Source organism: Budorcas taxicolor, chromosome 7, assembly GCF_023091745.1.
Source record: "Budorcas taxicolor isolate Tak-1 chromosome 7, Takin1.1, whole genome shotgun sequence".
In the NCBI taxonomy this organism is placed as follows: domain Eukaryota; kingdom Metazoa; phylum Chordata; class Mammalia; order Artiodactyla; family Bovidae; genus Budorcas; species Budorcas taxicolor.
Window position 1 is genome coordinate 30,070,169 of NC_068916.1, and position 144,179 is coordinate 30,214,347.

A 144,179-nucleotide genomic window follows, 5' to 3' on the forward strand; every position below is an offset into this window, starting at 1 on the left:
AGTCTGGGTAGACTCCAGGAGTTGGTGATGGACAGGGAGGCCTGACAGAGTGAGTAAACTGAACTGAACTTTTCTTCAGAACCACCCTCAGTGGCTCCATTTTCTTCCAGATAAAAAGCAACCCACAGGCAGCCTCCCTCCCGGTTCATTTTTGTCTCAATTCAACATAGACCCTACAGCCAATCACTTGAATGATTTTCTCACCTCCCTCACACATATCACCTCTTGAAAGCCCGTGGACTACAGCCCACCAGGCTCCTCTGTCCATGGGATTTGCTGGGCAAGAACACTGAAATGGGTAGCCATTCCCTTTTCCAAGGGATCTTCCCAACCCAGGGATTGAACCCAGGTCTCCCACACTGCAGGCAGATTCTTTACCATCTGAGCCACCAGGGAAGTCTGTATCATCTCTCCCAATTAGCCCTTTCTCCTTTCCACTTTCCTTTCTCTTTGGAATCCTAGCTCATTTCCCCCAGGGATTTCCTTTCTTCCACATCATTCTCTCCAGTAGCTATGACCTCATCTTCACTGAGAGTATTACCCCAGCAAACAAACCCATTCAAGCTGCTCCAATCGTAAAAACACAAGCTAAACATCCATTTATTCCTCTATTTTTTTCTCTCAGCCAGGCTTCATGGGAGAGGAACCTGTTTCCAAAGTTTCTATTTTTTCATCTTTTCACTCATTTCATTGATTTTAAATTTTCATTTGCAAAATACTGGAAAAAAATCTAAAACAAAATTCATTCACAACCTGACCACTTTTAAAGAAAAATTATTTAATAAACAAAAGTTTCCCTTCTTTGCCCAGGCCTATCTTTGTCAGGGGCCTCCTAGAAAACTTGGCCAAGGTTTCTTGGCCTTTGGCCAAATGGCCATCCTTCCTTCCTCTGGGATAAAAATGAGCCATCTCCTGGATAGCAGTGCAGCATAAAACATGCTCTTTTGTTCCCAGGAGTAATTTATATAGCCTATAACCAGGGGAGGAAACAACCACAAGCAATCATTTTTAATCATTTTGTCTTTCTCTGTGGCATGAGAACCTTTGACTATTTCTATTAGAGAAGAGAGAAAATCTATTTCTCAATGTCCTGTGAAAGGTAAAATTGAGCTTGAATATCATCATTTTGTTGATGTTCTTTGGTGTATGAAAAATGAAGCAGTGACCAGATTAAATCATGGAGCTTAAACAGAGTTATTTCTCTCATTCAGCTGTTTTCACTCTTTAAGCTTTTTGAATAATTCAAGGAAAGAAGCTACATCAGCAGAGAATTGAGAATCTAGTGGGGATAGTATCTAATAACCACATTATATTAAGTGCAAAGCAAAAGGGCATTTCTGACTGAATGTGTCCCTTGGTATTCTGAACTTTTCACTCCCTGTCGTATGACAAGAACCTATTAACTAACTGGGGACCTGGTGAAGAGAAAGATTTTAGCCCATAATTCCCCTAAATATCACACCACCTGACTTCTAACAGTTTTTTACTTTTCCTTACATCTGAACATACTTAACCACGGATGCTCACAAAACAAGACTAAACATAAATTTCTTTCAAATGCAGTAAATACTATATAGCTTTTACCATCACAGTCCTGGACCTCAAAGCAAAACATATAGAGGCAAGACCTGTAAGGGCCAAGCAGTGATCATGTTACACAATGACTCAGCCACTGGAATACTACAGGATAATACTGTAACTCTTCTTTCTCGCCAAGAGAAATGGGAGAAATGTCGAGATGCCTCGCCAAAAAGGGGAAAAACAGAAGAATAACTGGATGAGGGAGCACGATCAATGAAGGGGGGGGTTGTTTGTGTCAAAACCCCGTTGACGGTGTTTGCTCACTGAGTCAAGAATGTAACAGGAGACTGGACAGGTGTTGGCCCAGGTCTGTGGAGACAGGCCAGTCAGGAGCTAAAAACTGAGAGGAGTCAGAGGTCAATGGTGTAGGTGGTGAGTGACATGGCCTCACCCAACACAAGTGAGCAGGAAGTACAGTACTATCATGTGTCCGGAGGAGGGGAGGACCAGAAACACCTGACGGACAGTACTAAGGTACCGTACCCTGGAAGAGAATATTTTAAAGGGCCATCTCGGTAACCAACTCTCAGAAGTTTACCTAATAAGTTACCACCTTCAGGACTTTCCTGGAGGTCCAGTGGCTAAGATGCCATGCTCCCAGTGCAGGGGACTGCAGTTCAATCCCTGGTCAAGGGACTAGATCCCACATGCCAAACTAAAAAGACCCTGCATGCCACAATGAAGATCAGAGATTCTGAGTGCTGTAACTAAGACCCAGTGTAGTGAAATAAACATATTTTTTAAAAGTCACCACCTTCAAGGACAACTTAGAGCAGTTGTTTCAAAGTAACGCATCCCAAACCTGGTGATATATGAGAATTATTAGAGGAGTCTTCTAAGAACTCCTTAAAGAACTTCTTAACTCCTCTAATTAACTCTTTTCCTCCATCGGAAGCGCTAGGAGTAGAGAGCTCAAGGGTTTTCTTTCAAAAAAATGTACTATCTGTAAGTGACTGTTACACTCAGCAAAGTGTGGAAACCTCTACTTTAGAGATCACAATGTCGTCCAAATCCATTATTTCAAGTAAAGATATCAAAGGCTAACAGAATCACTTTCACGAAAACTAGGGAGTTAGTTTTCTTGAACAGTTCCTGTATTAATCAGTTCAGGCTGCTTACCATGAACAGGGTGGCTTAAACAATAAACATTTATTTCTCACAGTTTTAGAAGCTGAGATGTCCAAGATCAAGGTACCAACAAATTCAGTTCCTGGTGAGAGTTCTCTTTCTGGCTTGAAAATAGCTGCCTTCTCACTGTGTCCTCAATGGTGGGGGAGAGGGAGAGCTTTACAGAGGAGAGAGATAACACGGAGTAATAGAGAAGAATGTAATACATAAACTATTTACAATGGTGCAGCAGGATTTAGGGAAACCAAAAGGGCTGATAAATACCTGCGGTGTGGTCACTGGAGCAAAGCAATTTTGACCAGCTGCAGTCCACAAACCTAAGGTTGTCATCGATCTGCCCAGTTTCACAAGGCTGCTGTTGACTTGCTCATTTTTGGAACCAGAGTCAATGGCGTGATGTTGCTGATTCACTTTCAGAGCTTGTGAATGAATTGGAAGTTATCTTGATTACCAGTGATTACTTGTTCACAATTTGGGTCTTTGACTGTAGAACAGCCTTTACCTTTCTTGAATATGAAAAATAAGCACTTTCAATTCTCAGTGCTCCCTTTTGGTCTTCTATCAGCCAAACCTGTAGAGAAGACCATAAGAGATTATCCAGATGTTAATTTTTCAAGGTACGATTTTCAGCTGGTGTTTCCATTTAAGCAACTTAAGCACCAATTACTGTGGAGAAAAAATAGCTCTAATTGCCAAATCTTTATAATTATATACATTTATCTATGTGTGTGTGTGTATATATACACACACACACAATTTATCATATTAAATTAAAAAAAAAAGTTGACTGTAGACTATTTAGGACATCCTGACAAAGTTAATATGGAATTCAGTATAAAATACAAGGTATAAGAAAGAAGTGATTTTTTTGCCCATATGATTATTTTTAAATGATTTGAATTTCCAAGGCACAATTTAAAATGGGTAGAATGTTATCTCATGAGATATTGGTATGAACATATATGACTCATTAAAGAGATTTTTTAACTGAATGAGGATAAGGGTGAAAAAATCAGATAAGAAACAAGAAACGGACTGTTATATACACTGTCAGGTTGGAAATGGTCGACTGCTTCACTCCAGAAGAAAACTTCAGAAGTGTGAGACAACACCCAGCAGTCTTCACGCTAACGTACAGTCACAAGCTATAAACAAGGCTTAGGCAACAAAAGGGCATGGGAGATGTGACGCAGGAGTTACCAATACTGGGGATGGCAAGCGTCCTGACTGCAGTACACACAAATGAGAAGAGAGGTGTAGGGAAGCATCCTGGACTGACAGCACTGGTACTTGGGACACCAAACATAAAAGGCACATAGAAAATATTGTGGAAAGAAGAGAGGAAAAAACTGGGATACAATTATGAAAATACACTAGAATGCCAGGCCAGAAAATCAGATTTAAGCATGCAACCATTGACTGAAACAAGGCGCTATTAAAAAAAAAAAAAAAAAAGGCTGTTAAATACATGAACTTTAAAAGCCCAGAACTGGGAAACACAAGGTCATGATAGCTTCAATTGTCTAAAAATCCTTTTACCAAAACCAGAGCATCTGATGATTCTTTATATGCAAAAAAAAAAAAAAAAAAAAAAACCTAGTCTTCCAGGAAATCAGGTATTCATGCTTAGTGCTGTCGGACTCTTCCATCCACGGAACTCTCCAGGCAAGAATACTGGAGTAGGTTGCGGTTTCCTACTCTAGGGGATCTTCCCAATCCAGGGACTGAACCCATGTCTTCTCTGTCTCCTGCACTGCAGGCAGATTCTTTACCCTCTGAGCCATCTGGGAAACCTTCCAGGAAATAGAGGAAATGGCAAATATTGAAACTACTACTCTGGACTGCCAAAATGACCAACAGGAAGGAACTAACTGATAAAGTGGAAGGTTTGGGAACCTTGAGAGAATGTGATCATTTCAAGGCTGGTGAAGAGAACTCAGACTGTTGATTCCAGTTCTGCACTCAAAAATGACTCTATAAGGGGAGGGGGAAGGAGCAAGTCTGCAAAAAAAATGTCTCTTCTGACAAGCTAAACTCTTAAAAGAATGGAAGTCAAGTATGCATAACTAATGAATATAAGAAATGGTAAAATCTTTATCCTCCCTCTCCCAATTAGCTGAAAATTTCTTAAAAGAAAAAAAAAAGCTCAAGTCAATAAAAATGGTTTTATAAACTATGTGTAGGGAGAAATGTAAGGAAATGGTTACGAGGATAATGTAAGACTTAGCTTCTTTAGAATTTTTTTTTTTTTAATCAAGAATAATCTTCAGCCTAGAAGGTTAAGTGGGTGATAAGGGGGGAAAGTAAGAAGGAAATGAGGTCTATCATAGGTACAAACAAGTTTCCAGACCCGGACAAAATCATCCTGAGAGATTTTGCAGATGGTAAACGGAGCAAGGCAAAAAGACTAGACTGGAAATGAAATTTCTATTAAAAGAAAAAAAAAAGAGTGGACTATACAGCTACAGATTGGTCAATAATGAGGATTCCAAATAAGATTAGACTGAATTAGTCAAAAGGCAGTTTATAGTATTAGAAATGGTGATCTTTGAAGTAAACATGGATTCATTAAGAAAAGACATTACAAACTAAATCCAGTTCCTTTTTCAGATGGAATAACGAGAACGGGAGAGCGAAGAAATGGACTAAATGGTTCATTTCACCTAGATTTCAGAAAAACGTAAACAGCTCGTGGTAGCCAAATGGCAGAGGATTGTCACACATTAGACAGCCCACTTAGGCATCGTTTCTTAGGTTACTGGACTGATACTGAGCTTAAAGCAAGCAGGAATATAGTGACGTGACTCAGGGCTTTGTCCTTGGCCTCTGTTGTGTTATTTTTATCATTAAAGGTACAGAATTAATGATTTTTAACTTATCAATGCTGTTACGAGTCAAAATAGCCAATTGTGCAACGTGATAAAATCAGGGTACAAATATTGTTAAACAGATAGGAACAACAGCTTCAATCTAAGACACAGTTTAATCAATACCAGACCAAAGTCTTGTCTCAAAAAGCAGACGGCACACACTCTGCTTGAGAAATAAAGGTGCTGCTCAGTTTTCAAATATGCTGTATCATGAGAGGAATGGTAAATGGCAGCCTGCATTGAGAGCTCTTATAAATGTTACTGCTACAATTCAAGAGATGTGCTGCAAAGAAAGCATTACTCCAATCTGAGGTGAGGAAACTGATGCTAAGAAGTTAAGTAACTTGCCACAGTTCTCACAACACAAGTGAAAAAGCTGCAAATCAAATTACATTTCTTTGGTCCCCAAATTCATGCTCTAAGACCATGCACTGCTTCAACACCTAAGCTCAAATGGGAGTCTGAATTATCTCATTTATAACTCCCCAATGTACTACGGAGCATTTTCTTTATCATAATCCTTCAGGTAATTTCAAAATGACCCCTCCTTTTATTGTGTGACTCAATTAGGTTAAAAAAAAAAAAACTAACTTCAAACATCCAAATCTTTCCAATGTGGTCCAGAACAGAAGTTGGCAAGTCATGGTCTGCAAGCCAGATCCAGTCCAACTCCTGCTTTCGTTTGGCCCATGAACTAAGAATGGTATTTGCATTTTTTTAAATGGTAGAAAAAAAATCCAAAGAATACTTCATGATACATAAAAACTACATAAAGTTCAAATTTCAGTACCCATCAATAAAACTTTATTGGAACACAGCCATGCTCATTCACTGACATGTTGTCTATGGCTGCTTTCAAGCTATGATGGCAAAGCTGAATAGCTGTGGCAGAGACCATATGTGGTGCTCACTACTTTATGCTGCTGCTCAACACACTACACACCTCAGGGACACAGTGACCATTTGACAGCATTTCAAGTACTACACAGTGTCACACAAACATTTTATTACTTTTATTACTAATGCAGGTTAATCATATTTCAAAAAGTAAAGTGAAGTTTGAGTGTTGTGCTTTTTAAGGCACGGTGGAACGTGGATTATTTTGTTACAAAATTAGAATAGCAAAGCACCATGTTTATTATGCAGTGACACTTCAGCTGTGGTAAAAGAATACAATTTATTTTCACATTACCAGACCAAGCACTCATCACAATATTCCCAACTCACAGGAAAGCAACAGTAAGAACAATTAAAACTTTAAAGCAGAATATCTTACCACAAAAGGAATTATTTCAAACACACAAAAAATGAGAATGAAGGTGCAACCAAAGTTACTTTCCAAGTGGCTCATTTGTTAGCCAAGCAAAGAAAGTTCTTCACTGATGGTGAGTTAAAGTTAATTAAATTGTGTTTGACTGCAGCAGCTACAAAGTGTGTCCAGAGAAAATAAGCACATTGAAGACCACTAGTTTTTGAGCAAGGACAGGTGCTTGAAGACACCAATTGTCAACTAAAAAACAAGGCAAATGATTTGGCTTTTCATGAGTCAATACATGTTACCAATACTGCCTAGTTGTTGATTACAAGAGAAGTCAGTATGGAGCTTAAAGTAACTCAGGAATTGGCCTCTGTGAATAGACTCCATGGAACAACTCCAATAGAGAAAATTTTTTTTTTAAGAGAAAAGATTTTTAAAGAACTTGAGAAAACATCAGTGCTAACTGAAGTGGTGTCTGCGAGGATACGCTGTAACTTAATGGTGGTACCGGCATATGGAGTAGAAAATGGTTTACTGGGCAAATTTACAAAGCTTGTGAAAGTGTAAAATGTTTAAAATCAATCTTTATGTATTACATGATTCATCAGTAGGTATTCTGAGGGAACTATTTGAATCTGTCATGTTATTGAACTAGTTAAGTCAGTGGTGAATTTCATTCACTCTTGCAGTTTTATCTATCATTACTTCCACTAAGTTTTTGCTAGGAATAGAAACTGAATATCCTGACTTGCCCAACTACACAGCAGTTTGATATTAGTAGGAAAGTTTTATTGCAATTTTTTTTTTGAGCTCAGAACCAACACTGAATTTTTCCTGAATAGGTATCATCTTCACCTATTATTAATGAATACTGAATAGATTTGAAAATTAGGTTTGCAGCAGATTTGGCAACGTTTCTTAGTAAATCAACTTAAAAATTATAAGGCAAAACGGCACTTTTATGTGAAATTTATACTGCAACAAAATCATTATGACAAAACTAATGCTGTTTAAATCACAAGTAATGTCAACCCACTTTATCCACTTCCTATGCTGTCAAGTTAAAACAAGCAGCAAGATATCCATTCCTACACAATTTCAGTGGATAAAGCTACATTTTTGGATCCACTTAACTGTACAAATGAGGAGCATCCATCTAATCTTCAATACGAAGTAATTAATCTGCAGGGTGATGATCTGTCAATGGCAAATATCAAGGGCAGAATCTAAGAAAATTGTATGAAACACCTTTCTAATGGTAAATACGCTCTAATAAAATCATATACATATGGACTGATACAGTATTTGGTAATATCTATCTGAAGACATTTTCAAAGATGAAATATATAAAATCACAATACAGATCAGCATAACAGACGATCATTTGCAATCAATTTCAAACTCCTAAGTGAAATATTATCCTCTCAAAATACCTCAATTCTTATCAGTAAACTTGTATTACAAAAAAATTGTACTCAAGTGTTCATATGTATTTTGAACTTCCTCAATACAGAACTACTGGAAATTTGTTTTCTCATTATGCAAGTATATAAAAACTTCAATTTTGCCTTTGGTCCCATAAAACCAAAGTTTGCCAACCCCACTCTAGAGCAGTGCAGGACTGTTTTTCATATTAAGTAAAATCACAGTATGGTAAACATTCCTGCGAACAACTGTTCCTTCTAAAACCATTTTCATATTCCAGCAGTATTACCTGATAATACTTGTATATGTAGTCCTTTCTTTGGTTATGATCCATGTATTCCTATGAAGTAAATTTCCTAAGAAAATAATATGTGGGTCCATATTAGAGATGGGCAGAGAAGAAACTCATCATCCCAAACATCAGCAAAACTTTTATAACTCCATTTACTTTTTCTCTAGTAGAAAGATCAGCTTTTCACTCTACTAATCCAATGGTAATCACAAAAACCTTTAAAAACTAAACAAAAACACATCAAATATGGTACTTACAATGTCCACTTTTACGTAAGTCCAAAACATGTTTCAAATGTGTATTAGTGATTTTCAGTAATATATTCAGACTAATATGTCTCAATAATTGAAACATTTTCTAATTTAAAGCAATTATTTTTCCCTTTACACTCTATTTTGTTTTTCTCACCATGACAGCTAATACCTAGATTTTGCCTGCACAGAATCCATTCACTTTCCTTCTGATAACACTACCCTCATTTTCTTTTGGGAACACCCCTTCTCCCTCATTTCTCAGTCCAATGTGTCCTGTGAAGATGGGAGAACATTTCCTGGGCCACAATAATTGGCTCTGGGGTGGGCATGTGAATCAATGAAGGAATAAATGTCAGGATTCTGTTAAAATTGTTGAGAGAAACTGTCCTTTGTTGAGGTTATGAAGCAGGCAGTAGTCTGAAGTTGTTGTGTGGTCATTTTACCATCACGCATATAAAATCCCCTTGACAACGAAAACAGAAGGGTAGGAAGCAAAACAGAGAGATACAGAGTAAGTCAGATTCCTGAACCTTACACCAGGATCAAGCATGTCTGAAGCCACCCCTATGAATGGACTTTTCAAATGCAATAATGTGTATGCCTACTGCTGAAGCCAAGTGAGGTTTCCAGCACTTGCAAAGCCAAGGGTGCTGACTAATGCAACTATATAATCATTCAGGTCCAACTCTAATCTTAGGTCATTTATTTCTAGATAGGGCCTTTTAACCCATGCTTAACCTATGCTATGTTTGATCTCCAGATCTTCTTACTGTTTCTGAATGGTGGTGCTTAGTGGACACATAGGGACTTCAGACTGCTGCTTTGACTTACCTTACCTTTGCCATCTTTCAGTAAGCACAGCAGCATCTTGTAAAACCCCCTAGAGTGAACAGCACAATGATGAACTGTGAGATACTGCCACAGATATGTGCTCTGCATCTGCAATGATCTTAAAGTCATTCACTTCAAACTGGAGCAATACTACTTCATTTCTGGAAACATAATAGTATGACTTCCTTTTTTAAAAGGAATGAAATGATACAGTTTATTTCCTTTGTTTATTAATGGCATTAGTTCTAATTAACTGCTCTATTAAAGAGTTCAGAGAAATAAAAAAAGTTTTTAAACTTTCATTAAAGAAAGCTTGGATACACCCAGCTACATACTGCTTACAACAGAGTTCCAACAAAGCAAAACAAAAATCAAAAACACAAAAGAAAGTTCCTTCAGCTCTGCTTTTCACATATACTAAATTTATTCACATAAACTGGATTTTAAAAATTTCTATCTTCAGTTAGTGAGTGGCATTATTTTACCCATGATCAGAGGAAAGGGGAAAGAGCAAGATTAAAAAAACTACCTTTATTTTTTATTTCTTTTTCAGTTACATACTTTTAAACAGGGATGTGTTTCATTATTCAGACATTCAGGCAATGTTGACTTCATTAGTGTTGACAGAAAAGAAGCATAAAAATGCAAAACATTGTTGGCTTAACCTGAACATACCTGCATTACCTATTATTGACCAGTTTGTGTTGCCAAAAGACTTATTCCTTGGCATTAAAATGGAGCACTTAAAAATATTGCTAAAAAGCAAATGTCTACACACTGGTCTTTGCAGCAAATAAGGGTATTTATACTTTTAAAATATTTTAAGTCCATAATTGGATTAATATACACACCTTCTTATGTATAAGGAGTTCAGATCATATAAACACTGTACAGTCCAAAAACCCTACTGAGAATAAAACTAAACAGGCTTATGATAAGAAATACAGATATCTCATGTATTTACAAATATCATAGACACACAAATTTGGTCAAATACTGTAAAGAAGTGGTTTCACATTATAATGGCTAAAACATCCATCTACCTTGCTCAAAGCAAACAAAAATAAAAACTCAGTATGTAACTCCTGTAGTTTAAGACATCATGACAGTATACAAATATAAAATGGAAACAGTTGACCAAATTATACAGTATATGTTTTCTAGGCTGAGTGTAGATCTTTAAAATCAAGAACTTATAAAGATCATTTATAGGATTCCAAGCGACGATGACAAACAACATCCTGATCTGCACTATTCATGTCGGTGCCTAATTCATCAAAAACAACACGCTGAACTTTTGGCTAATAAGAAAATAAATTACAAAGTACAAGCAAATTTCTGGAAATGCAGTAATGAAGTCAAAAATGTAGATTTATTTACTTTAATTACACATTTTAAATGTTACCTTGAAACAGTAAAAATAAATAAGCTTGCCCAGAGGCACGCATTTAAGAGACAAAAAGAAGGGGCTGCACTGAAGGAGTAAGTAACAATTTCATAGACGGAAGGTCAATGTGAGATCTGAACAACACAATTATCTTTCTAGCCAGTCTTTTTATCTTAACTCTCCTTGAAAATTCTGGCTAGGAAAATGTGACAAAAGTATAACCTGTGTCTGTATGGCTTAAAACAAAACATTCTTGAAAAATGGAATGAGTTTCCTATTTTTTTAAAACAGAACCGTTTCTTTGTTCATATGCAGGCACTTCAAAAGACTATGGGGACAAAGCACCTGACCCATCCTTTCCAAAATAGTTTTCAATCATCAAAATTATACTAAAAAGCAGGAAGATTCCAGAGAACCAGCAAAGTTGAATACAAGAGACTAATGTGCACAGATGGCAATGGGGGACCCCGTTTTTATTGCTGGAGGGGCCCCTTCTTTTTAATCAAAGAGCAACTAATTAATCAACAGACACCCTTGCGTGGCACATCCAAAGTTTTCCGCTTAAGGAGAATGTAGTCACTCAGCAGCAGGTTTCAGTGGGATCTCCTTAGACTTCAACCTCATACGATGCGGTGAGATTCACATTTATTCCTTCTCCTAACGTATTTCTCCAAAAATGCCAACATATCTCATTTCTCAAAGTATTCATTTCTTGCTGTCTAACATACATCATTATCTGGAAGCATAAAGTTACATTACACAAATATTTCGCATTTTTAAAAAATAAGCGCTTTTGCCACTTCGGCAACACGGTACTTCACATAGTGGTGCAACAAAAGCAGAGCTTGTATTAACCACGCTATTTTATGATTCATTTTACCAACTACCATCGGCTGAACCCATAGAGCTTTTTCCTCAGTACCTCTGGGCAGTGACTGTACCTTGATTTCACAGAGAGAATGTTAATGTGATTCATGAATAGCAGTACCATTGGTAACAGTGAAATCAATGCAGATGTCACAAAGATAATGAACTTCTCAGGGGATAACTTCTTTTAAATATCTGGGCAACTGTTTTCTCTGTTGCTTTATCCACCGGGAGAAAATTCCTGTTTGATTATGCTCTTACAGAAGTTACAAAAAAAAAACCAGGTTAGGTATATAACTGGTTGACATTTCAGATACTGTACTGCTTTCTATAACTTGAGGAGAGCTTCTGAAAAATATTCTATAGAACTGTGTAAGTCATCAATACCACCTCATTGGTCCATTCCATTCACTGATGGGCAAAGCACTCATGTTTCGACAAAACTTTAAAGCTTCCATAAAAGTTAAATTAGGAGAAAAAAAAATGACTGTAAGACAACCACAAAATGAAGTATGAAAGTATGACATTTTTGTTTCTAAGAGTGAGTCCTTGAAAATATATGTGGTCACTACAGAGATGATTTTAATCACAAGACAGCAGATGAACACATAAGTAACTCCCCATGATCTGTCTGTGTCCAGAGTCATTTGTGGCGCTGTATGGTTTTCCTTTTCCTTCGTTTGAAAAAACAGCAGCACCTGCAGATGGAGAGAAATACTTCTTTTATTATAAAAATACTAGGATATTGCAAAATAAGGATGAACTCTAGTGCGTTAATGTAAGTGATCATAAAAGCCATAGGCTGGTGCAGCAAACAGTGAACACACCAATGAAGCATACATATTAGTGAAATAATGGCAATTACTACTATCATTTCATCAATGTGCCTTTTTAGAATAGCAAGACATTCTATGCAATATTAAAAGGAGCCACTAAACTGAAAAGGCTCTGCACCAAGACTAATTAAAAAGCCATAAAGCTCTGAACCCCAACTGACCCACCACATCCTATTTTAGATACTAATTTCTGCCAATTGTATGCTGTATATAAAGTTGATCTTATGTAGTCTTTCTCTTTTTTCCTGATTGTGGAATATGATTGTGGAAGCCAATGTTAGAACAGCAATAATGAGCCTAATATTGGGGATGAATTAGATTTCAAAAACGAAGAGAGAAATTCCCAAAATACTTTTCAACAAATATGCTCCATCATGTTTACAAAGTGGAAGAGAGAAAAAAATACATTAACTAGAATAAAAATGCTAATATTGGCATTTTTAATTCTTTAGGGGTTAAAGAAGGTCAAGCTTATCACGTTTTTTCAATTAAGGTAAAAATCATGCTTAACATATAAAACAACATAATCAAGGTGATTCAGTTTCATAATTGAAAACTGATTCAGTTTCTGAATTCTACTAAAGAAATATCTGGTTTTCATGCCTAGATGAACAAAATCTATATATAATCCCTGAAGGTACTAGTTTTTCTCACAGTGAATTCTCCTAATTATGAGAGGAGGCATCACATGCAGAGTTATGCTGAGGCTGGTACGAAAAGAGAGTCAAACGAGAATCACTGATTACCAACTAACAAAACAAATGCACAGATGTACTCTAAAACTCTATCATTCCTTCAAATAAAGGTCTGGCTTTCTCCCCCTTCCATACTTAAAGTCAATCTATCAAATCTATCAATCTATCAAAATCCCAAGATGACAGCCACATACACAGAGACTCTTTTCTTTGCCCACTGACGTCCTTACCAAGATACTGATTTAATTCTTACCAGCCCACCTTCTGCAAAGGATATTAACTGAAACATTTTCAAGCTAAGCATAAAAGAGACCATGTAGCTTCAGGAGTCCTATCCGGCAAAAGATCATTGCAAATGAAATAATGGCTACATATATTTTATGTATTTCTGTGAAATAAATGTAAACAAAGCCCCACACTGTCCAGTGAAATTACACACACTCTCAGCTCACATTATGTTTAGAAAAAATGATTTCAACATTTACTATGATTTATGCCATGATTAAGAAATCACTATGGAGCATTCAAAACCAACTTTTTAAATTGCATTCAAATAGCACGTAATGACTAGACTAGGGAATGCAATTAATTTAAAATTGTATATATCAGGTGATAAAGATTCAACTAGAAATATGTGCTGTTATCAGTCTTTATGAGTTTTATTATTATTGAGATAACTACAACACAGAATGGAAATAAATTACTCAATCAAGGGCCTTAAAAAGAGACGCTGCTGTAAAAGAAGACCTCAGGCACGATACATTCAGAAGAGAAAGTCAAATTTTTCTGTCAGCTACCTAATACTTTCTCAAATATGTTACATATATTTTCTAAAATAAAAAAGCAAAACAAAAAACTACTAGGAATACCTATGTTATGGTTGATTCATGGTGATGTTTGGCAGAAACCAACACAATACTGTAAAGCAATTATCCTTCAATTAAAAATAAATAAATTTATTCATAAGAAAACTACTAGGAGATAATAACCATTATTCTAAAAAGAACTCAATTAAAGACTTAGAAAAGAGTTAGAACATGTCCATATTATAAACAGCAAATGTTAAAAAATCAGTATTTAAAAGAAACAGACCAAATATTTAGAAGATTAAATTTAATAATATGATCATAGGTCAGTGGAAACATTGTTTAATATGAAGTTTTATTAACAATGTTCACTATTTTTAATAAGCTTGTCTTTTCAAATTCTAAAGTATGTCCTTCTAAAAAAAGTTTTCTACTAAAAAAGTGTTGAAAGATTTACATAATAAGCCTTTTGGAAAAGGGGCTTTCATAGATGTTTTGATAAACAAGTTTAAGGCTCAGATTTTCCACACTTGTATTAGCAATTCGCCTTGTCTGATTTATTTATTTTTTACCATTATTAACCTGCTTCCAGTTCTGAGAGTTGAGTTCTTCCTATTTCCTAGGTATTCTTTCTTTCTATTGTATAAGTACTGTTGAATACAGAAAACTATTGCAAGCATTATTTAAGATTAAATAAAATCTTCAAATGCATGATAATTGTAGAAACCTTTTAAAATCAAAGCAATCTAAAAAGAGACATCCATTTTTTAAAAGTAAATCCCACTAGAGCACATCCTTGCCCAACTAGAGCTGGCAATGCTATTAAACCGATAACCACCAGAGGTCAGCATTGCTTTATCCAATATGAATGCATCCACACACAGAGAACATGAAACTGAAAGTGAAGTCGCTCAGTCGAGACCAACTCTTTGCAACCCCATGTACTGTAGCCTACCAGGCTTCTCCATCCATGGGATTTTCCAGGCAAGAGTACTGGAGTGGGTTACCATTGCCTTCTCCAGGGGATTTTCCCGACCCAAGGATCGAACCCGGGTCTCCCACATTGGAGGCAGGCGCTTTAACCTCTGAGCCACCAGGGAAGCCCTACAGAGAAGATAGATGTTCTCAAAATATGATATACTTACAGGAGGAGGACACTGATATTAAGCTTGCAGCTGATTTCTTAAAAGTCATTATCAAAACAGCTGATTTATACTCTTCAGTTCAGTTCAGTTCAGTCGCTCATTCGTGTCTGACTCTTTGTGACCCCATGAATCGCAGCACACCAGGCCTCCCTGTCCATCACCAACTCCCGGAGTTCCCTCAGACTCACGACCATCGAGTCCGTGATGCCATCCAGCCATCTCATCCTCTGTTGTCCCCTTTTCCTCCTGCCCCCAATCCCTCCCAGCATCAGAGTCTTTTCCAATGAGTCAACTTGTCGCATGAGGTGGCCAAAGTACTGGAGTTTCAGCTTCAGCAACATTCCCTCCAAAGAAATCCCAGGGCTGATCTCCTTCAGAATGGACTGGTTGGATCTCCTTGCAGTCCAAGGGACTCTCAAGAGTCTTCTCCAATATCACAGTTCAGAAGCATCAATTGTTCAGTGCTCAGCTTTCTTCAAAGTCCAACTCTCACATCCATACATGACTACTGGAAAAACCATAGCCTTGACTAGACGGACCTTTGTTGGCAAAGTAATGTCTCTGCTTTTTGATATGCTATCTAGGTTGGTCATAACTTTTCTTCTTAATTTCATGGCTGCAGTCACTATCTGCAGTGATTTTGGAGCCCCAAAAAATAAAGTCTGACACTGTTTCCACTGTTTCTCCATCTATTTCCCATGAAGTGATGGGACCAGATGCCATGGTCTTCGTTTTCTGAATGTTGAGCTTTAAGCCAACTTTTTCACCCTCCTCTTTCACTTTCATCAAGGCTTTTCAGTTCTTCTTCACTTTCTGTCATAAGGGTGGTATCATCTGCATATTGAGGTTATTGATATTTCTCCTGGCAATCTTGATTCCAGCTTGTGCTTCTTCCAGCCCAGCGTTTCTCATGATGTACTCTGCATATGACTTGAATAAGCAGGGTATATTACAGCCTTGACGTACTTCTTTTCCTATTTGGAACCAGTCTGTTGTTCCATGTCCAGTTCTAACTGTTGCTTCCTGACCTGCATACAGATTTCTCAAGAGGCAGGTCAGGTGATCTGGTATTCCCGTCTCTTTCAGAATTTTCCACAGTTTATTGTGATCCACACAGTCAAAGGTTTCGGAATAGTTAATAAAGCAGAAATAGATGTTTTCCTGGAACTCTCTTGCTTTTTCGATGATCCAGTGGATGTTGGCAATTTAATCTCTGGTTCCTCTGCCTTTTCTAAAACCAGCTTGAACATCTGGAAGTTCACGGTTCACGTATTGCTGAAGCCTGGCTTGGAGAATTCTGAGCATTACGTTACTCGTGTGTGAGATGAGTGCAACTGTGCGGTAGTTTGAGCATTCTTTGGCATTGCCTTTCTTTGGGATTGGAATGAAACAAAACTGACCATTTCCAGTCCTGTGGCCACTGCTGAGTTTTCCAAATTTGCTGGCATATTGAGTGCAGCACTTTCACAGCATCTTCTTTCAGGATTTGAAACAGCTTAACTGGAATTCCATCACCTCCACTAGCTTTGTTCGTAATGATGCTTTCTAAGGCCCACTTGACTGCACATTCCAGGATGTCTGGCTCTAGGTGAGTGATCACACCATCGTGATTGTCTGGGTCATGAAGATCTTTTTTGTACAGTTCTTCTGTGTATTCTTACCACCTCTTCCTAATATCTTCTGCTTCTGTTAGGTCCATACCATTTCTGTCCTTTATCGAGCCCATCGTTGCATAAATGTTTCCTTGGTATCTCTAATTTTCTTGAAGAGATCTCTAGTCTTTCCCATTCGGTTGTTCTCCTCTATTTCTTTGCATTGATGGCTGAGGAAGGCTTTCTTATCTCTTCTTGCTATTCTTTGGAACTCTGCATTCAGATGCTTATATCTTTCCTTTTCTCCTTTGCTTTTCGCTTCTCTTTTTTACAGCTATTTGTAAGGTCTCCTCAGACAGCCATTTTGCTTTTTTGCATTTCTTTTCCATTTATAGTCTTCAGTTCAGTTCAGTCAGTTCAGTCACTCAGTCGTGTCCGACTCTTTGCGACCCCATGAATTGCAGCACGCCCGGCCTCCCTGTCCATCACCATCTCCCGGAGTTCACTCAGGCTCACGTCCATCGAGTCTGTGATGCCATCCAGCCATTTCATCCTCGGTCATCCCCTTCTCCTCCTGCCCCCAATCCCTCCCAGCATCAGAGTCTTTTCCAATGAGTCAACTCTTCGCATGAGGTGGTCAAAGTACTGGAGTTTCAGCTTCAGCAACATTCCCTCCAAAGAAATCCCAGGGTTGATCTCCTTCAGAATGGACTGGTTGGATCTCCTTGCAGTCCAAGGGACTCTCAAGAGTCTTCTCCACACCACAGTTCAAAAGTATCAATTCTTCAGCGCTCAGCCTTCTTCACAGTCCAACTCTCACACCCATATATGACCACAAGAAAAACCAAAGCCTTGACTAGACGGACCTTAGTTGGCCAAGTAATGTCTCTGCTTTTGAATATACTATCTAGGTTGGTCATAACTTTTCTTCCAAGGAGTAAGCATCTTTTAATTTCATGGCTGCAGTCACTATCTGCAGTGATTTTGGAGCCCCCCAAAATAAAGTCTGACATTGTTTCTACTGTTTCCCCATCTATTTCCCATGAAGTGATGGGACCAGATGCCATGATCTTCGTTTTCTGAATGCTGAGCTTTAGGCCAACTTTTTCGCTCTCCTCTTTCACTTTCATCAAGAGGCTTTTTAGCTCCTCTTCGCTTTCTGCCATAAGGGTGGTATCATCTGCATATCTGAGGTTATTGATATTTCTCCCAGCAATCTTGATTCCAGCTTGTGTTTTTTCCAGTCCAGTGTTTCTCATGATGTACTCTGCATATAAGTTAAATAAGCAGGATGACAATATACAGCCTTGACGTACTCCTTTTCCTATTTGGAACCAGTCTGTTGTTCCATGTCCAGTTTTAACTGTTGCTTCCTGACCTGCATACAGATTTCTCAAGAGGCAGGTTAGATGGTCTGGTATTCCCATCTCTTTCAGAATTTTCCACAGTTTATTGTGATCCACACAGTCAAAGGCTTTGGCATAGTCAATAAAGCAGAAATAGATGTTTTTCTGGAACTCTCTTGCTTTTTCCGTGATCCAGCAGATGTTGGCAATTTGATCTCTGGTTCCTCTGCCTTTTCTAAAACCAGCTTGAATGTCAGGGAGTTCACGGTTCACTTATTAGTGATTAATAAATCAGGATTCATCTCAATTGTCCTCAGCACTCTGTCTAAAACACTTTTTAGCATAAGACCACTCTGACAAGGTTGTTTAATTTTCCTCTCAGTACATAGTACTAATCCTAATTTATTTATTTGCTTATCATCTACCTCCACATTCCCCTTCATGCATCATAGCCTTATCATGGTGAAAGGGCTTGTGAAAAGTTCTGACAAAACATTCATGGTCTGTGGTCTACTGGAAGAGGAAATTACAAACCACTCCAGTATTCCTGCCGCGAAAACACCATGTACAGTATGAAAAGACAAACACACATGACCCTGGAAGATGAGCCCCCCAGGTCTGGAAGTGTCCAACATGCTACTGAGGAAGAGTGGTGGACAATTACTAATATCTCCCAAAACAACGAAGTACCTGGGCCAAAGCGGAAAGGACCCTCAGCTGTGAATGTGTCTGCTGGTGACAGTAAAGTCTGATGCTGTAAAGAATACTGCCCAGGAACCTGACATATTAGGTCCATGAATCGAGGTAAACTGGATGTGGTCAAGCAGGAGAATGGCAAGAGTGAACATCAACATCTTAGGAATCTGTGAACTAAAACGTATGGGAATGGGCAACTTTAATTCAGATGACCACTATATCTACTATTGTGGGCAAGAATCCCTTAGAAGAAATGGAGTAGCCCACACAGTCAACAAAAGAGTCCAAAATACAGTACTTGGATGCAATCTTAGAAGCAACAGAATGACTTCAGCTCATTTCCAAGGCAAACCATTCAACAAGTAATCCAAGTCTATGCCTCAATCACCAATGCTGAAGAAGCTGAAGTTGAATGGTTCTACGAAGACCTCCAAGACCTTCAAGTACTAACACCAAAAAAGGATGTCATTTCGTCACCAGGGATTGGAATACAAAAATATGAATTCAAGAGATACCTGGGTTAACAGGCAAGTTTGGCTCTGGAGTACAAAACCAAACAGGGTAAAGGCTAACAGAGTTTTGTCAAGAGAACACACTGGTCATAACAAACACCCTCTTCCAGTAACACAAGAGATGACTCCACACATGGACATCACCAAATGGTCAATATCAAAATCAGACTGAAGATAGAGAAGCTCTATACAGTCAGCAAAACAAGACCTGGAGCTGACTGTGGCTCAGATCATGAGCTCCTTATCGCAAAATTCAGGCTTAAATTGAAGAAAGTAGGGAAAACCACTAGGCCATTCAGATATGACCTAAATCAAATTTCTTAAGATTATCCAGTGGAAGTGAAAAACAAATTCAAGGGATTAGATCTGGTAGACAGAGTACCTGAAAAATTATGGATGGAGGTTTGTAACATGGTATAAGAGGCAGTGACCAAAACCATCCCCAAGAAATGCAAGAAGGCAAAGAGATCGTCTGAGGAGGCTTTACAAATGTCTGAGGAAAGAAGAGAAGCAAAAGGTAAGGGAAAGAAAGGGAAAGATACCCAAATGAATGCAGAATTCCAGAGAATAACAAGGAGAGGTAAAAAGGCCTCCTGAAATAAACAAGGCAAAGAAATAGAGAAAAACAACAGAATGGGAAAAACTAGCAATCTCATCAAGAAAATTGGAGATATAAAGGAAATATTTCATGCCAAGGATGGGCACAATAAAGGACAGAAATGGCAAGGACCTAACAGAAACAGAAAAAATTAAGAAGAGGAGGCAAGAAGACAAAGAAGAATTATGCAAAAAAGGTCTTAATGACCAGATAATGACAATGGTGTGGTCACTCACCTAGAACCATACAGCCTAGAGTGTGAAGTCAACTGGACCTTAGGAATCATTATTACAAACCAAGCTAGTGGAGGTGATGGAATTCCAACTGAGCTATTTCAAATCCTAAAAGATGATGCTGTGAAAGCATGGCATTCACTATGCCTGCAAATTTGGAAAACTCAGCAGTGGCCACAGGACTGGAAAAGATCACTTTTCATTCCAATCCCAAAGAAGGGCAATGCCAAAGAGTGTTCAAACTACCATACAATCGTGCTAATTTCACACGCTAGTAAGAAAATGCTCAAAATCCTTCCAGCTAGGCTTCAGCAGTATGTGAACAGAGAACTCAGAGATAACAAGCTGGGTTTAGAAAAGGCAGAGGAACCAGAGATCAAATTGTCAACATTCGTTGGATCATAGGAAAAGCAAGAGATTTCTAAAAAAAAACCTCTACTTCTGCTACACTAAAGCCTTTAACTGTGTACATCACATAAACTGTGGAAAATTCTTAAAGAGATGAGAACACCAGACCACCTAACCTGTCTCCTGAGAAATCTGATTACGGGACAAGAATCAAGAAATGGACATGGAACAATGGACTGCTTCACAATTGGGATGGGAGTCCCTCAAGACTGTACACTGTCACCTTGCTTATTCCACTTATATGCAGAGTACATCTTGGGAAATGCCGGACTGGATGAATCACATGCAGGAATCAAGACTGCCAGGAGAAATGACAACAACCTTAGATATATAGATGACACCACTCTAAAGGCAGGCAATGAAGAGAAACTAAGAAGCCTCTTGATGACGGTGAAAGAAGAGAGTGAAAAAGCTGCCTTAAAACTCAACATTAAAAAAGTTAAGATCATGGCATCCAGTCCCATCACTTCAAGGCAAATAGATGGAGGAAAAGTAGAAACAGTGACAGATTTTATTTTCTCGGGCTCGAAAATCACTGAAGACGGTGACTGCAACCACAAAATTAAAAGATGCTTGCTCCTTGGAAGGAAAGCTATGACAAACCTAGACCACATATGGTTTTTCCAGTAGTCATGTAAGGATATAAGAGTTGGACCATAAAGAAGGCTGAGTACTGAAGAATTGATGCTTTCAAATTGTGGTGCTACAGAAGATGCTTAAGAGTCCCTTGGACAGCAAGGAGATCAAACCAATCAATCTTAAAGGAAATCAACCTGCATATTCATTGGAAGGATGAATGCTAACGCTCCAGTACTTTGGCCACCTGATGCGAAAAGCTGACTCACTGGAAAAGAACCTGATGCTGGGCAAGACTGAAGTCAAAAGGAGAAGAGGGTGGCAGAGGATGAGATGGTTAGATGGTATCACCAACTCAATGGACATGAATTTGAGTAACTCCAGGAGATAGTGAAGAACAGAAGACCCTGGTGTGCTGCAGTCAATGGGGTCTCAAAGAGTTTGAGATGACTTAGTGACTGAACAACAAAAACCTTAAATTTCCTAAGGTCCTGATCATGATACATTCCACAAATGGACACAAAGTTGGTACTTTTAATTTAATATCTACTGAATAAATGAAAATTCTGCCTCATAAATGCAACTGACTTCTAAAGTAAGAACCTGGTCAAAATCCTAAACCATGTTTTAAAGCCAAAGCTCTTATCCTTGGGTCACAAACTCTAGTGAAATATTACAAAATATAGATCTCAGTGCCCATGGAAACTTTTCTGGAGAGAAATGATCAATAAAGGAATTAAATTGATAAAGGAATCTGAATCGCAAGAAGCACTGCTTTCCAGATGTAACTACCAGGCCAACTTGCTACATCTCCATTTCCAACGAGGCCTTGTCCTGGATGCAAGGAGCTGAGCACTAGAGACAGAGTGGACACCATGTCATCAATTTACTTGAGAGCAGGCCAAATGCGTAAAATGAAACCATATACTTTTAACTTGGTAGGTACAGCTGAAGGGGGGGGTATAGAGGGTAGTTATCGGAAACAGTAATTATAATAATAGCAAAAACTTCAGGAATTAGCACATATAGAAATTTTCACAGATGATGTGACCAAGTTATTCTATCAATAAGTCCAATTATTTGGTCTTAGAAAATAACTTATACTTTTAAAATTTTCAAAGACATTTTCTCTCCTGTTGTTCAGTGACTACTACATTTTCTTATCCACTCGTTCATACCTCATATGGAGTCTCCTTAAATCTAGACTGACAACTACCCTGGGAAAAGATTTAGGCTGAGCAGACATTTAAATTATGTTCCTGTCAATGATTCTATTCTTTCTCGGCTCTTTCTTGATTATCCCTTGTGTGGTTCCAGTGAGCCAAAATGCTCTCACAAGTCAGAGTCACGCTTCTAAGCAGATCATTCAGAGGCTAGCCTACAATCTTTGAAGCAACAACTCTACTCATAAATCCTTTGGGAATAAACATTAAGTTCTATTTCTGATGAACACTGCTGCTTCACATACTGTTTACATAGGAAATAAGAAATGATAATGGGTCAAAGTCCTAAACTCTGTAGAAAACATAGATGGGAACAACCAAGATTTTGCTACAGACATCACACCACCATTTCCCCATTACTGACTGCCTTTTTCTTCTTGTAAAACATGGCTTGTCTTCCCGGATCTATGTCATAAACTTTCTTTTTTTTTAATGTTTTTTTCTTTTTTTTTTAATTTTTAATTTTACTTTACAATACTGCATTGGTTTTGCCATACATTGACATGAATCCGCCATGGGTGTACATGAGTTCCCAATCCTGAACGCCCCTCCCACCTCCCATCCCATATCATCTCTCCGGATCATCCCCATGCACCAGCCCCAAGCATCCTGTATCCTGTATCGAACATAGACTGGCGATTCGTTTCTTACATGATAGTATACATGTTTCAGTGCCATTCTCCCAAATCATCCCACCCTCTCCCTCTCCCTCAGAGTCCAAAAGTCCGTTCTATACATCTGTGTCTCTTTTGCTGTCTCGCATACAGGGTCATCATTACCATCTTTCTACATTCCATATATAGTGTCATAAACTTTCTTCTCAAAAGTCTACTCAGAAACTGAAGAACGTTCCTCTGTCTGGATCTGAAGTTCTTATCTGCCCCTGTAATAACTCACTGGCTCATCGGTATCCAGTTGAGGGACTGTTGGTACCTGCCAGACCCTCTGCACTTAGGACCCCAGAACCTAGCCTCTCCTCCTCTGGTTGAAGAGGATATAGGAAGTATTTTTCATGACATCTAAACTTTAATTCACTGCCAAAGGATTTTTTTCCCCTTAAAACTTATACTTGAAATGTAATTTCATTCCTCTAGGTTTCTCAATGATAAAAATGAGAAACTATTTGGTTAGACAGGTAGGGTTTAGATCAGAGAGCAAGACCATGCATGTAACCACGCTAACAAAGAAACTGCACCTTCAGTTTCTTCCTTTCCATCCCCATGCAGTAAGTATCTCAAACCTGAAATAACTTTCACAATTTGCCCACCCTCTCATGCTGGTTTAGTTTATACCTTCCTGCCTCCATCACTGTTAAGAGCCTTTTAAGTGACTTTCATGTAAGACTCACCTCTCTCCAATCTGCCATCCAAACTTCCCTCATCATAAATATGGTCATGCCCTTTCCTCTTAAATTTCAGCAATGGTTCTCCACTGTCCTAAGGCATCAGTTTTAAAAATTTGGTTCCAATGAATTTCTACTCTCCTCTCAGTCTCATCCTATATTAGGCTTCCTTTCCAGACAGCCTGTACCTTAGAAGGAAGGAAGGAAAAGAGGGCAGGAAGGAGGGAAGGGAGATTTCCTGAAGCCCAGCAAGTGACATAAGCCTCAAAACTGGCACCAGAATAATTTTCTTAAGGTTCAATCTGATTATACCATTTCTTGGCTTAAAACCCACAGTGCTTTCTTGTGCTAAGAAAGATAATATCCAATTTTTTTTTTAACCTTGTCACTAAAGCCTTTCGAGATTAGGCACTCAGCCTGTCTCAGTTCCCATTAATACAATCACACTCTACTTGCACGGGTCACTACTCAAACTTACCCATTTTTTCCTTGCTTCACGTGGTTACACAATCTCTTCTCTCTGACCCTCATTCCACTTTTCAAATCATACTCATCTTTGAACTTTGGAAATGTATCCTTACCCACAAAGACCTCTATGATCTTTAGCTGGAAATGCATGCCCAGTCTCTGAACTCCATAGTGTTAACCCTGTAACACCTTGTTTTAGATCGGTGATTCTCAATCCTGGTTATTCCTTAGAATCAGCTTAAAAGCATTTTAAAAATACTGGCAACCAGACCCCACCACCACTGAGAATGCACAGCCTAAGTAGTGGCATATTTTTAAAACTGCCCAGATGATTGTGATATCAAGCCAGGTTTGAGAACTACTCTACATGAAAGTCTCTGGTGTACTTACTACTTTCTCTAGTGGAAAACAGGGTCCTGACTTATCTTCATAATCACTGTATCACCATACACACAACAACTATTCAGTAAATGACAGAAAATGGGGGGTGGGGGGTGGCACAGAGACAGAGAAACAAAGGAAAAAAGATGAATTCATAATACTTCAAAACTCAGTAACTAAACTTGAAGCCTTAGTCTCCTAAATTCCTGGAAAAAATGATGGGGGTCCTGTCATTTGTATCACCTGTTTTAAAAAATTCTCCACTGCAGTTAAAAAAAAAAAAAAAAAAAAAGGAAGGCAAAATCTCATTACTATTGAAGGAGCCACTTTATCTTGGGGGAAGAGATTATTTTCCATCATTTGGAAATCATACATTTACGTAAACTTGAGATTCTAATATATTTGTTGTAGAATACATTTCAGTTAATAAGATGGGGTAAGAAAGACCTCTGCCACTCACAGGTAAGAAGAAAAGAAGGAAGTAGCAAACAGATTCTGAAAAAGAATTCTAGGCCGGTCCCTAGCTACCCAGAAAATTGTGGAAAAGAGAAGAGAAGCATTAGACCCAACTTTGGAAAAGAAATTATGCTCACATTTCTTAATCACAGACTAAGAGGGTATAAGGAATGCAATAATGAGGCTGTAGGAACATTAGAGTAACCTTGATCAAAGACAGGACAAAATGTTGCATGTTTAAAAAGAATTTCCAACTAATGAACAGTTTGGGAAGTTCTGAGAATTTCTGTAACCCATCTAAAATAAAGCTACACTGAATTCATGGATTGCTATCTATTTTTCTAAAGAAACTGCTGTGCTGCTAAGCTAAGTCGCTTCAGTCATGTCCGACTCTGTGTGACCCCATAGATAGCAGCCCGCCAGGCTCCCCCATCCCTGGGATTCTCCAGGCAAGAACACTGGAATGGGTTGCCATTATATCTGAAAACTGCTGTATTCAGATATAATTCACATACCATTAAATTCACCTTTTTAAAGCATATAATACAATGTTTTTTTAATATAGTCAAGGGGTTTTTCAGCTCTCACCACTATCTAACTTCAAAATGCTTTCTTCACTCCATAAAGAAGCCACATAACCTATCAGCAGTCACTCCTCTATTCCTCTTCTCTGTTCCCAGCATTCACTGTCTGTTTTCTGTCTCTGTAATATTTGCTTATTCTGGACATTTGACATAAATGGACATTATAATGTGTAGCCTTTTATGTCTGGTTTATGTCACACTGCATCATGTTTTCAATTTTATTTTTTTACATTGTCAACTTATAGTACATTGCATGGATACATTACATTATGTAGTCAATTATTTAGTAATAATTTATTGAGGCTTTAGGGATCTTACAATAAAAAAGGCCTTGTTTTTAAGAAATCCTGATAGCTCAGTTGGTAAAGAATCCACCCGCAATGCAGGAGACCCCGGTTGTTCGATTCCTGGGTCGGGAAGATCCCCTGGAGAAGGGATAGGCTACTCACTCCAGTATTCTTGAGCTTCCCTTGTGGCTCAGCTGGTGAAGAGCCTGCAATGTGGGAGACCTGGGTTTGATCCCTGAGGTGGGAAGATCCCCTGGAGAAGGCAAAGGCTGCCCACTCCGGTATTCTGGCCTGGAGAATTCCAAGGACTGTATAGCCCATGAGCTCGCAGAGTCGGACACAGCAGAGCAACTTTCACTTTCACTTCAAGAAGTTTTAAAAGGTGGGAGATAGATAAAGAGAATAACATATCAATGACAGACTTAAGAAACTAATGGAACACAGAATTCAGAATGGAAAATGAGGCTGGGAAAGACAGATCAGAGCAACCATGAAGGGCCTGGTGCCATGCCAAGTGGTCTGGACTTGCTGTTCTATGCAAAAGAGAACCTCCCTTTAGAAAGAGTCTCCCCCCGCCACTTCCTTTTTTCTTATCTTCCAACACCTACAGATAGAAACCCAAACCATAAACATACACACTGACACCCATCTCAACTAAATAAATTACTACCCATTCTTCAAAGCCCCCTCCACAAAGCATTCTCTGATCATCCTGTCAAACAACTCTACTGGGACCTTTTTCACAATATTTATCATACACTGATAAATGCTAAAACAGCTGCAATTATCCCTGCTGAAGAGTGAGCTTCATAAAAGCAAGGATAGTATCATTACTTCTGAAATCCAAGCAGTGTAAACACTGAATGAATACATGGAAAAAATGCAATAGATTTGGTGGAAAATAGATCTCTAGGAGGATGAGAACACAGAATGGCCAGTTTCGGTGAAGAATCTGGGTGTGGAAGTAAAAACAGAGAATGTTGATGGAAGCAGCACAAGCCTGGGAAGATGAAAGAGGTCACTGGCAGCAAACAGAGAAACAGAAGGGGTGATAATGGCAAGTGAGTACCTGCCACGCCATGTGCCAGACAAAATACCAGCACTTTAATACATTTAATTTTTTCAACAGCCTATGAGGTAGATATTATTAGCCTCATTTTACAGGAAAAGAAACAAGGCTGAAGAAGGAAACAGTGGCAGAAGTAGGTTTCTACAACTTACGTTTATTTGCAAAGGCCATGTGCATTACTATCTGCCTTATGTCACCCCCTTTTATAACTGTGCTTGGGATTGCACCAGCACCTATAACTGTTTTTCACTTCTGACATAAAAATACAGCAGTATGTAGCTGACTGATTATATCCTGAAATCTACCAAAACTAAGTCACACTGACTATGAATAAATTCCACAGTCAAACTGGTTAAAAGGGACACTTGCTCATTACTCTCTTAAACAGAAATATCCACAAAAGTTTCCTCATTTTGCAGTCAATAAATGAGCATTGTCTTAAAAATTATATAAGGTTCCTTTTAGACATGAGTAGAATGTTACACAATTTACTAATCTAAACAACTTTCATTATTTACCCCAAGGCTAACTCAAAATTTGTCCTAAAATCGAGGGAAGCATTTTAAACACGGCATTATAACTAAAGGCAAGTGTCAATAGATAGTTTAAGTTCAGTATTATTGCAACAAATAAGAATATTATTTTTCATAATATCTGCATTTAGCAGTTACTATTTAGATGAGGATTTTTCATAACACTCTCTTACTATAGTTTATCATGAAATTTAATAATGCATAGTATGTGTATTTAACAGCAATATAATTAGCAACTGAAGTACTAGTTTAGTGATATTATTGCTAGGTGTATTTAACAATTACAAATAGGAAAAAAAGTTTAACTCAAAAACTTGCCTCTTTTAAAAGCAAATAATGCATTGTGTTACAAAACAAATGCACAAGCACAAGCAAGATTGGTGTATCATCTACTCAATAAAAAGTGCCCCCAAATGTTTCATCTACATCACTTGAAACAAAAAAGCTGCAGCAGGCAAAAGAGCTCCTCAATTATTTCTTGCTTTTCAGAGTTAATGTAAATGATATTAAAGACTTTTGTATGACTTTTACCAATTATAATTTCTATGTTGAAAAGTTTGTTTTTAAAGACACAAACTGGTGCTAAATCTTTGAGATTATAGTCAACGGAGCTATTTCTGCCTGCCTACACTTGAGAACTCACCACATGTTCAACACTTTCTGGCAGCTAAACACAAAAAAAATAGAAGGAAAAAGAGAAAGAGAGAGATATCATCAGAAACTGCCCACACTGAAATTATCACATTGTTTTCATGCTTAATTTTTTTCCAAGCAGAGTTATTATAATTTTAACAAAAAAAAAACTAATTTAAAACTAGTATTAATACATGCAGCATACCACAAAATTAATATTTTTATGTTTACAGAAAAAAATATGCCTCTAAAGTATAGCAGTAATTTTTATGTGCCAACATTCCTAAAACTAATAGGCTAAAAACATGCTGTTAACTCTAAATAAGAATTTGAGCACAGTTCTTAAATAACTATTTTTGTATTATTAAAATGTTTACTGAAATAGCACTATTTAAAACTTACTGGTTAAAACAATTAAGTATACCAATTTGTTTTGCATGCACCTATTCCTTGAAAAAAATTCCTTAAATAATTGCACATGACTGTAAGTCTCAAACATGCACAGTTTAAGGAAAAAAGGGACTAAATCAAGCAAGACCAATACATACTTGGTTTCATCCATCACCTCTACTTCTGTAGGGGCTGTGATGGGTGCGTTTGAACGTCCTGCAGTAGGGTCATCTGTGTTTAATTCTCCATTTGTAGAACTTACAACCTGCAAAAAAGAAAAAGAAAAAAAAAATATATATATACACACACACACACACACACAAAGTAATGTTTACAATGATAAACATAATTAAAGTATTTAAATTAGAAAGTTAATATGAAGACCACAAAACAATTAGTATGTAGTTGTTCATAACTAAATATACTAACAGGTCTACATTATAGATAAAGTCATTCAACACTTGCTTTTCAACTTACTTCCTGGTCATCTTGAAATTTCTGTACTGTCTGCTGTCCTCTGGTTTTTAAGGCTAATGCAATCAGTTCCCTTTTGGGTACCCAGCTCCTTTGGTACTTTGTTACATCATGAATTATTTGCTTTGGAAACTTTAATATTGTTCTTCCAACAGATCCTCCGTTTCAGTCAGTAATCATGCTCAGGTCTCACCCTCATTTTTGTCCATTCATTCACCCAGTTTTTCAAGCCCTAAATCTAGGCATCACTGTGATTCCTCTCCTTGACATAAACCATCAGCAGATTATGTTAAATCCTCCCTGACACCAACCCCAAACCTAACTGGGTCCTCCCCACTCTTAAGACTACTAGAACCGCAGGCCAAAGCACCATTATCTCTTGAATGAAGTAGAGCAAAAACCGATCAACTGGTCAGCTTTTATTTGTATCTACCTCCCATTAATGGATTGTCCACACAACAACCAAGATGTTCCTTTAAGATGTAAATTAGGCAACACATAACTCTTTGCTTAAAACTCTTATAATGTCAACTTTATGGTTTCATCTGAAATAAAGATCTATATTCTTTACTCCAATTTACAAAGCCCCACAAGATCTCAATCCTGTCTACCCCTTTTCTCATAGCACTTTCCCTTTGTTCACTAGCCTCCATCCAACATCAAGCTTATTTCTACCTAAGGCCTTGGCATTATCTTTTCTCACTCCCTAATTCTCTTCTTGCTTACTGGCTGTTTTCTTGTCTTTCAGATTCTCAGAGACCAGGATTTTTTTCAACATATAATCTAGAACTTTTGTGCAGAAACACTCTTACATGTTATACTTCATTTGTAATTCTTTGTATAGCATTTATCAATAGTGATGTTTTTCTGATTGACTGACTGATGAGTTTCTTAATACCCATCCCAAACTCTATTAAAATTAAGCTCCATAACAGCAAGAGCCTTCTGTTATTTCCTGAGAGATCTCCTCACCTCTATGTAGCACAGAAAAGGCACTCAATAAATATTTGTTGGAATAAATGAATATATGCATGCATGCATGAAAGCTTGAAGCAAGATAAAAATCATAACACTCCCAAATTCTCTTGGTCCAACAAAGTCTCTCTACTGTCCTATCTCTTGTTTTCCTCTAAACTTAATAAAAGTTTAGCACTTATATTTTTATAAAATTCCGTATTTATTCCTTAACTCCCCCAATGTATACTCTGACCCTATATCAGAACTCAAATTGAGGTTTTTCTTGAAGGTTACCAATAGTTCCTAAAAAGTATGTTACTAGTCTTTGCTCAGTCTTCATTTGCCTGTATATCTATCACTTGGCACCAGCTAATGACTTTGAAGTGAGATAGAGCTAGATTCAAAACCTAGTTCTACCACTTACCACTTATGTGACTCTGGGAAGACACCTTACCTTACTAAACCTCAGTATTCTCAACTATGAAATTGGAAACAGAAGTTATCTGTTTAATAAGGTTGATATGAATAGAAAATAAAATTAATATATAAAATACAGTGACTGGCATATAGTAAGAGTTCAATAAATGGTGGCCATCATTATTACCATCAGTCTAACCTAAAGAATGGCTTCAACTATTACCTTTACAGAAAGGATTCCCCAAGCCTAACCACTCACCTACATGGTTAGTTAGCTAGATGAAGTTTGGCACCTCATTATTTCTAAAACCAAATTTATCATATTCCTTCTTAAATCTGTTACGTTTCCTATAGTCTCTACTTTTACTAAAGCCCTACCCACTTCCCAGACCTCCAGGCTCAAAACTCTCAAACTCATTTTTGATGCTTTCTCTACATGATCTCTTTATGATGTAACAGAAGTCTAAGTATCAGAGTTGACAGGTGACTAGTAGACTTAACACTTCCATTTACAGAGACCGGTATTTCTAAAACTTAAATTCCAGGTTTCTGTGGTGGCTTAGTGGCTAAGAATCCACCTGCCAAAGCAGGAGATATGGGTCCAGTCCTTGATCCCAGGAAAATCCCACAGGCTGTTGAGCAACTAATCCCATGTGCCACAACTCTTCAGTCTGTGCTCTAGAGCCTGGGAGCTGCAACTGCTGAGCCCATGTGTTGCAACCACTGAAGCTCAGGCACCCTGGAGCCCATACTGAGCAACAAGAGAAGCCACCTCCCTTGCACCAAGACTGGAGAGTAGCCACTGCACACTGCAACTAGATAAAAGCCTGCGTACCAACAAAGACCCAACACGGCCAGACATATTAGATAAAATTATATATAAAAAGTTTAAGCTCTAAAAGGCAACAACATGCAAGCACTCTTCTAGGAACTTGGAATACCAGAGTAAACAATACAGAAAAACATCTCTGTCCTGGTAGACTTAATAGTCAGTGTAGAGAAATAGGCCCTCTCCCCCCAGCTCAAGGAAGATAACCAGAAATCAATCAATGTATCTAGACTAGGTCATGATTTATACAAGTTCCACTTCCTATAGCCTATATGGAACAAGTACTTAAGAAATGAGCACTGCATTTGTTCCTGCAGCTGAAAACACAAAGCTGCTTGATCCTCTTTAGAGGCAATTCAACGGGAGGAATATTCCTAAGTCACCCTCTCAGCTTCTGGGGCACCTGCTTCCTCCTTTCTGTCATACTCTGTGGTACTGTGCCAATTTTCTCTCTTTCTGAAAATGTGAAAAGATACTTATTTGTTCTCATTACTGAATATAATTGGCTTCTTTATTTTTAAAATGTCAGAGCCTCTACCTTGAACTGGAAAGAAGCTAAAAAGCAGAATTCTTATCCCATACTCTTCTATTCTCCATCACTTTTAACTAGCAGAGTGCCTTGCATGTAGTAGATAACTAACAGTTCAATGAACTATTTCCACTTTTATTTCCTTAACATGATAGTCAACAGGTTTCTCCCCCACCCCTTTTTGTTCAATGGCCCTACATAGTTGGAAGGACACTCCTTACCCCATCAACTTATAGGCAGTTCCTCTGATGTGTCTTCCCTTTCTTAAGCAGCATAAATGAAAATTTGAAACTCCAGTATTCTAAATTTCCATGCAACAGCACCTATACACGCATTATAATTATATAATCTGATTTACTTCATTTCATATAATTTCATTACAAAGTTATATCAGACTTCAATAAATTTTATTTTAGTGAAATGTTTCAAATTTCATTCTACGTGGTTGATCAGGATCAGATTAAAAAGAAATTAACATCTGACTTTATAAAAATTTTAATGTAATTTTTCCTGGGCTCCTGAGATTCCCTAACCCTCTGAGTAAAAGCCAACAGCCCAGGGTCAGAACACAATCAATGTGGTAACAAGAGTTCTGTTAAGCTGACCTACTTAACAGCAATGACCTAAGAGTGAATCAGGCATTAAAAGTGTTTCCGAAAACGAGTGGTCTTTTCTACACAGATCTTACAAGAAGAAACAAAGACATGATGTTATAAACGATGTGTCAATATCTTCTTGGAAACCAAAGGCAAGGATCAAACAAACAAAAATTATTTTTGTAAGCCAAATTTTGAGGAATGATTCCACTTAGGTGACATTTCTAGAATGATAATTCAAACTAGAACATAAAGAATCTTTGCAATATTAGTGTTTATCAGGCTAATTTCTTCAGAGGATGAGATGGTTGGATGGCATCACCAACTCCACGCACATGAGTCTGAGCAAACTCCAGGAGATAGTGGAGGATAGAGGAGCCTGGCGTGCTGCAGTCCATGGGGCTGCAAAGAGTCAGACGTGACAGAGCGACTAAACAACAACAAATCTAAACATCACAAATGCTTCGAGGTTTGACATTTCAAAAGAAAGTTCAGCTATTTTATAGGATTTTTGTTGTTGCTGTTCTTGTTCTTAAAGAAATTTTCACTGTTATTCCCACTTGATAAGAAACTTAGCGTAATTCTCATTTTAAGAGGTTTAAAAAAAAGGTAACTAGGCTACAGTTTCACTCTCACAATATCAGAGTTAAATGGGAGGCGGTGGGCAAAAAGCCTGTAGCTAAGCGAGGGCGAAAAATAATGGTTCATTAACGCCTGCTGCCCCATCTAATTCCAAAGAAATCATTATCATAGACGAGTACAAAGACAAGTACTGAAGGATGTTAAAATGCCAATTAATTTACTTTCTGAATAGAATGAATTCAAATTCGTTATAATACTATCTTCCTAATTTCTATTTGAAGTTTTGTGAGCATGTTATCAAATGCTCAGTAGAGGTACACTATGTTAATGAAATATTCATCTAGTCAAAATATATATTAGAAATACTAAAAAAAACATATTTTACTTAAGACACTCAGCTCTTTCTAGAGGTGTCGATAAGAAAGCACACTAGTAAACGAGATATGGTTGAAAAAGTAATTTTCAAAGAGTTTACTAGACCTGTACTAGGGTTCAACATGACTGTTGAACCATGACAGCTTTCTAACATATTCTAAAAGCTATAGAAATATAATTAATATTCCAACTGATGACCCAAAGGCCCAGTTACTTTCTCAGTGACTTTCAACAAAGAGAAACCAAAATGGATTCTCTATTAGATCTCTGAGTGATCTAATATTCACTTAGACTTAACAGCACTCTATTCTTTGAGTATTCCAGTCTTTCAAGATGTTACTGCAAATGATACTGGAAAAGTGTTAAATTCCTTAACATGAGATACCTGGTTTTCTTTCATTTCCTGGTGGCTCAGAAAATAAAGAATCTGCATGCAATGCAAAAAACCCGGGATCAATCCCTGGGTCAGGAAGATCCCCTAGAGAAGGGAATGGCAGCCCACTTCTGTATTCTTGCCTGGAGAATTCTATGGACAGAGGAGACTGGCAGGCTGTATTCAATAGGGTAGCAAAGAGTCAGACATGACTGAGTGACTTCACTCTCAATGTTCAGACTACCAGCCCTTTGCTGCAAAACTCCTATATATCATATCCTAGCTCTCCCCTCCCCTCCTCGGAGCAGTTCTTAGAGTTACTTAAGATACTGCCTCCAGGCCTGACGTCCTAAAAATTCCCACTCAATAAAACATAACTCTCAACTTTTAGATTGTGAATATATTTTTCAGTCAACAAAATCCCAACCATTCTAAAAGTTTCCTGCCTCTTGTTTTGGGTAGAGCAAGCTCAGTTTACACTATATTCTCTTCCCTACTATAGTAGCTATTAAAATCTTTCTTTACTGCCAGAAAAGAAAAAAAAGAGCACCAAAACAAATGTGTAATGCTGATTTATCCCAATTGTAACTAAACAAGGGATTTCCTAAAATTAAAAAAAAAGGAGGAACTGGAAATTACTTATGTAATAAAGGCATGTAACTTCTCTCATTCTACAAACCTCTCTTTTCCAGACTTTAGTACCCCCCCAAAAAATAAAAGAGATGACTGTTGTAGTTACTCAATTTTTTTTTTCCTTGTTAGGACCTCAGTATTTTCAAAAATTTGAAAAAGAAAACTAAAACTGATTATCTGAAATGTTTTGAAAAGACCTGCATTAACAATTAGCATAAAGGAGAACTGACTCAGATATGACATCTATTACTCCTGACTTTTAACCACATATGTCTTATCATTTCAAGATACTTTTGTCTGATTCTTTTTCTGTTATCATCACCTGTATCTGCATTTCTGAAGTGATAACAACTAAAATATCAGACTGTTTATTATAACAAGTAATATTATTCTTTCATTTCATCAACAGTGCCTGGCTGTAAAACACATCTGCACCACTTGCGATTCTGCCCTTTCTCCCCAGTGTCACACGGTTCCTTACATGAAAAAAGAAAGGCTGGACAAGCAGAGGAGCTTTCCAACAATCAGAAGGTATGCCACGCCAAGTAAAATAGTTCTCTGAGTAGTGCCCTTAACAGCTGTCTTCTTCCCTCTGCTTGCCATGACCTCTCAGCTTTTACAGATCAGATGTTTAGTCAGCATAGAGCTCCATGAACTGTGTTACAATGAAGAGTTCAACACAGTGGAATTAGAGACTAGTACTATCTGCTGCCAGTGGTACATTTTAAAACCTCATTTTGGAAATCCTGATTTGCCAGGTAGAAACCTATCAAAAAGGATAACTTGACGCCTCCCCTTCCCTCAACTCTCATACCCAATTAAATTGTATCTTCTGTCTTTCAAGTCCTTTTGTTTCTCTTCATCTCCACTACCCATCATCTCTCAACTGTGGACTTTTGATAGTTGTGGCCCCACCTTAGACTTGTCTCCCTTCCATCTGGTCTCAAAAGTATCTCTGTAAATGCTAATCAAGTTACTTCTAATTCTCTTTATGCCTACCCAATACCCTTAGACCAAAACCCAAATTTAATAACAGAACTTTTAGGTCCTTCACAATTCCCCTCCAGTCTGCCTGTCAGCCTCATTTCTCAAAACACAATAGCTTGACAGAACTGCATTTAATTCCTCAATCTGTCTCTCTCTCCTCCACAATCTTACACGCAGTTCTCTCTGCCTGGTACACTCCTCTCTTAACCCCTTCTACCTTCTTCAAATGCTGTCCTACTGATTCTTCACTTTGAAAACATGTGAAAAAATAGAATATAAATATTTTTTTCAGGAAACTTGAACTTGCTAAATCCAAGTTAGGTGCTTTTCCTACATATTCTCATAGCACCCTGTACTTTCTCCACTTATCATACCACCTGTTTATTAGCTCTTTCCATTAACTGAAAGCTCCAGACACTGTATCTGTTATTCTCTCCTTTAGTCAGAGAACCTACTAGCACAGTGCCAAGCACCTGGTAGACATTTATATATATTTGCTGTATAATGAATAGGCAAGAAACTGAAAGTGGTAGGTCTAGGCTTCTCAACCATATTTATTCCCAGTGATTCTCAGAGGAGCAGGGGGGGACACACTTGAACCCCTAGGAAATTTTCCAAATCACATACAAGCCAAGAACAGATTGAAAATACAGACTTCACGATATCTGAATATTATTCTTAATCTCTTAAGTGGGGAAAATTTATCAAATAGGTGGCATTATCCTTCTGATGAGTAAATTAACCGAAGAGACAGAATAAAATTAGATAAACCCCATTTCACAATGCATTCTTTTGGCTACATCTCTATACTTCACTTTTCAGAGAAGTATTGTCAATACTAATACTAGTCAAGCTTCTTAATTTGCCAAAGCAATAGATGATTCTACTATTTAGTACTTCTTTAGCCCTAGACTCTACGCTAAATACTTTTTAAAAAAGTTCTCACAAAACCATGAATAAAGCTATCATTAATATCCCCGTGTTATGATGAATAATCTAAGGCATGAAATTTGAAATTATGCTGCTAACCACAAATAAATCAACTTGATAACCTATATATCTGACCTATAATATATATATAATAATTCTGAAAAGATAAGGAGTTCAAATAGAGACTCCAAGGGGCATATGTGAAATAGTGAGGATTTTTCTATAGGTCGAAAAGGCAAGAGGTGTTCATATACCAGATAGCAATCTACTTATTTTGTAAATGTATTTCCTGAAAACTATTTGATGATACGCCCTTAGTACTGGTTGAGGAAAACCAGTAAGATGCCATGTAAGATCTTTGTCACTCAGTCGTGTCCAACTCTTGGCAACCCCATGGACAGTCCATGGAATTCTCCAGGCCAGAATACTGGAGTGGGTAGCTGTTCCCTTCTCCAGGGGATCTTCCCAACCCAGGGATCAAACCCAGGTCTCCCACACCTTGCAAAGCCAGTGACTGAAACTTTGTCCAATAGGTGGTTTAACAACCATGGAACAAAGAACCTCAAGGCAAATTCTTCTCATACTGTGTATTAGTAAAAAGATGTTTCTCTTTATATGTTCCCTTTATCAAATGATGAGAATGAAAACAACACACTGCTTTCCGTTCTTCTTTCATTCAAAGTAAAATATAGTATTCAATTATTGGAATAATCATATTAGCTCAGATTAAGATACCTTTACTTCCTCTCACTATTATTAATTTTTAGACTACCACTTCATTAGTCCAATTATGCCAGGGTCGTAACTTTTCAAATTTTAAATTATACATAACAACATTTTGGGATGCAGCAAGATTCATGCATGATCTTACTACGCTGCTAGCAAATTTTCCATGACAGTAAAACTACCTTAATGTTCATCACATCAAGTTAATTCAGGAAGTAACTGAAAAATAGTGTAAAAATTTTTACTCACTTATGGATTTACCAGAATAGTAAAGTGATCACTTACTAAATATTATAATGAAGTCAGACACAATCTTTATAAGGCAGAAAAGTTTTAAAGAGATGAGAAATAAGCAGATTTAAAATATATCTTTGACAATATGTGAAAAAATAGAATAAAATACTGGAATGATTAGCCAACAATGAAACTCATTCACCCTTTGACAGTACAAAGAGATCCCATGAGCCACCTTTGGGAATTCCACAAAGTGGAAAAGAAAAAACTATTGATAAATTTGCAGCATTGGTACAGAAGTAGTAGGAAAGCTTTCTAACAGTATCTTGTTATAGATTTCCCTGAACCCTGAGCAAGACACATGCTATAAAAAAATACAACATTTAGAAACATGTAAATGTATACAGATACATACACAATCCAGCTTGTGTTTATGCAAATTAAACATAAATTCCTCAATTAACTTTTCCAATGATATGAATTTAGATCACAAAAAAGTTTTACCTCTCAGGCTCCCTTGCCTCTGAATCCCTCACTCCAAAATTTGACAGCACTATTCAAATTCTTCTGTTAATACATGACTGAAAGTTCCACAGACTACAAAATTCTATAAAAGTTGGTTTCACAATTTAAACTACCTCTAAAAGCTAAAGGTGGGAAAAACATGATAACTCCTAAGATTTAATTAAGAATTGGCTTTTTCAGAGTTCAAATCAAGACAGAATAAAACCAAGCATGGATTCAGATTAATATATATGAAGAAAAATATAAATTTGGTAAAATATAACAGAAAATTGTTCAAGCTGAAGTATGTGGAGAAAAAAAATCAAAAATAGGTTTTAGACTGAAATGGATTGAGAGAACACTTCTCATCTCAATTACTTTAAGCCAGCATTCAAATTATCTTAAACTGACATTTTTCAAAGAAATAAGAGACTCAGTAATCTCTTCCTATTTTTATAATACATATAAAAGATTAAAATTTAGGGGGGCATTTAAGGGAAGAATATAGTAGTTATCTCTAAATGTATAGAAAAGGGGGAAAAAGGAACACATCAAAAGACTAAGGGACAACTTTAAATTTTTATAAATATCCAGAAAATAGAGGGAAATGTTTTATAAATATCTGTCCTTGAAATTATTTTCTCCATGTTTTACTTTATCCAAATAAAACAAAATATGTCATTGTAAAACTGGGGTCATGTTTATTTGACCAATTAATCAGAAAATACATTCTAAGGACTGAGAATGAAAATGTTAGATAACTGCTTAAATAAGTTTAAAGGGAGCAAAATAATGAAAGGATAAGATATAAAAATGTTCTATTACTTAAAGCATTAAAAAAGACTGAGCTTATTACTGGACAAAAAAGTTTAACAGATAGTTCAATAATATATTTTGTTTTTCTAACCTGTTCTCAGTACAACTTACTTAAATACTGTTGCATGTGCTTGCAAAAATGAACAAAGGCAAAATCTTCGTATCCCTTAGGTGGTCTTGCTAGACCATGTTAATTTTTCTTTTTGGTTAAATTCAAAGGAATAGAATTATGGAGAGTTCAGCAACAAGTCGTTCATTAGGATAAGAAATCATGCCATGAGTTCCAAAAAGGGTTAGTTGTATAAATCTGGGAAATAATCACTCATGCAAAAATCAGAAAATACCTGTACCGAGCCACCATGTCTGTCTGCTGCAAGGTGAGCTCTCAAATGATGGGGATTTGCCTGCTGGGAGTCCCAAGCTGCCCTGTGGTCTGTCGACTGCCATTTATTTAATGCATGTGGCATGCATGGAAGAAGAGAAACCCAAAATGTTAAACATCGCATCCTAATAATATAGAAAACAAATGTATAAAAGGAAAATTTTAAAACCCTTACTATTCTGAGTCACAGATGCAGTTATCTTTGCATAGTGAATGTGGAGAGATTTCAATGAAATTGGTACAATTATGTAATGATCAACCACAAAAATAAAATAGCACCACAGAATTTTAGAAGTGAAAGGACTTTAGATATCATAGACTCCACTCTCTAATTTTATAAATAAAGTTAACAAAAACTAGAGAGGTAAAAATAACGTGGTCAAGAAAACACTCCATAAACTATGAAATGTTCTAAAAAGCTATCCACTATATTTTCTTACAGTAGAGGTCCCCACTGGTATTTTGATAAGAAAACTACTTCCAGCAACGTTTAAAAAAAAGACATTACTTAAATAGCCACACTTAAGGTCTCAGAAAAAAAATTTTCTCTTCTTGCTTAGTACACTGTTTCTGACTGTGAGGATAATACAAGAAAACAGAAAAGTTCCTTGAAAAACAAGAACTGCTATACAGAATACCAAGAAGATATGAAAAACAAATTTTTTAAGTGACAATCTTTCATATATGAATCCCTTTGCTTCCTTCATCTATTTTTTTCATCTGGTTCAAATTAAGAGACCTATTTCCATGAAACAGGCTGATAATTCTTGAAGATTTTAGATGACCTGGCCAGCCTGTATGGCAATAACCACAAACTAAATAATAATCTACTAAAAGAATTGAGTAATGGCTTAATAGGGAGCAATTTCTATGTTTCAGGAAAATGTGGACAGTACCACTATGGCGGAAGGAATACAATATTTAAGTTTCTATCACACGTTTGGTTCTGCATTGGCTGCTTTATATGTGTTATCTCATTTTTGAGACAGAAAGTATATCCTCGTTTTACTGATGAAGACACTAAGACTTTAAATACTTCTCTCACATCACAAAGTAGCAAACAGTACACCTGGGATTCAAACTGAGAGCCTACTATTTTCCCAATATTACTACCTAGCTCGTTACCACAATTACAGGAGCCTGGTGGGCTGCAGTCCATGGGGTTGCTAAGAGTCGGACATGACTGAGCGACTTCACGTTCACTTTTCACTTTCATGCATTGGAGAAGGAAATGGCAACCCACTCCAGTGTTCTTGCCTGGAGAATCCCAGGGACGGCGGAGCCTGGTGGGCTGCCGTCTATGGGGTTGCACAGAGTCGGACACGAGTGAAGTGACTTAGCAGCAGCAGCAGCAGCTAAAGACTTCAGGGCTCTTTTCTTTCTTTTTCAACTAAAGTAAGGAATATCTTGCCACAAAGTGTCAAGTACACTGGGCTATATGCAGACTAAGAATATCAGTGGCCAGAGTAACCTTTTAGGAGAAAAGATGTTAAAATCAAGTAAACACAAAGAATAAATGTTCTGGCACTAAGCTTCCTAAATTAAATTGTACGATACAAAACTACATACTCTGTGGCATAAAATATGTCATCAAAACAATTATGACAATTCTAATGTCCCTTCACTAAATCCTCCAAATTTATCACCAGAATTCAGCTGACTTGTAGGTTAAAGTGAAATAAATTAGATGAGACCATGGGACAGCAGGCAACATCTGGGAATCATGGACCTTTTAAGAAGACACCAAAAGCTATGCAACCTCTCCTCAAAATAAACATTTGCATCCACCCAACACTGCCTGTAAAATTTCAAGATCCCCTGAACTTCAACCATAGACTCTAAGTTAAAACTGTTTATCTGGGGATATTACAAAGGGTTTCAGACATTTAAAGAATTAACCTTTCTTCTTTGGGGATTATGAACTGTGGGTTTATCACACAACTTAAGCTGTTTACTGCAGCACAGATAGTTAAGAAATTTTTTTCTAGATATACAATGTTTCTATCATGATAAGAAACATATCTACATATCTAGTAGCAAATTCAATATATAAGCTATCTTAAAGGATTTCCTGAAAAAAAAAAAAATTGACTCCCTACATTTATTGCAAGGACTACATCAACGATATACGGTTCCCACCCTCAGTGAGCTAGCAATGAGCTAGCAAGACATATCTGAAACAGGCAGAAAGTTAAAACTTTAAAATATTTAAATTTATTTCAAGAATAATTTAATTCAACAATAAAAGAAGAATTTCATTTATTACAATACCTAATAGCTCAAGTAGAGATCCTCACAGAACATGAATTATTGGTCTTGTTCCACATACATTTGAGAAATTAACTGGTTTATAAAACACATACTCAAAGTCTTCACTTCTCCCATTTCTTTCTATATACAGTATCTTATCAGAGTACTCAAGCTATCAATGTCTCTTAATTTATACTGGAAGTAATTTATATATAAGACCCTTTACTGCTCAGTTTTTCTAAGGCAAAATTATAAAACTAATCTTTTTCAAACTGTGTATACTTTAAAGCAGAAAATTATAAATACTTCCTAAATGTAGCATTTTATTTGACTATGATTTTTAGTAAGTGTGTTTTTTCTTTGATGTCTTTTTTTAACGCTCAGCTCAACCCTGATGGAATACAAAATAGATAGCACACTACCCCTCTCCAAAAAGTTCTAAAGATACCATTTAATTCAAGGTAACAGCAAAAATTCTGTCAAAAATGGATTCAGTAAGGTTTCTTTATATAAAAAAGACGAGTGAAAATGTTGCTCAAAAATTCAACAGCCTCCAATTTATCTTACCCAGAAAATACAACTCTTCAATGAATCTTCTATATCTTGTCTTGAACCTGCTCTCTGCTCCAAATCAACTGCTTATGTCTCCTCAAACATATTCCACATTTTTAAACTTTTGGCTTCTAATTTTTTAATGCTCACTCTCTCCAAAATTCTTATTCCTTAGGCTGCCTTTAAAAATTCCATTCATTCTTCATGCTCATCTCAAAAACCACATTTGCATATAAATCCTACATATTCCAATGATCCTCTATGTCACTTTATTAATGTATCTCCCATGGTACAGTTTATTCTGCATTGTTATATAGTTATTTGTGAATTTATTGTAATAATGATAACAAGAACACCAGCCACAAGAGTTGAGACTTAATGAATGCTTACTATATGCTAGGAATTAACATGCATTATTTCTATTTTATAGATGAGAACTGAGGCTTTGAGTGAATGAGTAACCTGCCATATCCAGGTCTGATTGATTCCAGAGGTTCAGTGAGCTCCTAGCCACTCATTACAAAGTCATTTCTCACAGGTTGTATGTTTTTCCTTACTTCTGCATTTCTGCAATGTGGAGAGCAGTAGCTTTCAAACAACAGAACTCAGTAAATAATTTATTACACTAAACTGGACTACAGTTAGAAAGAACAACTACTATTACAACTCATTCCAACAGGGTATCCAAATACTTCCGTTATAACAGAACAATATTCTCAAAGTTTATACTAACACCATTAATCAGGATTTATGATTAAACAATATTAAAGTGAACATTAGGGGAAATAGCCTATGCATTGAAAATATGTGCATTTTTATCCTTAATATGTCTGTATATGGTCTGTTTTATAGAAGAAAAGGATATGTATTTCAATCATTCAATATGTATATATACGTATGTATACACACATGTGCAAACACATGCACAAATTATAAAGCTGTCATCTGGGCATGATAAAACACCAAATACATTTATAAACAGTGAGAAGGTAATACAGAAATAAATCAAGACAGTTCATATCTAAAAGGACAGCAAACCTGATTTTTGGATTGTATCTTATCTCTGTGTGGATGTGCTTCTCTGTTTGATGACAGAGCAGGATCTTGTTGAACTGCACCCACTGGAGTAGGCTGCGACACAATAACAATTAGCATCAATGCATTCTATTTCAGAAGTCTTATTTTAAATTATTTAGCACCTTAACATAATAAAAAAGTAATAAGATACTACTACATAAAGCCTTAATTAAGAAAAGGTATCTTCCCTAAAATACATCGTTAAATATACCAAATTAAAGCAAGAAATTATAACTACTATTTAAAGCAGCTTAAAAATATTTCAATAGTTTATAAAGTATTTATTTTCATATCAACAAAAGACCTTTTAATGTTACCATTACGTTTTAGGTTAATTCTTATGAAAAAAACAAAATGTTGTTTATGTCTCTCATTTCCAAAGCCAATATATAAACAGAAAAAAGTACTTTATGAAAATTAAGGGAATAATTTTTTAAATAAGCCAATAAAATTGGTTACTGTCAATATTTTAACTCAGAAGAGACTTTAATAAAATTTAAATGTTCAAATATAATTCAAAATTTCATAATAAATGCATTAATCAAAGTATATTCAGGTTTGCATTTTAGATACAATATATATTCAAATCACTTTGGAGCTAAGAAAAATACAGATTAAACATTTAAGTAAGTCAACTGTTTAAAAGTACTTGAATCTGAAAGCTTGGTAGTTCCAAATATGGACAAAATTTGGTATCAGTGAACTGAAATTAAAGTAAATTTTGTAAGGCGTTCTTATTCTTTAAAAAGAAGACTGGTGAGAATAAATATTTGATTTCTTTTAAGTCATCTCTTCAAAAAAGAACTTAATGTTGTGTTCATTTAAATAATGACACTCATCCCATAGTTATGATCAAGACAAATTTGGGGGGCAGTTTTTATAGTTAAAGAAACCTAAACTTGCTCTGATGTCTAAGTATCAGTCTATTACAAAATAACCTAAAACTGTTAGAATAATTAAAGTATATTCTAAAATTATGAATATCTTGAGCAATGACTGAAGAAAAAACTAGCTGATCTTTTAAAGTAATCACTAGAATACTGTATTTTTAAAAAGTATGTTTGATATTAAGAACTAAATCAAAAGTAAAACATTCAAAATAACCCATTACTCTAAAAAACAGACTCCAAATTCTCCATTTTTACAAAACTCAAAGAATGAATCCTTTAAAAATTATTAATTCTCAATCCTAAAATGTATATGGAACCACAAAAGACCCTGTCAAACAATGTTGAGAAAATAGAACAAATCTGGAGATATAACACTCCCTGACTTCAGACTATACTACAAAGTTACAGCAATCAAATCAGCACAGTACTGGCTTAACAACAGACACACATGTCAACAGAAAAGAGAGCTCAGAAATAAACCCACAGATATATGGTCAATTAACCTAATTAATCTATGACAGAGGAAGCAAGAATATACAAACAAGAAAAGATAGTCTCTTCAATAAGTGGTGCTGAAAAACTGGACAGCTGTGTGCAAAAGAATGAGATCAGAATATCCTAACATTATATACAAAAACATACTCAAAACAGATTAAAGACCTTTATGTATGAAACCACAAAATTCCTGGAAGAAAGCATAAGTGAACACTCTGACTTAAATTGTAGCAATATTTTTTGGGGTCTCTTATGGTAGAAGAAACAAAAGCAAAAATAAACAAATGGGACCTAATTAAACTTTAAAGCTTTGGCATAGCAAAGAAAACCATCAACAAAATGAAAACACAACCTACTGAATATATCTGCAAATGAAATGACTGAAAAGAGGTTAATAGTCAAAACTTATGAACAGCTCATACAGTACCAAAAAAAACAAACAACAAATAAGCAGATCTGGATAGATAGTTTTCCAAAGAAAACATACAGATGCCTAAGAGATACAGGAAAAAATGTTCAACATTACTAAGCATCAGAGACATTAAAATCAAAACCATAATGAGACATCATTTCACACTTGTCAGAATGGCCATTATTAAAAAGACACAAAATAACAATTGTTGGTGAGGATATGGATAAAACCCTTGTGCACTATTGGTGGAAATTTAAATGAGTACAGCCACTGTGGTAAACATTATGAAGATTCCTCAAAAAACCAGAAGTATAACTACCATATGATCCAGCATTACACTGCTGGGTATATACCCAAAGAAAACAAAAAAAGTAATTCAAAAGGTTTATGCACTTCAGTGTTCCAAAGAGCATTATATACAATAGCCAAGATATGGAAGCAACCTAAGTGCCCAGCAGCAGATGAATGGACAAAGAAGATGTGGAGAGGAGCTTCCCTGGTCACTCAGCAGTAAAGAATCTGCCTGCTAATGCAGGAGACATGGGTTCAATCCCTGATCCAGAAGATCCCACATGCCTTGGGGCAACTAAACCTGAGCGCTACAACTACTGAGTCTGTGCTGTAGAGCCCATGTGCCACAACAACTGAGGCCCACAAGCCCTAGAGCCCGAGCGCCACAACAAGAAAAACCACTGCAATGAAAAGCCAGCACACTGCAGCTAGAGACAGCCCCTGCTCTCCGCAAGTAGAGAAAAGCCTGTGTAGCAATGAAGAGCCAGCAGAGCCAAAAGTAAGAAGATAAAACATAAACATCTTAAAAAGAAATGTTACAGAAGAACTACGGACGGAGGTTCGTGACACTATACAGGAGGCAAGGATCAACACCACCCCAAGAAAAAGAGATTCAAAAATAAAACGGCTGGCTGAGGAAGCCTTACGAACAGTTGTGAAAAGAAGAGAAGAGAAAGGCAAAGAAGAAAAGGAAAGATATACATACCCATTTGAATGCAGAGTTCCAAAGAACAGCAAGGAGAGATAAGAAAGAGATAAGATTCCTCAGTGATCAGTGCAAAGAAACAGAGGAAAACAATAGAATGGGAAAGACTAGAGATCTCTTCAAGAAACTCAGAGATACCAAGGAAACATTTCATGCAAACATGGGCACAATAAAGGACAGAAATGGTACAGACCTAACAGAAGCAGAAGATATTAAGAAAAGATAGCAAGAATACACAGAAGAACTATATAAAAAAAGATCTTGTTGATCCAGATAATCATGATAGTATGATCACTCACCTAGACCAAGACATCCTGGAATGCGAAGTCAAGTGGGCCTTAGGAAGCATCACTACGAACAAAGCTAGTGGAGGTGATGGAATACCAGTTGAGCTATTTCAAATCCTAAAAGATGAAGCTGTGAAAGTGCTGCACTCAATATGCCAGCAAATTTGGAACACTCAACAGTGGCCACAGGACTGGAAAAGGTCAGTTTTCATTCCAATCCCAAAGAAAGGCAATGCCAAAGAATGCTCAAACTACCATACAATTGCACTCATCTAACACGCTAGCAGAATAATGTACAAAATTCTCCAAGCCAGGCTTCAACAATATGTGAACCGTGAACTTCCAGATGTTCAAGCTGGTTTTAGAAAAGGCAGAGGAATCAGAGAACAAATTGCCAAAATCCATTGCATCATAGAAAAAGCAAGAGAGTTCCAGAAAAACATCTATTTCTGCTTTATTGACTATGCCAAAGCCTTTAATTGTGTGGATCACAACAAACTGAAAAATTCTGAAAGAGATGGGAATACCAGATCACCTGACCTGCCTCTTGAGAAATCTGTATGCAGGTCAGGAAGCAACAGTTAGAAGTGGACACACAACAACAGACTGGTTCCAAATCGGGAAAGGAGTACGTCAGGGTGTATACTGTCACCCTACTTATTTAACTTATATGCAGAGTACGTCATGAGAAACGCTTGGCTGGATGAAGCACAAGCTGGAATCAAGACTGCTGGGAGGAATACCAATAACCTCAGATATGCAGATGACACCACCCTTATGGCAGAAAGTGAAGAACTAAAAAGCCTCTTGATGAAAAGTGAAAGAGGAGAGTGAAAAAGTTGGCTTAAAGCTCAACATTCAGAAAACTATGGCATCTGGTCCCATCACTTCATGGCAAACAGATGGGAAACAGTGGAAACAGTGACAGACTTCCTTTTTTGGGCCTCCAAAATCACTGCAGATGGAGACTGCAGCCATGAAATTAAAAGACGCTTACTCCTTGGAAGAGAAGTTATGACCAACCTAGAGAGCATATTAAAAAGCAGAGACATGACTTTGCCAACAAAGGTCCGTCTAGTCAAAGCTATGGTTTTTCCAGTAGTCATGTATGGATGTGAGAGTTGGACCATAAAGAAAGCTGAGCACCAAAGAATTGATGCTTTTGAACTGTGGTGTTGGAGAAGACACTTGAGAATCCCTTGGACTATAAGGAGATCCAACCAGTCCACCCTAAAGGAAATCAGCCCTGAATATTCATTGGAAGGACTGATGCTGAAGCTGAAACTCCAATACTCTGGTCACCTGATACGAAAAACTGATTCATCTGAAAAGACCCTGAGGCTGGGAAAAATTGAAGGTAGGAGAAGAGGATGACAGAGGATGAGATGGTTGGATGGCATCATCGACTCAACAGACATAAGTCTGAGTAAACTCCGAGAGTTGGTTATAGACAGGGAAGCCTGGCATGCTGCAGTCCCTGGGGTCGCAAAGAGTTGGACATGACTGAGCGACTGAACTAGACTATATGATAAAATATTACTCAGCCATAAAAAAGAATGGAATTCTGCCATTTGCAACAATGTGACTGGAACTATAGAGTATTATGCTTAGGAGAAATATACTCTTGTTATCATTAACATGCGGAGTCTTAAAAATAAAACAAACAAATGAATATAACAAAAAAGGAACAGACTTAAAAATAGAGAGAACAATCTTGTGGTTACCAGTGAGGAGAAAAAACAGAGGAGGGGCAAGACAACAGTAGGGGATTAGGAGACATAAACTGCCATCTATGAAATAAATTAGCAAAAAGAATATACTGTACAGCACAGAAAAATATAGATATTATTCTGTAATAACTTAAAATGGAGTATAATCTATAAAAATATTAAATCACTATGATGTTCACCTAAAACATACTGTAAATCAACTATACTTCAAAATAAAAATTTATTTGTTCTCAATTCTTCAAATAAAGGATCTCTACTATGAAAAAGGAAGCTAAGTATTACAAATAATCTTTTGTTTTTCTTACACAGCCTGTAGTACTCACCAACTGTTTACCAATCCAGTCATATTCATAATCAAACATATATCCTTTTCGATCAAACAAGTCAGTAAAAAGTTTCCTTAGGTAGTCATAATCTGGTTTTTCAAAAAAATCTAGCCTTCTTACATAACGAAGATATGTTGCCATTTCTTCTAGAAGGAAAATAAAAATTACTTTGATTAAACTTTTCTATATACATTTTAATAATAAAATTATAAATATCTAAAAGGACAAGTATTATCAGAACACATGAAAAAGTAGCAAGATTCTACTATCAGTTAAAATATTATGAACTTAATAACAATAAAATTAAAAGGGTGAAAAGAAGGGAGGAAAGGAATCAGAGACAAAAGAAAAACCTGAGATTTAACAAGTATTATTTTTGCTTCATTTCATTAGAAAAGGCTGAAATTTTTAAAAAATAATATTTTTAATAGAAACCTTGGATAGTACTGAAGGTTGAAACAGATATTTCAACAATGCATAATTATTTAATCACAAAACACCATACTCAGCTCATACTGTTAATACTGATGGGAGCTGATTTTTATGTGAAAGCATCTGCACTCGTTTGCTGGATTTCCTTTAGAATCTGTGACAGATACTAACTGACCAAAAGAGGATTCAAATATTTAACCTAGGCTAAATGGTATTCTACCCAACAGATCTAGCAACATAGAGCTAAAACAGATTCAGGAGAACAGTTTAATTCTTCTCTTAATTTCTGGTCATAAAAGTTACAATTATTTGGTAATACATAAACCTTTGAATGGTATTATAATTCCCAAATGCATTAGAGATATATATGTTTTAAAAGGTCATCTTTTCCAGAAGTAAAAGAAAGAAAAAGTCGTAAAAATCAAAAAGCAAAATGGTGAGCAATCAGTAAAACAGTTTTAACATGTGAGTACTATAATAAGAGATGGTAGGTGATACCTAGCTGATCCAATTTATTCATGGCAGCTGGTAAGAACAGGGTAACCCACAGCCTAAGAGGCACGAAAGTAGCACCAACCCAATTACATGGTGACTCTCCCAATATTCTGCTGCCGCTGCTAAGTCACTTCAGTCATGTCCAACTCTGTGCGACCCCATGGACTGCAGCCCACCAGGCTCCTCAGTCCATGGGATTTTCCAGGCAAGAGTACTGGAGTGGGGTGCCATTGCCTTCTCTGCACTCCCAATATTCTACTTTCTAGCTAATCATCTAATTTACTTTGGCACTCCCATATTCCTGCAGAAATGTGTACAAGCTTCTTAATGTAGAGCCAATCTGCCTATAGCTAAACTGTTTGGTACTATATTATCAAGTGATTTTTTTTTTAATCTTCCAGTTCTAGATGTGATAGCAAGAAAACAAAACATATAATTAAAGTTTGCTATCAATGAATTAAAAAAGCAAACTTGAAAAAGGGCTACCTGAGATTATGCTGCTGATACTTTTATAGTAATAATGCCAGCACTGTACAAGAGAACCTGCAAATACTGAAGTGAGATATTAGGTTGATGAAAAAGTAACTCTGGTTTTGCATGGTTGAACACTGCCATTTGATACTGGAATTAATTCTTAATTAAGTATGGTTATACATCATTTTAATGCACATTTCTCACTATTTTTTTTGCTAATGACTAATTACTTGCTTTTTATTGTATACATATTTTAGACTACAGAAATTATGTTAGACAAAAAGCCAATTCAAGTGATTTTCTTATATAAGTTCAAAATGGGTCATAAGCAGTGGAGACAACTCACAACATCAACAACACATTTGGCGTTGGAAATGCTAACAAAAACATACATTGTTGTGATGGTTCAAGAAGTTTTGTAAAGGAGACAAGAACCCTGAAGATGAGGAGCCCAGTGACCAGCCATCAGAAGTTGACAACAACCAATTGAGAGCATCATCGAAGCTAATCCTCTTACAACTTACACGACAAATTGCCAAAAACCTCAACGTCGACCATTCTATGGTCATTCAGCATATGAAGCAAACTGGAAAGCTGAAAAAGCTCAATAAGTGGGTGTCTCATGAGCCAACCGCAAGTCAAAAAAATTACTGTTTTGAAGTGCTGTCTTCTCTTACTCTATAACAACAAACCATTTCTCAATCAAATTGTGACATGCGACAAAAACTGAATTTTATATGAGAACCAGAGACAACCAGCTCAGTGGCTGGACCAAGAAGAAGCTTCAAAGCACTTCTCAAAGCCAAACTTGCACCAAAAAAAGCTCAGTCATTGGTTGGTGGTCTGATGCTGGCTGGTCTGTTACACTATAGCTTTCTGAACCCTGGCAAAACCATTACATCTGAGAAGTATGCTCAGCAAATGGATGTACTGAAAACTGAAATGGCTTCAGCCAGCAATGGTCAACAAAAATGGCCCAATTTTTCTCCATGACAACGCCTGACTGCACATCATACAACAAATGCTTCAAAGGGTCAACAAACTGGGCTAAGAAGTTTTGCCTCATCTGCTATATTCACCTGACCTCTCGCCAACCGATAACCACTTCTTTAAGCATCTCGATGACTTTTTTGCAGGGAAAATGCTTCCATCAGCAGAAGGCAGAAAATGCTTTCCAAGACTTCATCCAATCTGGAAGCACGGATTTTTATGCTACAGGAATAAACAAACTTCTCTCTCGTGGACAAAACTGTGTTGTCTGTAATGGTTCCTATTTTGATTAAAAAAGATGTGTCAGAGCCTAGTTACAACGATTTAAATTCACGGTCTGAAACCACAATTACTTTTGCAGCAACCTACTTTGGCCACCTCATGCGAAGAGTTGACTCACTGGAAAAGACTCTAATGCTGGGAGGGATTGGGGGCAGGAGGAGAAGGGGACGACAGAGGATGAGATGGCTGGATGGCATCACTGACTCGATGGCCGTGAGTTCGAGTAAACTCCGGGAATTGGTGATGGACAGAAAGGCCTGGCATGTTGCGATTCATGAGGTCGCAAAGAATCAAACATGACTGAGCGACTGAACTGAACTGAACTGAATATAAGCTCCATCTTCTAGCTTCAAGTTTGGTTCTCATTTACTGTTACTGCATAAATCACAACCCCCTTCATGGATCACAGCCTTGTCACAGTGGAGGGGCTTGCATAACTCAATGAAGCTATGATCCATGTCATGCTAGGCCACCCAAGACGGATGGGTCATAGTGAAGAGTTCTCACAAAACGTGATCCAATGGAAAAAGAAATGGCAACCCACTCCAGTATTCTTGCCTGGAGAATCCCATGAACTATATGAAAAGGCAAAGATATATGATGCTAGAAGATGAGCCCTCCAAGTCTGAAGGTGCCCAATATGCTACTAGGGAAGAACGGAGGGCAATTACTAATAGCTCCAGAAAGAATGAAGTGGCTGGGCCAAAGCGGAAAACGATGCTCAGTTACGGTTCTGTCTGCTGGTGAAAGTAAAGCAGATGCTGTAAAGAACAATACTGTAGCTAGGACACTGAAGCAACCTAGATGTCCATCAGCAGACAAATGGATAAGGAAGTTGTGGTACATATACACAATGGAATATTACTCAGCTATGAAAAAGGACACATCTGAGTCAATCCTAAGAAGTGGATGAAACTGGAGCCTATTATATAGAGCAAAGTAAGTCAGAAAGAGAAATACCAATACAGTATGTTAATGCATATATATGAAATTTAGAAAGATGGCAATGACGACCCTATATGCAAGACAGCAAAAGAGACACAGATGTAAAGAAAAAACTTTCGGACTCTGTGGGAGAAGGCGAGGGTGGGACAATTTGAGAGAATAGCATTGAAATGCGTATATTACCATATGTAAAACAGATGACCAGTTCAAGTTTGATGCATAAAGCAAGGCACTCAAAGCTGGTACTCTGGGACAACCCAGGGGGAGGTGGGGCAGGGAATTCAGGATGGGGGGATACATGTACACCCATGGCTGATTCATGTCAATGTATGGCAAAAATCACCACAATATTGTAAAGTAATTAGCCTCCAATTACGTAAAAAAAAAAAAAAGACCGCAATACTGTATAGGAACCTGGAATATTAGGTCCATGAATCAAGGTAAACTGGACATGGTCAAGTTGAGATGACAAGAGTGAATATCAACATTTTAGGAATCAGTGAACTAAAATGGACAAGATTTGGGTGAATTTAATTCAGATGGCCATTATATCAACTATATGGGCAAGAATGCCTTAGAAGAAATGAAGCAGTCCTCAAAGTCAACAGAAGAGTCCAAAATGCAGTATCTGGCTACAATCTCAAAGATGACAGAATGATCTTGGTTTATTTCCAAGGCAAACAATTCAACATCTCAGTAATTAAGTCTATACTCCAACCACTGATACTGAAAAAGCTGAAGCTGACTGGTTCTATGAAGACCAACAACACCTTCTAGAACTAACACCAAAAACAGATGTCCTTTTCATAATTAGGCTCTGTGTATGTCTGCTCAGTCATGTCTGATTCTTTGCAAGTCTACCCCAAGGACTGTAGCCTGCCAGGCTCCTCTGTCCATGGTATTTCTCAGGCAAGAATACTGGAGTGGGTTGCCATTTCCTTCTCCAGGGGATCTTCCCAACCCAGGGATCAAACCCACATCTCTCAAGTGTCCTACATTGGCAGGAGGGTTCTTTACCACTAGCACCACTTGAAAAGCCCTTCATAATCTCAGGGACTGGAATGCAAAAGGAAAAAGTTATCCACAAATTTGGCCTTGGAATACAAAATGAAGCAGGGCAAAGGTTAAAAGAATTTTGTCAAGGGAACACATCAGTCATAGCAAACACCTTTTCTAACACAAGAGACGACTCTATACATGGACATCACCAAATGATCAACACCAAAATCAGACTGATTATATCCTCTGCAGCTGAAGATAGAGAAGCTCTATACAGGTAGCAAAAACAAGACCTGGAGCTGACTGTGGCTCAGATCATGAGCTTCTTATTGCAAAACTCAGGCTTAAATTGAAGAAAGTAGGGGAAACCACTATACCTAAAGCAAATCCCTTATGATTATACAGTGGAGACAAAGAATAGATTCAAGGGATTAGATTCACTAGAGAGTGCCTGAAGAACTATAGACTGAGGTTTATAACACTGTACAGGAGGCAGTGACTGAAACCATCCCAAAGAAAAAAAAATGCAAGGAAGCAAAGTGGTTGTCTGAGGAGGATTAGGAAGCTAAGGAAAGCAGAGAAGTAAAAGGCAAGGGATAAAGGGAAAGATACACGCAACTGAATGCTAGCAAGGCTATGCTCAAAATCTTTCAAGCAAGGCTTCAGAAGTATATGAACCAAGAACTTCCAGAAGTATAAGCTGGGTTTAGAAAAGGCAGAGGAACCAGAAATCAAATTGCCAACACTTGTTGGATCATGGAGAAAGCAAGGGACTCCCAGAAAAGCATCTACTTCTGCTTTAGCCTTTGCCTATGCAGATCACAACAAACTGTGGAAAATTCTTAAAGAGATGGGAATACCAGACCACCTTAACCTGTCTCCTGAGAAAACTGTATGTGGGCCAAGAAGCAACAGTTAGAACTGGACATGAAACACTGGACTGGTTCAAAATTGAGAAAGGAGGATGACAAGGCTGTATACTGTCACCCTGCTTATTTAAATTCTATGCAGAGTACATCATGCAAACGCCAGGCTGGATGAATCACAAGCTGGAATCAAGATTGCCAGGAGAAATATCAACAATCTCAGATATGTAGGTGATACCACTCTAACAGCACAAAGGGAAGAGGAACTAAAGAGCCTATTGATGAGGGTGCAAGATCAGAGTGAAAAAGCTGTCTTAAAACTCAACATTCAAAAAAATAACATCATGGCATCCAGTCGCATCACTTCCTGTCAAATAGAAGGGGAAAAAGTAGAAGCAGTGACGGATTTTATTTTCTTGGGCTCCAGAATCACTGTGGACAGTGACTGCAGCCATGAAATTAAAAGACACTTGCTCCTTGGAAGGAAAGCTGTAACAAACCTAGCAGCATATTAAAAAGAAGAGACATCACTTTGCTGACAAAAGGTCCATACAGTCAAAGCTATGGTTTTTCCAGTAGTTACGTACAGATATGAGAGACCATAAAGAAGGCTAAGTGTCAAAGAACTGATACTTTCGAACTGTGGCAGTGGTGAAGACTCTTGAGAGTTCCATGGATTTCAAGAAGACCTAATCAATCAATTCTAAAGGAAATCAACCCTGTTTATTCACTGGAGCAAAAGCCCTATATTTGGCCAACAGATGCAAAGAGCCGACTCACTGGAAAAGACCGAGATGCTGGGAAACATCGAAGGCAGAAGGAAAAGGGGGCCATGGAGGATGAGATGGTTGGAAAGCATCACTGACACAATGGACATGAATTTGAACAAACTCCAGGAGATAGTGGGAAACAGAGCAGCTTGGTATGCTACAGTCCAATGGGTCGTAAAGAGTCAGCCATGACTTAGGGACTGAACAACAACATATTATAACAGGTATTCTAACTCATTACAGACACATTACTCTTATCTGCTAATTAATTTAGAAATCTTAAGTAAATTTTTGTTGCTTGATTTCATGTGAGTTGCCAAAAAGCTACATGGGAACAAAACTATCTTCATAAAGTAAAAAATTAGCCTAAAAGTAATAAGGTTAGTAGATTTTGCTGTACTTGGAAAACTAGACTACATCATATATCACATACATCCTTTGAGATTGATACTGAGATTCAAACGACTAAAACTGGATACCAAAACTTTACAGTTGGTATTTATGAGCAAATATTTCAACTTATTGAAAGTATGCTGTTGAAGAAACTACTACTTTAGCTGGTACTGGCCAACACTATTAGAAGGATTTTTTTCCATTAATACCATCTTACAAAGCAAATATGTAAAGTGCCCCTGTGGTCTGTGTATCAAATGCTGACATCCTTTAAATCATATTTTTAAGCATGAAAAAAGTACTTATAAACTTAAGTAACGACAATTAACACTTACAGTTTTTTGTGTATAATAAGCACATGTATCAATATAGCATTATTCATTACCTGGAAAATTTTCACATAACACTTCTATTGGTGTGGCTCGTTTTGTATCTCCAATTTTCTGATACCTCTCTTTTAATGTGTCAGCCTAAAATAGAAAGAAAAAACTCTTGAGAGGTAATTTTAAAATTAAATACTTAGAAGAAAGTATCTTAATAAATTAATAACTTACTGAATTCAATAAAGAAACACAAAAACAATTACCTTTAAACCTTGCCAAGGAAGACTGCCTCTCAGAAAATACATGAACATGTGACCTAACGCTTCTAAGTCATCTCTTCTACTTTGTTCTGAAATATAAGAGAAACATAAATTTAATTTTCCTTTCCCAGGAAAGGATGCAAGAATGGAAAAATGATTCTTTCCTTACATGTAAATTAATTCCTGATAATTCCTCAAAGTTCAGTACATAAAATACAAATCTAATCATGTCTAAACAATAATGGTTTTACAGTAAAATTATCATGCATTTAAAAAATATGCCACTATGATTTTTTTACATGCTACTGGAGATTTACTTATTTCCTTAAATATTAACATCTATTCCTACAAATAATGTAAGGAGGAACGGGTTCCATGATGAAAAACAGAGTCACTGTGTACTACAGCTCCATTTTACAAGATTTAGAATATAACATATTAAAAATTTTGAAAATACCTAGAACTAACAATGTTTAACTTTCTTTAGTCCTCCATTTCCTAAACTTAAATGAGCACAAAAATTCCATCCCACATACCATATTCTCCATTAGCATTAAATATCATTAATATATTGCACAATATATTTTTAAAAGCACTTGTGTTTGACACATTCCAATGGTAGTAACTCCTCTGGCAGCACCAAAAATACCCTACCAGAACAAATTGCCATTTTTGAGTTTCTATTGTTCTAGTAACAAAATGTTGTCTAGCATATAACTGAATGATATAATAACAGACCAAGACTCAGGGAGGTACTTACAAATATTTGCTGAGTGAATTTTTTTTTTAATTTTTTTGTCACTTGAGCTAAATGCTTAATTTTTGTTAGTATTTTAAAACAATACAAACATGCTAAAAGTAAGAGGAGATAACAATAGTTTAATAAGAGCATGTTCATGTGCAAGATGTTTCATCCAAATGAACACTAAGACTATCCAAGCAGTACTAAATGCTTTAGGAAAAGCAAACCTTTCAAAGGACAGATCTGAACTAGAGTGAAAGGGTCAAAAATGTTTTAATTTTTACTACACAACCTTAGAATATTCTGTAATTGTCTTCTGAAACACCTGTTACAGTTTTAATAAACATGTTTGTGCTTTCATTTAATCAACATCTATCCTCTCACCTGACAACATCACAGGAGAACAGAGGTCTCTGGCTTTGTAAGAAATGTACACACTATTTTCCAAAGGGATTGTCCCATTTTATATTTCCATGAGCAATACATGAGACTTCAAGTTGCTCCAGAACCTATCATTTAGTATGGTCAATCTTTCCAATTTAGCCATGCTAATGGCCATGAAGTATCACCTCACTGTGACTTGAGTTTCACTGAGGACAACATTTTGAACATTGTTTCATGTTGTTACTGGTCATTCACATCTTTCTGTGACATGCTGTGACACTGTACTCATGTTTTAAAAATTACATTATTTGTCTTATAATAAATCTTACAGAGTTGTTTATTTTGGATGTAAGTCATTTTCAGATACAAGCTTTGCAAATACTTTCTCCCACACTGTAGCATGTTTTTTTCATTTGCTTAACAGTATCCTTCAAAGAACAACAGTTTATATTTAGATGAAACCCAATTTATTGGACGTCTTTGTTGTTGTTTTATTGTTCACGCTTTTTTATGTCTTAACTAGAACATCTTTGACTACCCTAAGGTCACAAAGATTTTCTATTTTTCCTTCAAGAAATACTATAGTTTTGGTTCTAACATTTAAATCTATGAATCATTTGAAGTCTTTTTCTCCTGTTTTCTTTTGTTGTAAGGGTTTAGAGTCATTTTTTTCAATACTGATGCCTAGTTATTCTCACAAAGTTTCTTGAGAAGGCTGTCTTTTCCCCTTGGGTAACTTTTGCACTATCCCCAAAAATCAATTCAGCATCCATGTATGGGTCTATTTCAGAACTGTATTATGATTCAGTTATCTATGTCTATACCAACACCACCCAAAATAAGTAAAAGAAAGGAAAAAAAAATGATAAATTAGAAAACCAATAATGAGAAAATGGACAGTAGAGAAAAACATTGAAATCAAAGGCTGGTTATTTGTAAAGTTCAATAAAATTAATCCTCTCATTAGGATAAAGGAAAGAACACAAATTACTATTATCTGGGGGCATCAGGACAGATCCTACAACAGTAAAAGGATGATAAAGGAAGGTTACAAACTAACATTAAGCCAATACATTCAACAACTTAGATGAAATGGACAAGTATTTTGAAAGCTATAAATTACCAAAATTACCTCAAGATGAAGACAGCTTTGTATTAGTTAAACAAAATTTAATTTATAATCTCCAAATATAACTATGGGCCCAGAAATGATCACTAGTAAATTCTATTAAACTTTTAAGGAACAATACCATTTCTACACAAACTCTTTCAGAAAACAGAAGAGAAGGAAATCCCTCCCAACTTAATTCACTACCCTGTTATCAAAGCCAAAGGCATTACAAGCAAAGAAAACTACAGGAAATATCTCTCATTAACACAGATGTAAAATCCTTAAAAAGAAAGTAAACCATGACCAAGTTGGGGTCATCCTATGACTTAAAGTTTGGTTTAACTTTCAAAAATCAATTGATATAACTTTCCAAAATTAAAAGAAGATATAAATCATCAGAACATCTCAAAAAATATAGAAAAAGTATTTGAGAAAAGCTAACATGCATTTATGATTAAAAAAAAAAAACTCTCATTCAAATAAAAAAAGAAGGAAACTTCTTCATATTGAAAAAGGTCCTCTATGAAAAAAACCAAAATTCTTATGTGAGGAAAAGGCATCCCTAAGATCCAGAACAAAGCAAGGATGTTCACTCACATTTTCTATTCAATATTGTACTAGAAGTTCCTGTCAGTACAACAAAAGAAAGAGAAAAAATTAAAAGACATCCAGATTGTAACTGAAGAAGTGAAACTTTTTCTTTGGTGACAATATGACTGCATATGTAGAAAATCCTAATCCTAATTCACACACACACAAAAAAACGTGTTAGGACTAGTAAATGAATTTTAGCAAGGATATATGATACAAGGTCAGTATATAAAAATTAATTGTATTCCTATACTAGAAATGAACAATTGGAAAATGAATGTGAACAGTAATAAAATTTCCAATAGCATCAGAAAACATGAAATGTGGGGATAAATTTATCAAAATACAAGCACAACCTTGTAGTATTGCTTGTAACAATTATAGTATATGGTTTTAAAGACTAAACGCTAAGCAATATATAAATACAGTGGGCCCAGCATATCTATGGGTTCTGCCTCTGTGGAGTCAACCAACCACGGACTGAAATATCTGTAAAAAATAATTCCAGAAAGTTCCAAAAAGCAAAACTTGAACTTGCCAAGGGTTGGCAACTATTACAAAGTATTTACATTGTATCAGTTATTATAAATAATCAAGAGATGATTTAAAGTATATGGGAGAATGTGTGTAGGTTATATGCAAATACTATGCAATTTTATATTAAGGGCTTGAGCATCCTTAGGTTTTGGCATCCTCAGGGTCCTGGAACCAATTGGTGGATACCAAGGGACAAGTATACTGAGCCTTACAGTAGGATTTTTACTAAGGAGAAGAACTGGTCATAAAGGCAATTCTCCACTGATTCAGTCCAAGGGGAGGTTTAGTTATCACAGTGACAATAAGTCAAGATCAAAAAGTGATCTTGTCTACATGCTTGTCTCACAGAAGTCTTATAACCTACAGAGTATTTAAAAATTCAAACCATAAATAGGAGCTATTAAAATAACCCTATTACCAAAACTTGGTCTGAAATATTCCTTACTCTGATAATTCCTTTCTTTCTGTTTTATCACCAACTGACAAATTTGAAAATAAATTTCACTGTGCAGTAACAGAAGTCATGAAGACGGCTTTCTTTTTGAAACACAGTAACTAAAGAATACCTCCTCTGGTCTTTAACAGTTGAGTTAGATGAAAAAAATTCTCCCAAAGGTAATTTCGCCCATATTAAATCTTGTTCACAATCTTTAAATTAGTTATCATTTGAAAATGGATGTTTCTGTCAAAGGCAGAATCTTTACTATAGGAACTCTTGCTTTGACCAACTAAAACATTAAAAAGTGACAATTTTCTTTATAATAGGTATCATTAACAACTTATTGTTATTTTAACAACTTTTTGGCCAGAGACATTATTAATATTAATACATCTTTTGTAACCTGAACATTATTGACCAGAGAGCTTCAATATTCACTTAACTAACAAATCCCTGACCACAGCCATTAGTTTCTGCAAAAATCTCCCAGTCAATAATGTGTTAAATAGGTTCTCAAATAAATTTAAAAATTATGTAAAGAGTCAAATTAAAATTCTGCTCTTCGGGAATATATGTATCACATAAAGTAACACAACCAACACATATTACAAGCCTAGTGTGTGTCAGTGCTTCACATAGATGATCTTCTAAAATTATAGCTATACTCAAAGTATCAGTAATCCCCCAATGAAGAAATTAAGGCTCAGAATGATTGGGACTAGCTCAAAACCATGCAGAATTTCAGATCATGTGTCTGTACTTTTTTTCATTTCAGAAAACAAGGTAGAGTCAATCAATTAATCAAATGCTTATTACAAATCTCTACAATGCTTTTGTATTTAAAAATTCTACTCTTGCAACTCAACATTATTTTCCTCTTTTTAAAACTGACTTATTACCTAGCATTGTTTCCATTGCAACTGAATCTTTATTCAATTTTCAACAGAAAAATACCACCCCAAAATATCAAAAGTCCCACTAAAAGGTAGGAAACTCTCTAATATATGCATGTGTATTTCCAAAAATAAATCTATTACTGCATTTCCCTGCAAAAATAAAAAATGAGGCTAAAAACATGTAAGTTAAACTAAATACAAGCATGACAAGAGAGCTGAACAACAAAAATTCTCACCGAAGAAAGTTTATTCTTTATATGTAACCAAAATATAAAAACAAAAATCACTACAAGCAAATAAAGTTTCACTTTATATTTCCTTCCAAAAGGTTTAAAGTTATTTTTCCTTGGCATCTCATAAAAAAAAAAAAAAACTTTCATAAGATTCACTGAGCTTATTCACATTTTTCAAAATCACATAACTGAGTTTCTTAGAAATGAAAACACAAACTCAAAAGAAAAAAGACAAGCATAATTATGCAAGACAATTTTCAGCAACAACCCACTAGTCCAAATACCTTATCTAGCAATATCAAAAATTCAGAAAGAAAAAATACATTTTAAGTCCTCTTAAAAATCTAGTTATCTTAATTTAGATATAATTCCAGTAAGTTTGGCTATCAGGTTACAAGAAGCAAAACAAAAGATGAGAAAGTGCTGCCAGCAGGAGGTGGACTACACATAGTAACAAAAAGTAATCATAAACATAGGTGATGGGATAAAAACCTGTTTAAAAAAAAAACACTGGTAGTGGCTAAGGAATAGACAAATAGATCAATGAACAGAATACACAGGCCAGAAATAGACTCTCATTAACACAGTCAACTGACCTTTGACAAAGAAGCAAAGGCAATACAATGGAGCAAAGATGAGTCTTTTTAACAAATGGTGCTAAGACAGCTGAACATTCATATGTAGGAAAATGAATCTAGACACAGAACTTACACTGTTCACTATTCAAATTAACTAAATTAGATAGGAGACCTAAACATGAAACACAAAATTACACAGTTCTTAGAAGATAACACGAGAGAAAATCTAGATGATCTTGGGTTTGGTGATGACTTTTAAGATGTAATACTATAAGCACAATACATGAAAGAAATAACTGACAAACTGGACTTCATTAAAACTTCAAAAAAATACCATCAAGAGAATAAAAAGATAAGCCACAGACTAGGAGAAAATATTTGCAAAAGACACATCTCATAAAAAACTGTTATCCGAAAGAGACAAACACACTTAAAATTCAACAATAAGAAAATAACCAAATTGATTAAAATGGGCCAAAGACCTTAATAGACACCTCACCAAAGAAGATATGCAGATGACAAATAAGCATATGAAAGGATGCTCCACATCACATGGCATCAGGAAATGCAAATTAAAACAAGATAACATTACAGGCCTATTGAAAGTCTAGTCGTTCAGCTGTATCCAACTCTTTGCAACCCGTGGACTGTACCCCACCAAGCTCCTCCGTCCATGGGATTCTCCAGGCAAGAATACTGGAGTGGGTTGCCATTTCCTTCTCCAGGGGATCTTCTCGACCCAGGGATCGAACGCAGGTCTCCCACATTGCAGGCAGATGCTTTAACCTCTGCACCACCAATCCAGAACACTAACAATATCAAATGCTAGTGAGAATGCACAGCAATAAGAACTCTCATTCATTGGTAGTTGGAATACAAAATGGTAGCCACTTTGGAAGACAATTTGGGGGTTTCTTACAAAACTAAACATACTCATACCACATGCTGAAGCAACTGAGCTTTTTTATATTTACACAAAGGAGCTGAAAACCTTATGTCATACAAAAACTACACAAGGATGTTTACAGCAGTTTTAGTCATAATTGCTAAAACTTGAAAGCAATGAAGAGATCCTTCAGTAGATGAATGGATAAATAATCTGTGTTATCTCCAGACAATGGAAAATTATTCAACACTAAGTGAAATGAGTTATCAAGCCATGAAAAAACATGAAGGAAATTTAACTACATTTTACTAAATGAAAGAAGCCAATCTGAAAAGGTTACATACTGTATGATTCCAACTATATGGAATCTGGAAAAAGCAGAACTATGGAGACAGGAAAAAGACCAGTGGTTGTCAGGGGCTGGAGAGAGGAAGGGATTAAGTGAAGCACAGAGGATGCTTAGAAAGTGAAAGTAACCTCTAGGATACTACAGGCAGATACATGTCATTATAAATTTGTCCAAACCCACATAATACACAACACCAAGAGTGAACCCCAAAGTAAACTACAGACTCCTGGCAATAACGATGCATCAATGCAGATTCATTGATTATCAAAAATGTACCACTTTGGTGTGATCGTATTACAGTGATCACATGTGGGGACAGGGTAAAAATGAAACCTCTGTACTTTCTGCCTAATTTTGCTGTGAATTTAAAACTGCTCTAAAAATTAATGTTATTTTTTAAAAATACAAAACTATTTAAATGCACTTTTTCTAAACTTATTTAAATATACATCCTAACACTCTCTAAGTGATCTTGAGGGTATCACTTAAGAACAACAATCATACAAAAATTATGACACTGAAATATCAAGAAAACACCAATTAGGTTTATTATACTTTGTTTCAAAAAGCAAGGAATTGTGCAGTATATTTTTAAACTGTTAAAATGTAATGGAAAAATGAAAACACAAGCTTTTAAACTGTTAAAAAGCTGTTTGGGGAGGCTTCAGGAGTAGGTCTCAGGATTTGGGGCAATTAGCTGGAAATTATACGCATTGCATCACTGAATGAAAAAATTATGATTCTGTGATTACTTCTCTCCCATTCTGAGCACTTTCCACTGAGGGAATTAAAATACCATTTTTCTTTGGAACATAGATTCTTCTTAACAATTACAAAGCAACTGACAACTTATTCCTCAAATCCTAGTCTTTTAACTCATGAATACTCAATAATATTTAAAAATAAAAGACAAGTTTATTTCAAGACACTTACTAACGAGAAATACATAGTATTTACTTAATTTCAAATGACTCCAATAAGACAAAAAAGACAAAAAGTAATCCAAAGAAAGATTATAAAATGCGGCTCAAAGCACTTGAGAAAAAAAAGTCTTTAAAAATTATTAAAAAGAAGATACTTGATGAGATGCAATTAAAAATAATTCAACCTGATAGTACTAAAGAATGCTTCCATTAAAGCAAACCAAGGAAATCAACATTTGTCACATGCAGCTTTATTGAGATTTCATCTTGATCAGTGACTTCAGCAAGTACAAGAAAAATATTATACAAATGAATCACTATATCTTCCTTCTAGACATAAATCTTCTAATTAAGATCAACAGACATACATACACCACAGAAATAAAGATACTAAATTCTATAATGTGATCTTAACACTATTCCTCCATTTTATATTAAGGGACAACTTTTTCCTTTTTGAATCTGACACAGTGTCCATCTCCACAAAAGAAAATTACATATAAACCTGAACAAATGTTCCCCTGACCAAATTCTGTACTTTGAAAAGTTCCTGTAAGAAGTCCTTGTTTGCACAAAAGTGAATGAATGAATAAGGCTTTAAAAGTAACAACCAAAGTCCCAGTAAAGTAGGAAAGGAAGAAATCATATATACATAAATTAAAATCAGCGCTAAAAGGTCACTTTTTCATTGTTCTTAATCTCTTCCTGATTCCTCACAAAGCCAAGTGCTCTAAACTCAAAACACCACTATTTCATGTTCACAGCCTCTTCAAACTTATAAAATGCTTTAACTCTAGCACTCAAACTCACTCTACATTAGCTCATTCTTAATTTTAAAAAAAGGAATGCATATAATCTGTCAAATAAATTTTATATTTTTACCATCCACTCTGAAATTCTACATCAAAACTGAGAATGAGAGCTTTTACAAATGAGAGAAAATAAGGTTTAAAGCTTTTGTTCTTTGCAGAACTTGCCAAAGAAATAATGTGTTTGCTTCCTGAAAGAAGAGTAAAAAAGAGATTATAATAGTTAAATGGCATTTCCCAAGCTCTGAAGGCTTTTTAACAAGGGCAAACATATCAGTCTACTTTGCCATTTCTACAAATAGAATCCTGTTACATTTACCATTGTTCAGATAAAGAACACCAGGCCAGAAGGAAGTCATGACTTCATGTCTCATAATAAAGCGAACCTTTGTTAGTTGTTATAAATTAGTCTTAACAACTTCTATGAAATGAAAATTTCTCAGACATTGTTCATATAAACATAGATGTGCCTGGTTTTAACAGAAGACACAATCCTGAAAGCTGTATATCTACCCAAACATGTTTTAAAATCTATCAGGAAAGTCTGTTATTGAAAAGCACTCACACAAATACCACCTGAAATATAAATACTACTGACTTAAGAAAAAAAAAAAAAAGGAAAACTTACATTTTCAGGTACTTCAAAAACCTGAAAAAATATCAAGAGTCTACTATCAGCTGTCAGGGAAGATGCCATGTGCTATTTAGGCTGAGAGGCAGAAGCAGCGAACAACCGTGGATAGCAGACAGGTCTGGAGAGAATGGTTAAAGAAGCAGCTAAGACCTAAGCTAGAGGCTGGATGAGATGACTTCTAAGGCTCTGTACAAACTGTGACTGTATTTTAAGTGATAGTGGATAAATACTGATCAATTTACATTCCTGTCTCTTCTCTCTACGAGTAACATGGTAGATACAGAATCTAAAAGCAGAAACTTAAGTTAGAGTTCCTATGATATGAAATCTGACCAACGCTTAAGACTTAAGAATAAACTATTGTAAACACAACCTAGAACCAATTTTCTTCAAAAACACACGAAAGTAATCCAATGGGAAAGAGTATCACAAAAAGAATATCTCAAGCCTATCTCACACCACACAAAAAATGAATTCTAGGTGGCAGAAGAAAACACAACATGTTCTCATTATAACGGGCAAAGATTCCTTAGGATTTGAAAAGTAGTAATCATAAAAGAAAAAATTGATAAACTAGACTTCATAAGTATTTACAACTTTTGCTCATCAATTGTCAACACTAGGAAAATGAATAGACAAGCCACAGATTAGAAAAAAAATGTTCACAGGGCATACATTTGCCAAAAGACTCATATCCAGAATATATAAAGAATCCTAAAAGTAAGAAATGAAACAACGTGCACACCACAAAAGATATGCAAATGGTCAAAAAGCACATGAAAAGTCCTTACAACCGTTGTTCACACTAAAATAAAATAGCACGACAGATATTCAGTAGAATGGGTAGGATGAAAAAGACAGACAATACCAAATATTGTCAAGAATGTGAAACAAACAGAATTCCCATTTGCTGCTGGTAGAAATCAAAACAGACACACATTTCCTAGTTTTATTATGTGTGTGTGTGTTTATTATTCAATAAAAGGATCCAGGGCTGCTTAGAAAATGTTGTATCTGGGCTAGGGTAGAAAAGCTATAAGATGAGCCTGGAACAACATGCTGCATAAAAAAGGAAAGAAGTTTTCCAAGAGTCATGAGAACACGCCAAAGGAACAGCAGAGCCAGCACGGCAGAGCAACCAGCAGCCAAATCTGGGACAATCTGCACTTCAAAATAAATGATGATATGATGATAGCAATGGACTATAACACATCCAATTATATCAGAATCCATGAGTCCATGCTTATATAAGTTAACAAGCAAGGGAAAAAGGGATAGCCTTTGCCTACATTAGAATGTAAACTAGAATACATAAGCAATCAGAAAGGAATCAAAAAATAATCTAGTAGGTATAAATTGGATGAGAAACAAACCTATTTACAAAATCTCAAAACTCACCTTAGAAAACGTTTTCTAAATACAAAGGGAAAATAAGAAACTGTTAAGTGCAGAAACTTAGCAGTCACTACCCTAGGCAAGTGATCAAAGCTACTTCGAACCAAGGTGACATCATGTCCCTTCTGACATGATGCACTGAGATCATATCACTTCTATGATATCTGTGCTTAAACTGCACATCCAAATATAATCATGAAGAAATATGAGATGGCCTCAAACACAGGACATTCTACAAGACAGCCTGTACTCCAAAAAATATCAAGGTCGTGAACCATAAAGAAAGGCAAGGAACTGTCTCAGATGAAAAGAGACTGAACAGATATGACAAAAAGATGAAATATGTGATCCTGAACTGGAACTTGAACCAGAGGGAGAAAGAGCTGTAAGAAATTCTGTGCAGTTGATATTATTTTATCCTTTATACAAATAAGGGATCTTCTTTAAAAGGTTAAATAATAGTACAGAGTAAACAGTTACCTCTAAGATATGTATTCTCAGTATTCAATGTATTAGGGTAGGTTGCTATCTCCCTGGCTAGCTGTATCAGAGAGCTAAAGTCTTTATACACATTAAAATTCAGTTAAAATTAAGTATTTTCTGACATTCTTTTAACAGAAATAATCAAATGGATCACCCTAAGCGTATCAAAGTTGAATATTTCAAGTTACAAAAAAAAAAAGATACAGTGAATTTAAGGATATCTGTCATCCATTTATTTTAAACTAGTTACTTTAAAAGACTTATCAAATACAAGGGAAAGTACAGTCTAGATGAGATAAATAAAAATTACAATAGAAGCAACTGTAACCTGCAAAAATCGAACCATAATAACAAATAAAAACTCACACTGTCAGTATACTGAGTTCAAACATCCATACTTACAAAAGGTAAACATACCTTTCCCTAAATGTGTATTTATGCTCATATATCTAGCTGTTCCTGTAAGGCTCTTGTGTTCTCTGTATGGTATGTGTTTCTTTGTCTCTGGATCAATATATTCCTTTGCCAAACCAAAATCTATAATATGAATAACTTGCTGGGTTTTGTTTCCCGGCCGGCCTATTAAGAAGTTCTCAGGTTTTACATCTCTGTATATCAAGTTCTTTGAATGGACATATTCCATGCGAGAAATCTTGATGCAGAAAAGAAAAAAAAAGAAACTTTATTTTAGGCTTGACTAGCATAAAATAGGATGAGAGCGGCAAGACAATTTTCACAATGAAAACAACATAAAGAAGAAAGAAAAAAAAAAAACAAACAAACAGGAATTGTTTTAGCCCCTTAAAAGCAACATGCTATCACTCCATAGTTTCTCAAAAACATGTTCAATTATGATTAAAAATCTCTGCTTTTTCTATTTTGGGCACTTATAAATGGAAATGCTTGAATTTTATGAATTCCTTTAATATCAGGAAGACTGATTTAATCAAAACTTTCAGATGATGCCACTTTATACAATCAAACAGATTTACCAATACAAAATCTTAAAAGCATAAACATATATTCAGGAAACTGCATTTATTTTTCCTTTTCAATTCAATAATGGAAAAACTTTTATAATTACACTAAAGAAACTTAGAGAGTTTAACTGTTAAAAACAGTTAACAGAGCACCCTTTAGTCATATTTTTATTTTTCATAATTTGTTTACTTTTCTTACATATTAAACATTTAAAAAGATACTGAAACTAGAAAACTTTGGAATACAACTCTAATAATAATATAATACATTTTTATTCCTTGCTTTACAATTACTCAATATTCACTGTATAAATTGTCACAAAATAAAACATTACAAATAAGTAAATAAAAGTGCTTCATTCAGTAATAATTATGATTCACAATACAATGTAAGTGAACACAGTCACTCAAGCCATTTAGTTTGTTAACAAATTTTGGGTCATATATATACATAACATTCTATGACCTATACTTTTACAATGTGTTATGAGCATTTTTCAGGTCATGAAATATTCTTTTACAATGTGTTATGAGCATTTTTCAGGTCATGAAATATTCTTTTAATAAACACTTTTTAATGACTACATATTATCTTATCATTAATAACAATTTATTCAACTAACTTATCTCTGTGCATCTGGGTTGTTTCCCACTTTATTATAGACATCTCTGGATAAAAAGCTTTAAGTACACCTGAATACTTTTACAGGGTAAATCTGCAGAAGTTAAAAAATCAATAGATAAAAACAATTCTAAGACTTCTGCAACATATACTTATTAACATTTGTTTAGAAACTTCCTTAAAAATTATCCTTTAAGTTATTTCCCCATGCTGCTGCTACTGCTAAGTCGCTTCAGTTGTGTCCAATTCTGTGCGATCCCATAGACAGCAGCCCACCAGGCTCCCCAGTCCCTGGGATTCTCCATGCAAGAACACTGGAGTGGGTTGCCATTTCCTTCTCCAGTGCATGAAAGTGAAAAGGGAAAGTGAAGTCGCTCAGTCGCGTCCGACTCTGTGTAACCCCATGGACTGCAGCCTACCAGGCTCCTCCATTCATGAGATTTTCCAGGCAAGAGTACTGGAGTGGGGTGCCATTGCCTTCTCCGTATTTCCCCATAGGCTCCCTGAAATTTAAATGATGTCGAAGACTCCCTCATTAGTTTGTTTCTTCTTTTCCTAGGCCATTTTACATTAATTTACTGAGATTAAAAACCTGTGTTTCTGAGGGTTCTCTTCTTTAAGTATTCATTTTTTCCCCCCAATATGGCAGATCTTTCTTTAGTTTTACTGAGAAATCTCCATACTATTTTCCACAGTGGCTATACCAATTTACATTACTACCATCAATGTTCGAGAATTCTCTTTTCTCTATATCACCTATGTTTGCTATTTTCATTCTTTTTTAATTTATCATTTTATTGAAGGATAACTGCTTTACAGAATTTTGTTGTTTTCTGTCAAACCTCAACATTAATCAGCCATAGGTATACATATATCTCCTCCCTTTTGAACCTCCCTAAGTATTCATTTTTGACATGAAAAGAGTGCTGGAAACAACTTAATTTTCAAACTGAGCATTCTGATCTTAAAGCAATACGATACTAATTTTTTCATACAAAAAAATATCTGAATCAGTTCTTTTAAGCTACATTCATCCTAACAAGACAATACGAAAAGCAGACATATTTTTATTAGGTTGAATGCTGTGGACGACAATGTTGCAGAACTTTTAACTTTTAATGTAACTTAGTAACCAAATGGAACCATACAATTGTTCTAGCAGCTTCAAAACATCCTGCTTTACTTACCAGTTGGATAGCTATCATGAGAACCGTTTTAAGAGAAAATGTTCTGTCACACAAATCAAACAAATCTTCCAAACTAGGTCCCAGTAGTTCCAGCACCATAGCGTTGTATTTACCACAAGGGCCAAAATAGTAAACTTGAGGTATACCATCTGGGGGAAAGAAGAAAGACTTTAATAACTTCCTCATCTTAAATATCAAACTTTGCTTTCTAAAAAATCAATACACAATTTTTTAAACATTCTATAGTTTTAAGAACCATAGCAGGATTTTTACTTCTTCTGTACAAACTTTTCTTGACCCAGCCTCCTCCCTCGTGAATCACAGGGAGCCAGGTTACACCTCTGCTCCACCTGCATTGCAAACTACGTTATAAACACTGCTTCACTGCTGGTCTCCATCACTTCACCACAGAAAGGAACTGTGCATTTGAGCCTTATTATTTCCATGGCCTACAGAAATGTCTGGCACACAGGAAAGATCGTATTTGTACCGAAAAAACGGAGCCACTGCGCTCTTTGATAATCTTGTGGTAGGCATAATGTTAAGATCAACCCCAAGATTCCCATCCTCTGGTGTACACATCCCTCTGGTGTATAATCCTTCTTCTCCAATTGTGGGCAAGATTCCCAGATTTTCCTCTAATCATTAGGCTGTATTATATGGCAAAGGTAACATAGTTAAAGGCCATGTCACTGGAGTTCAATCAAAAGGGAGATTATTCCAATGTGCCTGACCTAATCAGGTAAGACATTTAAAAAGCCATTCTAGAAGTCAGAAATATTCAAAAGCAGCAGAGCAGTTCTGCTGACGTTAAAAACAAACTACCATGTTGCACAAGATGGCCACATGCCAGAGAACGGTGGGCAGGCTCTAGGAGCTGAGAGCTTCGTCCCACAGCCCTGAAAAAGTCAATTTTGAAAATACCAATGAACCTGGAAGAAGACTCTGAGCCTCAGAAAAGACTGCAGGCCAGGGTCACACCTTGATCTAAACCTAGAAGGACCCTCAAAAAAGGACAAAGCTAAACTATGCCTGGACTCCACAGAAACTGGAAGAAGACAATAAAGTCTCTTATTCTATATCACTAATTACTAAACAATTCATTATGCTAGAACACAAAATAATACAAACTCCAAATATAAAGCCTGCATGCACAGAAATCAAATGTACTTTACTTTTATTTTTTCATGTATTTTTTAAAATTTATTTGTTTTTAACTGGAGGATAACTGCTTTACAGTATTGTACTGGTTTCTGCCATACATCAACATGAATCAGATACAGATATACATTATGTCCCTTTCCTCTTGAACCTCTCTCATATACTGCATTTTCAGAACTAAGACTCCCAACAAATTAACATATAATAGGTGATCATTTTATTTTAATACTGCATCTATTTGTTTTGAGGAAATGAACAACTTCCATCTTAAATTCCTCAGTTTTACTTACAAGTGTTTTTTGTTTTGTGTAATGGCTTTGGAAGGGAAAAAACTTTCTAAAATATACTAAAACCTTCCCTCATTCTTTTAAAAATAAAGAGCATAAGGAATGCAATTTCACTCTTACTGTTTATTCTATCATTTTGCACAGTAAGTACTACATGGGCAAAATAAAACACTGGACTGGAAGCCAAGATAATTAGGTTCTTAGTCTGTCTTAATACTAACTATTCAATCTCTCAAGTAGACTTCAGTTTAACTATAATATCAATAGTTTAGAAAAGACCAACTTTTCCTGAAATGTGACTGTGAGGGAGGTGTTAGGACAGCTGAAGATAGGAGGGTAACATAATATAGTCATGATAGGCACAGAGGAAGGAGACACAGTCAAACTGCATACATGGTCCCCTTCTCAAAAACAGAGATTCTCATATATTCCCATGTGTATAAAGATACACTCCCATATATATACATACACTCTCATGTGTCTATCATTACCCTGCACCACACCCCAGACAAACACACACATTTTCCCCTGCCAAAAGAATCATTATAGCATGAGTTAAGGTTGGTTGAATGGGACGATGTGGAGCCACAGACACAGAGGATCTAAAGCATGTATATGGAGGGCCGAGCACGAGTTACATGTGGATTTTTCACTGTGCAGAGGATCACTGTCCCTAACTCCTGTGTTTTTCAAGGGTCAGCTCAACATTGCTTAATTCCAAAGAGCTCCAATATGAAGCTCATGCTTAATAAGAATAGAAGTAAGGCTATATAACTCTGAATATTACAGAGAGTGTCTGAGAAATACTTTAGTCAGTTACAGTCAATACTTGGATTAAATAAATGTGGCCTAAATCTTTTTCCAATTCAAGTTTTTCTGTAGTCCCTGAATCGTTTTTTTTTGTTGTTGTTGCTGTTATTAAAAGTTTTAGGTGTGCAACATTATAATTTGACATCTGTACAGGCATTCCTTGTTCTGTTGCGCTTCACCAGTATTTTTTTTTTTTAATTACAAATCGGAAGTTTGTGGCATCCCTACAAAGAGCAAGTCTTTGGCGCCCTTTCTCTAACAGCATCTGTTCATTTCACGTCTTTGTGTCACATTTGGACAATTTTCACAGTATTTCTGACTTTTCTGAATGGGAGCTTCCCTTGTAGCTCAGTTGGTAAAGAATCTGCCCGTAACGCAGGAGACCCAGGTTCAATTCCTAGGTCGGGAAGATCGCCTAGAGAAGCAAATGGCAACCCTGAAAGGTCGGGCAAGGTCAGGCGTGTTGAGGCATGCCTGGGCATGCCCGGGCATGTCGGGACATGTCCCGGCAGAGTGCCGCAGACAAGCCCTGGAGGCGGGCCGACAACCAAAGCCGTCCAATCAGGTGCCAACACGGAGCCCTTGGACACCAATCACCGCTGAGCCCGCGCTTTCTTCCTTATATGGGAGCCCGGCCCGGGCTATAAAACCCTTCCCCACCCCTCATACCTCGCAGACTCCCTTTGCTTCGCAGACCCCCTTCGCTTCCTCGCTTACCCGCCCCCGGGAGTTCTGCCCGAGAGCTCTGCCCGAGAGCGACCGCTGCCTGAGAGCGACCGCCCAATAAAGGCCCTGGTCAACGGTCCATAGGGGTAGCTCTTTCTTCCCGTGGCGTTTCTTACAAACCCCACTCCAGTATTCTTTCCTGGAGAATCCCATGGACGGAGGGGCCTGGCAGGCTCCAGTCCATGGGGTCACAAGAGTCAGACACAACTTAGCAGTTAAACCACCACCTTAGCAAGAGTTCTTACTAGAGCCACTCATACCATATTTGAGTTATATCTATCCATATGATTTGTAAAAAAGACAAAAAGGCTCAGAAATAGTGGATAAGAGACTCATTAATTATTCTAACTCTGACGTACGGCTTTTACTATGCTATATACATTAAAAGCCTAGTGATAAAATTAAGATTTATCAATAGCTCTTAGTTACTAAGTTTTAAAAAATATTTCTATAATGTTTCCTCCTGCCTCTGTGCCACTGAAAAGTATTTTTATGTTCTTAATCTAGCAATCTCTAATAACCCATTTCCTGTTGCTTCTAGCCATAAAGATGCTCACCAAACTCAGGAGGAGAATGGATTAACATAGAGACAGAAACACAGAAAAGTACCAAATAAATTATAACTGAATTTAAAACATATATATACTAGAGGAGTTCAGTGGTAGACTGAATGAGGTAAAAGACTGAATCAGTGAGCTGCAAGACAAAACAACTGAACTTATCCAGACAGAGAAGCAAAATGAATCTTAAAAAGTGGAATTAACTTAAGAAACCACTGAGACAGCATAAAGCAAAATAACATTTGCATTACATAGATCCCAGAATAAGAAGAGAGAGAAAAGGGGCCCGAAAAATCACCTGAAGAAATATGGCTAAAAACTTCTCTAATCTGCAGAAGGAAACAAGACATCCAGGTCCAGGAATTCCAGAGAGTTCCAATAAAGATTAACAAACATACACCAAGACATGTCATAATTAAAATGGTATAAGTTAAGGATAAAGAGAGACTCCTAAAAACAAGAGAAAACCAACTTATTACCTACAAAGTAAATCCCATAAGATAATCAGCAGACTTTTCAGCAGAAACTTTACAGGCCAAAAGTAAGTGGCATAACGTATTCAGAGTGCTACAAAGGAAAAAACTTTCAACCAAAAATTCTCCATCTAGCAAGTTTATCATTCAGGATTGAAGAAAGGATGAAGAGTTTCCCAGATAAACACAAGCTTAAAGAGGTTCATCACAACTAAACTGGCCCTATAAGAAATATTGAAGACGTTTCTTAAGCTGAAAAGAAAAAGAACTAATTAATAATAAGAAAACATACACAAGTAAAAAATATTGGAAAAGGTAAACATAATAAAGGTAGTGTATCAATCACATATAAAGCAAACATGGTAGTTTAAAGACAAAAAGCAGTAAATTTAAATTAAATTCCAATAACAACGGATGCATTAAGAGACAATATATGTCATCTAAAGCATAAAACATTGAGAAAAACTTTATTTTGTTAGATAAAGCTTTGGAATGTAAGGTGCTACCAGTTTAAAACAGGCTACTACTTATATAAACAGTTCTATGTGATTCTTATAATAACCACTGGGGAAAAAAACTTGTAGTAAATACACAAAAGAAAATGGTAAGACATGTAAATATAACACTGAAGAAAACTACCAAAACACAAAGAGGAAAAGAGAAAAAAGGAACAGAGAGGAACCACAAAACCACGAGAAAAAAATTAACAAGCTGACAATAAGTACATATTTACCAAGAACTACTTCAAATGTACATGGACTAGAACAGCCAATTAAAGAACACTGAGGGACTGTTTGAATTTAAAGGGAAAAAAAAAGACCTATCTACATGCTGTCTACACAAGACTCACTTCAGGAGAAAGGATACACACAGTCTGAAAGTGAAGAAATCGAAAAACATTTCAATGCAAACATAAATGAAAAGAAAGTTGGACTAGCTACACTCCTATCAGAGAAAAGAAGATTTTAAAACAAAGACTGTAAAAGACAAAGCAGAGCAAACATAATGATAAAGATGTCGATCCAGGAAAAAGGGAAAACATTTATAAACGTATGTGCATCTAGTAGAGGAGGACTAACATATACACCTCAAATACTAACAAACCTAAAGGAGAAACTGAACGCAGACAGTAATAGTAGAGGACCTCAACACCCTACTTACATCAGTGGATAGATCACCCAGAAAAAAATAATCAGAAAGAAGACAAATTTAAATCATGGGTTAGATTATATGGATTTAATATATAGAATATTCCATCCAAAAACACCAAAATATACATTCTTTTCAAGGGCACACAAAACATTCTCCAAGATAGATCATAGATTAGGTCACAAAGTCTCAGAATAAATTCAGAAAGGCTGATATCATATCAAGCATATTCTCCAACCACAGTTCTATGAAACTAAATATCAACCACAAAGCACAAAATCATAGAAATTAATAAACAACATGTACCAAACAACCAATAGGTCAATGAGGAAATTAAAAAATACCTAGAAACAAGTGAAAGCAGCGTAACAACATACCAAACTCCATGGGATGCAGCGAAAGCAGTTCAAAGAAGAAAGTCCATAGCAATACAGGCCTACCTTAAGAAGCAAGAAAAATCCAAAATAAACAATATAACTTTACACCTAAAGGAAACAAAAAAAATAAATGAAGCTCAAAATTAGAAAGAAGGAAATAATAAAGATATGAGGGGAAATAAATGAAAGACATTTAAAAAACAATAGAAAAGATGAATGAAACAAGAGCTAGTTCTTTGAACAGATAAAATTGACAAATCCTTGGCTAGACTAATCTTTAAAAAAAGCAAAAGAGGACTCAAACAAAATCAAACTGTAAGAGGAGAAATTACAAATGATACAACAGAAATACAAAAAATTATGAAACCACTATGAACAGTTACATATCAATAAATCAGACAACTTAAAAAGAATGGAAAATTCCTAGAAACATACAAGCTCCCAAAACTGAATCATGAAGAAACAGAAAATCTGAATAGAATAACTACTAGTACGGAGACTTAAAGAGTAATCAAAAAGCTCCCAGCAAACTCAAGTCTAGGATCAGATGGCTTTCATCAATAAATTATTCAAAACATTCAAAAAGATTTAATACCAACTCTCCTCAAACTCTTCCCAGAAACTGAAGAGTAAGAAAACCGTCCAAACACATCTCATGAAGACACCACTACTCTGATACCAAAACCAAACAAGGACCCCCATTAAGAAAAAAAACAGGCCAATATCCTTGATGAGGGCTCCCCTGGAGGCACGGTGGTAAAGAATCCACCTGCCAGTGCAGGAACCACAGGAGACTCAGGTTCGATCCCTGGGTCAGGAAGACCCTCTGGAGTAGGAAATGGCAACCCACTCCAGTATTCTTGCCTGGAAAATTCGATGGACAGAGGAGCCTGGCGAACTACAGTCCATGGGGTCACAAAGAGCTGGACACAACTCAGCGACTGACCACACACATCCTTGATGAACAAAGCTGCAAAAATCCTCAACAAAATATTAGCAAACCAAATCCAGCAATACATTAAAAGAATCATCCATCACGATCAAGGGGGATTAATTCCAGCGATGCAAGAACGTTTAACATCTGCAAGCCAATCAACATGATACATTATATTAACAAAGTGAAGGATAAAAATCACATGATTATCTCAACAGACTCAAAAAAGCATTTGACAAAATTCAATTTATGAATTTGAAAAATTAATTTTTTTTAAATGGGCAGAGGATCTGAATAGGTATTTTTCTAAAGACACATCAAAAGGCACATGAAAAGGTGTTCAACATCACTAATTATGAGGGAAATGCAATCAAAACCACAATGAAAGATCACCTCACACCTGTCAGAATGGCTATTATCAACAAGAAAAAAAATAACAAATACTGGAGAGGATGTGGATAAAGGGAACCCTTGTACACTGTTGGTGGGACTGAAAATTGGTGCAGTCATATGGGAAATAGCACTGAGATTCCTCAAAAAATTAAGAATAGAACTACCATCTGACCCAGCTATTTCCACTTCAGGTATTATCCAAAGAACACAACACAGTGTGAAAAGACACATGAACCCCTAAATACTGCAGCATTATTTACAATGGCCAAGAAACAGAAATAAGCTAAGTGTTCATGGACACATGAGTGGATAAAGAAGATGTGGTGCATACACATGAAGGAACACTACTCCACCACAAAAAAGGAAGGAAATCCTGCCATCTGCGACAGCATGGGTGGACACTGAAAGTTTTATGCTAAGTGAAATTAGCAAAAATTTTACTCATGTGTGGGATCTAAAACAGACAAAATGAATGAATACACAAAATAAATCAGAAAAAAACTCACAGATGTAGAAATTAGATTAGTGGTTACCAGAGGGAAAGGGAGTTGGGGGAAGGAGTGAAATGGGTAAGGGGAGTCAGCTGTACCGTGATGGATGGTAACTAGAAATGTGGTGATGATCACTTTGCAGTGTGTACAGGCATACTTAGGACATACTCTGGGTTCAGTTCCAGACCACTGCAATAATGGAAATATCAAAATAAATTTAAACAGAATTTTTTGGTTTCATGGTGCATATAGAAGTTGTGTTTACACTATACTGAAGTCTATTAAGTACGCTGTAGCATTATGTCTAAAAACACAATGTACATACCTTAACTTAAAAACCCTTTATGGCTAAAAAATGCTAACCATCATCTGACCCTTCAGCAAGTTGTATTAGTAACATTAAAGATCACTGTACACAGTTCACCAGAACAAACATAATAATAATGGGAAAGTCTGATGGTGGTGGTTTAGTTGGTCAGTCAGGTCCGGCTGTTGAGACCCCCACGGACTGTAGCCTCCCAGGCTCCTCTGTCCATGGGATTCTCCAGGAAAGAATACTGAGTGGGCTGCTATTTCCTTCTCCAGGGGATCCTCCAGACACAGGAATCGAACCCAGGTCTCCCATTACAGGCAGATTCTGTACCAACTGAGCTACAAGGGAAGCTCCCATTCAGAAAAGTCAGAAATACTGTGAAAATTGTCCAAATGTGACACAAAGACATGTAGTGAGCAGACGCTGTTAGAGAAAAGGCATCAAGGACTTGCTCTTTGTAGGGATGCCACAAACTTCCAATTTGTAATTAAAAAAAAAAAAAAAAAAAAAACTGGTGAAGCCCAACACAACCAGGAATGCCTATACAGATGTCAAATTATAATGCTGAAACTTTCAATAACTTAAAAAAAAAAAAAAAACTCTTCAAGGACGACAAAGAAAAACAAATTGGAAAAAAGATTTAGGCCACATTTATTTAATCCAAGTATTAACTGTAACTGAGTAAGTATTTCTCAAACACTCTCCCTAATATTCAGTTATATAGCCTTACTTCTATTCTTATTAACCATGAGCTTCATTTTGGAGCTCCTTGGAATTAAGCAAAGTAGAACTGACCCTTGAAAAACACAGGAGTTAGGGGCACTGACCCCACTGCACAAAAATCCACATATAACTCATAGTCGGCCCTCCATATACATGTTTCGGATCCTCTGTGTCTGTGGTTCCACATCCTCCCATTCAACCAACCTTACATCATGTAGTATTGTAGTCAAAGTGTTAGTCATTCAGTCTTGTCTGACTCTTTGTGACCCCACGGGCTGTAGCCTGTCAGGCTCCTCCGTCCATGGAGTTCTCCAGGCAGTAGTACTGGAGTGGGTAGCCATTCCCTTCACCAGGGGATCTTCCAAACCCAGGGATGGAACCTGGGTCTCTTGCATTGCAGGCAGACTCTTTACTGTCTGAGCCACCAGTGAAGTACTTACTATTGTACTTACTATTGAAAAAAATCCATGTATAAGTGGACCCACACTGTTCAAGGGTCAACTGTGTAGTGTTCAGACTCTGTCATCATATAATTTTGCCTTTCTCTCCCTTCCCACCATACCTCCCATTCTAAGGCCCAGATTTACTCTGCCTTGCTATTTTGTTCTAAGGCTGCATTTCAAAGTTTTCTACACTAGTTCTGCTATCCAAATTACCAACTTTTCTTTTTTCCCAACCTTTAAGTCTCCCATCTTCAAATGTGTCTATTAAGCCTAATTCAAAGTTCATAACTATTCACATAGAATTTCTGAATTGAAAAGACATATACATAAGTGAATTTATATAAGCCAACTCATTGTTGGCAGTTGTACATGTACATTCAAGCAAGGTATACACATAATATATCTGGCTTTCTAAAATAATACTGAGAAAGAGATCAATAAAGGAACAAGTGAGAACTGCTTCCATTTTCTTCAAAACTTCCTTTCTTTAATGGTTTCAAAGAGTCTCAAAAATATTTATCTCTACCTTATCCAGATGGCTAAATTCCATAAAGAGCATTACATTTCATTGAGTAAATTAAATATTTAGTCTCCAATATGAATAGAAATACCTCAGCTTTACCATTCAACATAATTTTACCTTAAAATGACTCAGCACAGATCTCTGGTGGACAAAAAAAAAAATGATCTAACTCTAAATAACTGTTTGAAATACATATTGCTTCATGAGTCAATGAATGCAAAAACTTCTTACATAACTACTAATATAATGGATAATGTATTTCAACACAAATTCTGTCACTGAAGTACAGGATCAGAGTTACGTATCTTTTAAAAATCAAAAGTACAAAGCAAAAAGCAAGCACTGTAAAAGCCAAACTAAAATTCCATTTCCCAGGTCATGGCTGGGCAGTTTTCTAACAGTGAGCAAACAAATCAAATTGCTATGAATTAGGAAAAGCTGCAACTAATAAACAAGCACCAAACAAAACAACACAACCACAGTAATATAAATACGATACGCAAGACCAGAAGGGAGAGGTGAGGGACAGGAGGGCAAGAAGGAAGAGCGGCCCTGGAGAGATGGTTGATGACAAAGAGTAATGAGGTTTTAAGTTACTAGCTATGTCTCCTGATCAAAGTTTTTTGACTACTAAAAAGCATGAACACGATCCAACTCAATGGGCAAAAGCAAGCTTTTGTATTTGTTTTTATATCCAGTGAACTTTCAGCTATAAACTTAGAGTCCACCTAATTTCAATTGTTCTAAAAGCATTTTTGAGACTGCTACAAAAAGTCATTGATTGTAGGCTGACAAAAGTTGCTCTGATAACTTCTAACATCACTAATTTTCAGTGATGCTTATTAGCATCCCCAACACTGGAGACAAGTATATTTTTTCCCAAGAAACGCTCAAGAATGGGTAAGAATACAAAACTCACACACTACTTGAAAGTACAACTGTACCATCTCTCTCCCAAAATAAATTTCACACTTCATTTTATATTTCAGCATTTCACTTATGTGATAAAACACCATCAATTAAGTCACAAAATAACATATGGAAATCCTACACTTTTAATACTGCTTGGTACTTCTTGGTACTTCAGTTCCTTATATGTGGGCAACGGTTAAGCATGTTATTAAAAGAATCATTGTCATGATGTTCAGGTCCCTATTGTTCATGTAGGAAGGATGAGAACAGAAGTAGTGGTAAAGAACCCATCTGCCAATGCAGGAGACATAAGAGACATGGGTTCGATCCCTGGGTCGGGAAGATCCCCTGGAGGAGGGCATGGCAACCCACTCCAGTATTCTTGCTTGGAGAATCGCCATGGACAGAGGAGCCTGGAGGGCTACAGTCCACAGGGTTGCACAGAGTCCGACATGACTGAAACAACTTAGAATGCATGCACATCAATATTAACATTCTTATCAGGAAATTTAAACTCTACAGATCTGATCAAGAAAAACTGAAATCTGATTAGAAAAACTAACTATAGAATTAGCACATAGGTTATGTTCTTTTCCAAGGAAATTTTTTTGCTTTCAGGCATTCTTAACTTTTAGAACCAATGCTTACACTCCTAGCTCAGCAGTTCTCAACACATGGTCTCCAGCATCCAATCTTCCTTCTTCTGGTGACACCACAGTTTCCCATGAGACAACCACCTCTCCCTATTCTTGGCCCCTGGATTTCAGATAGTGCCTGAGATGAGCACAAGATGCAAGTCTGGGCAATCAAATTCAAAGTGACTAAATCACTAGATACAAAATAAGTACGATTCAGTCCCAGAACTTTTATTTTTTTGGTGCTATAACTTTTTTCCCCAAAGTTCAAACTTTTACCCAATTAACAAGGCTGTAGTAATTGCAGGTGAACAGTGAAGGGACTCAGCCATATGTATATACGCATCCATTCTCTCCCAAACCCCTATCCATCCAGGCTGGCACATAACACCAAGCAGAGTTCCACATGCTATATAGTAGTTTTTTGTTGGTTATCCATTTTAAATACAGCAGTATACACATGACCTTCCTAAAATCCCTAACTATCCCTCCCTCCCCACTTCAGGCAACCATTACAATTCGGTTCTAGAACTTTTGCTGAAATTTTTAGTTGAGATATTTTTATAAGTGCTAAGCTAGGCTGTTGGTAAGCTTCTGTGTCATTTCATAAGGGCCAATCAGAGAACAAAGCTTACACATTTGCTTACACACACAGAGCACAGAGACAAATTAAAGAACGTCTCTGGTGACAGTATTGCAATGTCTTATAAACAAGTCTTTTCCCTGAATTTACAGTACGTGGTCAATAAACTTTTTTCCCCCCACTTAGCTTCTTAGGGCTTTCTGTCACTTACTAGTCCTAACTAATATGTATAGTTTCACATATAATTAGTTGTATCCCCTTATTATTTAAATCTCAATTGTCAGTGATAATTTTGATAAGTCCTGGAGGACTGTCTGTATCAGACTCAAACACACACTATAGAAAGTTTATAATGATAAAACTATTATTACAAAATGTCAACTTAGTGTCCCCACAATGATGACTCATTTGGAAAGCATGCTCTAAGGAAAAAGAAAAGAATGCAAAATTGATAATATTAAGAAATGTACAGCTCTACCAAGTAGAAGGTAAACATGAGCTTACAAAAAGACACCTGAAAAAATTCCATTCTGTTGAATCTGGGAAAACAAAATATCCTTACTTGGTAAGACACTGTACATATAAAAATCATTAGTTAGTAGAACAGAAATGAAAATTGAAGCTGAGAGAAACATTAACATAAAGTAAATACAACGTAAAATAGGAAATTTTCTCATTAGTTTTTTTCCAATGGAACAAAATATCCATTCTCACTTAGATTTATAGTTTATGTAAAACTATACTGGCATTAATTTCCTACAGCCACTGTAATTACTACACATTTGTGGCTTAAAATAACAGAAATTTACTTTCTCACAGTTCTGGAGGCCAAAAATTTGAAATCAGTTTCAACAGGCTGAATCAAAGAGGTTCTACAGGACAATCCTACACTAGGATTTCAGGATTCTTTGGCTTATTGGCCATATCACTCCAATCTTGGCTTCTGTAGCCACTTGGCCTTCGTAGCCACTTGGCCTTCTCTTCTGTTACATAAATCGTTCCTCTGACTCTCTTTTACTGTGCATTTAGGGCCACCCAGATAACCCATGTGCTGTAGTCCATGGGGTCACGAAGAGTCAGACACGATTAAACAATTGAACTGAAGAGAGATAACCCAAAATAATCTTTACTCTCAAGATCCTTAACTTATTCTTACCTGTAAAGTCTTTGCTATAAGGTCACATTTATAGATTCTAGGGACTGTGATATGGATATCTTTTAAGGGGCCATTTTTCAGCCTATTGCTATGTCATAAGTCATTTCAGTAACTATAATACCACCAAAAAGGCTAAGAGTCTGGAAACTATATGAACTTTATATTCCCCAATTAAATTTTTTCACAATGTTCTCTATTTCTATTGGTACCAACACAAAAAGCTCCAAAAATGGCATATTTAAAATAAAAAAGGAACACTCTAGTGAGTAAGAAAATAACCTACCAACCATAGCCTTAAGAAGTATTACTTCTAAACTTAACATAGTATTCCTTGAAACTAGAGTTACTATCATGATAATTCATTTTATTACAAATTTAAAAATTAAAATAAGACTTTACCTCCAGATCCTAACTGCTTGTAGAATCTGTATTCCAAATGTAGCTGTGGTGCTCTGGATTTCATGGGCTCCTATTTAAAAAAAAAAGCAACAATAAAAAATATATGTTATTAAACTATCATTAGGCTCCAATTATTACAAATGTTACAAATCTTGATGTCAGCTCTTATATAGTGTAACACTCTATTAGGTATCCTTGTCTCCCTAAGGTTAAATCCAGATAATAATCAACTTGAAGTACAATGTAAAATAAATTAATGCCATAAACATATACCAGGTTAAGTGGCTATTAGACAAGCATTAGGGAAATCTATGTTTGACTCTGTGACCCTGAAGAAAAGTATACTGTTAATATTCTTGACTAAGGCAATGATGGCCCTGATTCCATTTCTCTTGTTCCCAGGAATTACTGTGCCCTCTACACTATATATTTCTGATGGAAAGGTTCTGGGTTAAAGTGACATTACAGAAAAGTAAAAAAGAACAACGATGGAGATGGGAAAATTTTGACAGTAGCAACAATACATTTTTAAAAAATTTGGTGGAGTACAGCAGTCTAATCAAGGCTATGGTTTTTCCAGTGGTCATGTATGGATGTGAGAGTTGGACTGTGAAGAAAGCTGAGCGCTGAACAGTGGATGCTTTTGAACTGTGGTGTTGGAGAAGACTCTTGAGAGTCCCTTGGAATGCAAGGAGATCCAACCAGTCCATTCTAGAGGAGATCGGTCCTGGGTGTTCTTTGGAAGGACTGATGCTAAAGCTGAAACTCCAGTACTTTGGCCACCTCATGCGAAGAGTTGACTCATTGGAAAAGACTCTGATGCTGGGAGGGATTGGGGGCAGGAGGAGAAGGGGACAACAGAGGATGAGATGGCTGGATGGCATCACCAACTCGATGGACATGAGTGTGAGTGAACTCCGGAGTTGGTGATGGACAGGGAGGCCTGTGTGCTGCAATTCACGGGGTCGCAAAGAGTCGAACACGACTGAGCGACTGGACTGAACTGAACCGCTTACAGTAAAACACACAATTTCTAAATATTAGGCTCATGAGCTTTGTAAACTGCAACCACTAACTCAAAAAGCCTTTAGCACTTCTCTATCACCTTTCTCTCAGACTTCTATCATCTTTTGATTTGTTTTGCCTGTTGTTGGATTTCATGTAAATAAGATTGTACGATATATGTTTCATATGTATGTGTCTGACTTTTCATTCAACATCATGTTTTTGAGATTTATACCTACACAGACAAACACAAACACACTTATAGAACATAAACAGAAGCAAAGTAAATTTAAGATGTAAATGTGTGAAAATAGTTGTAGGAAACAAAACTATAACAGAGTAATAACACAGGAAAAGTGAACAAGATCCAACCGGAAAGTATATAACAAGCCAACAAAATTTAAACAAAACCAACAAAACTTGAAGAAGTACAAAAAAACAAAAATAACCAAAATTTAAAACCAATCTGTCAACACACTAACACAACAGCAAAAAGAATTTGGAAACTGGGAGACAGAAAAATATCTAAAGAATGAGAAAATTTTGTAGAATGTATCTACATAAATTATACAAAATGCATTATGCAGGAAGAAAAAAGAAAACACACACAAAAAAAGATTAAAGAGCTGGACAATATAATGAGGACTAATATGCAACTGATAAGGAAAAAAGAAAGAAAAGTGAGCAGAGGCAATAACTGAAGAAATCAATGTGAGAACTGATGAACGACTAAAAAGAAATTTATACTTGGATATACCATAATGAAATAACCAACGACAAAGACTTCAAATAAGGAAGCTGTAAAATCCCAGTGGAACAATTATAATCATAAGATTATTATAAGAGAAAACAATCAACTTAGATCTTGAGAGGCAGGATGGCAGGATAAAGGCAGAGGCACTGAATTAAACTGTGCTGGGTGTGAATCATAAATTCACTACTTGCTAGATTTACTTAATCTTTTGGTACTTTTCAGTCCCCTTGTTTACAAAAGATAGATAAAATATTTTCTCATTTTATTTCTATACACATGTATATGACTTAAAACAGCCCCTTCCACACAGTGGAATTCTTTAGTTAACTATATTAAAGTATATAACCATAACATGTAATAAAAAGATACCCAGGTAGACAATCACAAGTAAAATACATAATTCACTCAATCACTAATATTCCCCAGGTAAAAACAGAAACCCAGATCTATCTACTCTCTAATTTAGTAGAGTCAGTTCAGCTTGATTCCAATACCTTACTAGCACTAAAATTTTATTGTGCCACCATACAAGAAAAGTCACCTCACCATAGGATGAATTTTTCATTATTCATGAATGACAGGTTATTATGTAACTATAAAGAAGATACATAATAACCTGTCATTTGTTGTATGGCAGAAGGCAGGAGGAGAAGGGGGTGATAGAGGATGAGATGGTTGGATGGCATCAACTCAGTGGACACGAGTTTGAGCAAGCTTCGGGAGCTGGTGATGCACGGGGAAGCCTGGCATGCTACAGTCCATGGAGACGCAAAGAGTCATGATTGAGCGACTGAACTGAACTGGACAAACAAGATATGAGAGTGGTGGCTGAATCAAGTTAACAAATTAACCTGAAGCAAACTATCAATATGAACCAGGGTAACATTAAATAAGTGTGTAAACCTTTATATGGGATATATAACAAAACTGAAATGAGTCCCTAAAGTTTGCTCTCTAAATGAACACCACTGTCATCAAATAACGCCTTTGTACCAAGGTACAAAAATAAGATAGTACTGAAGGTATACAGATACAACATTTTCAAGTGGTTACTTTTAAGGCAGGTTCTGAACAAAATTATGTGGTTTTCTATAAACAGACAATAGATACAAACAGACAAACATATAAGACAAAAAAAATATAAGAACATTATATATATATGTATATACATATAATACACATATAAATACATACATACATACATACATACACACACATGCAAATATTTAGGAAACTAAGTACCAACCATGGCTTAACAGTTTATATGAAAAATTTTCTATCTTGCCAATACATTTTTGGATGAATCTGAGGCAAGCATAACTCTATACCATGCTTCAACCTCAAAATGCCACATATAGATATAAAAATACTTTCAGTTCTCCCAAAGAATATTGAATAACAACATTATTATATGTAGTTCTGATCACTGTGCTTTAATAAGGGGCAAATCAAGGCAGAAAAATAATGTCAAAAAACAAAAGAAGAAAAAAAAAAATAAAGGGGACTTCCCCATTGGCTCAGTGGTAAAGAATCCACCTGCCAATGCAGGGGACGTGGGTTCGATCCCTTGTCTGGGAAGATCCCACATACTGTGGAGCAACTAAGCCCATGCACCACAACTACTGAGGCTGTGCTCTAGAGCCTGGGAACCACAACTCCTGAGCCCACACACCACAGCTACTTAAGCCTGCTCGTCTAGAGCTCATGCTCTGCAACAAGAGAAGCTATCACAACGAGAAGCCCACGCACCACAACCAAGAGCAGCCCCTGCCCACAGCAACTAGAGAATGCCTTCCCATAGCAACAAAGACTCAGTTTAGCCAAAAATAAATTAATAAATAAATAGGTTCCAGAATAAAAAAAAAAAACTTGACATTTAAAAAAAATATACGGGAACAGTGATACAGCATGAAGGTAAACTAAAACAAGTGACTTGTATGTGTATACATAGGAAGGCTAACAGATGACATAGTATATGTTTAGTAAGGTATCAAAGATGTCAACAGGGTAAACAAGTTTCAAATCTGAAAATAACTGGAGCTAAGGGTCACCAGTTAATGACTGAAATTGACAAGTAAAGGTGAGCCTAGCATGGCTCCTATTTTGACATAAAGATTTATTTGCCCTAACCTATCAGTTAAGTATTATTCACGTGCTCCCGTGAGTGGAACAAGCCATCAATAACAAACACTATAGGTGTTGCCATGCTAGTGTGCCACGTCCACTCCCAACACTGGCCTAGACCACAGGGAAAGAAAAGTCAGCAGTGCCCATTCCTTGCATCCTGGCCTCCCTGTTGTGATTCACACAAACTAACTCCCCTTGTCCTGACACACTCATGAGGGAACCTTGTAAATTTCTTTCCGTAATTTTAACTTAATATTCTATGTAGATCAGCCTACAGAAAGAAAACATGATTTATACTGTTGTGGGCATTCTGGACCCATAATAGTAAAATACCTTCACTGTAAGTTAGAAATTAACTCTTCTGAAAGACTTACACCTGAGAGCTTGATTGACTGAGTGAATTGATGGATACTGTGAATCTAGTTCTGATTAACAGTGACAATTTTAAGGAGACAACCTAACCAGATTTTCTGTCATAAAAACCAAGGACCAGAACTTAAACCTAGGTAAACTCATGCCAGGTAAATGCCAGTCCCAACTCACATGTCAGTGAGTCCATCTCAGTAGCACCACAACCCCTTCTGTGCATTTTTATTTTCCAGTAAAAATAGACAGCATTTGTTCCAGTGAAACTTGGTTTACACTCACAAATATACTTAAACTGTGCTTTTTAACTTAAATCACAGTTTTCTATCTTATCCCCAAAGTTTTGTGTTTCACTTTCTCCAACTTGAATAGGCTCTTCTGTAGTCACATCACCCTAATAACAGAGGTTACATTGGCAGAAACAAGATCAAGACTGGCAGGCAGGCTGGGGAAGCCAAACAAGCCATGCTCAACCTCAGGGAAACCTGGCAGGCAAACCAAATAGTAAATCTGCACCAGAACAAAGTTATATGTCATAAAAATTCCCAGATACCAACTACACCAAGGAAAAAAAGCTGCCTTACAGCTGTCATACCAAGCTTCTTTAGGACGTCAAATCAGTCCCTTGGGAGTTTGCTTTCCTGGCTAACCTCCACTCACATCAAGAATTTCTGAATCCCTGAAGGTCAAGCAAGACCCAGTTTTACCAAACATAAAACACAAACAGAAAAGATTTTGGAAGCTACCTGGAAATACATTTCCAAATAATGTAATCCTAAACACTAAAGACACTTTTGTCCAAATGCTTGAATCAGGAAAGTTAGAATGCCTTGCATTCTAACTTCTAGCATATTAAAAATGCCAGTACATCAGCTTCCGCAAATTTGAAGCAGTGCCAAATTTTAAGAATTCAATTCTATAATGCTCCCACAGTAAAAGAATTAAGCTATTGTAACACAGAAAGACACAGATATCTTACATATACATTACCATACACTTGAGGGGCACGATGATGCTAGAAGCTTAATAACAAAAAATCAGTTATGCCTCATACTTTCCAAATAAACACTCAAGTTACAAATGATATGGAAAAAACTAGTGAAAATGCAACTTAATCATTAAAGAAATAACAAGAAAATGATTGAAGAAAAATAAGAAACATGAACTTACCAATTTAATGGCCACATATTCATTTGTATACAAATTTTTCCCTTGAAAAAGAAAGAAAAATGTCAGATTCTACCAGAAGTGAATTTTTAAAGATATATTATGTAAAACTGCTCTGAGGGGATAAGAGGAGAAGCACAGAATACATTTAAATAAAATATAGATTTTTGCTTCCAACTATTTAGCAGAAACCTCAATAACAGGGATATATTTAAATTTATGATCAACTCAATAACATTTAGTATTTCACCTGGATTCAGACAAAAAAGTAAGACTAAGAAATACTTTAGCCTATTTATTTTTTAAAAAAGTAGAAAAACTCTTATTTTGTTAGAATACTGTGTACCACTTAGGAAGTAATCAATAGGCAAACACACTACTAAGTTTCAAAACCAGAACAGTATATAGAAACAAGACTACACAATTCCTTTTTCAATCACCACCTCATTTTAAATCCTTTGTTATTTTCAGATGTGATCTTAATAGGGCTCTTACATAATCTAGTAAATATACAGAAAAATCTGGAATACATTTAAAATAAAACAAAATTTTAGAAATACTATTCAATAACTGGCTTTGACAAACTAGTTACTTTGAGGGGAAGAAGTGTTATTAGCAACTTACCTTAAAACCAAATTAAATTCCAGTTATTTTAAGAGTTAGATATAAGCCATAAAACAAGAAAAAATATTTATCAGGCCAGTATATAGAAGCCTTTTGAGCATTAAAAAAAAATGGAAAAAGATTAAGCGATCAGAAGATTTTATACAGATTTGATAGCTTAAAACACTTTATACTTTTTTAAGTCAAAAAACCTATACAAAGAACTAATAGAAGACAAATCAGAATAAAGATTTAACATAATTAATATGTAAAGAATCCAAGTAAATTACACTAATCATTGGCACCAGCAAGTTGAAAATAATCTAGAAAATTCCACAGGGTCAGTATCTGTAGTTCAAGTAAAACACTTTGGAGAATTAAGTATATAAAGATAATGTGATACATAAATTCATGTACTTCTTTACAAGTACAGCTAAAAGGATAAAAAATAGAAAAATATTTGATTTCTGAATTTCTGAAGAAAAAAAGAACAATGATAGTTGTTTTGTTTAACTGTGATAGTAAATGGCCCTGGTTACACTGACTACTGAATAAAATAGGTAACCATCAACTCTCACACATGCAATTTTTTTCCAACATAATACTCCTAACTTCATTTTGTTCAGTAGCTGATGAATGGCAGTAAAACTTCTAGACAAAATTTCAGTCTTGGATATGTTGCCACAGTGAGCAGTATTTTCACCATAAGACTCTTTGCCACAAGCAATTTCACAGCCCAGCTAACGGCCCTTAAGGCAATTTTGCCATAAAAAACAAGGAAAATAAAATTTTAAATAAACATTAAAAAGGACACAATGACACATGAAAAACCAGTAAAAAATACCTTTTAAAGACTTTATTGTGAAAAATGAAAATACAAAAAACAGTTAAAATTTGTGAAGACTCATGATAATAGTTTATTATGATCTATCTGAGAAAAGGTGATACTTCTTTTGTCAAACATTAAGGATTCAGGATCTCATATTGGACCTAAATTCTCTATGATATAAAAAAATTCTGCACTAAGTCTCTCCAGATTTCCCTGGAAATAAAATGAATAATCAAGGGATGCTCCTATTGATTATCAATACATGTAACCTATGTAAAAAAAGAAAGTGAAGTTGCTCAGTTGTCTCCGACTCTTTGCAACCCCATGGACTGTAACCTCCCAGCCTCCTCCATCCATGAGATTTTCCAGGCAAGAGCACTGGAGTGGGGTGCCATTGCCTCCTCCAGGTGTAACCTATATGAATGAATGAATGTGAAGTCGCTCAGTCGTGTCCAACTCTTTGCGACCTGTGGACTGTAGCCCACCAAGCTCCTCCGTCCATGGGATTCTCCAGGCAAGAATACTGGAGTGGGTGGCCATTTCCTTCTCCAGGGGATCTTCCTGACCCAGGGATCGAACCCAGGTCTCCCACATTGCAGGCAGATGCTTTAACCTCTGCACTACCAGGGAGCCCCGTAACCTATATAACTGGTAATAAATCACTGCACTATATTTAAATGTTCCAACACATGCCCACTCCTTATATTTCACCAAATCAACTAAGCTAGATGCTGTACCATGGAGAAGGTGATGGCACCCCACTCCAGTACTCTTGCCTGGAAAACCCCATGGATGGAGGAGCCTTGCAGGCTACAGTCCATGGGGTCACAAAGAGTCACACACGACTGAAGCGACTTAGCAGTAGCCCGCAGCAGATGCTGTACCAACTACAAAAACTCTGTCTCCATCATGTTCTCTACTATCAAACAGCAAAAATTTTGACCATTTTCAAGAAACTTACACTCATCAGGAATCGTGTAACCATTTCTTTTGTAGGGGACACGAAGAGCTTGATTCTTCTTTAGCCTCCAATTTCTAACTGCATGATAAACCTGGTAAAGATGGCATTAGAGAACAAGCAATTGTATCTAAAGTAGCCAAAATTGTTGTTCAGTCACTAAGTCATGTCCAACTTTTTGCATCCCCATGGACTGCAGCACATCAGGTTTCCATGTCCTTCACTATCTCCTAGAGTTTGCTGAAACTCATGTCCATTGAGTCAGTGACGCTATCTAACCATCTCATCCTCAGCCGCCCTCTTCTCCTCTTGCCCTCAATTTTTCCCAGCATCAGGGTCTTTTCCAATTAGTCAGCTCTTCACATCAGGTGGCCAAAGTATTGGAGTTTTGGTTTCAACATCAGTCCTTCCAATGAATATTCAGGGTTGATTTCCTTTAGGATTGACTAGTTTGATCTCCTTGCAGTCCAAGGGACCCTCAAGAGTCTTCTCCAGTACCACAATTTGAAAGCATAAATTCTTCAGCACTCAGCCTTCTTTATGGTCCAACTCTCATTTCCATGCTTTGATCATATGGACTTTTGTCAGTAAAGTGATACCTCTGCTTTTAAATACACAGTCTAGTTTCTCACAGCTTTCCTTCCAAGGAGCAAGAATCTTTCAATTTCATGGCTGCAGCACTGTGCACAGTGATTTTGGAGCTCAAGAAAAGAAAACCTGTCACTGCTTCCACTTTTTCCCTTCTATTTACCATGAAGTGATGGGACTGTAAAAATAACTAAATCACTTTGCTGTATACCTGAAACTAACACAACATTGTAAATAAACTATAATCCAATATAAAATGAAAAAAAGAAACCATGAAAGCACTGCATCTGTGGAGAAATGAAACCAAATTGTCAACCATTCAAAATCAAACTGTCAACCAGTTTTTTTTTTATCTTTTAGAGCACTGAAACCAAATTGTCAACCAGTTATCTTACCCTTTAGATTTCCTTACAGTCAATGAGTTGTATGGCCAAACAGCAAGACTACTTGTAACAAAGAATGTCATGGCAAAAATAGAACCACTGCCAACACTGTACAGTAGTGTTTGTTCATATAAATATTATAATGCTCTTCTGAGTTTTGTTCTTGTTTTATAAAAATGAGTGGGGGAAAAATAATGTTCATTCTAATGCTAAGTAGCATAAGTCTCATAAACCTATTACACTGATCACAAAGACAGAGATTAATAGGAGTACCTAAGTGGTGTAAGCTAAGCTGCAGTCAAAGTACTCACTGAGCCCATAAATTAAAAAACATTTTGGAAAACATACCATTTTTTAGCCAATTAGTTCAGCATTTAGATGTAACCATATATATTTTAAGAATACATGATGTATAAAATTGGCTTAGTGAATAATTTAATGATACAATGAAAAATTTAAATCTTGAGGAACACTTAAATCCTGAGTGTCTAACAAAAGAAAAAATTTAAATTCAAAAATGGAATTTATATTTCATCAAGACATTATCATCTTCTCAGAATTATTTTGTATTGTATATGATATTTATTCATAACCACATAGGGAAAAATATTTATAGGACAAAAAGTCTAAACACAGATTCCATACAATGAAAATAAACAAAATACTTCTAAAAATATTGTTCTTGTTTTCATTTACATGGTCAAATGTTTACTTTTAAGCCACAGAAGAAAGAACTAAATCCTAAAAGGATTTTCTTTTTTTGAATATTAGCGATTTCACTGAACTTCGAAGGTTACAAAAATGAGCCGTGATTGAGTATTACTAATGCATTTTTGTCACTTTGCATAGTTCAGTTCAGTTCAGTCGGGTCCAACCCTTTGCTACCCCATGGACTGCAGCACGCCAGGCTTCCCTGTCCCTCACCAACTCCCAGAGTTTACTCAAACTCATGTCCATTGAGTCAGTGATGCTATCCAACCATCTCATCCTCTGTTGTCCCCTTCTCCTCCCGCCTTTAATCCTTCCCAGCATCAGGGTTTTTTCAAATGAGTCAGTTCTTTGCATCAGGTGGCCAAAGTATTGCAGTTTCAGCTTCAACATCAGTCCTTCCAATGCATTCAGGACTGATTTTCTTTAGGATGGACTGGTTGGATCTCCTTGCAGTCCAAGGAACTCTCAAGAGTCTTCTCCAACAACACAGTTCAAACGCATCAATTCTTCGGCACTCAGCTTTCTTTATAGTCCAACTCTCACATCCATACATTTCTGGAAAAACCATAGGTTTGACTAGATGGACCTTTGTTGGCAAAGTAATGCCTCTGCTTTTTAATATGCTGTCTAGGTTGGTCATAACTTTTCTTGCAAAGAGCAAGCATCTTTTAATTTCATGGCTGCAATCACCATCTGCAGTGATTTTGGAGCCCCCCAAAATGAAGTCTGTCACTGTTTCCACTGTTTCCCCATCTATTTGCCATGAAGTGATGGGACCAGATGCCACAACCTTAGTTTTCTGAATGTTGAGTATTAAGCCAACTTTTTCACTCTCCTCTTTCACTTTCACCAAGAAGCTCTGTAGTTCTTCTTTGCTTTCTGCCATAAGGGTGGTGTCATCTGCATATCTGAGGTTACTGATATTTCTCCCAGCAATCTTGATTCCAGCCTGGGCTTCATCCAGTCCAGCACTTCTCATGATGTACTCTGCATAGATGAACAAGCAGGGTAACAATATACAGCCTTGATATATCAGTACTCCTTTCCTGATTTGGAACCAGTCTCTTGTTCCATGTCCAGTTCTAACTGTTGCTTCTTGACCTGCATACAGGTTGCTCAGCAGGCAAGTCCGGTGGTCTAGTATTCCCATCTCTTTCAGAATTTTCCAGTTTGTTGTGATCCACAAAGTCAAAGGCTTTGGCGTAGTCAATAAAGCAGAAGTAGACATTTTTCTGGAACTCTCTTGCTTTTTCAATGATCCACTTTGTATAGGCATCCCCTTAAATAATCGGCTTTTCAATCCGTATTTGGTATGTATATGAACGAACTAACAATGTATGTTCAATGCACAAAGTATACGTTTGTGGGTACAATACAAGCAAGAGAGAGGAGTGTGTGTATGGAGGAAATCCAATTAAGAGAAGGCGCCAAGTAAACTGGTTCCAGTTCACTGAAGTTTTAACCCAATTTCAAAAGATGTTTCCAATAAATAGTACTTTGTGCCATACAGAACTTGAAAAGATGGGTTTACCAATATTGGGATATTTGAATGGTCATTATTATAAAACTATGTTCTACAGAAATTCCATATATGGTTATATCAGGGACTACTAATCAACTGAAATATCCCTGTTCACCTTCCTTAGTAAAGGAACGGCCTAAAATGGTTGCCCAGCTAGACTACATTTCTAGCCTCTCTTTCAACTTGGTGCAGACATGTGATTTTAAGTTACAGATATGAGTCAACATAAGGCCTGTCACTGCCCACTTGCGAGAATGAACGTATTATCTTCTGGCCCTTTTCCTGGCTGGGTGTCTGGAGACAGCAACAATGGAAGTAAACAACTCACAGATCGAGACTGAAGCCACATACTGAGGGTGCAGAGATACCCTGACAGCCCTTGGTGCTGTTCTTCTGGCCTGTGTTATGTGAAAAAGAAAGAAACTACTTCGCCTAACACCGCTGTATGCTAGGATCTATTTCTTATAGCATTATAGCCTACTCCTTGTTACATTTTTCAGAAAAATTTTAAGCTTCAGCTAATAAATGTAGGAAAGTCAATAAACATAAAAAAGATGAATCCACCCCAATCTGTTTATTTACTTGATACATATGGTAAGACCTGCAGAATTTTCAACAAAACAATGCTTAAACAAAAAGTTATAAAAACGTCTGTGTCTACTTAATTCTATCAAAATTTACAATATCTTACTTCAGATATGGTAATTCATAAAACAACAGACAACACCCTCGTTCTGTTCTTTCACATGATGGTCAGCCAGGCATAGCTACGAGAGGAGACACAGAAGAAATATCATGTTTTGGTCAGGTGGTAGAAGACAGGAGCAAGGGTAGAGCTTTGGCCAAGATCTTTGGTATTTCTGCAGGAAAAGCAAGATAGGGGAGGGTAAACATCTTAGGAGTGACTAGTCTGAATAACTCTGTTAACCTTCGGTGGGCAGTTTCTCTAACTGTCTTGTACTCTGCCACAGGATGCCTTCAGGAAGACTGCCTCCTGGAATGCAGGGGCCAGAGAGAGGAGGGAGGTATGGCTCTAAATTGGTTAGTTTGCAGATCAAAGGCATGCTCCCAATTTTTTTTATCTTGAAGAACTGGCTATCCTGTAGAGGAGCAGTCTTTCCATAGAGTGAAAGGATTTGAGGTTTTTTGGTTTCTTTTCATTATTAAAGCAATGTTATATTAGCTGGTTTGTATTCCACACATTCTAGAATACATCCACAGTAAGAGGTCTATATGGCTGACCAGAAAGGTTTTTCTTCAGATGTTAAAGCCTCATAATACACAGGAAAATAAAAAATGTATACAATATAACCCCACATTTTAGCTAGCTTTGTTTCTGTCTCATTCTGTACCTGTTAAAAACATTTCTGGGGGTTTTGGTTAATTGTCTAAGCTAGGAATATATCCAACATGCTGGATGCAAGCCTTACTACCAATACAAGGATAAAATAAAACCAAAAATATCAATTCATCATTTTACAATTAAAAATACAGATAAAAATGATAGTAAACACATTTACTTAAACTTAATTTTAGATTTTTTTAAAGATTAACTATTTTCTTTTTAATCTCACGTCAAATTGTTTATGTTCGGCTTTCTTTCTTTAGTGTACGTGTGTCTGTTGGCCACTCAGTCGTGTCCGACTCTTTGCGACCCCATGGACTATAGTCTGCCAGGCTCCTCTCTGTCCATGGAATTCTCCAGGCAAGAATACTGGAGTGGGTTGCCATTTCCTTCTTTCTTTAGTAATCCTCTATAAAAGTACTTTCAACAGAGGGTAACAGTGTCTCTCCTTGGGGCTTTTGGAAATGGGAGTGGGGGCTGGGGGGAGGAATCTGGGGCTGCATGTGGAGATGCAACTCCTGTTTAGTGTCCAAGAGGTCTGAAGTTCTAAATGCCACACAGTGTATGGGACAGTCTTCTAACAAACAGGCAAACAAAAACAAAACACTGTCCAGCCCAAGATCCTAATAGCATCTTTTTTGACAATCACTTGCCTATAACATATATGCTCTACACTCTTTCTTACTCAATACTAATCACAAAAAATTTAGTGCCAGAAATCAATGTCTATTAACATGGTTTTAAAGAAAGCAGTTTAAGAATTCAAACCAGCTTTTAATATTAGCATGTTTATCCAGATTAAATAAACATGTTTATTCACATTTATCATAGAAAAAAATGACAATTATAACAACTCTTTCTGTACAGAGAAACCACCTGGAACCTTTTTAAAAGGGAATAAAACCTCCCTTTATTTAGTAGTCTACTAAGAAAAAAAAATGATTAAAATAATTATGCAAATAGACATGTTACATGTATCGTAAGTATTGAAACAGTAACATGTACAGATAAAACATTTAAATAAAATCTACACAAATATACAACAAAAACCTACAGGTAGATTAGATATAGATAGATAAATAGAAAGATAATAATGGATGGATGGATGGATGGATAGACTAGTAAGTCATCTTATCCCTATTCCTGCTTATCCACAGACTGCAAAAGAATGGGGGTATTTTGCTGTTTTTTTTCAGTATACAGCATGTTAGTTTCAGTATATAGGAGTAATACAGTTTTCTCATATGCCCTGGCTAAAATGTTCCTCTAGATTCTTTTGTGTGTATACACACATATACATCCATACACACACAAAGATGTGTGTGTGTATATATATATATAGTTATTTTGAAATAAATTATATGAAATTGATTCTGAATAATAAATGCCAAAATACTATAGTACTATAGCCATATACACAGAGAGTGACAAAGTACAAATATATATGTCATAATATACAGCTAGAAAACTAATTTATATTAATTTTAAATACACATACAACATGCTATAATCTTAATTAAGAACAAATATTTTGATATCCTTTAAAGGAGTAGAACAATCACTGCTTTCCTGAAACAGGCAAGGGTAATGTTGGTTCTTTTATATTGTTATCTAAATTTAATCTTCACAGTAATTCAGGAAGCAGAAATAATTCCATTCTAAAGTTGACAAATTTGAAGCCCCATGTGGTTAAATGACTTATGCATTCCATAATGGCAGAGACAATTTTTATATTTTTCCAATGTATCATCAGTGTCTAATCATGCTTCAAACATAATACTGTAGACATGTGATAAATTTTTAATGGATGGATGGGTGTAATTCAAGGTCAGACAAGTAAATAATCTGCTTTTTTTTTAGTGCCAAAATCAGAAACAGTTTAAGAATTTCAAAGTATCATTACAATACCTTTTAAAAAATAAAATATAAAACATTCACCCTTTCAAATATTTGAGTCTTTACTAAAATGCAGAAGAGTCTATTAGACACATCATATGTATAAAATATGTCATTACCTTTTATTAGATTGCTTCATTCAAAGATTTAATGTACATTAACTACATAAAACAGTAATGAAATGAAGGAGTAACTAAAAATTAGAATGTTTTTGGCCCAGATGGTAAAGAATCTGCCTGCAATGCAAGAGACCTGGATTTGATCCCTGGATTAGAAAGATTCCATGGAGAAGTGAATGGCCACCCACTCCAGTATTCTTCCCTGGAGAACTCCATGGGCAGAGGAGCCTGGTGGGCTACAGTCCATGGGAGTCTCAAAGAGTCTGATACTTAGTCTTTGAGACTAAAACTTTTTCTTTCAAAGTGTTTTACAAGATGATAAAGAGAAGTAGCTGAGAAGATGAACATACAATTGCATATATTTTTATAACACCAAGGTTGAATCTAATGAAAATTGCGAAGCTAAGTTTTTTATTTTTATTTAAAGAAGTTTACACTCATGCTGGTATATTAACCAGACAACCCTCAAGGAACCTCAATACTGACTCCCATGAAACCGTGCTGTCCTCCTCCTTGTTTCTCTTCAATGAAGATAGCCACATCTTCAATGCACTAGGAGTTAAAACGATAGGTTTGGATCGTGAGGCCGTCATTAAATTGATGTGTGACACGTGTCAAGAAACCTTCCCTGAGTTAGAAGGTTAAAGTAGACCAATGTTTCCCAAACTTACCTGATTATAAGAATACACTGAATCAGTACTTTGTGTCCCTTGGTAAGAATATAGATTTCTAAACCACTCTGGACATACATGGGGGAAGAGGGGAATAAATTATAACACTGCAAACTGCACTGATTTCTGATGTAGTTTGAGGATATTACCTTAACTTTAAGCCATACAGTTACTAGATGTCTTCCAATCAGAAAAGGTAGTAGGCATTTACTCAAGTAACCAGTTACTAAATCAGAAAAAGTAGCCTAAATATCATTCCTAAAGAGTACACTGCAAAGACTCCCCTGGTATCTCTTTCATCCTGCTAGAGCTTTTTCATTTACTTTCTTTTTTCTTTTAATCTGGACGGCTAATCTCAAGAAAACAGACACTGTTTTCTTACTAAGAAATGACCCACAAATGAGAATACAAGTACACAGAAACTCTTAATATCTGTAATCTTTAAAATTACCACAACAATGAAACAAATTAAACAAGTAACTAACTAAATCATTTCATTAAAAAGTACCCTTCATTTTTAAAAAAATGCTCCCATTATTATGGAATAAACAAAATAGTCTTACCTAATCGTAGTTCTCCAAAATTCCCACATCCAATTTTTTTTCCAACTCTAAAGTTAGGTCCAACCATTAAAACTCCAGAGGATGAAGAACCAGTTCCTCGAGTGTTATGTCCCAACCGACCACTAGGTCGTGCCATTCTATCATCTGATTTGTCCTTGTCTTTCTTTTTATTTTCCATATCAAGTTTGCGGTACTCCACTTTGAATTCTTTAATCAAGACAAGCACACTGAAATAGGGTATCGTGAGAACTGGTACATCACTAGGTAACTGTACCAGGTGGGTGATGTTAACATTCAAATTGCAGTAGGTAGTCAATGAACTGGCACGTGTTCATCCCATTCGTAAAATTTTTCTCAGCTGTCTTTTCAGCAAAACATGTCTTCAGAATTATTTTTTCAATGATGTGAGCTGATACTGATAGAGAGCTAGAATATTAAGAAAAGAAAGTTAGTCAGCTTACAGAGAATTAAAAACCATGTTTCGGAAATTAATAATGTAACAAAAGTTCAGGCAATGGACTTACTAGGTAATGCCCACTGATATCAAACCTCAGCAGACTCTTAATCATTACCCTTTATTCCTATACTTTAATACCAAAGGGATCACAAAAACAAAACCAAACGAAATCAGTGATTTGCTCACTTTTAAAAAAATAAATAAAAATAACAAAAATGTATTGAGTATTTCATAAGCCAATATACATTCACCAGCCTAGACCTTCCAGCTTAGAATCACTCCAATTAAAAAAAAAAAAAAAAACCAAATTCAAAGAATTCCAGTACGTCAATACAGGAATATCAATTTAAAAGCAAGAAAAGAGAATACATTTTGCAAACTAGTAAGAGTTTAGTATCTTTCACATGTTCATACATTTAATAATTTTCAAGGGCTTTTCAAATATACATTCTTTTTTTTTCCTGTGACAATAAAGTTGTTTTGTTTTTAATTTTTTATTTTTACTTTACTTTACAATACTGTATTGGTTTTGCCATACACTGACATGAATCCGCCACGGGTGTACATGAGTTCCCAATCCTGAACCCTCCTCCCACCTCCCACCCCATATCATCTCTCCGGATCATCCCCGTGCACCAGCCCCAAGCATCCTGTATCCTGTATCGAACATAGACTTGCAATTCATTTCTTACATGACAGTATACATGTTTCAGTGCCATTCTCCCAAATCATCCCACCCTCTCCCTCTCCCTCTCCCTCAGAGTCCAAAAGTCCATTCTAAACATCTGTGTCTCTTTTGCTGTCTTGCATACAGGGTTATCATTACCATCTTTCTAAATTCCATATATATGTGTTAGTATACTGTATTGGTGTTTTTCTTTCTGGCTTACTTCACTCTGTATAATCGGCTCCAGTTTCATCCATCTCATTAGAACTGATTCAAATGTATTCTTTTTAAAGGCTGAGTAATACTCCATTGTGTATATGTACCACAGCTTTCTTATCCATTCATCTGCTGATGGACATCTAGGTTGTTTCCATGTCCTAGCTATTATAAACAGTGCTGCAATGAACACTGGGGTACACGTGTCTCTTTCAATTCTGGTTTCCTCGGTGTGTATGCCCAGCAGTGGGATTGCTGGGTCATAAGGCAGTTCTACTTGCAATTTTTTAAGGAATCTCCACACTGTTCTCCATAGTGGCTGTACTAGTTTGCATTCCCACCAACAGTGTAAGAGGGTTCCCTTTTCTCCACACCCTCTCCAGCATTTATTGCTTGCAGACTTTTGGATCGCAGCCATTCTGACTGGTGTGAAATGGTACCTCACTGTGGTCTTGATTTGCATTTCTCTGAGAATGAGTGATGTTGAGCATCTTTTCATGTGTTTGTTAGCCATCTGTATGTCTTCTTTGGAGAAATGTCTATTTAGTTCTTTGGCCCATCTTTTGATTGGGTCGTTTATTTTTCTGGAATTGAGCTGCGTAAGTTGCTTGTATATTGTTGAGATTAGTTGTTTGTCAGTTGCTTAATTTGCTATTATTTTCTCCCATTCAGAATACCTACCTAAAGAAACTAAAGACCTATATATAGAAAACTATAAAACACTGATGAAAGAAATCAAAGAGGACACTAACAGATGGAGAAATATACCATGTTCATGGATCAGAAGAATCAATATAGTGAAAATGAGTATACTACCCAAAGCAATCTACAGATTCGATGCAATCCCTATCAAGCTACCAGCGGTATTTGTCACAGAACCAGAACAAATAATTTCAAGATTTGTATGGAATTACAAAAAACCTCGAATAGCCAAAGCAATCTTGAGAAAGAAGAATGGAACTGGAGGAATCAACTTGCCTGACTTCAGGCTCTACTACAAAGCCACAGTCATCAAGACAGTATGGTACTGGCACAAAGACAGAAATATAGATCAATGGAACAAAACAGAAAGCCCAGAGATAAATCCACACACCTATGGACACCTTATCTTTGACAAAGGAGGCAAGAATATACAATGGAGTAAAGACAATCTCTTTAACAAGTGGTGCTGGGAAAACTGGTCAACCACTTGTAAAAGAATGAAACTAGATCACTTTCTAACACCACACACAAAAATAAACTCAAAATGGATTAAAGATCTAAACGTAAGACCAGAAACTATAAAACTCCTGGAGGAGAACATAGGCAAAACACTCTCCGACATAAATCACAGCAGGATCCTCTATGATCCACCTCCCAGAATACTGGAAATAAAAGCAAAAATAAACAAATGGGATCTAATTAAAATTAAAAGCTTCTGCACAACAAAAGAAACTATAAGCAAATATACATTCTTATTTGATCTTCATTTATTCAAATATTTATTACTTGTAACTACATATGGGAATGGAGCAATCATAACAAAGTTTGAAATAAATAGTACATTTCTGATTAATTTTAGCAACCGACCAAATATGCAATTATTCTTAACACCCAATCTATTTATAAAGTTTCTTATTATATCTGCCATGATCTTAATATTGCAGATGAAATATAAGCATCCATTTGGTATAAGTAAAATTTAATGAGTTTTACATATACTGTTTACTTTCTATAATAGAGTAACTAATACTGAACCTCCCCCTTGCTGTACATAATTATGAAAATGGACAAATATTTTGAGGCATTGAATAATAGGTAGAGCAAACTGCGATCGCTGAGAAAATAGAAACACAGAAGGTGAATTCTGCCTTCACTCAAGATCTCCAGCTAGGGAGAGTTTTCTGACTACAGCACAGGGAAGTGGAGACTCAGGCAGTGCCCCGCGATCACAGATCAGAGTTTGGGGTGTTGAAGCTAGCGGGATTTGCAGGACAGTACTGAAGGTGAGGGAGCTGTACAGCTTTAGGGGTAGGAGGTGACAGGGCTGAAACAAGGCTAGCAGACAAACTACTCTCGGCCTAAATGAAGAATGGAGATACCAATGGCTGTAGAGTGCCAGGACATCTTAAAGTTCCTATCTAGTCATGGTGGAGGAACCTCATTAATATCCCAGAATTCAGCTGAGATACCAGAACGACCAAGTCTTAACAGTAAGGATCATACTGTAGGGTAAGGACTAGTTAGAATAGCCTGCCTAAAGCCTAAACCCAAGCCTAGACAGGATTAAGAACATCTCCAACTACACTAACTGCATTCCAGAATGAAACTTGACATAATTAAAAAGAGGGAAAAAAAAACAAAAACAAAAACAGACTTTCAACAATGCTGAACTCATAATGTCTAGCATAAAGTTATAAATTACCAGACATGAAAATAATCAGTAAATGTGACATGCAGTCAGAAATAGAGCTATCAAAGGAAACAGACTCCAAGATGACCCTGATGCTGAAATTAGAAGACAGGACTTCAAAACTACTAAGTAGCTATTAGAGTTCTACTACATTAAAGAAAGAGAATGGAGCAGAAAAAATATTTGAAGAAATAATGGTGGAAAATTTCCCAAATTCACTGAAAAACATTAACCTATAAAATGGGGGAACTCAGCAACTCCATAAACAATCAATACAAAGAAAATTAAACCTAGGTACATCAAAGTGCAAAAACCCAAAAATTAAGGGAAAGTCCTAAAAGCAGACAGAGGAAAACTCCACAACACACAGGTGAACTTCAAAACTTATCAGAAATAATGGAGACCGAAAAGAAAACGGGAGAATGTGTTCAAAGCAATGCAAGGAGGAAGAGAACTCAACCAAGAACATGACACCCAGTAAAATCAGTCTTTGAAAATGAAAGAAAGTCATCTTCGGATAAAGGAAGCTAAGAATAGTCACCAGCACGCTTCCACAAGAAATACTTTTTAAATAGTCCATTAAGCTTAATTAAATCACATGATACCAGAAGAAATGTGAAACTTTATGAAGAAATGAGGAACACTAGAAATGGGAAATGAATGGGTATTCATTTCCTCAAAAGATAAATTACTTGTTGAAGCACAAATAATTTCTTAGTGTCATTTATAAGATATGGGGAAGTAGAATAAATAAATGATAACAGAAATGGCAGGAGCAGGAAGCAAATGGAATTATATTAAGAGTCTTATATCTGTTAAGAATGAAGTAGTTAAATATTAATTTTAAATGGCAGGGCAGACAGTAAACAGAACTACATTATTTTTTAAGATTCTTATATTTGTTAAGAATGAGTGGTTCGCTATCAATTTTAAGCAGCCCATGACAAATTAAAAATGCATACTGTAATACCCAGACCAAACACTAAAAATTAACTGCAGTAGAAACAGCTAACAAGTTAATACAAGAAATAAAGTAGGATGATAAACATTTGATTAAAACAAAAGAAATAAAAGAGAGATGAGACAAAAAGGAGAACACCAACAGAATAGACTTAAAAACACACATATAAGGAAAATGGAACATAAAAAGCATAAAGCTCCCCATAAAAAGCAAAAAGACTTTAAAAAAGAAAAAAACAAGATCCAACTATACATTGTCTCTAAGAAACAACTTTACATACAAAGACACAGACAAACTAAAAGTGAAATAATAGAAAGATATACTAAGCAAACATCCTCAGATCTGCAGATGACACCACCCTTACGGCAGAAAGCGAACAAGAACTAAAGAGCCTCTTGATGAAGGTGAAAGAGAAGAGTGAAAAAGCTAGCTTAAAACTCAACATTCAAAAAACTAAGATCATGGCATTCTGTCCCATCACTTCATGGCAAATAGATGGGAAAACAATGGATACAGAGACAGACTTTACTTTCTTGGACTCCAAATCACTGCAGATGGTGACTGCAACCATGAAATTAAAAGACACTTGCTCCCTGGAAGAAAAGCTATGACCAACGTAGCCAGCAATATTAAAAAGCAGAGATGTTACTTTGCCAACTAAGGCCCATATAGTCAAAGCTGTAGTTTTTCCAGTAGTCATGTATGAATGTGCAAGTTGGACCATAAAGAAGGCTGAGTGCCGAAGAATTCATGCTTTTGAACTGTGGTGTTGGAGAAGACTCTAGAGAGTCCCTTGGTCTGCAAAGAGATCAAACCAATCAATCCTAAAGGAAATCAATCCTGAATATTCACTGGAAGGACTGATGCTGAAGCTGAAGTGCCAATACTTTTGGCTACCTGATGCGAAGAGCCCACTCATTAGAAAAGACCCTGATGCTGGGAAAGATTGAAGGCAGGAGGAGAAGGGGATGACAGAGGACAAGATGGGTGGATGGCATCACCAACTCAGTGGACTAGTTTGAGCTAGCTCTGGGAGACGGTGAAGGATAGGGAAGCCTGGTGTGCTACAGTCCATGGGGTCACAAACAGTTGCACATGACTGAGCGACTGAACAACAACAACGCAAACATCAAGTATAAAAAGCCTTAGAGGCTATAACATTATCATACAAAGCAAACATCGAAACAAGGGAGAATCTCCAAAGATACAGAGATCTCAGAAAAACGTGAAAAATCATTAAAATGACATATAAATGAGTAAAATGAAGGAAAGACTTTAAAATAGGGATTAGTTTGAAATAACTATTTGAAAAAGACAATCATAGTTGAAATGTTAATGCTGTTGTTTCACTGTTGTTTGATAAAGTAGGAGACAAAAATAACAGTATGTATATTGAAACAGTAGATCTAAATATCAACTACTCTGAACTGACATTTATAAAATACAATATCCCAAAACCGAAGAATAGTATTTCCTTTCAAAAATGTTCATCAAGAAAGATCATATGCTATCAAGTCTCAAGTAACTAAAACATTAAAGTATACTCTCTGATCTTGTATTTCTAATATTAGAAATGTTAAGATTTAATATTTGAAAGAAATTCAACAAATTAACAGGAAAAAAAAGAAAGTATCTCAACAGACAATAAAATGCATTTGACAAAATTCAACCCATTAATGTTTAAAACCTCTCAGTAATTCAGAAAGAGAATCAAACATCAACCTAATAAAGGGGTTTTTCCTTTAAAAAAAAAAAAAAGATAACCAACATCATTCTTATATGGTAAAACACTGAACTCTTAATCAAGACTAGGAGAAAACAAAAGAATGTTTGCTCTCAGATCTTCCATTCAACACATTGTACAGAAGAACTAGCCTGTACAGTAAGTTAAGAAGAGATGCAAAAGGCATGAAAAGTGAAGAGGAAAAGGCTAAACTACTGTTATTCAGAGACATTATAATTGTGTGTGCAGAAAACCTTATAGGGAGATGACATCAAGAGGGCAACACAGGTCATTCCCAACTTCAGTCCCCCTCACAAGACCAACTAGCAACTATCCACAGGCAAGACACCACTGAAAGAAATCCCCAGAACCCAGGGCTGAGGCCAAAGCACCCTCCCGAACCAGAGAGACAGAGAAGGGCAAGAGTGGCTGGCTACGCTCTGACCACAATGGGCACCCCCCAAGGCTGGCACAGCATCACACCCACAGGGCCCTCAAGCCTGTGGTTTCCCCAGCGGGAAAATGAGAGTCCGAGGTGGACCTCCAGCTTCTCCAGTCTGGCAGGATGCTTCACGGAAGTCTGAGGTGGACCTCCAGCTGCCCCAGTCTGGCCCGATGCCTCCTGGGAGGCCCACTCTGGTCTTGCCTCACCTTGATCACTGCGGGAATCATTAGGGAAAAAAAGAAAAACCTCAATAGAACAACAGTAAAGGTATGCAATCAGTAATCAAAAACCTCCCAAGAAAGAAAACTCCAGGCAAGAATGAGGAACAATTAAAACTCTCAATTCCTAATGGGAATATAAAATAGTACAAATTTGATCCTAAGAAAGTTTGATAGTCTATTCTAAGTAAAATATACACCTATCTGATGACCTAACAATACCACTCTTAGGTAGTTACTCAAGAGAAATTAAAACATATATTTAGAGAAAGACTTATACACATGTATTTATAGCAGCCTAAATCAGTAACAGCCAAAACTGAAAACAATCCTAGTATCTACTAACAGGAGAACAGATATACAAACTGATATATTCATTCAGTGGAATATTACTCAGTAAATAAAAAGGAAAGGACTGTTGATATATGTAACCATATGGATGAATCTCTCAGATATGAGATTGAGGTGAGTCAGGCACAAATGAGTACATATCATCCAATTCTCATCAAATGAAGTTCTAGAATCAGCAAAAGTAAGTTGTGGCGATAGAAATCAGATCAGTTGTTGCCAAGAGTGGTTGAAAGCTTGGAAAGTGGCATAAGGGAACTTTACCAGAGAAAGGAATATTCTCTATTGTGCTTGGGAGGGGATTATACAAGTGCATACCTTTATATAAATTCATCAAACTAAAAATTTATGTGTTGTATTATATGTAGATAATACTTCAAAACATGATTTTTTAGAAATAACCCACTCCAAAAATAATGCTACATCTCAAAGTGAAAACACTACAGCTTTTTAAGGTTAATGAACATGTAAGTATTTTAGAAGGTTTTCTTTAAAAGAGCCCTTTCAGGGGACTTCCCTAGCAGTCCAGTGGTTATAAGACTCCACCATTCCAACACAGGGGGGTGTGGGTTCAATACTTAGTTGGGGAACTAAGATCCCACCTGCCACAAGGTACAACCAACCAACAACAATGAAAAAGGCCTTTTACAACTTTTTCTATTTAGAAGAAAGTAATTTCCTTCCCATTTGCGATTTCATGCCATTTTCAGTATGTACCTTTTCATTTACCAAATATCCAAAATACATTCTACGTGCTGTAAGAATTCAAACACAAAGTAAAAATACCCTTGGGATGCCCATACGTCTTATCCTTCATCCCATCTGCTCTCCTCGGATGTAAACATTACCTTCAGTTTGCTCTATACGATCCAACTCTTTTTTGTAATGCCTGTTTTACAGAACAGGTCAGTCTACAGCCTCTGATGAACTACAACTTCCTCACAAAAGAAACAGCATTTGAAAGCATATCATCCACTGGAAAACTTCTGCCTTTTCCCTTTCATAACTCTCCGCTCACCTGGACCCTGGAGGATCAAGGGCCAGCTTAATGAATGGCTGAGGAGGCAGGAGGAAAAGTCAAGAGACAGCCCCAAATTCCTTCCCCAGAAGAAATTTCGAGACAGGAAGAAGTGATCAAATAGCTTAAAACTGTACTTGAAAAATGGAACAAAATAACTCTTCCCAAAGCTGAACTTATTCCTATTAATAAGAATCCTGTTAGTAAGAATCAATGGAAACCGGCCACTTATATCATTTATGAGTGGGGAAAAAAGAATAATCAAAGTATACAATCTAGTGGTTAGTGAGAAATGAGGCTGTTTCCTATTTTACTCCATCCTTTTCACCACATTCAAGAAACTGCTCACAAACCTGTCTTACTAGATTTTTTTAGTCTTTTAATATAGTTAACAAATAGAATTTTTGATTAAATATTTTTTTTACTAAGGATCCCAAAGAGTGCTAGTATTTTCCCTATTGTTGCATCTATCAAACAGTATTAGTATAGGCAAGTCTGCCTATAGTCGTGGTCAGCAAACTCCAGCCTGCAGGCTAAATCCAGTCTCTTGTCCACTATACACAGTCTACAAACTAAGAATGGTCTTTACATATTTACATGTTTGGAGGAAAAATGGTATTTTGTGACACATGAAAATTATATGAAATTCAAATGTAGGTGTTCATAAACAAACTTTCATTAAGAATAAATCCATACTAAGTCATTTATGCATTGTTAAAGCTGTTTCATGCTACAAGACAACAGTTGTCAGACCGTGTGGGGCACTCTCATCATTTCACAGTGCTGCCAGAAAAGCACAAACTGCAGTGATTTTCATGCTTCTAAGGCATAGTGGAGTGTGGATTATGTATTTCAAATCAGATGGCAGAGTGCTGTGTTTATTATGTAACGACACTAAAGAATATAATATACCTGGACAGGACCAAAAGTACTAGTTTTCTGTTACTGTGGAACAAACTACCAAAAACTTAGCAGCTTATAGCAGCACATTTATTAGTCCAGAGTTTCTGTGGATCAGAACTCTGGGCATGACTCAGCTGGGGCATTTGCTCAGGATTTCACACACTTCATCAAAAGATCAGCTAGACAACATTCTTCTCTGGAGGTGAAAATGGGAAAGAATCTTCTTCCAAGTTCCTTCAGATTATGGACAGAACTCAAACCCTTGCAGTGTATAACTGATGGTGTCAGCTTCTTGCTGGCTCTCAGGCAGAGGCCACCCTCGGGTCCTACATAGTGTCGACAGTTCCCAGCAGCTACCAACAGTTCCTTCCCACACAGACTTCTCCAAAATGGCCACTTCTTCACACCCCTAAGAAGAATCTACAGCTCCAATCTTTGAAGAATAAGTCTTAAATAAGGCAACGTAACCTTCTTTCACACCCAAGTCCCAATCTTTGTACCATGCTCCAATACATCAGTTCTCCCAGGTCTTGGAATCCCTGCTAGCTGCTTCCAAACCTCTTTGATGTTACCTGCCTGGCTATGTACTAGAAAGAGCATTGTATTAAAAAAAAAAGAAGTCGTCTTAGAATCTCAACTAGTCCTAAAGCCTTAGGCGAGGCCTAATCTGTCTAAGCTTATTTTAATAATTATGAAATAGGAGGATTACACTAAGAGACTTCTGAGGCTATTCTTACATTATACACACTATTATAATTGTCTGCTGCACTGGATGACAAGGATTCATTATATGTGACCTGGTGATCTCTGAACCTAGCATACAGTCAGGCACCTGGGACAGTCAGTAGCTACTATAGATTAGGAAATGAGTTTTCTTCTATCTCTAAACATTTTCAGGTTTTGCTGGTATGATTCCTACCTAGAGCGTTCCCAGTTACCTATCACCACGCCCCCAGCATCGGCCTCTTCATTCACCTGATGCACTCACTGAACCTCACCAACCGGTATGCTACAAGCACTGCCAGGAACGGCCTGTATGTGACAGCGTTCCCTTGCCTGAATCACTCTTCTAATACGGTCTGTTTGTGCCTTTGGTGCTGATTCGTTCTACACCAAAGAAAAATCAGTTTTGAAAATTGCAGATATCCTTTTAGCTACAGTTAATAACTGGTACATCAGAAGTCACAAATCCAAATGCCCAAAGAGGTACCATAAAGAGAGTGAATCAAACAGAGTGTGAGACAGTAAGTAGTACTGGGGGCTACAGCAATCTGGAAAGCAAATACTCCAATTAAAAGAGGCGGCTATCACTCAGCTGTGAACAGCTGCTACCATTCAGGACCACTGGCCGTCCAAATTTTTCAAGAAGAATCCAGAAACCTGGATTTTACATAAAATCTCTCCAGGTGCCATTTACTAAGCACTTAATTTGCTACATATTTTAAATAGATCAACTCATCAGTTCCCACCATTATAAGACACTATTTCAATCCCTATTTTTACCAATAAGGAAACTAAAATGTAGAACAATTACACAACTTGACCAGCATCATCAAGTTAATATATGGTATAGTGAGAACATGATCACAAGGAGTCAGATTCCTGAGTTCACATTCTTACCCACTTAAACTCTGACGGTGTTTCCACTAATTCTCCGACCTCCCCAAGTCTAAACTGTGTCTGCCTTTCTGTCTGGATCGGCAGGTACAGTCTGTCCCTTCCTGCCAGCCTGTACTGTCTCTACAGTACCCCAATGTTGTCAGATCCTAATTTGAACCAAGGTGGCATTTTGAAGAACCCCCTGCCAAAAGACTAGTTCTTCAGTACAATGTAGAATGGAAGATCTGAGAACACACTTCCTTGTGTTTTTTCCTAGTCTTGATTAAGAGTTCATTGTTTTACCATTTAAGTATGATATTGGCTGTAGTTCCCTGAGTGTCTACCCTATGTGAAATATGCTGGTCAATAAGCCCCATCTGTGTAGACAGATTCAAGAGGCTGATACAGAAAAAGGCAGCAGAGCAAACAGAATGGCAAAGAAAACCCAAGCCATCTGCCCAGAAATAGTAACCTGATCACTCCTTCACAAATATAAACTGACAATCACTAGATTCATGAAGAAAAGTAACAATAGTACAGAAAAATGCCCCCCCCAAAAAGCAAATTTTAAAAAATACAAGGAGGTACACCATTCAGAAAAAGGAAGAAAACTTTAAAAAAAAAAAATCCTCAGTGACTTTTGAGAAGGACAATAATAAACACTGAGTAAGAAAATAATGCCATATTACATGAAATAACCAAAGCAGGAAAACAATCCTATTATGTGAAAGAAAAATATAAAGAAATAAAAAATAAAGGAACAGAGACAGAAAGAAGCAATTCAATACCTCTGACTTCCAACTAATAAGATAAGTCAGCTTTAAGGACAGAGGAAATTAAGAAATTTTTCCTGAGCTACAGCAAAAAGGGCTCTGGGGCTCATCAAGGAAGAAACCTAGGGAATTCCCTGGCTGACTAGTGGTTGGGAATCCATGCTTCCACTGCAGCAGGCACAGGTTCAGTGGCTGTTTGGGGAAGACATCCCACATGCTGGAGATGCAGCAAAGGAAAACAAAGAAAAGCCAATGCAGGCATTCCACCATACGTTCTAAGAGTGTGAAAGTGAAAGTGAAGCTCAGTCGTGTCCCACTCTTTGCGACCAGTGGACTGTAGCCCACCAAGCTCCTCCGTCCATGGGATTCTCCAGGCAAGAATACTGGAGTGGGTTGCCATTTCCTTCTCCAGGGGATCTTCCCGACCCAGGGATCGAACCCAGGTCTCCCACATTGCAGGCAGACGCTTTAACCTCTGCACCACCAGGGAAGCCCCTCTAAGAGTGTAAGCAAGGTTAACTGAGTTTCAGCTTTTAGAATCAATTTTATCCCCCCCAAATAAAATGTTATTGATGAAAATGTAAATTTTTCCAGTGTTAAAGTAACACTGCAATTGACAGACGCTCAGCTGTTAAGGCGGAGTAGAAGAGGTAGCGGGAAGGACAGGGGTATGAACACCTGCATCTTAGTTAAGCACAGATTAAAGAGATAATGCAAAACTTGCTAGGACAAAAAGAAATGTAAGAACGAAAGTGTCAAGGGGGAGCAAAAGACGAAGTAAATATAATAACTACCCAAACATTTAAAGACAAAAGGCGATGAGGGAGTATGTGAGGTAAAATTTCATCACTCAGTAGATAACTGAGTGCAACATTTTGCAAATGTATACATTTGCAAACAATACAATTTTACTTTTTCTTTTCCAACTTGGGTACATTTCTTTTTCTTGCCAAAATGCACTGGCTAGGACCCACTCCAGTGTTCTTGCCTGGAGAATCCCAGGGACGGCAGAGCCTGGTAGGCTCCCGTCTATGCGGTCGCACAGAATCGGACACGACTGAAGCGACTTAGCAGCAGCAGCAGCAGGACCCCCTGAATTATGCTGAATAGAAGCATGAGAGTGGGCATCCTGATCACAGAGGAAAAGCTTTCATTCTTGTACCATTAAGTAAGATGTTAGCTGTAGGCTTGTCACATGTGACCTTTATTGAGATACATTCCCTCTCTATCTAATTTGTTGAGAGTTTTATCATACAGGAACTTGAGTTTTGTCAGATGCTGTTTATACACCTATTAGGATGATCAGACCATTTTTATCCTTCATTATGTTAATGTCACATATCACATGTATTGATTTGTGTATGCTGAATCATCCTTGCACCCAGGAATAGATCTCACTTGATCATGGTATATTAATATAATCTTACAGGTGTTCTGCTAAATTCACTGAGTTTATACTTTATTGAGAACTTTTGCATCTATATTCACCAGAGATATTAGCCTGTGACCTCTTCTTGTAATGCCCTTACCTGGCTATGGTATCAGGATAATAATGCTGGACTCAAGAAGCAAGTCTGAAAGTGTTCCCTCCTCTTCAATTTTTTGGAAGAGTTAGAGTAAAACTGATGTCATTTCTTTAAACATTTGGTGGAATTTACCAGTAAAGCATAACCTCAGATATGTCGATGACAACACACTTATGGCAGAAAGTGAAGAGGAACTAAAAAGCCTCTTGATGAAAGTGAAAGAGGAGAGTGAAAAAGTTGGCTTAAAGCTCAACATTCAGAAAACGAAGATCATGGCATCTGGTCCCATCACGTCATAGGAAGTAGATGGGGAAACAGTGGAAACGGTGTCAGACTTTATTTTGGGGGGCTCCAAAATCACTGCAGATGGTGACTGTAGCCATGAAATTAAAAGACGCTTACTCCTTGGAAGAAAACTTATGACCAACCTAGATAGCATATTCAAAATCAGAGACAGTACATTGCCTACAAAGGTCCGTCTAGTCAAGACTATGGTTTTTCCTGTGGTCATGTATGGGTGTGAGAGTTGGACTGTGAAGAAAGCTGAGTGCCGAAGAATTGATGCTTTTGAACTGTGGTGTTGGAGAAGACTCTTGAGAGTCCTTTGGTCTGCAAGGAAATCCAACCATTCCATTCTAAAGGAGATCAATCCTGGGTGTTCACTGGAAGGACTGATGCTGAAGCTGAAACTCCAATACTCTGTCCACCTCATACGAAGAGCTGACTCATTGGAAAAGACCCTGATGCTGGGAGGGATTGGGGACAGGAGGAGAAGGGGATGACAGAGGATGAGATGGCTGGATGGCATCACCGACTCAATGGACATGAGTTTGGGTAGACTCAGGGAGTTGGTGATGGACAGGTAGGCCTGGCATGCTGCAGTTCATGGGGTCGCAAAGAATTGGACATGACTTGGCGACTGAACTGGGATGTAATACTAACACGTGAAATGGATAACATGCAGTTCAATACCCATACTGAATTTTTCTGCTTTTGGGAAGACAAGCAAAACCAGAAATATGAGTAGATAAGATTCAGAGTGTCCATTAAAATTACACTAGTTTATGAAAAGCCCACAAAGATGCTTCTCTGAGATGCTTTAAATTCAAAAATTACAAGGAAAGGAACAGGAAAACACAGCTTCAAGATTTTAAAACTGGGCAACCATAGAAATAAAAACTATTGAGAGAAGACAGTTTCATAGAAATATCCCTGTTTTACAAGTTCTTATAACACAAGGTAGTGATTCACATGGCTTAAGGATATTTTAATTTCTATAAGACATACTACTTCTTTTAACTGAAACCTTGAACATTATACAACCAAAAAGAAAAACTATGCATTTTATGTGCATAAGTTAACATGAATGCACACAAATGGTAACAAAATATTTTAAATAATGGCTGATTCTATCATAATTTTCAGCATACTAACTTACTTAAATATCTATATTAAAAAGAGAATTTATCTAAGGGATGCATTTTGAAATTATCCTTGAGAACAGATGAATAATCAATTGCTTTTCTTTCATAAACAATTATAATTTTGATGGAGTATCATTCATTAATAAAGATAAAAAATGAGCTGCTAAATACAGAAAACATTAGATATAATCTGATTATATGAATGAAAATGTAGGTCACAGGCATACTTCTAATTTGATGATCACTGATGAATCTTCAAAACAAAAAACAGAAAATCAGATTCTCTAACCTGCATGGCCCAATAATTTAGGACATTACAGAGCCAACTGACCTCTTTTAAGTTGCAAATAGATAAATCAAAGTAATCTGAGAACAGATTAGTATAGTATGTTCTACTTCATAAAAAGCCATACAGCTAGCTAAAGCTTTCCAGTAAACATTAATGATCAGTTCTAAATTGTTTAAAATAATTATTAGTACTCTACCTATCTTCCCTCGGACTGCAAGGAGATCCAACCAGTCCATCCTAAAGGAGATCTGTCCTGGGTGTTCATTGGAAGGACTGATGCTGAAGCTGAGACTCCAATACTTTGGCCACCTGATGCGAAGAACTGATTCGTTTGAAAACACCCTGATGCTGGGAAAGATGGAGGGCAGGAGGAGAAGGGGACGACAGAGGACGAGATGGTTGGATGGCATCACCGACTCATTGTGTTTGGGTGAACTCCAGGAGTTGGTGATGGACAGGGAGGCCTGACGTGCTGCAGTTCATGGGGTTGCGAAGAGTCGGACACGACTGAGCAAATGAACTGAAACTATCTTCCAAAATATGTTGTAATCAATATAGAATTTTCATGTACCTGTAATATTAAATATTAAAAGTATCTACAGGTATCTTTTCACATTCAGAGTGTTATTCAATATTCTTTGCAAATAAAAAAATCACATGGAATAGAAATTTTTAATTAATTTTTTCACAAGTTAGTTGTCATAGCATTGATTTCTCCCTGCTTTATCTTAAATTTAAAATCCATACACAAAATGAGCCATTCAGTGTTTTAAATGCCTAACGCAGTCTCTATAAAAATGACAGTACTACAAGTCTCCAAGCTTCTCCAAAATCTAAATGAGTAAGGATATTTGTGATGTGACGGCTAGCCGTTACATCACATGCTTCTGTTAGCAGCAAGTGTCCCAGTTACTGGTTTCTGGCATGAGCTCAACTGTGGTTGTCTAAGAAAAGACTAAACACTTATTTTTGAAAGCTAAATCATTAACTGTAATGACAAAAATGGAAATCAATTTCTCTAATTACATACCACAGAAACTTATTTTATCTCAGAAATGTTTAGTAACTAGCATCTACAACACTTTAGATTTTCAAAACCTGATTTCAGTGATGTCCCTTGTATATTTCTGTTAAGACCCAGAAAATTCTAGCCTTTAAAATTTATCATCAGTTCTATTAGACAACAGTGTTCTCTAAACTGTGGATAATGACCCATTACTGGGTGTTTAAGACCCAAACAGGTCTTAAGCAACAGTTTTTTAAATAAAATAGTATCAAAAAAAGAAAGAAAACAGTGCACAAATGTAGTAAGAATAGTTTTGTTTAATGAGATTTTGTTTTGGCTCCTTATATGAATATATACATATCACTAGGATACAATGCAAAATATATTTCTCTAAGTTGAGGTAAATATTTTTCTATCTGCTGTAGTCAAAAATATTTCTAAATTTGAAAGCTACTGCATAAAACATAATAGCAAAGGAGTAGCAAAACATACTATATTCAGTTATAACTAAGTCAATTTTATGGGAAATTGTATTAAAATCTCAACTTTCATAAAATATATAAATATTACTGAAAGTCTAATTAAGTAAATTTTCTGATTATCCACATCTGATTGTTCTCTAGCTAACTAGGATATGACTGTTCCATAGGCCCTCAAAATGTCTTTTGAGGACATGTGCCTCCTCTTGAATTTCACAGGTGAACTTACACTCCCACTGGTAACATCCCTTATCATTGCTAGTGAGTCTCCCTATTTGAAAGAGGAGGGAATGTTTAATTTGAAAATGTCCAGCCCCTTAAGCACTTATAAACACATCCAATCACTCTCATCTCCTGCACGATGGAAATCAAAAATCAAGTAGACATCATAGTAAATTTATACTGAGAGCAGGGCATCTCACTATCTCTAAGCATAAACTTGACTACAAATCTCAATCACAGGAATGATGTTAAACTCCAAGCCATCAATGAAAACATCATGTTCCATTTGGGGGCACTTACTTTCACCCAACAAATACTTATTGAGTATTTACCCTGTTGTTGCTGTTGCTTAGTCGCTAAGTTGTGTCCAGCTCTTTGAGATCCCATGAACTGCAGCCCACCAGCTACTCATAATTTATATGATCATCTCTTTTCCAAATAAAGGAAAGAAAAAGGTATCAGAGGGCAGGCAGGCCATTTATGGCTCTGAGAGATACTATAAGCAAGTGGAATAACACCTCACAAGTCAAAGATCATTGATACCGTAATTTCAGCTCTCCAAGACATAGCTATGAGTCAGAAGAAAAAAAACTACTAAAGGAGGTCACAAAATGCATATTCTGTTCACTTAATAAGAGCCCCTAAACTCCATTTTAACATAATTCTAACAAGTTTACACTAGAAATCAAACTGGAAAATTTGAGGTGACTTATAAAAACATGACAGAGAACAGGAAGAAGGCAACCTTATACAACTTCAATAAATTCTGGCATCTACGCATAACAGCACAGTTTGTAATTGATGTTTAGAATGAGAACCGGGCATCAGCAAGATCTGAATATGCTTAGAAAACACTGAGAAAACAGTACTACTGTGTAAAGTTTACCATTTAAAACAATTTTAATAAAATATTTAACTATAAATACAAACTTCTAATTCATGTAACAGGTTGTTCCCTAATACCACATAAATGAGAAAACACTCCAGGAAAGTCAGCAGCTATTTCATGCATGGTTCCCATAACAAAGTTATATTCTTTCTTAACCACAGTGCTTGTTTCCTAATTTATAAAAATATGTTATTAAAAACAACAGTTTAATGTAAGCAAAGCCCTCAGATTTAAAAGAGTCATTCAAGGGTATCAGCATTTGAAAATTCCAATTATGAAGTTAATACTGTCAACCCTCACTGCAGAAAGGACTTAGTATAGTTAGTGTCGGCTGCTTACTCGTGTCCGACTGCTTGCAAGCCCATGGACTGCAGGCTGCCAGGTTCCTCTGTCCATGGAATTCTCCAAGGAAGAATCCTGAAACGGGTAACCATTTCCTTCTCCAGGGGACATTCCCAATCCAGTAATCAAACCCAGGTCTCCTGCACTGTAGGCAGAGTCTTTACTGTCTGAGCTACAAGGGAAGCCCCCAACTAGTATAACTGACAGTAAATCATAAATAAGTTGACTTCTACAAAACTGTGGAATGAAACACGTAACAGGTGACAGAAACTAGCTGAAAGTACAATCACTTCTCCATGAGAAGGATTTTCTTCTGCCTAGTTCAAACCAAAAGAATCCGTCCCCAAAGTAAGTGTTGTAAACCTGAAGCCAGAGACAGAATTGATCCAAAGGCACCTTAATCTCCAATATGAACACCAGGGTTAAGGCCTAGATTTTTGCTTTTTTTTTTTTTTTTTAACAAAGATCAGGGCTGCATGATCTTAGCAAGAAAAAATAGTTCCAAACCATACAGAAGACTGTATTCACTGAAAAGTGAGACTCCCTGAAATCACTATCTCTAACAGATCTACAACTATAAAAATATCATGTTCAGAATTAATGTTACTGTCAAGATATTCTGGTATACAATCAAACCAACAAATTACTAGAGTAACTCAATATAGCCAATTTAAATTTGGGGAACTGATTATTAGTAGAACTCTCCTACATTACTGGTGGGAATACAAAATGCTTTAGAAAAGAGTCTGACAGTTTGCCATTAAGTTAAACATACACCTGCCATCTGTGTGTGTTAGTTGCTCAGTCGTGTCCAACTCTTTGAGACTCCATGGACTGTAGCTTGCCAGGCTCCTCGGTCCATGGGCTTTTCCAGGCAAGAATACTGGAGTGGATTGCCACTTCCTTCTCCAGGGGGTCTTCCCAACCAAGGGATTGAACCCAGGTCTCCCACACTGCAGGCAGACTCTACCGTCTGAGCCACCAGGAAAGCCATACCTGCCATATGACCTAACAATTCCCCTAGAAACCTACCCAAGAGAAATGAAAACTTAGATTCACACACAAAAACAAAACCACATACAAAGTTTTGTAGCAGCTGTATCCATGATCACAAAAACTAGTAACAAGTACTTCAACTGGTGAATGGATAAATATGCTGAAGTATATCCGTATGATGGATTATTGCTTAGCAGCAAATAGAAACGACTGATACACACTACAACATGGATGAAACGCAAATGCACTCTGCACTGTGGAAGAACAAAGATTTAAAAGGCTACACACCACATGATTCCATTTACATGGTATTTGGCAAAGGTACAGGAAGACAGCAGTGGTTGTCAGGGTTAGAGTGGGAGAAGGGCTTAAGCACAAAGGGGGCAGCACGAGAGAATATTCTAGCGTGATGAAACTGTTTCCTAATTTGATTGTGACGGGGAGTGAAGTTTGCTGTGTGAACTTAGAGAGAAAAACTTTAATATAAAAAATATCTTAAAACAAAATCATAATTAACTGAAATGCTCAAAAAAATAGAATATTTCCTTTAAATTTTCTAGCTAGCCCATGAATGCTTTTCATTTCAAAAATCTTTCTATAATGTATCTCTCTACTTTTAAGCCTGAGTCAGTCAGTCAGAGGGGTGTGTTTACTACTTTATTTAAACTAGGCCCAATTTACTTGTTTGAAGTTTGTCTTATACAACTGTGATGATTCAAACTAAACTGGTCTGGGATGAGTATGGTGCCTCAGGAGGGATTTAATTACTGAAGGTTCTTCCATGTTAAAATTCTCCCTACCAAAAAAAAAAAAATTCTCCCTAATGAAAGATGAAATGATTAATTTATTCAACAAAGAAGTAATCATGAGAGGCCTATTACATACCAAACACAGGAAATACAAATGGCAGATAAAACCATCACAATCCCTGACATCACACAGCTTAAACAACCATAACACAAGGTTAAATCTGTCCTCCAGGAGAATCACAGTGCTTTCAGAGGACACAGCAAGTGCCCATGACCAAGCACGCTACGTGTGCTTAGTCCCTTGGTCGGGTCTGACTCTTTGCAACCCGGTGGACTGGAGCCACCAGGCTCCTCCATCCACGGGATGGGACTGCCCAGGCAAGAATACTAGAGTGGGTTGCCATTTCCTTCTGCGGGGGAGCTTCCCAACCCAGGGATTGAACCTGCATCTCCCGCACTACAGGCAGATTCTTTGCCACTGAGCCACCTGGCAGAGGATCTACACCTTAAAGTATCCGCTGCTAAGTCACTTTAGTCGTGTCCAACTCTGTGCGACCCCATGGACTGCAGCCACCCAGGTTCCTCCATCCATGGGATTTTCCAGGCAAGAGTGAGTACTGGAGTGGGGTGCCATTGCCTTCTCCTAAGGTGTCTAGCATCATAGTAAACACAGAAATACAGGCACCGCAGTGCTCACCACACCATTACCCTTCAGTATCTAAGGGTGGAAAGAAAGCAAAGATTACATACACAGAACACTATCCACGCACAAGCAGTACAATACTCACTCCCCTACAGAAAGGTCCTCTTTAGGGAAACAGAATGCGCACATTTACTTCTGTCCCCTCTTCAGCACACAAATTTCTGTATTTTTCTGATACAGAATCCCGTAAGTATGAACTTCTCTGCCTGAGGAATATTATTTTAAAGGGAAGGGGGCAGGGAAGTAATCAAGAAAAAAAGAAACAGGATGGGGGGCGGGGAGGCGAAGAAGCCAGAGTAGGTATAAAGATTTTTGCAGTGAACTCTTAAAAACAAATTAAGGAAGTTTAAGGAAACTAAAACAGAGGCACTGCAACCACACCCCTTCTACTTTCTGTTATGAAAAAGGAAGCCAAGATATGAAAAAGAGAGGGGTGCTTGCAGGTGTTGTGGCATGAAATTACCATGAGTTACAGAGGTAAACTGACATAGTGCCAAGGACCAAAGAGAGTGTGATGAACACTCAGCTATGCTGAAGCTACCCGAAACACTGTCCACCTCAAGCATCCTAATTACACAATGCTTCTGGGACCACAATGGGCCCCACAAGACTCGGTCAAAAAACCAGAAAAGCTTTCAACAACTGCTAAAGAAATAAACCTAGATTATAATAAAGTGCCTCTTGGTATCCACATACTTACAACTGTAAAAAACAAGATAAGTTTACCAGGATCTTACTCAAACTCCATCTCAGAGGAGTAAGATACTGAGTAGTTTCTATCCTAAACAAATGATAGAAGCAAATCAATGCCGTTTCACCGTTCCTTTTCCAAAGTTCTTGCAGCTAATCATTCTGGAACTCAGAATTTCAGGGCATTTTTGACAGGTGATACAGCGTGTAAACACTATGTACTTTGAAATACCCATAGAGAAAGCAGAATGGCACAGAGAAGTCTCAGACGGCACTGTGATTAGACATGTACTATTTCTGCAGTGAAACTCACATTCACATGAAATAAAGACAGTTAACAAGATTTGGGAAGAAAACCAATTTGTGTCATATATACCAAGAAAAATTTTGTTTTTGTTTTCAGGGCATTTGGGATGTCAAAACTAGTGATAAGAAATTGTGGTCCTGTTGAAGAGTACTCATTAACCCATTACTAATTATATGTGCAAGATGTAACTGGTAACCTCTTTATCACGGCTTTTATTGTAGTATATTGATGAACTCAAAATAATTCTAAAAGTCTCCCAACGGTTCACACGTATCTCCTCTACACTCTGCTGTGCTGCGCTTAGACACTCAGTCGTGTTCGAGTCTTTGCAACTCCATGAACCATAGCCCACCAGGCTCTTCTGTCATGGGATTCTCCAGGCAGGAATTCTGGAGTGGGTTACCATGCTGTCCTCCAGGGGATCTTCCCGACCCAGGGATCCAACTAGGGTCTCCTGCACTGCAGGCAGATTTTTTACCAGCTGAGCTCCCAAGGAAGCCCCCTACACTGTACCCACTCTTAAATTTCTCTACCACAAATTCTCCTATTAGGGAAGTTTACAAATATCTAACCCTTGACATTGATGGATGAAATGCCACATCCAAATTTGCCACTATGAAAAATATGTTCATTGAATGGAATTTAATGTATTGAACTCATAAAATGGCTTGCTCTCATTTTGTCATAAGAAAAATGCTATAACCAGGAAGAGTGTTCCTGACCTAGGGAGGAGCAGTAAATGAGTCACCTTGGAACCTGATTTGCCATAAATGACAAGATACAATAACCATAAAACCCTAGTATCATAGTGTACTTACAGGTATACATTTACTGACTACATCTGATATAAATAATATACTACATGAAGAATATACTATAACTGAAGTACTAAACTATCTCCACCAAGGGGAAAAACAGAAACAATGGTAAAAAAGAGTAAAGCGGAAGCACAATTACACTAAAAAACCATTAAGGCTCCTTCCATCCTTATGTTCCATGAAAAGTAAAACTCAACAATATTGCAAATATGATAAAAATAACCCAAAACTAATCAAATTTTGATGAGTAACATTCTTACACTAACTTTAAAGACAGGGCTGCTTTTATCACTTAGGTTTCTTAAGATTTCGAGAAGAATAAGGACACTACACGTAATGACCAAGGGTTCAATCCAAAAAGAAGATGTAACAATTATAAATATATATGCACCCAACATAGGCTTCCCACGTGGCTTAGCGAGTAAAGACCCACCTGCCAGTGCAGGAGATGCAGGAGATTCGGGTTTGATCCCTGGTCAGGAAGATTCCTGGCGGAGGGCGTGGGAACTCACTCCAGTATTCCTGCCTGGATAATCCAATGGACAGAGGAGTCTGGCAAGCTACAGTCAACAGGGTAGCAAAGTGCTGGACACGACTGAAGTGAGTGAACACGTATGCACATATGCACCCAACAGAGAAGTGAAGTGAAGTCGCTCAGTCGTGTCCGACTCTTTGCGACCCCGTGGGCTGTAGCCCACCAGGCTCCCCCGTCCATGGGATTCTCCAGGCAAGAACACTGGAGTGGGTTGCCATTTCCTTCTCCAGGGGATCGAACGCAGGTCTCCCACATTGCAGGCAGACACTTTAACCTCTGAGCCACCAGGGAAGCCCACCCGACAAAGGAGCAGCTCAACATGTAAGGCAAATACTAACCACAACAAAGGGAGAGATTGACAGTAACACAGTAACAGTGGGGGATTTTAATACCCCACTTTCATCAATGGACAGATCACCCAGACAAAAAATTAGTAAGGAAACACACTTATATGACACTTTAGAAGAGTTGGACTTAACTGATAGTTAAAGAGCATTTCATCCCAAAGCAGCAGACTACACATTCTTCCCAAGTACACATGGAACATTCTCCGGGACTGGCCACATGCTACACCACAAGGTGAGCTTTGGTATACTTAAGAAAACTGAAATATCAAGCATCTTTTCTGATCACAATGCTATTAGCTTAGAAATAAACTACAACAACCACAAACAAACTCTAAAACACACTAACAAGTGGTGGCTGAACAACATGCTACTAAACAACCAATGGGTCACCGAAAAAATCAAAAAGGAAATTAAAAGAAAAATACCTAGAGACAAATGAAAATTAAAGTACAATGGTCCAAAACCTATGGGATGCAGCAAAAGCTGTTCTAAAAGGAAAGTTATACAGCGATACAATGTTACTTCAAGAAACAAGAGAAATCTCAAATAAACAACCTAACCTTACACCTAAAAAAACTAAAGAAGAAAACAACAAAACCTATAGTAGAAGGAAAGAAATTTAAACAATCAGAGCAGAAATAAATGAAATAGAGACAAAACAACTGCAAAGATAATGAAACTAAAAGCTGGTTCTCTGAAATCATAAACAAAATTGATAAACCTTTAGCCAGACTCATCAAGGAAAAAAGGGAGAGGACTCAAATCAATAAAATTAGAAATGAAAATGGGTAAGTTAAACTGATTCCACAGAAATACCAAAGATCCTAAGAGACTACCATGAGCAACTGTATGACCAATAAGGGATTAGTCTCCAAAATCCACAAACATCTCACGACATCTAACAGCACTGAAACCAACAACCCACTCAAAAAATGTGCAGAAGACGTATGTAAACATTTCTACAACGAAGAGATACAGATGGCCATCAGGCACATGAAAATATGTTCAACAACACTAATTATTAGAGAAATGCAAATCAAAACTACAATGAGGTATCACCTCACATCAGCCAGAATGGCTATCATCAAAAAACCAACCAACAGTAAATGCCGGAGAGGATGTGGAAAGAGAAGGGAGGCCTCATACATTGTTGTGGGAATGTAAATCGGTATAGCCACTATGGAGAACAGAGTGGAGGTTCCTCAAAAAACTAGAAACAGAGCTCTCATATGACCCTGCAATTCCACTCATGGGCATATACCCGGAGAAAAACATGATTCAAAAAGATACATGCACCTCAATGTTCACTCCAGCACTGCTTACAATAGCCAGGACATGGAAGCAACCTTAATGTCCACTGACAGAGGGCTGGATAAAGATGTGCTATGTGTATACAGTGGAATAGTACTCAGCCACTAAAAAGAATGAAATGATGCCATTTGCAGCCACATGGATAGTCTCACAGAGTGCCATACTGAGCGCAGTAAGACAGAAAAGGAGAAGCATCCTACCACAGCCCTTGCATGTGGAATCTAAAAAGAAACGATACAAATGAACTTACTTACAAAACAGAAACACAGACTTAGAGAAGGAGCTTATGGGTTGCCAGTGGGGAGGATGAGAGGAAGGGATAGTTAGGAGCTTGGGATGGACATGTATACACTGCTATATTTAAAATGGATAACCAACGAGGTCCTACTTACTGTATAGCACATGGAACTCTGCTCAATGTTACATGGTGGCCTGGATGGGAGGGGAGTTTGGGGGAGAAAGGATACATGTAGATGTATCGCTGAATCCCTTTGCTGTTCACCTGAAACTATCACAACACTGTTAATCAGCTATACCCCAATATAAAATAAAAAGTTAAAAAAAAAAGATTTCTAGTGAAATTTGAATTGGTGCCTTAATTTACTCTGATAAATTTCCTTTAACAAATTTTCCAAATGTCAAAACTCCACTAATTGTGGTGCTATACTATTCAAAAGATGCTAATGAACAAGCAATACAGTAGCCTCACTAAGGATTCTGAGTGTGAAACCCTGAAGAGGACTCACTTCATTAACCTGTTCCTCTTGCATATATTTTCTATGCATTTCTTTCTTATCTTTACACCTCCATCCCTGATTAAAAAGACAATCAAAATAAAAGGAAGTCATTTTTTCAAAAAGAGCTAAGAGACGTACATAAAAAAATGAAACCAGTCATTTTTAACCCTGAAGCACACTGGAATCACCTGTAGAAATCCTAAAATAGATCAATGCCCTGGCCCCATCCCCAGATTCAACAGCATGGGTAGAATCCCAATACCTGTCATTTTTTGAAACTCCACAGAAAATGTTAATGTGAAGTCAGGGCTGAGAACCACTGGAACAGGCTGCCTTCTCCACAACCTCTTTCTCTCATCTACTCGTAAGTATTAGCACTCCCAGCCCTATAGCAAGGACTGAAAGCACCATCTTTAAAATTGCCCAATTTTGTTCTCTTCTTTATTCTGTCACAGAAAAAAAAGATGACTAATTTTCAGTTGGGAGATTTTTTAAAAAGTGAATATAGTAAAATTTATTTTAACTTATTTGATGTTCTCATTCCCAGTGCTCAGAATTTTATTGTTCAGTCAGCCTTCAAAAAACAACTTTCATTAGTAGAGTATTTAGATTAGCAAAATATAAACACACAACACGTATTTCAGTAATCAACTTTCAACAGACTATCAGAGAATACTCAAAAAAATAAGTTTCAAGGGCTGATTACATTGATATTTTAACCACTCTAATATTTTCAGAATCTTAAATATATTAAGAAATACTAGCAATAATATGCCCTGACATTCATATGACAGAAAACGAATTCAGTAAATAGTCTACCATTTTAAAAAAATAAAAACTGGCATTACATGATTCCACATCTTTAATATTTACACTTTGGAAGGTGCAGGGGGGAATGTTAATAGTTTTCACATCCCTGGAACAAAAGAATATAAAATAATGTTTTATAAAAATATGCATCTACAAATACCAGTTTCTTTTTCAAGTTTCACCTCCAAAACAATGCTAGGTTATTTTTACATGCCAAACTAGGATTTTATGAAAAGGCTTTATAGCCATACATATTGTGAAATATCAGGCATTTTCTCTCCCTGTAACATTACCTACTATATTCGCCTGAAAGTATTCATTGCAATAAGTATTTCACAGAAACAGAAAATAAACATGACACAGACTGGGTGTAAGGGGAAAAATAAATTTTCACTTCCCTTTTTATTAAAAGAAATTCTGACTGTAACTTTGACTCCAATATATCATACTCTGATACCCTGCCAAGTATACCACCTGAAATCAAAAACCAAACAAGTTTAAAATAGATAACACAATTAATAATTACAAAAATTCAGAGGTCTACTACTTTTATAGTATGTGCTTGTATCATATGGTCTCATACAGCTAATTTCAACTTAAAATTTTAGGAAACATAATTTTAACAAGCCCAGTTTTTTAGAATAAAGGCTATTACAACGTAACAGTGCATTCAGTGCACACTCTATTCAAGGTAATTTACGATGAAAGTGGACTATGGTAAATTCTAGGTTGGAGAAAACATCCCATCCCCAAATTTTTTTTTCTTCCCTCAAATAAAAAAACTCAGCATTTTTTTCTGATGGTCAAATAATGCACAATCATAGCTGAAAATCCAAACGATACAGAGAAGTATAAAAAGTGTAAAAATAAAAATCATCCCAAATCTATCTATAAAAGTCATTAACGTAAATATCCTTCCAGGGGATGGATGGATTTACTCTGTATGTTTACAACAACACTGTAGGGATTAGAATTACAATAATTAATGTATACTAATTATGTATTTATACATACATGTATTTCCATATATGTGCCCCATAAACACACACACACACACACAATTTCTTTCTTTTACACACACAATAAAGAAATCTTTAAGATAACTTTCTTGAAACTAAAAGTACAAGAACTGTTCCAAGCGCTCAGTCTGCTCTGCCCTTCCATTTCAGCAGGCCAGGTTTGAGGTTACTTTGTGTGTGTGGGGGGGGGGGGGGGGTGGCAGTTACTTTGTGTGTGGCGGACGGGGTGGGGGAGGGGAAATGCAAGTGTGCTGTTTTTGTGGACTGCTTGAGAGAAGATGAAAAGATTTGTCTGTTTGCTTGTTTTATTTAAATACATATGCACACAAACACACACATACACATACACTTCAACTCTGTCTAAAATTTTCCAAACCCTGAGAACTTTAAAGGTACTTGGCTGACTGCTTTACATAACTAGCCCATGGTCCTGAGCAAAACTGCAAAATATACAAATTTTTTCACAGCCTCTCCCTTTTTGGTCAGAAAGAGCATCAACCTATCAACCTATCAATGCGGATAGGAGGGTTCTATTAACCAGGTCCATGACAAGCATTTCAACCTTCCACAACACAGTTCTAAAAGTCTGTGATTCTCCTCTGGCCCTACAATTTTCAGGGGGGCAGGGGGGAGAAGGGTGGCTGTAGTCAAGGTAATATAACACCCATCTTTCCCTCCTACCTCAATGAGATTCCTTGACTCAAAATGAACCAACCGTTTCTGACTGATAAGTTCCCATTTCCTCAAGGCATCTTACTCTCCTCCAGGTGTCACAAAGAAATCTGATGAGATCAAAGACGTTGGGCAAGTTTTGTCCAGGAAGAAGGGCAACAACACACCAAAAAATTTAAATAAGTTTAGAGGTACAAGTTTTTAGTTTAAAGTTAAAATAGCCGTATGAAAGTTAAAATAGCTTTTTTCCATGAAAAAAGTAATAACTGATTTTATTGAATCGAAAGTTAGTCAGTAAGAAACTAGCAGTGTTTTCAGCTCCTAAAACATTCATACCTGAGCATATTTAAGACAGTCACATAGAAACAGCTTTCTAATCTTTCATCTGTTACATTTGCACAACACTTTAAAGTTCAAAGTGCATTTGTATGCATTATTTATTTTCATCCTTTAAACAAGCAGATGTGGTGGTCACTATTGATTGCCTCTGTAACATCCATTTCCCCCATATTCTTCCTTCCCATAGTTTTTTAAAACATCCTCCCTCCACCATGTAACTCAGGGAAATGTGGCCCCATCCCCAACTGCAGGGGAGAAACTCACTACAGTAACCCTGTTCCCTGTATCACAACTGGTTTAGAAGTGTATGTGATCTAATTCTGGTCAATAAAACATGGAAGAGGGACTTCCCTGGCGGTATGGTGGATAAGAATCTGCCTGCCAACACAGGGGACAGCGGTTCTATCCACAGTGCAGGAATATCCCACATCCCACGGAGCAACTAAGACAGCCAGTGTGCCACAGCTACTGAGCCTGTGCTTTAGAGCCTGGGAGCTGCAACTGCTGAAGCCCACACACTTAGACCCGGTGCTCAGCCCAAGAGAAGCCATAGCAATGAGAAGCTCATGCACCGCAACGAAGAGTAGCCCCTACTCACCTCAACTAGAGAAAGCCCATGCAGAGCAACAAAGACCCAACACAGCCAAAAGAAACAAAAATTTAAGGAAAAAAAAAAAGACAGGAAGGGGAAAGTTTGCAGGTAGGCTTGTGCAAAAGACATCCTGGTCAACGCACCAGGATCCTGCTACCAGTAGCAGGAAGAACCCCATACACAGGGGAAAGCAGAGACAAGTCAATTACACAGGAGCTAGCCAACACTCTGACAAACTGGCCCTGCCTTCACACTTCAGTGTTCCATTTCAGAAGCTACTGCATTTCTGGTGCTGTAATGTGTGACACCAAGATAAACAGTATACCCCATCTACCAAATGAATGGACCTTCTTCTCCTATACCTGCATGCCTTCCTTTCCACTTGGGCTGAGCTAGACAGGAAAGGCGAGTAGTTACCATAAGCTGTTAGACGAGCACGCTTTGCACCAAGTTCAACAGCTCCTGGAGCATGCTTTGCTCAACAGCTCCTGGTATACATCAAGGGGATGGCATTTCCTCTTCCAAAGGACAATTTCCTCTACCAACTCACTCCTGCAGTCCCCACTCAGGGTGAGGAGACGGTGGAATTACAAATGGCTCTATCCATCCCTGACACTGTGTAACAGCTGAAAGGGAACACAGAAAATCAGATGAGGGACTGTATCGGGAAACAAGTGGATACCATGTGAGTTGATTATTGAACAATTCATCCTAAAATATGAATGACTGTATGCTCAGGAAGACCAGTATTTCTCTCTTTTTTAAAAGAGGATGCTGTTAAGTAAATCTCTGTGAGTATAAAAGAGGTGTTTCAGAAGTAGATACCTCTTTAATATATTATTGTTAACCAACAGTTCATAGTGAGTTTAAAAAAGGGGGAATCATAAAAAATCTACATAAACAGTTTAATGCCACCAACACTAAAACAATCACAAAACAGTCTTTTAATGCAGGTTGCCAAGGCCTTTCCTTCAAGCATAAGTCTACAGACTGTAGTCCTATTCATTTTCTTGCAAAAACCACACCCATAGTATATCACCTGTGATTTCTAGCTTCTGTCTCTTAAACATGGAAAGACATCTCACAACATTTAAAAGCAATTTTACTGAAGAATCTTACTGTGAAATCTAAGATCTTTAGGGTTTTTTCCCCTAATCATTTAAGTTATTTCACCTAAAACTATTTTAACTATAATTGACTTCAACTACTCTATTACTCAACTGCTTTTCAAAGCAGCCACTGGGTCTCAAGAAAAACATCTTTTTACCTTCATAGTTCACTGAATAATGTTTCATTAAACTATGTAATTACAACAAGACATACAACTGCCATTAACTTTTATTCTCATCAGTTACTGTATACCTTGTATACCTACCAAGAATCGTTTGTCTTTGTAACAATTTGTTGGGTACAAAGACAAATGATTCTTGGTAGGTATACAAGGTATACAGTAACTGATGGGAATAAAAGTTCAAGAAACTAGAGGGTAGTCTACTGCCTTTTAATGTAGTATGGACATCAAACAGTAAAAGAATGAAGAGTACAACAATCTTTTGAGTAGGTTAAAGAGAGGTGAGTTCAGAGATTCTCCTGTAATAGGCTATCCCTAATAGTCTTTGCTGATTCTATGCACCAATCAACCCTCTGACAATTCATATACATCAGCAACTTCTATGTTTAAGAGAAGACTTGCACAGTGCCTACTATGTGCCAGGCATCACATCCTGGCACTTCATACGAGTTTTCTCAATCCTGATGAAAAATATAATGGCAGAGAAACTCTATCCCCACTCTTTTCAGCTAACGAAAGCAGTTCAGCACCTAATCAGCTAAATATATGTAATAAATTTGAATACAGTTAAAAGTCTGACAACTGACTGAAGAAAAAAAAAAATTAGAAACTTGTGTTTAAGAAAGAGGGCATCTATCATGAGATTTTTACCTAATTACAGTAAAAGCTGTAAAAAAAAAAAACGTGGATATGGTATAGTCATTGGATATAACAGATTTTCATCAAATTAAATTATGAAAAAAATATATATATATAAAATTAAAAAATAAAAATAAAAAAATAAATTATAACTATGTGATATGTCATTAGTAAAGAAAATGATCAAAATGTGTCTTATCTACCAAATACACAAAAACGTCACGCTCAGAACTAAGATGATAGGCAGGGATAAGAAGAAGAGAATATAAGCAGTCACTTAATATGGTTAAAGAACAAATCACTATGCATCTTCCTTACATCCCATAATAGAAACCCAAACATTCACAGTTCCTAAATCTCAACTTTCAGAAGGGAGCTGGAAAGATCATGGCTAACAGCAGTCTCCACTGTCTCTAAAACTTACCCATCTCCACGTTTCTGTCTCATTCCATGTTTCCTGACTAGTTCAGAGGCTCTCCAAAGTCACTTTACATTAATAGATAATACACACTTGATTTCTACATATTAATAATCCCATGTATGGTTCTTTCCTATAGATTGTCACAAAAATGATACTCTGCAATAGCTTAAGTTACTAGAACCATATCTTCTGCTCCTAGAGACTCTACGATTAGAGAACTACAGATATCCCCAAACCACCATCTCCAAAGAAATTACACCTTAGAAAAACAACACCCAAACACATACTAAAAACACTAATCAATACTGCTAAGTGCCAACTGCATAAGAGAAGACAAAAAGGAAGATGATGAAAGACTAGGGAAGATATCACTGGTCTAACACTGCAAAGCCAGGAAAAAAAAAAAAAAGATTTAAATATGCCCTCTGCTACTCCCAAGATATACCTTAAACAGGATGCGTAAAGTCTAGAAGACCCGTTTCCTACTGTCGAAAGCAAGCGTTATACCACCTAACTCATAGAGCTGTCTTATAACAGTATCATTTAAGGTCCACAGACAAAGTGGGCATTTAATAAATTGTAACAGGTACTGTTATCATTGGGAGATTTGAGATACAAATTCAGTTATTAAGTAAGTCCTTGTTGAACACTAAGAAGGGAACAGTTAATAAGAACTATCAAGACTAGATGATTAAACACCAGTGTCGTAAGGGTGATATTTTTTAAGGCACTCCTTTGATAATGATTAAATTGGGGGTTAAATTTTTTTAGAGTTGTTGATACTTAAGATGACTAAAAACCTTGTACATATTTATCTAGAACTGTGGAATTTTCTCATGTTGTCATCTAACTATTACAGTCAATTCTCATCCTATGTAGATTCCTCACATTTCACTTCATCCATAGCAAATCTCACCTTAAAATGTATTAACAATAATATAACTAACCTAAGACCTGTATTTTGTTGCTTATTATTTTCACATTCCCTCTATTTAGTCTGTTATATTCTTTTAGAAAGCTCTTGGAAACTAAACAACCACTTGTTCCATTCTGAAAAAATATGAAGCAAAAACCCATGCCAGAATGATGATCTATTATCAGCATGAAGGGGATTACAGAGGGGACCCAGAGAAGAAATGCAAAGATTCCCATTTCTTTCCAACTCACATGTTTAAACATCTAGATTTACTTCATATAACCAACTGCCAGATTACCACACACTCATATCCAAAAGCAAGTAAAGAAATATGACAAAGCCATGTATAAACTGTTTCATATAGGCTTCTGGCTCTCCTCTATTAGCATGAAGGATAACAAATTGACTATTCTGTTACACTTTGTTTCCTTTAAACTTACTAGCCTTATTTTCATAAGTACTCCCTATCACCTTAGAATCTATACCCTAGGATCTTCATATGGTGAACTGACTCATTTTTAAATACAAGGCATTCTAGATGTCCATGGACTGATCATCACCTCATTTTATAGCTTCATTTCCCATAAAGACCTCCTGGCACAGAGCCTTACCTCCAGTTCAACAGGCCCCACCATAGCAAACCAACATGTCCGTGCTCAACTGCTCCCTTCAACTACAAAATTACTGCCGCTACACACACAGAACCATTTTGACCATTAAAATATTTTAAGGCCTAAAAGGAGTATTACCAGCTTTAAACTCGTTTATAATTCCCAGTCAAAAATTAGTCTGTCTCACACACACACACCATCACCACCACCCCCACACTTCCGTACATCTCTAATAAGCCCCACAGGAGTCCTGTGTTGCAATTATTCTGTGCCTGTCTGCTTATCCCTTAAAGGTAACTAACTGGATCTAATTCCTCTTCATGTGTCTACCCACTCTTTCATCCTCAACACACAGTAAAAGTCCCTTGCACAAAGTAAAGTTTCAGTTTGAACTAAACTATTCCTTTGTTTGAATCCTAGTTCTTTTATTTGAAGGAATAAATGCATTTCATGTGCTGAAGATTTTGTTACTAGTTAATGCTTGCAAATCTAACAATGAAAATGTCAATAATTATATAATTCATTAATTTTTAGGTTAACGACCTCTTGGCCAATGAGCACACTAAATCATCAGTTAAAAAGAAAATCATTTTCCAAGATTCCCCCAAAAGTCTCATATACATCAACATTAAACTTTCTGTTCCCCATTCTAAGAACTACTGAGGTATATACCTGAGGCATATCCAGAAAAGGAAACTCCCTGAATACTAAAGTGTCTATACACTCCGCTCTGAATCTATACCAAAGCTATGCAATTTATTTTATTACATCTTTCTTCCAATTCCCATAAATATGATTTTCATGTTTTGTACAAACTATATGGTTAATGTAAATAAAATATGAAGATAATTTATCTTAGCTCAGAATATAGTTAGAGCAAAAGTTTGGGAATAATTATAAAATACACTATCTCTCCACTTCCCTCCCCCCAAAAAGTTACTAAGAATGTCACAAACCAGATCTGATTTTTGGTGGGAAATGTTTTCTTAAACTGGCCTCACATCTTGCAACTTTTATGATACTTTTCTTTCACAATTTGCTTATTTATAGGGAAAGCAAATATTCTTCAAAAACATACACATGGCTTTACTAGTTAGATATTTTTAATTTTAAAAAGTATTCTAATCAGATATAGCTTAACCTCTTTCACTACCTGTGTGGGCCAATGTCATTCCTATCACAAGAAGTAACTGCAAACGTAAAAGAAATTAAGTACTGACTTTTTCTTAACTTACGAAAAATCAGTAGTTTTTAATTGTTCAATTAAAGTCGATGTTCTAAAACCAAAGGTTAAAAAAGGGTCACTTGCTGACCAGCCTAGGCACTCATTACAATAGAGTTAACACTAATTCGCACAATGGCAGCAACAGTAGCCATCTCCCACACACACTCTCTTCCACCCATTTACTTTTCCTCCTTCCCTGGAAGAACTGGAACCATCCTAACACAGGCCTAACTACCCCACCCCAGAAGCAAACACACATCTCCATCGACCACCCCGCAGAAAAGAAACGTGGGGGCTGTGGACCAAGAGAGCCGACGCTTCTGTGTGTCACTTCCCCTAGCAAGTGGGATAAACAAACAAACCAGCACCCCAACAGTAACCATCAGAGTAATTTTGTTCCCGCAACTAATGCCTTGGGTAAGTTTTGAGCAAAGTCAAAAGCTCCAACAAATAGGTAAATCCCTGCCCCCCTCCCAAACCTGGAAACAAATACCCTATCGGGAAGTTTCTCCCTGAAATGAATGCTAGCCCCTGATCCCTCCCTCCAGCCGACCGATAGCTCCCACCCTCTTGCCTAAAATGCCTACTCCGAAGGGAATTGTCTGGACAAAATCGAGGAGCGCTGGGGGGCTGCACTCCCGACCTCGCAACCCTCCCCACAAAAGCCCCTGCCTTTTCCCGTCTCGCCCACCTCCCCGCGGTCCCCACTCGCGCCGCACGACTCGGGCAACTTCTGCGGCCAGCCCGGCCCGCCGCCCGCGGCCCCTTCCCTGCCCAGCGAGCCCGCGGCGCCCTCGCCCCCCGGCCGCGGCCCCCTCCAGTGCCGCGCCTCCGCGCCCCCGCCCGGGTCCTCTTCGCCCACCCCTTCCCGAGGCCCCGGCTGGCGGCGCCGCCCCCGCCGCACCCCACCCCACCCCACTCGGCCCGGGACCCCAGCCCGCCCAGCCCCACCCGGGCAGGAGGGAGCCGCGGCCGCGCCGAGGCTGCCGGCGGGCCGGGGCCGCCCAGCCAGGCGCCAACGCAGAGGGGGCTTTACCTCAGAGGCGCGGCCGCCTGCGGCGGGTCGGTCCCGGGCGCGGGCGGCGCCCCCCGGTCCGTCAGTCAGTGGCGGCGGGGGCAGCGGCGGCGGCACATTGCACCCGCCGGCGGCCGGAGGAGGAAAGAGAGCCACGCAGGGAGGGAGCGAGCGAGGTAGAGGGGGAAGGAGCGAGCGAGGGAGGTAACGCAGCTCGGCTCGGACTCGGTCCCCTCACTACTGTCGGTGCGTCCTACCGCCGCCTGTGGCCGGAGAGTCGCCGCCCGGGCCCCTGCTGTCGCCACCGATGCAGCCGGCAATGAATGCACAGCGGCGCCTCCTCGCTTATCCGGAGGTCAAACATCCTTCTGCCTCGGGCATCCGGATCGGCGCCGGACCCGGAAGTGAACGCTTGGGGAAAAAAAAAATAAAAAAGGGAAGCGTCTCTCCAGCGGCGGCCGCCCCTAGAGCTGCCCGCATCAGCGAAAAGAGCCGAGTACAGCCGAAGGTTACACCGACTTGCTCAGATTGGTCGGTTTGCCGACCGGAAGAAAAGCAGCTTGCTCATTGGCTGGAAAGGCCTATAAAAGTCAAGCCACGCCTCCCTCCCCACCTCCGCACCCGTGGTGCGTGTAGAGATCATGGAGTGACTGTGGTTACGCGTCTGTTTCCCTGGGTGAGGCCTTGGGAGAAGAGGTTTGGCTAGATCTGTGGCGAGAACTGGGAGAAAATCGCGCATGGTTTAGAGGAGGAATGAAAAGTCCCCCTCTGCTTGAATGAGCAGAGAGCCTAAGGGCGCCATTGTGCCAAGTCAGGTTGCCTAGGCTTTGCTGGGTGTGAGAAGCACACCCCTCCAGGTGCCAAAGAATTTGAAAGCCTGGGCTCAGGGAATGACATCACTGGATTGACGTTTCCCCCACTTTTTTGTAACTCCAGTGCTGTATCAAGAATTCAGACGCTTAGAAATACAAATTGTGGCTCACGTTTGCATTCCATTTGCTGTCTACAGAGAAGTCATTTGTGAGCTCAAGTAATCCTCTCAACTACATAGTGTGGTAACTATTATAATTACTGTTATCTATGTAATACTGTCTATCTAGCCAATCTGAAGTTCCTAGAAACCAAGCATCACTCAAATTCATCAAATTGAAACCGATTCTAACTCTGTTCTCCATCCAGTCCACTCTGCCCAAACAGAGAAGGCAGATTACATTCTTTTTCTTAACAGTTGGTTATCTGGGATGAAAATACGTTACTATAGGAGACCTCTGTGGAAATCCACCATGAAGGCATTGTAGAGGACTCTGAAACTATCATTTCTTGGAAACTGTCTAAAGTCCTTTCAAAAGTCAGACATAAAGGTGTGCATGAAGAAAAGTCAAACTTATTTTTATATTTTCAGTGTACTTGCTGCATCAAGGAAACCTTGAGTCAGTCTCTTTCACAAACACACACACCACAAAAAATACTTGAAAGGCTTCAATTAAACAAATGCACTTTAAAATGATTGAGAATTTATCTCATTTCCCTTTCTACTTTAGCAAGCTGCCGATAGAGTCTATGTGTAACGTTCAGAGGGGTTGTTAGTATGGAAAGATGCCATTTTTGGCTTTGTAGTACAACAGTACCTCTTTTTCACCTCTTTACTCTCATGCTTTCCCAGACTGGAGGCTATGAAGTGACTGGTATCACCTGTCATAGAGGAACAGTGGTAGTAAGGACTGCTTCTGTGTTTACCACACTACCATCATTCTTATAGAGACTCAAAAGCAACTACAGTTTGTGCATGCTCAGGCTTGGGAATAATATGCCTAAAATAACACATCTCCACAGTTCTGATATATTCCAGGACCAGATACTGGACAAGAAACAGAATCAAGCATATTTCACTAAATGGGGAAGAAATGTCTGCATTAAGGGAACTGTAAATATTGTCATCAGCGATCAACAAACCATTTTATACTCTGCACCTCAAAAACCTCAGTTTAGATCAAGAACACCTCTACATCAAAGTCTGATAAATGTTTAAGAAATACAAGTATTTAATTAGATCAAGTCACATTTTTAAATTATATCTGGATTGGAATAAATGTTTATGTTTTTAAACACTCAGTAAAGACTGTTTTTGTTAAAATTTGACCTAGAAGCTCCCATAGATTAAAATTGGCTGGTAACCTAAGTAAGAAGTCAATGTTTTCTTACAATTCTATTAACTTCTAAGAAAAAATTGGCAATACAAAAATAACTTATGTTAAAGAGAGAATAATCAAATTACAGGCATCTTAACCAAAACTCTCTGTTCTGTAGCATGATGTCTCAACATAAGCAAATCATCATTTTTATCTGCTACGTTATCCATAGTTAATTTCAGCACACGTTTCCTAGCATTTGCTACTCATTAGGTGTTTATATTATTACTAATATTTTTCATGTTTCCCAAAGCAGTGTCACATTTTTTATCACCCAGAACTTTATTTTGTTGAATTTATATCTCTGTGGTGGTGGTGATCCGACTCTTGTGACCACATGGAAAGCCAGGCTCCTCTGTCCGTGGGATTTCCCAGGCAAGAATAGTGGAGTGGGTTGCCATTTCCTTTTCCAGGGGATCTTCCTGACCCAAGAATTGAACCTACATCTCCTGCATTGTAGGCAGTCTCTTGCATTGTAAGTAGACTCTACTGCTGAGCCCTTATGTCTCTATAGATATAAGCAACTATTCATCCCATCATTTGGGCATGCAACAACTGTTATTATGAAAAACAGGATAAAAGCAGATTTATCCACACATTTTAGAACAAGGCAGGAGGTTACTTCAAAATGACTTCAGTCTAAGACTATCATGAATTCCTTAGGAAAAAACAATTTATCAAGTGGGAATTTGAGAAGGGAAGAGAAAGCAAAATTTCTGGGTGCCTTTAATAGTATAAATATTCCAATATCTCCCTTATATCTTTTGAGTTTTTATTTCTGTTACTGTATCTCTTCTCACCTCTTTTCATGCTCAATGGCACCCCATTCCAGTACTCTTGCCTGGAAAATCCTGTGGACGGAGGAGCCTGGTAGGCTGCAGTCCATGGGGTCACTAAGAGTTGGGCACGACTGAACGACTTCACTTTCGCTTTTCACTTTCATGCATTGGAGAAGGAAATGGCAACCCACTTCAGTATTCTTGCCTGGAGAATCCCAGGGACAGAGGAGCCTAGTGGGCTGCCGTCTGTGGGGTCACACAGAGTCGGACATGACTGAAGCGACTTAGCAGCAGCAGCAGCAGCAGTGTTACCTAACCATGCCAATTTACACACATAGACACACACATACAACCAGAATGGAGAGAGTTTAGGAATAAGGCCTTCAATCATAATTTTAAAAGCCGGAAAGCTATTCCATTTCCTTTTTTCTCTCTTAAAATCGCAGAAAAAATGGCCAGCTTTACTTTCCACAAAATTACCTACTTTTCTTTCTCTCAAGCAAAAAACTTGTAGGATATGATTTTAAAAAAAAAAAGCATTTGTCAAAAGAGAAATTTAATAAATACAAGTTCCCAGGATATCATTAAAGATTATAAGCACTAACATATAGATCTGTGTTATAATCATTTTCTCCTCTGTCCCTCATACATACTATTAAAATATTCTCCCAAGCCAAACTTGTTTTGCACATATTGGTCAAGAAATACCCTAAAAATATAAATGAGCACCAAAGACTAATCAATCTACACTCTACTTTGGTGTAGTGTATCAACTGTGTAAGGCTTCCCTGGTAGCTCAGCTGGTAAAGAATCCACCTGCAATGCGGGAGACCTGGGTTCAATCCTTGGGTTGGGAAGATCCCCTGGAGAAGGGAAAGGCTACCTACTCCAGTATCCTTGAGGTTGAAAAGAGTCAGACACAACTGAGCGACTTTCACTCACACACTCACTCATCAACTATGTGGCCAACCTGGCTGAGTTACATACAGACAGATATTTTCCAACTAACAATGTAACAAGCAACGTTTGCACAAACTCTGATGTATATGATTCTTTCTGTTGATTCTGACAATAGCTTATGAAGTAATATAGCAGATATTATTTTTTTCCCTCTTGGGAAAGAAGAAGGATGGTCTCAAAAGATAAACTGATTTGCCCAAGATGTACAAGTGATAAACTGTTAAATATAAACTACAAAATGAGATTAAAAGCTTTACCAGAACTTTTCAAAATAAAAATAGAGGAAACATTCATTTATGTGGATGACAGGTGTAATTAAGAAAAAATAAATGGAACTTCCCTGGTGGTCCAGTGGTTAAGAATTCACCTGCCAATGAAGGGGACAGGGGTTTGATCCCTGGTCTAAGTTCCATGCCATGGGACAGCTAAGCCCGTGTACCACAGCTGCTGAAATTCACAAACTGCAACTACTATAACTGGTGTGCCCTAGAGTCTGTTCTCTGCAATAGAAGCCACTGCAATGAGAAGCCCTCGCAAAACAACTAGAGACTAGCCCTTGCTCGTCACAGCTACAGAAAGCCCGCACACAGCAACACAGACCCAGCACAGCCATTAATAAATAAATATAATTTTAAAACATGAAAAAGTAAATAGTCTTATTACTGGAAGTTATGTGATAAGTAACTGCTAAATGTACAGCATAATTAAAGTAATACTTCTGTATGTTATATATGAAAGTTGTAAAGAGAGTAAATCCTAAGAGTTCTCATCTAAAGGGGGAAATTTTTTTCTTTTATTTTGTATCTATATGAGATGATGTTCACTAAACTTAGTGTGATAATTATTTCCTGATGTATATGTGAACCGAATTATTGTGTTGTACTCCTTAATCTTATGCAGTGCTCTACATCAATTATATATCAATAAAACTAGAAGGAGAAAAAAATTTAAGGTATGTGGCCTCAAAAAACATTTATTTTCTTAAAAATTTAAAAAAAAAAAGAGGAAAAGAAACATTAAAATATGGTCAAGTAGAAGCAGGAAGAACGCAAAATGAGACACTAGCAATAGCCAGAGCCTGGGAGCATAGATGCATGTTCTACTCAGAATAGAAAAATAAGCTCTTCTCCAGTCAAGCCTGAAGTCGGGGCAGCACGGGAAGGATTCTGGGAGAAAACCAGTCACAGACAGCAGCTAGGTCAGGTTTGGGGAAAGCTGTCACTTAGCAACCTTTCGTTCAGATTGTTACACGAGTAAAGTCAGAAAGCGTCAAGGCACCAGTTTACACAGCCCAAGAAAATTATTTTAAGTATTCTGTAGTTGGCAAAAATGAAAATAGAAGAATCAAAGAACTCTTCTGAGAGGTTTTATTGTATTTTATAGTCATAATCTTCAGTATTGTATTTTATAATCACATCTTTCAGATTCCTTGTCTTAGCTCAGGCTGACGTAAAAATATCATAGACTGAGTGGCTTACACGACAGAAATTTTTCTCACATTTCTGAAAGCTGGAAGTCTGGCCACCAGGGTGCGAGAATGGTCGATCCGTGGGCTTTCTTCCTGGCTTTCCAATGGCTAGCTGCCTTGTCATCATGAACGCATAGGACCTTTTCTCGATGCATGCAATCTGTCACTCTTCCTCTTTTTAAAGGGGCACCAATCCCATCATGAGAGACCCACCCTCGTGACCTCATATAAACCTAACTATATACAAAAGGTCTCATCTAGAAATGCTACTGCATTGGGGGTTACAGTGTCAACATTCCCTTCTCCAGGGGATCTTCCTGACACAGGGATCAAAGGCAGGTCTCTTGCATTGCAGGCAGATTCTTTACTGTTTGAACCACCAGGGAAGTCCAAGTGTGCTTGCCTAGAAATTCCTATGGACAGAGGAGCCTGGTGGGCTACAGTCCATGGGATCACAAGGAGTTGGACATGACTGAATCAACTTAGCATGCAAACACGCACAGGGTGTCAATATATGAATCTGGGGAGGAGGGCGGGGCGGGGGGACACAATTTGGTCTGTAGCACTCTTGAAAGGAATACTTTCTATATATAGTGTATCATCTATAAGTGAAAGAGAATCTAAAGGTTAGACAGGATGTAAATAAGAAAAAACAATTTGTAAACAACATAACATTAAAACCTCACAGATGAAAGAATGCATTTGTAAGAGAAAGTGCTTCAGTAAGTAAAGACAGGAGTACAAACACCCTGAAAAGTGCTAAAAGTATCTTGCCAAAAAGAGAAGTTAAATCCCTAGGCAGGCAATTTAGTTTTTGTTTTTGCCATTAACAGACCTGAATTTTGGCAGCTTTTAAACAAGTTTGGCTATTCAAAGGATGCTGTTTTGTGATAAATGGAAGAATTAACTAAAGCTATATTTGTTTGTTTGTTTGTAATAGTCTCAATAGCAGTTTGAATTCTGGATCACATATGAAGCCAAAGTTTAAAGATGGCCGTAATCATTGGTCCCCGTTCCATTTTCCTCACCCTGGTCTGCTTTTGTTTTCCATGGTTATGTTTGTAGAAAGTGATAATCACTTCAGTCATGTCTGACTCTTTGTGACCCCATAAACTGTAGCCTGCCAGGCTCCTCTGTCCATGGAATTTTCCAGGCAAGAATTCTGGAGTGAGTTGCCATTCCTCTGCCCAAGCGATCTTCCCAACACAGGGATTGAACCCAGGTCTCTTGCATTACAAGCAGATTCTTTACTGTCTGAGCCACCAGGGAAGCCCCCTTCCATGTTATATTCCCCAATATCTTCCTCAAGAGCCCATCCCAGCTCATGGGCCAAACGTGACCAAGACTGAGTGTCTCATCGGCCCCACCCACAGGAATCACGCAGTCCTCCAGCTGAAGATGCAGAATGCCAAGGAGGAGCTCTGCATTAGAGAGCAGCCTTCGAACTGGGCCACTTCTCTGTTACCCCTATAATGGTTCCCAGTCTCTAGTCCTGGACTTCTCCTTTGGTTTCCTTTTATAAGAAAAACCGTACCCTCTCCCAGAGCCCCGTCCAATATAGAAAAGGTATAAACTTGGGGTGGAAAATTGTTCACTAAACCAAGTTCAGGCTAGACCCTAGGTCACTGGCTATGGTCCCACTCTGAGGCTCCAATGACTCCACTTCTTTAAATATCACCTCCTGACTGGGCTTACTGGATTACTGTATCCTTCTGCGTAGCACTACATTGTTTCCAAAGCTCATCTAAGCCGTGTCTGAACTTCATGTGCCCTTTGGACAGTGAACAAAGGACTACCTTGACTGGGGTCAGAATCTGTGTCTAAGTATGTTTCTTGAGTCTCTGTCACGTTTGGCTGCTCCTGATCTTCGCTTCATCCTTCTCCTCACCAAGTAGTACTGCTGAATTCTCTACATAGTTTCATCCTCCCACCTGTTCCTATTATGCTGCTGATACTATATCTGACTGAACAAGATCTCAAGGTCAACAAAAGTTAAAACTGACGTGGGAGGATACCTTAGTTAGAACCTCACTTTCCTTTACCCCTCATTCTAACTCTTCTACAATTTGAATTATACTACTTTTCAATTTCCATTTCTCTTCCTTGAACAATTTAAGTTGTCAGAAACCCCAGTTGGCTCACCTGTAAAATGAATCTGTAATATCTGCATCATAAAGATATCAGGAAGATTAAATGCAATGATATATCAACTTACCACAGTACCTAGCATACAGAAAGCACTAAATTCATGGTCATTGCTAGTCACCATGTGACCCTTAGGAAACTGCATTTTCTAGGTCAACATGAATGATAATCAGTTGCTGAAAATATCAGACCCCAAGTTGTTTTATAGCTTTAAGGCCCAAGAATTATGTAACTGAATTTGTGGTCCAGAGCAAATCATTATTTAAATCTGCTCTAGGCCCTATTTTTCTTGATTTTACCACATATACTTGGACATTCATGGCATATTAGCTGTCCAGCATCTGCTTACCCTTTCCTGTTGTGGGTGCCGTTGATGTTCATAGTGAAGGACAGGGAAGCCTGGCGTGTTGCAGTTCATGGCGGGGGTGGGGGGGTGGGGTGGGTCAGGGCAAAGAATCAGACACAACTTAGCGACTGAACAACAATGGCACCCAGATTTCCTTTTGATAATTTTTCTCCAACTCACGGTATTCTTTGACTGGGGGCTCTGGCTCCCTATAGGTGTGTTATCAGGTGGGGGAAGAGTAATAGGAGAACACATTGCCCAAACAATGCCAATGGATGCCCTGTTTAAATCTTAAGCAGAGAGACATGGACTCTGAAAACAATTGCAGTCACACTCCATCTAAATGCAGCCTTCTGGCCACACAGTTAAGGTTGGGTTTAGGGTTAAGGCTGTGATCTATGCTCTCAAACAGTGGTTATGATCCTACTTCCCAGCCTTTGGAGCATTTTAGATCCTACCCAAACCTGGCCCTCCTGCTTCCCACTTCCTGTTAATTCTGTTAGACCAACCTTACCACCCACGACAACCAACTCCCCTCCCCGCTTGGCTGGCAATGCTTTTCATTCAATTCTGTTTCGCCTGCATTACCAGAATGTTTCCTTTGTTTGCAACTGAAGAATCCTGACTACTAGGCGTTCATTCCTGTCTTTTGGTTCAGCTCGCCACTGTCTCTTCTATTTATATTCTTTCTTTTGTGGCCTGGCTCTGTGTCCACGAGAATACTTGAATTCTGAACTGCAGTTCAGTGCTGGTTCACTTCTTTGGCTTTGCTCTAATATAATCTCTGACTATCTCACTGTTGTGAGGTTCTCTGGCTTCAGGTTTGTATTCTCCTAATTGACAAAACTGGCCACACCCTGCCAGAGCTTTGTATTTCAGTGCAGCTGCTCCAGTCACCAGGCAGCTCTACCTAAGCTTCTGGCTGAAACCCTGCCAATTGCAGACCTAACCCTTTGGACTGTGACTTGATGCTTTGTGTTCTGTCAGCTTGGGTGACTTGATATTAACTAAGAAAAAACTTCAACCAAATGCCAATACTTGCTGCTTTCTAGCCCTGTTAGTCTGAATATATTAGTGTGCACTTGTCAGGTTATACTTGGGACAATGAAAGCCAGAGTCATCTTGTATCTCTTTGCCTTTCCATATTTTACCTCTACTTTTCAGCTCTGGACTCGTGTCAGCAAAGAGACATTGGTCTCTGCAATGGAATAGATTCTGTAGCCTAAAATCACTACAGCTATCGGGGTCCTTAGGGATGGGATATCCCCTGTTTTCATGTGTGTATGTATGTGCTCAGTTTCTTGGTCGTGTCTGACTCATTGTGACCCAATGGTAGCCTGCTAGGTTCCTCTGTCCATGGCATTTTCTAGGCAAGAACACTGAAGTGGGTTGTCATTTCCTTCTCCAGGGGATCTTCCCAACCGAGGCATTGAACCGGCATCTCCTACATCCCTGGCATTCATACGCAGATTATTTTACCACTGAGCCACCTAGGAAGCCTCATCCCTTGTTTTTGGAAGCTATCTAATCAACTTAATCCTAGTTTTGGAATACTAAAGAGAATCTAGTTGTGGAGTGTTTGTACTCCAAACCAAAGCTACAGTCCTCAGCTTCCTCCATCATGCTTTTAAACCAAACTTTGACATCTCACTAGAAATCTATCAGTGACTGGGATGACCCAGAGGGATAGTATGGAGAGGGAGGTGGGAGGGGGGTTCAGGATGGGGAACACATGTACACCCGTGGTGGGTTCATGTTGAAGTATGGCAAAACCAATACAATATTGTAAAGTAGTTAGCCTCCAATTAAAATAAATAAATTTATATCCAAAAAAAAATCCATCAATGGTGTTGAAAAGGAAACAGTCATGACCAAAATTTCAAAAAAGAAAATAGAATCTGGCTTTAGAATTCATTTCCAGATATTAGAAAAACCCAATTACATACAACTGTTATAATAAAGACTAATTATTAATAAACTCAGTAGAGTTTATTACTCTACTTTCATTCCTTTGGATATAACATTATCCAAAGAAATGAAAATAATTATCTGGTAGATTTTGGGGTCATGATTGGTAAACAGAGGAAAAGAATGATGATTTTCATCCTGTACATGTAAACTGATTTTTTTAAAGCTTGTAATCCCAAGTGATTTTAAAATAAAGTAATCTGACTACACATCCCTCATAGATTTTATCCTAAGGACAAAATAATGCAAAAAGATTTCTTTTTTAACTTTCCAGTAATCATGTTGTTGGTAATAGTCTTGCTGTTTTTCTGAGACTGTTATATGTGTAATGTGGGATAAAGCAAAATGAATAATTACAGTATCTTATTCTACCATCGCTGATATTGGTATAGATGAAAAAAGAGACCACCTAAACAGCCAATAATCCTGAATTTGGATGAGAAATATTATCATGAACTCAGAGGAATTTTGTATAAATATTTCTTAACTCCATCCACTGAAAAGTCTCCAAATGAGCCCAATTTAGTTGCAGTGAGTACCTTTAGCCTGCACACTTTACAAGTAACAGAGCCTTTGGAAGCAAGACAAACAGAGAATAGCACAATATTAGTTTCCTACTGCTATGTAACAAACTACCACAAACTGAGTGATTTAAAACAACACAAATTTACTATCTTACAGGTCTGGATGTTAGAAATCCAAAATTGTTATCACTGAGCTGAAATCTCGTCGCTGGCAAGACTGTGGAGTGTTTAGGGGCAAATTCCTTTCCTTGTGTTTTCCAGATTCCAGAGGCTTCCTGTATTCCCTGTCTCTTGGCTGCTTTCCACCTTTAAAGCCAGCATCACGTAACACTAAATTCTACTTCCATCTTCACATCTCCTCAGATTCTCTCCTGCCTTCCTCTCTCACTTATAAGAACTCCAGTGATTGCACTGAGTTCTCTGGAATAATCCAGGATAATCCCTGTCTCAAAATCCTTCACTTAATGTGAAGCCCCTTTTGCTGTGTGAGATAATTCACTTATTGGTTCTGGGGATTAGGATGTGGACATCTTTGGGAGGACAATTATTCTGCCTGCCACAGGTACCAGGTCAAATAGAAGGATCTGAGTTCTTTTTACAGAAGTAAAGCCTAATTCCAGTTGCTGAGATAAGGATCCACTTATAAATGTCACTTTTAGTATAATTTTATCAATATTGCCTATAAGCTTGAGTAGTTTAGTCACTAAGTCATGTCTGACTCTTGCGACCCCTTGGACTGTAGCCTGCCAGGCTCCTCTGTCCACAGGATTCTCCAGGCAAGAATACTGGAGTGGGTTACCATTTCCTTCTCCAGGGGATCTTCCCGACCAAGGAATTGAACCCAGGTCTCCTGTATGGTAGACAGATTCGTTACCAACTGAGCTACAAGGGAAGCATAATAATAAATGGGAGAGAGTGGAAGTAACAACTACTGAGTGCCTGAACAAAGAGAGTCAGGTACTTTCTAGAAACCATCTCTTTTATTGTAGGTAAGTGTCACTTTCTCCTTTTCATAGATGAGCAATCAGACTCGAAGAGAAGACAGTCTAGGCAATGCTCTGATCACTCAACTAGTGAATGGCAGAGCTAAAATTTCAATACATATGTCTGACTCCAAAGTCCATGAATTTATGGTGCTGTTCATGATCTTTTCATGATGTAACAAGAAGTAAACAAGGAGATCCCGGCACAAATTGTCCAACTGAGGGGTTACTTCCTACCACTACTGCCGCTCCTCCAGATTGAACCTGTCTAGGCCAAGAAAGAAAGAAGGAGGAAAGGAAGAAAGAAAAGAGGAAGGGAGAAAGCAAGCAGGGAAAGTGGGATCCTAAATTAGTGATTTATAGCAAGCTGAAGTAGACCAACTCTATACATATGAAGGATGGATAGAAAAGGGCTCAGAGAAAATCAAGACCTATTTCTAAGCACAGCTTTG

General features: G+C 37.3%; 1 protein-coding gene across 1 annotated transcript; it reads right to left on the reverse strand.

The window, feature by feature from the left end:
• Positions 1 to 12,113: 12,113 nt before the first annotated feature.
• On the reverse strand, positions 12,114 to 97,903 carry CSNK1G3 (casein kinase 1 gamma 3). The gene is made up of 13 exons (XM_052642919.1): positions 97,726 to 97,903; positions 87,541 to 87,581; positions 82,119 to 82,188; positions 69,071 to 69,219; positions 66,699 to 66,933; positions 55,295 to 55,380; positions 55,094 to 55,178; positions 48,060 to 48,208; positions 42,887 to 42,979; positions 39,009 to 39,104; positions 28,861 to 28,967; positions 28,323 to 28,346; positions 12,114 to 12,591 (listed from the first exon to the last, which is right to left on the reverse strand). The coding sequence occupies exons 1-13, from the start codon at positions 97,901 to 97,903 to the stop codon at positions 12,537 to 12,539; spliced, it is 1,368 nt and encodes a 455-aa protein (XP_052498879.1). The 3' UTR covers positions 12,114 to 12,536.
• Positions 97,904 to 144,179: the final 46,276 nt, after the last annotated feature.

Coding starts and splice junctions, on each gene's coding strand:
- CSNK1G3 (XM_052642919.1), bottom strand. CDS start 97,903: ATGGAAAATAAAAAGAAAGACAAGGACAAATCAGATGATAGAATGGCA. Junction 48,209..55,093: donor GTTATGTGAAAATTTTCCAG/GTAATGAATAAT, acceptor TTTTCCTTCTAG/AAGAAATGGCAACATATCTT. Junction 28,968..39,008: donor GACATGGTGGCTCGGTACAG/GTATTTTCTGAT, acceptor TCTTTTTTGCAG/GTTGTAAGTTCTACAAATGG.